Source organism: Chelonia mydas, chromosome 12 (assembly GCF_015237465.2).
Source record: "Chelonia mydas isolate rCheMyd1 chromosome 12, rCheMyd1.pri.v2, whole genome shotgun sequence".
NCBI classification, from domain to species: Eukaryota; Metazoa; Chordata; order Testudines; family Cheloniidae; genus Chelonia; species Chelonia mydas.
Window position 1 is genome coordinate 34,635,629 of NC_051252.2, and position 119,967 is coordinate 34,755,595.

Here is a 119,967-nt window from a genome sequence, read left to right on the forward strand (position 1 = left end):
TGTCACTCAGTAAACAGGCACTTTTATTTACCACATTCAGTAGTCCACAGGGGACAGCTGTTATGAATAACAGAGGCAGAGAGAGAGAGAGAAAACTGTTCAAAAAGCAGCTCACATAGGGAAAATATAGGGATGTTTACAATAATCTCACCAACATATTGGGGGAAAAAAAGCATCTTTCATCACTCCACTACATTTGTTTATAATTTTGTCTGAGAAAATACTTCAGAAAGAAAATTGGTCTGAATTGTGTGTAAAGTACTTAGTCAATCTAGATAATGTAGACAGAATCTACTTATGGAGTTACGAAATAATACTGATATTCCAGGAAAATACATCTGGTTTTCACTCTATAAATCAAACAATTCTCGGCTCCTAGAAGTTGTTGAACCTCTACATTGTATATGATTTCTTCATTGTTGGTAAAGCTTTTTTTTTTTTTTTGAAAGCTGACATATCTGCTAAAAATAAGGGTAAGAGAGAAACCTTCATCAATCTGTGAACTGTAGTTCCTTAAAAATCAACTATATTCAATCTACAGCATGCCAAGAATGATTTTTGACATTATAAACATGCTAACCAATATCACTTGTTCCTTCTAGCACCCAATCCTGCAGTCCTCTCAAAGACCACGCTCCCATTTTCATTACTCTGCAGTTTTACAGCCCCTATCCTGAGCTCTGCGAGCCAGAGTCAGGAGACACAGGCCAGCAGCAGGAGTTTAATTGCAGTGTAGACATAAGACTGTTGGTGACTTTACCAAATTTAAATAATTGCTTGACATAATTACTCACCTCTGATTGTTTCATGCAGGGCTGAGGTGGCTAAATTGTAAAGACTATTACGGAGTGCATGGTTGTGTGGGAGAGGGAGGCAGTGGATCTTAGGGAAAGTTGTATTTTCTAATCTTTCTGTTTTAAAAGCAGATAAAATAGAAAACATGTTTGTGTTCTATTTTCCTGTGCTGTGCTTTCTACTGTTAATAGTTTCCTTATTATTCTTTTTGGCTTTTATCCTTTGAAGACAATACTTCATCTCCTAAAATCATGCCATTTTTAAGTTTATACAGAAGCAATAGTAATACCGTTAATATTTTCTTAAATGTAATAATGTTTCTGCTTTTGGATATACTGAAGAAATAGGGAAGAAATTGTTTTCTAGAGGGCTCCTCGGTTATTGCTGTTGGAAAGCAAACAGTTCATTAAAAGCTATAAACTAGGACCCCTTTCTTCATTCTTTGTGCAACCAAAACTCCCATTGATTTCAGTGAGGATTCAGGATCAGGCTCAAGTTGATCTATCTATATAATTATATACATTCTGCACAGAAAAAAAGTCATCTGGTTTTCTTAAATGTGTCTATAGCATATACACTGGAATATTGCATTGTTTTGGAATACTGCATTCAGTGTTCATCGAAAATCTAGGCTGCAAAATATTCTACAATTAAACTAAGAGCAGGGTGTACCTACCACAAAATGCATCCAAGATTTGGGGTGAATTTAGAAACAACTCAAACCAGCCAAATAATCAAAGATTTTCCCCTTCCTTTGGTGTGTTTTTTTTAAATGAACACTGATGGGACAGGCCATTTTTCTTGAAAAAGAGAGAGACACAGATAATCCGGTTTCTATGTTTAACACTTTGATGCCAGAATTCAGTGATTTCCTTGATACATGTTCTAGGATCCCATCAAGGAAGAACGAAAGGCAGTAAATAAAGATACACGCTGTGTTGGGGATGGCGCAGAGCATCTCCCCATCAGAAGGGAGCTGTGGTGAGGCATCGTGCTTCAGTCAAAATGGTGCGTAATTCCCAAGTGGGGTTACATGGCGGCAGCCAGCAGGAGTGCCCTGGCTGGCATGCAGCACCTGTGGGGTCATACTGACAAGTCTGTGAAGTCTATGGAGCTCTGCCAGCTGAATATCTGGTTCATTAACCCGCAGAGTTTATTTTCCCTCATGCAGTGGGAGCAAGAAAGGGCAGGCCTCTATACGAGTGGGCCATGAAAACCTGGGGAGGGATTCTCCCTCCTGCAGCAGCCTGTGTACACTGCAACAGCATATAAGCCCTGCAGTTGGACAAGGAAGAACTCCCTCAGCCATATGCCAGCTCTTGGCTGCCCTGAGAAGCCCTCTCACTGCAAGCCCTGACATAAAGGTGTGCTGAGGGTGGGAGCCAGGGGTAGCAGAGGGCAGACCTGTAGCACTGTGCACTATGAGGCATTCTTGGTAGTAGCAACAGTGTAACTTAGGAAAAAGAAAAGGAGTACTTGTGGCACCTTAGAGACTAACCAACTTATTTGAGCATAAGCTTTCGTGGGCTACAGCTCACTTCATCGGTGAGCTGTAGCTCATGAAAGCTTATACTCAAATAAACTGGTTAGTCTCCAAGGTGCCACAAGTACTCCTTTTCTTTTTGCGAATACAGACTAACACGGCTGCTACTGTGTAACTTAGGGCATTCCCCCCAACCTCCACACACTCTGCTTAAGTTATACCAGGGGTTGTGCCACCCTGGAAACAATCCAGAACAGGGCTGGCACAAAAATGGCATCATGCCACCTTTCATCTCCATCCCCTGGAACTGAGAGTTCTTTCCTGTGCCAGCCAGGGGTACAGCTTGGAATCTCAGCCAGGGTTCTTAAAGGGCCCGATCTTGGTTCCTCTTAAATTCAATGGCAAAACTTCTGTTGGCTCCAGCAAAAGCAGACCCGTGTTTTTGTGCCAGACCCCTCGCTGTCTTGCCTTTCTGATTTCCCCCCACAATCAGGAACAGAACTGATCAGGCTGAAATAAGGCAGCGTTTCAGAAAGTGGAACACATTTTCCCTAGGTTCGCAACCTCTTGAAATCTCCCAATCAGCTTTGATATTTTGCCCCACCCCTAGTAAAGTTACTTTGTTAAATATATAACTGCGTCTGCTGATTAAGACTGACAAGCATTACAAACAAACGCAAGCCAGCTTTGAAATCATGTTTATTTAAGTATTTTATAGCTTTTTTTTTTTTGTTCTCAAAACTCCTTTATATTTGTTAACTTTGAAGCAACTATTTTTTTGGCCCGCATGCTGTTCCAATAAACTGTATTTTACATATTCAAATATTTGCTTTCAAATTTTTCAGAGGGATTAAAAAGAGCCTGGGGAATGTGGCTGGAGCCAGCTTTTGGCATGTTATACAGGATATATCCGTTGGCTCTCAATTTGTCTAAGCCCAAGAGGAAATTTGTTTTAATTATTTTGGCCTGTGCTGGCCAATGTGTTACTTGACACTGGAAGGCGGAGGTACCACCTTAAGCTTTGATGGGGCACGGAAAATTGATTTTATGTGGTTATTAAGAGAAAAAAATAACGTATAGTTCCCCTGGGTAATTTCATGCTGTTCTATGTAGCTGGGAGAGAAAGCATGGATGTTATTGTCAGGAAACTTTTTAGAGATCAAGAAGTTGATCATGTACTAGATAGCAAGGGCCTGATGCTCTTCTCACACTGGGGAACCCATTGATGATAGTGGAGATACAGGGTGAAATCCTGGTCCCATTGACATCAGTGGCAAAACTCCCCTTGATTCAAGACGTTTCATTTAGTGACAATGAAGGGGGGTGAGGGGGATATGATAGAGGTCTATAAAATCATAAATGGTGTGGAGAAAGTGACCCCCTTCAAATAACACAGGAACCAGGGGGTCACCCAATGAAATTAATAGGCAGCAGGTTTAAAACAAACAAAAGGAAGTACTTTTTCACACAATGCACAGACAACCTGTGGAGCTCATTGCCAAGGGATGAGGTCAAAAGTATCACTCGGTTCAAAAAAAGAATTTAAGTTCACGGAGGATAAGTCCAACAAGGGCAATTAGCCAAGGTGATCAGGGATGCAACCCCATGCTCTGGGTGTCCCTAAACCTCTTGACAACCAGAAGCTGGGACTGGACGACAGGATGGATCACTCAACTGCCCTGTTCTGTTCTTTCCCTCTGAGACGCTTGGCACTGAGCACTGTCAGAAGGCAGAGCTAGATAGACCATTGGCCTGACCCAGAATGGCCATTCTTATGTTCTTATATCTGGGCGAGTGAGAGGAAAATAAACTCCGTCTGTGAGAGGACATTCTTCTTTTCCGGGATTTGTCTCTTCAGGGTCTGATCCTGCCTACTTGCACACCTAGATTCATGCGTTTTAAGACTAGAAGGGACCATTGTGATCAGCTGGTCTGGCCTCATGCAGAACATAGGCCATAGCTCTTTACCCAGTAACAGCTGCACCAAGCCCAAATTCCTGTCGGTTGCTCCAGGAATGCAAGCCAAGTCCCTGTCTCTTCACAATGCTTTAACTTTAAAGCCTTTTAAAGCTTATTTTACTAACATAGATTATTTTAATAATTTGGGGGAGGTGAGGGTTGTTCAGCCCAAACTCTTGTGATTTCTTTGATTGCGGATTTCCCTGGGTAAGCTCAGAGCAAGAACTGCTCAGATGGAAAGCAAAAAGGAGGAATGTTAATAGAAACTCTGTGTTTCATCACCAAAGGGTGAGAGCAGCTGTGAACCCATGGATAAAAGCAAAAATATCAATGATTAAAAGATCTACAGGTTACTGTTGGCAAATCAGCAAGGGTTTAGCAAATATGCTAATCTTAGTATGGTAATGAGTTTGTGTGTGTGTGTGTTTGCCATCTCCTGGATGGAATCAAAACTGCTCAACTGTTTGTCATAGATCCTACACTGCTCACTGCTCATGGTACATCAAAAATATGTCACAAAATGTGTCTAGGACAGGGGTTTTCAAACTGGGGTACGGGAGCTCTAGTCAGGGGATACATGAAAAAATCCTGTAATGGTAGACAATGCATTTTATTTAGTAAGACTTGGCAATCTAATCATAGGTATATTATGACCTTATCTCCGATGGGGGTATGTAATAGACAACATTATTTGGAAAGGAGTACACAGCCTAAAAATTTTGAAACCCACTGGTCTAGGCCATGATTCTCCTCTCCAGTTGCTAGGGGCAGTGTCACCAGCTAACCAGTGAAAAAACACTTTCAGAAGAACATCACAGCACCAACATTTAGCTGCAGCCTGATTTTGATATTTTCTGCCATTGTCAGGCATAGCTTGGACCTTGACAGTAATTCCCTACTGACTTTGCAGTGTGACCCTTCCTTCACTTTTGATGAGAGTGAATCAGTGATTTGCAGCCGCAGTGTATCCCTTTAGTCATTTTCCTGTCTCACTGCATTATAGAAGCCTGTCACGGACATCACAGTATACTGACGGTCACTTCTCTGTCACTCCACGTTCCTCACAGGGCACCATGCACACATCTCATTGACTTCTAAATTATATCGCCACCTATTTCCTTTAAAATCTCTTTGCTGTCGCACAGTGTTTTCTACTGAGAATTCCCTTCCCATCTAGCAGGGAACTAGCCAGAATCCCATTTAGCAGAAGAGGAAGGGCAGGCTGGTTATGAACCCCATGTCAAGAACCCAGACTCAGATGTGGACTATCCTTGAATCTCCACCTGAAAATCCAGGGACTCTGTTTTTTTAGCCATTTGTGACAGACATTTGTGATTCTCCATTATGCCTAGTCAGATGGGGCTGAAAGGAAGCTGATTGTGGCTTTTCAATTCTCTCTTCATAGGTCATTATTTGCACTATTATTTACCAGTCATAGGATCCTCGATTGTTTAATGAGAAGTTTTATAAACAGGAGGAGGGCTTGAACAAATCTCTTTTGGTGGGAACATACATAAACAGTAGCCAGGGTAGGAAACGGTTTTCCTGTTTTTTTGAGATCAAAAACTTTTAGTGTCCCAAATGGGGACAAAAAGTCGGTATCTCAAATTTTCACAAACCAAAAATTTGAAAATTTGTTCGGAGCAGGTCAACTCAGATGTTCCATTTCAATTATTTTGAAATGTTTTGTTCTGATTTTGACTTTTCGCTCTCCTTTTAAATCCTTTTCTAGTGTGAATTAATTAAAATTTCTAAATGAAAAGATGCCTTAAAAAGAAGAAAAAGCCAACAGCCTCCATATAGGCCCCTAAATAAGCAGCAGGATTTGCAAAAGAGCTCTGGTCCCATTTAGACACCTAAAAGTAGCAGAGATTAGAGGTTTGCTTGGCTTAATTTTTAAGCTCAGTTAGACCCAAGCCCACGCAACCTGACTTAAGCAGGTTGAGCTATTTTCGGATCCAATTCCGATGCTTCCTCCTGAACCTGAGTCCGCGCTGCGATCAAGGCTGCCTCCTGCCTGAGGAGTCAGTGTGGGGGCAACTGCATGTCCAGTGCCAGCTGGCCACTGCCCCCTTCTGCACCGTGTGGGTACTGCGGAGCCAGAGTTACTGCAACTCTACTGCACACACAGTGCGGCAAGGGGGCGGTGGTCGGCAGGAGTGGGACACACAGCCGCCGATGTGTTGACCCTTGGGCAGGAAAAGTTAATCAGAACCGACCTGACCCAAGCAGGTTGGGTTGTTTTCCAGCCTGAACTTGACACTTGAAGTCAGGTCCCATCAGGTTGGGTTGGGTTGCAAGGCTTTAGAGAACATATTTTCAAAATATGGGACCCTTTTGAAAAATCTGCCCAACATTCTCAGTGTTCTCCTGGGTTCTCAGCATTTTGAAAACCAGACCATTCCATTTAGATGCCTAAATGGGAGCTGAGCTCTTTTGGAAATCTGGCCCTGAAACAATACGTTGTAATTATAGCACAGGAGTCAAGGAATTTAAGTTAAAAGAACTCACAAAGGGCAAATCTTCAGGTGAACTGCAGGAATGCAGAACATCTTAGTTTCATTTCCAGAATACAGTCCATGTTTCTCCTCAGCTGAACAATTGAAACTGTGCTGAAATTACTAGGAATTTGAATGGCTGAATTCATTAATTTTAAATGTTGCCTGACACCAGAGTCCTTATGTGATCTGCACTTGTCTACTTGAAAGTGTTAGAATCCATCATTTAAGCCTGATGGCTGAAGCACTCAAAGGCAAAAAGAAGTTAGAAAAATAGTTTTCATGCTAATGGAATTTGCTCAGCAGAGTGACCAGAGCTGGCATTGCTGTTTCTATTTTCCCCTGGGTGCTAGAATTGAAGCTTCAACTTTGAATTGATTTAAAAGCAAAACAATTAATTCACTGAATCTGTCTGATGGCAACACAGCAAAAGAGGCTTTTAAAATAGAAAAATGAAGGAAGTGGCCTACTATTTTGGTTTTCCTATGTAGCCTCAAAAATCCTGGAGGCTCAGTGCCTGAGGGTACGTCCTCACCGCAGAGTTAACACTCATTGTCTAATGTGAGCTAGCCTAGCTCAAGTAAGAGCAGCCACACTGTGAAGTAACACTCGCACTGTTGTGTCCACACCGGTGCTGGACTCACTAAGTGTGGCACTAAAACTTCTGGGTTGCAGCGGCCCATGGTTCTTTACTCTGCAGTAAATGGAGCTGTTCTAGGAACTGTTTCCCAGTGAACTCTGGGAGGATTTGTCTGTGCTTTCTGGGCCCAGGGGAGGAACTGTGGGAAGGCATGGAAGGACTGGCAGTGAAGTAGCCTGCATCCACACAACAGAGTGACTGTGTTAACAGCCGAGGAGTTGTGCTCAAGCTAATAATAATCTCACCCCTAATAATAATCTCTCTGGTACAAACTTCCAAATGTGTTCAGCAAAAGAAATCAGTTAAACCAAAAAGATACCCCCATATGATTGACTCGGTGCATCAAAATGATGCAAGCATGGAAATCCGGAACATGTTTGCCCCAATCATTAGCATTTCAAGCTTTGAGAGATGTTTCACTAGAAAGGAATGTGTTGGCTTAGTCTATTCTGGACGCAGATGAAAGGTTCACAAACTCAATATCAGAAGAAGAAAATAAATAGCCTTGAGTTATCTTCCTTTGTGAATTGAAGTTTTCTCTGTGAATTTAAATAGCATTCCCAGGTTATTGGGTTTTCCACACCCCTGTAGAGCAAATAACGTTAAATACAGTGCATGTTTAATGCTATCACCACGGTAGGTGTGAAGTAGGTCACAGACGAAACCCTTGGTGGCAGTCGTAGCAATGGGATGGCCTGTGTGGTATGTCATCTGTATCTGACCTTTGTGGTGCCACTTTTTGGTAAGGAATCAACAAATCATTCTGGAGAGCTATTACGCCAAATTCTGAGGTCCTTAGATTTTATTTGGCCCCTCAGTCAGTTTGACTCCTTGACCCTGATTGCGGGTTGTGCTCCAGACACGCTGAGCCCCTGTGAGGAGCACTATAGGTGGTGGATTTAGACTCTAAAGGATCTCCCATCTATAGGGAGAGAGAGGAGTCACTGTTTCTGCTCTGAGTTTCTTGCAGGAGATGAACCAAGAGCCAACCCAAAACTCACACCAAACCAAACCCAAGATTTATCTGAGGTTTGGAAAAAGATTTGGCTAGCTCTTCAGTCAGAATGTCCACTGCCTTCAAGGTGAATGTTGTTATCGCAGGACAAATTCTTGCTGTCCCTTATATACAGTCTGAAGGGCAAATGGGGTACCGCCATTTTAGTAGCCCACAAACAGAAAAGTGGAATCACAGCCCCTGTGCTTGGGAATTACAAAGAGGGCAAGGAAAAGGAAAGAACATGACTCTGCCATGCTAGCTCTGGCCTGCTAGGCAGGTCAACCACACCCCATAAAGGAGGCCATTTCCAGCCAGCCAGGAGCTCCAAAAGGCATTTTAACCTTTTGAGACAGAATGCCTCCCAGGACTCTCTCTGGATATGTGCTGTTCTTTACTCTGAACTGTGCCCAAATGGCACAATAAACTGCTGAATGGGGACTGAGTAAAAGCTGCTGGATTTTGTCCTCTACTGTATTTGGATGAAATTCTGCAGTCTTCAGTTGGGAGTTTTGTTGTATTAGAACCAGAGGATTTAGCCCTTTGTTTGTATGTCCTCTTCATAGGATGTACTAGTTCTGGCCAGGACAGGAAGCAGTGATACTAGGAAACCACAGGATATGTTCTCTCCATATTAGCTTAGATGCAATCAGGAAGTGCAGAAAATTTCAGGCCAGGAAATGATCTCACAAGATTTCCATCTTAGCTTTAATACCAAGGAAGTTCAGAGAAGTGTGGGTATACATTTAATATTCTGGATAGTTATCCAAACAACTATTTGAGATTCACCCATCATTAGTATCTGCTGACATTAAAAGCTACATCAGATCAGTGTAGATAAGGACTTTATGACTTTGAAAATAATGGATTCTGACTCGGGTACCGTTTACTGTGCAATTATTGCCATCACAGATATACTGTGTAAAGATAAATGTTTCATCTTGAATAACTTTCCTTGTCTGTTAAAAAGAAAAGTAACAATAATGATCTGGAATTTTGCACCATGCTTCTGCTATGCCTGGCCTTTTTTATGCTAGTTACAGCAAATTATTGATAACTAGCTGCAGAACAGAGACCTGTTCCCATTGAAATCAATGGGAAATTTGACATTGACTTCAATGAAAGCAGGCTAAAGCCCTGGAGAAAGAAATATCTGCTAAACAGTAACATTTCTGCTCTTAGCCTCATTTCTGACAGTGCTGAAAGAGAGCTGCAGATTTGAACTTTGGGCAGAGGTTTTCAAAAGCTGCTTATGAGATTTGGATAGAGCTGGGCAAAAAATTTTCATCCAAAACTTTTTTTGTGGGTGGAGTGGTGAAAAAAGTCCAGATTTTGTGACACTGAAACATTTTGTGAATTCATGTTTGTTTTAAAAAAAAAATCAAAACATCTCCATTGATTTATAAATTAGATTAGTTAATGCCTAAGCCGAATGCCTCTGTTATCAGTCTATATGGATATAAAATAAATACTGTAGTTTTTAAGTTTCAGCTCATACTCTTCACTTTGAAGGTTTCTTAAATTTACCTCTTTAATACGCTCAGAGCAGTGGGAGCATACACTGGAGAACAGTTTGCTTATACAAAAATATCAGTTGTTGATGATGATTTATTCTGTTGGCACTGACTGTATACTCAGCATGATCCAGAAATAAAAACTAAATATAGTCTCTGCCCCAGAGATCTCAGAGGATAAAATGTATGAATCTTCTTTCCCTATATTCAGTAGGGATTAGCTCAGTAACTTAACTGGTTGGGAGAAAGAAACATATCCCAGGATCTGAGCATGCATCAATAAGAAGTACAAGACTGTTCACCTTGACTTAATGGTGGAAACTGGCTGGGATACAGAATATTATGCAATTGTTGCACCATAGATATAGTATATACTAAAGACTAATTCTTCCCTTGTCTACTAAAAAAAATAACAATAATGATCTTTGGTGCATATCGCTAATGAAATCTTCTGTGTGACTGTTTGTGTAAGTTTTCATCTAGATGCTTAAGGGTTGCACCATATACCCCAACTTCAAATTAAAATATGATACATTATAACACAGATGCAATCTTTATACCTTTTAGAATGGCAGAATACCATTAACCAGAGGGTTGTTTTAATACTTTTTTGTTATGTTTTAATAATTCTGCCAAATAGAGACATACTTAACCATAGATATCAAAAAATCAAATGGCAACTTACTATACAATAAATGGCACAGCACTGTTCAAGTGGAATAGCAGCTTTTGTAGTCAAGGGAAATAACTTACAAGAGCAACAGAATTTGGCTGCTAAATACACCCTAGGAATCTATTCAACATTAAATACAACTCAAGCAGTAAAAAATTACACTGTAGAAACAAGGGGACTGATTTTATAGCCATCTGGTCTTGGTAAATGTATGTCTGCAGCCATAAAATTATCCACTGATGATTTGATTTCACACTGCTTATTATTTCAGCAGTGTGCTGTTCCTAATTGTACATTCCCCCAAAATAAATGGTTTGCTGGTTTCTGTGTTTTGGCTACGGACCTTACCCAGAGACCACCTCTCTAAGTAGGTAATTATATGGCCTCCATCACTTGTGGTGTCTGAGGACCTCACGCACAATAATGAATTTATCCTCACAAAACCCTTGTTAGGCAGGGAAAGATTATTATTCCCTCTTTGCAGATGGAGAGCTGGGGCACACTGGAACTGACATTCTGGCCAAAATATTCAGTCCTACATACCTAAAGTTAGGCTTTTAATTCTATATTTAAGAAACTAAAAAAAGCTATACTTAGTTATCTTAATATAGGTTTAGGAGCCTAACTTATCTATCTATTTTAGGTGCTTATATGGCCCCCATTGCCACAGTACCCAGAGCACCTCACTATCTTTAATGTTTTTATCCTCTCAACAGCTCTGTGAGGCAGGGCGGTGCTATTACCCTTATTTTACAGATGGGAAGATGAGGCACAGACACTAAGGCCCAGATCTAAGGTACTTAGGCTCCTAACCTCCATTGAAATCAAAATACTTTTGAGGATCTGGGTCATGTGGTCATGTCACTTAAACTTTCTGGATGGAAAAATTACTGTATCATCTCTATACCAAATTTTAATATTTTTAGGATCATTTTGCTTTTCCCACTAATTACTTAAATGTTTGAATCAATAACTGTCTCAGTGTTCTACCTCTGCATACAGTACAGCCTCATTTGTATTTAAAAATAGATCACTCTGATCAATATAGAAACACTGAAGTCTGAAAACATCTTCTCCAGACAGTCGCCTAGCCAAAAGAATTAGAGTTTTGCATCAAACTAAGATCTCTCCGAAGTCTGTAACCTGTCTTAATTCATCAAAGATTTATTATCTTTTCTTTGTCCAGAACTATCCTCTTAGTTTCTAGGCATAAGTGTGTCTTCTCATTGAAACCATGTGCTCATCATTGTTCTCATTCTGTGTTCTCTTCAGATATATAAGAAACCAGATTGACCTATTACGAGAGCACTGCCTTTGAAAATGCTGGTTCTCCAACACGTTCTCCCCAGTCCTTCAATGCTGCAAATGGGCAGTATTAAGAAAATAATTCTTTACAGAATGTTTTTATTTATCTTTATATTCAAGAGGCCTGAAAATTTGTGTGCCTATATTATGCCATCCAATTTCACTTGTGGCTACTGTACAAAGCACCTACATCCATACACTAGACGCCAAGTTCTCTGAGCACCACATATGGAACAGGGTGCCATAAACTATGCACCCCTACTCAAAAATGGGCAATCTTTATTGCAGAAAATTAAAAGTTTTCCCCATCATATCCAGGGGTAAAAAAATACAGGCATTGCATTAACTGCTGCACCCCTGAGTGGGTACTTTTAATCCTTCATTTTCCCCTCCCTTGTAAGGCAGTTTCTTCACCTTTCCCAGATGGCAGGGAAGGACTCAGGTAACACATTTATGTGCTGGGAGAGGCAGAGCACAGCATCCACAGTTCAAATCTCAAGACTCCCGTAGACATGCAGTAGTGGCAGCTAGATAAAATTTAGGCCATCGCAGTTTTTCTTGCACAAATGGCATATTTACACAATGGAAAAGATTTGCTCTTGTCCCTAGAGGAGAGTCTCATGTGTTCAACAGCTGGGCTGCTGCCTTCTCACAACCTCAAGAACACGGTGACACAGAAAAGTTTGGATAGAAGTAGGTGCTTTTTCCTTTCCCTTTTCTTCTATTGCACAAATAAGTGAGCAGAACAGGGTACAAAGAAAGATTAAAATGTGATTGTTTGGACAAGATAAAATGACTTCCCCATGACCAGCTCAGATGAGAACTGTCTATACTACTACCAGACCTATCTACAGATGGCTAATAAAATACCTGCTGTATCTTTGGACACGTACTGTAGAAAGCAGTATTTGTTGGAAGGAAGATGGCGCTATAAGAAAGTTTCTGTTCTGTAGTTTGCTTAAGAGAGCAAATGCAATCCTAGGATGTATAAACAGGGTACTATTGAGCACAGGGGGTGCTGTATATGACATTCTGCATTTCTGGTGGCCACACTTTAAAAAGGATCAGAAAAGAGCTACAAGAATGATTTGAGGTCTGCAAAACCTGCCTTACCATGAAAGCCTAAGGAAGCTCAATCTATTTAGTGCATTCAAGAGAGGGTTAAGATGTGACTTGATCACGGTCTCTAGGTACCTAGTTGGGGAGAAGATTTCTGATAATAGAGGCTCTTTGCACTAGCACATAAGGGCATAATCAGGTCCAATGGCTGTAAGCTGAAGCTAGAAAAATTCAAACTATAGATAAGATTCAAATGTTTAACAATGAGGGTAATTAAGTACTGGAACAATTTGCTTAAGGGACCTTGTGTATTCTTCATCATTTGAAGTCTTTAAATCAAGACCAGATGTCTTTCTAAAAGATATGCTGCCGCTCAGCCAGAAGAGATGGACCTGATGCAGGAAGCGCTTGTTGAAATTCTCTGTGATATGCAGAAGGTCAGGCTTGACAATCATCCAGTTCACAGCTTACCCAGGGATGGAGTGGGGTGGGGTCTCCATCACTCAAATCAAGATTGCATGCCTTTCAAAAAAATATACTCTAGCCCAGCCACAAGATGTGGTGCAGGAAATATTGGGTGAAATTCTATGGTCAAAGTTATGCAGGAGGTCAGATTAGATGATCCCTTTTGACCTATAAATCTATGGCCAGAAGGACTATTGCAACAATCCAGTCTGACCACTTGCATAAATCTGCTGAGGGACATCCCCACATGATGCATGAGATGGAACGATTGACGTCTATAATTAATTACTTTTCCCCTTATGTATATAATAGCTCCGTTGAACTGATTACACAAAAACCATGCTTGGGTGTTCCCTTCCCACAGCTAATGAGACGAGGGATCTACACCCCACCCCACTGGATTTTCCATGGCAAGATAAATCAGAAATCCTTTGGGAAAATCTTTCACTCCACCCTAGGAAAGGAAAAGGAAGAACTTGAATGGGTGGACTCTGCCATTTCAGGGAACAATTAAAAGGAAACAAAAATAAATGAAAGTTAGATTAAGGATGTTTTCCCCTTTGGACATGCTGCCTCCCATCCCAGTTTCTATTAACAATTCATCTTCATAATAGGTGTCAAGTAAAGGTTTATGGTATTTACACACCAGCAGGGAATGATAATATCCACTTGATGCAGCCTGATTTCATGCATCAGTCCACTTGAAACATTTGGCTCCCTTTCTCTGACACTTGACTTTGGCTGGAGCTTAAAGAAACCCAAGAGCCGCCTGCCGCTCTATGTTGGCGGCTCTTGGCACTAGAAATAGTTTTGTTGCAGTACAGTGAAAACATTTCATTCCTTCGCAGTCTGTTTCAAATCCAGAGCTCAAGAAGAAGCATGGGGATAACGTCACCAAGGCAGCCAACTCCAGGTACCTGGAGGAGATCTTGTACTGGCCTTCCACCCCAACAAGAGAGGCAGGAATTGGAGCTCCTGAGATACTGCGCCATGGTGCACTGAGCCACAGGTTGTGCGGGTACAGTGTGACAGCCAAGGCAGGAGATGCATTGTCATCATGGAGTAGGCCACTTGCCCTCACAGTGAGGCCTGCTCTGCTGGGTTATTTTTGTTTCTTAGCTTTTTTTAAGGGTGAAAAGGGTGCACGGAGGGCCAATAATGGTCTAGGTACCACTTAAGGCTCACATAAGTCTTTAAAATTAGGGTTTAGGTAGAATTTAAGTGGTGGGGCCTTGGCTTAGTCCCCTGCAGAGTGGTAAATTTCATCCTATGGACACTTGAGCCCATTCTGTTTAGGGATTTTAAAACAGCTGGTACAAAAGGGCCCTTCTTTAGAGAAGATCACAATGTATATAGGGGCTGAGGGAGATGCCAACTGTCCTTTACTCATCTTTGGTCAGTGTACTTCAGACCCATCAGTAGGCCCGGGGTCCTGTTTCTTTTAATGGAAGAGAGAGGCTAGCAACACTTTCCCAGATGGTTTATTATAACACTGTAAACCTTACAGGCCAGAGTTCAAATCACTGGGCTCACCCTAGAGTTACTTTTCCTTTACATCCTCTGTACACAAAGTAAACTCTTTGAGATAATGGAAGGGAAGATATCCACATATTACCCAGCCCTTTCCACTTAGATTCCTTCCTCACCAGTGTCCCTCAGCATAAATGCCTTGAGATTTTGCCTCTCCCTGGAGTTCATATGGCCATGCTTGTCATGTGGCTGGCTTTTACTACCTGTGTTTTCAGTTGATGGCCACCAGGGCAGGTACTCGGGGTATAGAAAGCAGTGTGAGATGCTGGCCATACTAGGAAGTGAATACCTTCAGGACTTAGTCAAACAGCCTATCCTTTGCTCTCATTCAAGGGCAAAGGTGTCTAATTGCCATCTAACTCCTGGTCAAAGTAAATGGCAGTTAAATGGCTATTCTGCCCATTAATGCCTTTATAAACCTCCTTCAGATTTCTGTCCAATCTTTCTAGTCTGCTTCTTCAGGTGGGATTCTTGAGACTGTAACTCGGAAAGCAGTTACAGGTCCTCCTGGTCTCTACTACGACAGACTTTTGCTTTACTACTATGGCAGTATTTATTATGTATTATGGTGCCTGAAAGTGAGGTAAGCCCCCTCCAGAGCCAATAAGAGGACTCGTTGCCCACGCTGAAGAACTTAAACATCTAATTGCAACTGTGACTCAACAAGGGGCAGTAACAGCATAGTAGAGAGGAGGTGGGAAAACACTGACGAATCAGTGGGATGTTTCCAGTGAATAGCTGCTCACTAGCATGGAAAAGGTGTTGACAGGTTGGGCCTGAGCCATTGGCTGTTCAGGTCAAGAGTGATGGTGAAAAGTGACAAAGTGACCCTGAATCTCTTTTTATTTCACAGAATAGGAGATGTGAGAGCACACCCGTTACTTCCCGTTTCCCCTTGCGAGTGAGCCTCAACATTTAGGGCTGCCAGGGTCCACTCTCCATGCTCATTCTATCTCCGTCGTAATTATCAACAAGGGTGGCGACACTCATGGTGCTTTTCAGTGGGGTGGAACCCCAGGCACTGGGAATCAGGCTGACGTCCCTCATTTGTCTCCTGTGGGCTACCAAACAGCCAGAGCACACTAGGAGTTTTCTGCCGTGGTTACTAATTTGAGCCAGTCTTGTTTTAAAGACTGAACTCATATATAATAAACAAAACAGTGATATCCTGGGAGGTGGAGGAGGCGAGCGAAGCTTGTTTCTGTTCTGAGAACCTGCTTGTCTACAACAAATATTTTCTATAAAATCATATAAAAAAAGGCGTCATCCACATAACAGCCCCATAGTCCCCTCCTGTATCTGTGAGTATTGCTTTTATGAAGCAAATAAAATGAGATTAGTAAGATCTATTTCCTTCCTTGAATGCTCTTCGGAGCCAGGCTAATCTTCTGTTATTGACCTTCTAATACAGCCTGATCCTGCAAGGTGCTGAGGAGTCCCAGAGAGATGCTGTGTACACTTGGCTCTCCATGAAAGGGGTGCTCAGAACCTTGCAGGATTGGGCCCAGTGTGCATCTGACAAAGATGTGCCAGATGTCTAGAACTAGTCAAGGCTGGTTTTGAGTAAGATGCAAGAATGACTAATCAGATGCTAATTTAGCTGATGTTGGCATTACTTTGTGCCTTGGGGCACAGTCCAAGGATAAAAAAATAAATCTTATCTAAGCAGGGAGTCATTTGTACGGGATTAGTTACAACGTATTCTTTAAAAAAAAAGAGAGAGAGAAATCTAGGAAAATCCCATCTACAGTTAACACTTTGCAAAGTCTAGAATATCTCCCTGATACATGGGGAAAATCCTCACTGCCTGAAAGGTAAATTTGACTTGAGTAAATGAGGTCAAAGAGAGTGAATCTAAGATTTTTCAAAACTTGATTTTGGCACCTTTCTTGTTAGTTGTGTTACAGGGTTTGCTAGATTACATTGGGCTCCACTGATAATGGGTTCATTCAGAGTTCAGGCTATTTGGCAACCCTCTAATCTTGGCCAAGAGTCTTCCTTTTGGAAAAGCCTCTGCCTGTTCCTCAAGACCCTTCTCTCCTCCAAATTCAACAGGATGTCAAACTGGATCCCGTAGAATGCCTGTGGAGGAAGGAGACTCTGAAACACAAGCGATGTCCTTGAGGATGGAGTTGTAAAATGAGGGAAGATGTCAAGGCACCTGGACGGTGATAGCACCCACATTCCAAACACGTAAAGGTATACTGCATTCCTGACAGACACCACTGCACATGTGAGTTTCATTTCCAGTCTTCTTGCTCCCAACTCCTCAATCTTAATAACAAAAAGTCTTGAGATTCTATGCAAAACTCTGAAATAAAAATAAAAGAAAATATGGAGCACTTGGAACTTGACAGGAGAAACTGGAATATTGCCTGAGACTTCAAAACACAGACTGTTATTGAGAAAGAAATGTTTATTTTGGCATGATTTTGAACTGTCCATAACCAAACGACAAATATCAGAAGACTGTGCAGAACACTGTCATGTCACTTCCAACTATTTTAATAGTTTCAACACTTCACTTTGACTGGTACCTTCTGCCTTAAGGGCCTTTATCAACAACAACTTAGACCATGGTCTCCTGAACACTGAAAGATTGAGCCTGGACAATAGAAGGGAGAAGAACAGAGATGCTGTAGGTAGGAGATGTTGGTGATTCAGGAGATCTAACAGTCTCCCGTTGGGTCAGCACTGAACCAATGCCTCCATGTTGTTAGGGGCAATATGATGACAGAAGTATTGGATGAGAATTAAAACTAAGGTCTTGACTACTGTCGACGTTGTATATTTTTCTATCATGGGTTTCATTTATCGATGCACTTGTGGACTTAATTATCCCCTGGCACACGACTAGTGATATCAACTCCAGTGTCCTGACCAAATTCTGGATTGGTTAATTACATCTGCCTAACTTACAAGTCCTCTGTAGTTTCAACTGGGAGCAGGGCTCATCTTCACTCCCATTCTAAACTTGAGCTATCGACTGTTAAATAGTTGCCATGGTTACCTCAGAGCTGGCAGCACTTCAATGGTGGGTCAAGTTCCACATACGCAATTCTACCCCACATCCCCTGATCCTGCTCTTTTTACATTGGCAACATTTCTATAGCTGATGGCAGGTTTAGGGCTATAATTTGTGGGAGCGCAGGTAAGCTGTCTGGATGCAAGTTGCAATTAGAAATAAACAAAACACCTGATGTATTCAATGAACTTACTCCTTTCTTCTGTTTGCAAACTATCCATGAACAGACGTAGATTATTATGAATTTGCTCATTGTTCAAATGTTTTATATGAACAGCTCTCTAAGTCTGAGGTTTGTTTGCAAACTATTTGCATCCATGACACCTTTTCATGGCTTGCGCTTTGTTATTCTTGGTGTGTGATTGGTCAGCTAAATGTCACATAACGTTGTTTGTAATACCTTATTGGATAAATGAAATATTTATTAAAAAGGAAGGGGAAAATTAAGGTGAGTTCAAGATTGCTGTGTGATTACTTCTGTCATGACTCTCCATGCAAACATATATGCATGAGTATTTGCAAGACTTCATTTTCTGCAAACATCCTTCCAAACAAGAATAAATCACCTCCATGAATATTCATGAATGGGAAGGAAGGATTGTTCAATGGTTAGGGCACTAGCCTGGGACTTGGGAGACCCACTCTCAAGTCGCTGCTGCTGTGGATTTCCTGTGTGACCTTGGGCAAGTCACATAGGTCCAAATCCTCAAAGATATTTAGATGTCTAACTTGCATTGAAATCAATGGGAGTTGGGCAACTAACTACCTTTTGAGGATCTGGGCCTTTGTCTCTCTGTCTCAGTTCCCCACCTGTCAAATGTAGCATCTATAAAAGGTTCCTTCCTACCTCACAGGGGTGATGTGAGTATAAATACATGAAATACTCTATGGCACTGCTCAGATACCATGGTAATGGGGGCTATATAAACACCTTAACTAGAATGTTTGTGGCAAACAGATAAAACAGATTGTGAATATCACAGATGTGACTTTGCAGGGTGTGTGTGTGTGTGTGGCGGGGTGTTGGGGGCTGTTAGAATGAAAGTCTGAGAGTCCCGTTTGTTTTTATTTATTTTGCAGTATTCACCTGTCTCTAGACTCTAGAGTCTAGAGGTTTGAAAGCTCATTGAAGTCAATGGAAGTCTTTTCATTGGCTTCACTGAGTTTTGGATTAGGCAGTAAGTACTACACACATGCGAAGCCTTATGTGTTCTGGTCCTCTGTAATACTGATTCCTTTCCCCCCGCCACTGGCTCAAGTGACTCCACCTGGCATTTTTACAAGGGCAGACGGCAAATGGCAGAGAAAAGTATCATTGAAATGACCCGAGTGCTAAGTGACACGACCCAGAGCTTTGCCCTGAAAGAACAGTTCAGTGTGCGAATGCCTCACTGCTACACTTTTCAAAATGTTTACACAGGGATTACCATAAACCACACAGTGTTGAACCGAGGATGCAATCCAAGCTGATTTAGCCCAGGCCTTATCTGCGTCATATAATCATGATACAGGACACAGACACACAGGTAGAGAGAGAGAGAGAGAGAGAGAGAGAGAGAGGTAAAGACTGGACCTCTTCCCCTCCAGCCTTCTCTTGGCACTGGGAGGGGACTGTGGGGGAGCTAGGTAATGATTTGTCACTCCAAGGTCTTGGGGTTGTCTCTCTTTGCAAAGGAAACCTTGGCCATGATTGACAGCAGGGCTGTTTTGGCCTGTTCCATTGCTGTTGACAAGTAATAATGAAGCTTTGTCAAGCCATAATGGATATGGATATGCCAGATTATGTCGAATCCCTGGACTCCTCTTACACCATGCTCGAGTTTGAAAACCTGCGGGTGCTGCCAGCTAACACTGGTGAGATTTCTGCTCAATTCCTTTTAAATAACCCCGGTTACCTTTGTGGAAAAGTTGGACTCCTAGAAAAGCTAGATAGGAGGTGCGGGGCAAAGGGTGGATGGTCTAATATTTACAAGAAGGAACTGTCCACCTTTGTTGTGGTTGTGGTTGTGTTCAGGCCAGAGTACAATCGTTCTCTTAAAGACTGAAATGCATGGGGTTGTTTTTAGTTATTTATTCAGTCCCCTAGTGTGCTGGCTATGTTGCAAATAAAGACCCTGCCCAGAAGAGCTTGCAATTTGTTACGAACAGTTTCAATATCGGTGGTGCTCTGTAATATGCGTTCTGTTTTATTTCTAAGAAGCAGCGAAATTACTTCTCACACAAAGAAAAATTGTTCTCCTAAAATGACATAGACACAAATGTATGGTGATACTTGTAGGGGAAAAAAGACAAGTGTGTATATATACATGGTTTGAGCAATTTAATCCTTATAACCGCCATCTATGTTGTTACTCACAAAATACACTGTGAGCTGAGGTCACTTTATCAAAGATATTTAGCTAGTAAAGTAAATATCCAAATGTTCTGATCACCTACCTGGGAATTACAGCTCATTTACTAAGCTTGACCCAAGTCTTTTCAACACACAAGGAATATGGCTGTAATGTGTGCTTGACCCTAACAAATATCTGCCTTGTCCAGAGAACTCCAGGAAAGTTGCACAGCGGCATTTGGGACAGGAGCATTCAGAAGTTTGTTTGATGTCATTTTAAATAGTAAACGCTCTTCTAGAAACACTAGTCCTCCATCGCCTGAAATGTGAGGTGAAGGACATTGTAAATTACGCAATGTAAGGCCAACATCATAAATAAAATTGGGAACAGTCCAGCCTGCCTGGATAGTCTAAGTAAGTGAAATGTCAAGAGGTTTATTCTAGTTAAGATTAATTTCTTACTGCATCACTTATACTTGCTCATTAGTGGTTTCATCAAAAGGAAATCAGGAACAACAGCTTTCAAAATGTGTTTTGCCAGCAACTCAAAGTTATTCTGCATGCTTATGTGGGACACAAAGGATTTCAGACCTTATGTTCAAAGGAAAATGAAAAGGCTCAAAGAAAATGAGAATTGTAAACTGGTTTCAAGAAAAGTTCATCCCTTGGAAAAAGACTTTTGAAACGTTTGGCAGCTCAAAATTGAGTATTTTAGATTTCATGTTATTTTCACGGAAGGGTTTCCATTTGCTACTATGTCTTCAGTAAAGATGATGTGCCCTGCCACTCGCTTCTTGAACAACAAGATACATTTTTTTATCCATTGCACAAATTGTCCCCAAATCCAATGTAACTGTGACATAAAATCCTGTATTTTTGTGGTGTTTCATTAGGTGAAAATTACAGGCTCCGTTTTTTCTAAAGGCGAAGGCTATCTAGGTTGGTATTGGACTATTTGCCTTATTGTTAATAACTAACTGGCTCTCTCGGGAACTAGCTGTTTTGAAATTAGCTTGTTTGTCTTTGGTAAGTAGCCTCTTCTACTGTTTGTGAGAACAGTTTTAAAAAGAGAGGGGAAATCTCTGTGCATGAAAATATATTCCAAACCAAGTTTCCAGGATGCATGACTTCCCAATCTGACTCCTTTAGCAATATTTTTATAAAGTATTAAAATAGAGAAATATTCTCACTTTAGATAGTGTTTATAAAAAACAGGGAATTAGTTCAAATTAAATCTATATACATTTTTGCAGGACCCTAGTTTGCTCCCACTGAAACCAATCGAAATTTGGCCCTAGACTTCAGTGGGAGCAGGAGCAGGTCTTCAATATATATATTCTGATGACTTTAGGGCCTTATTCTGAGTTTACAAGATTCTGATCATCCTTACACTGTTATAAATCCAGTGACTTCAGTGGAGTTACTCCTGATTTACCCTGGGGTAAATGAGAGCAGAATCAGGCCCATAATGTTCTTTCTAAAATGTATTAATCATGTAATGAAATTATATGGCAGCAAATTTAATATGGAGAACAGGAAAGTCCAGGTCTTTCTGCGATTTATAATTAACTGGTGGAACTCACTGCTGCAAGATATTATAGGAGCCAGTAGTGATTATGGGTTTATTTTAAAATATAAGTAAAATATAAAGGTATATTTAAAAATAGAATGTGTAATTATACTTAGCTAGGATAAAAAAAAAGGGCTCTCAGTTCTCATATTTCAAGGCATAAAATCATCATGAGCTGAGAACAGGAACTTATTTCCTTTGTGGAGTATATTAATGCACTATATCTGGGTGGAGTACGCTTTCCTTTGAAACATAAAACACTCGTGATTCTAAGAGAGAAGATACCAGACTAGCAGGAAGATTGGTCTGTTCCAGTATGGCAGTGGTAAAGGGTGTTAGTCTAAATGTGCCCTTAACATTTAAAATCATCATAGTTTTGTGTTTGTATAATTACGGTAGCTATGGATAAAAGGTTATGTTTAAAGGAGCTCCATGAAATCTGGGTTAAGCTAGTGGAATTGGACACTTGTCAAATACTGTGGCAATATCAGAAGCACCTCTTGAAATTTGGCTTTCCCATAAAATCAGTATTTCCTTTATACAGCTTGTCAAAGATAAGCTCCACCCACAAACTAATAATAAGTGGGCAATAAATTAAGTGGACCTAGTTAGCCAAAAGGTGAGTATATGTCATAAAAATTTCAAAAGAAATAAACATTTTTCATTTATTTCAAAGATTTACATGATTTTTAATGAACAATTTCAAAATGAAATACTTGGAATTTTTTCCAAGAATTTTATTTTTTATTTTCTTGAGGGAAAAAAAATACTATTTTCTCTTGCTTTTCTACTATTCTCCTTTGGAAACTGGGAGGAGAAGTAAAAAAGAAAGAGAAAGTATTTTTCCCAATGAAAATTAAAACTTTTGTCAAAAAATGGGAAATTTCAAGGAAACTAGTGCTGTTTTGTAAAACATTTTTGCTTTCTTTGAAATACCATTTGTCATCAAAATTTGCCATTGATTGAACAATTTCAACCAACTCTTAAGTTAACCTTACTTTTTTTAGCTATTATAAATTTCTTTTTACATGAGGGAAGCCTATGAATTAATTCTGAATCTTCAAGCTTCGTAGTACTTTATATACAATTGGCAAATGTGGTTAATGTAGCAAAGGTTAATTCAGAAATGAATAAAGGGATCCACTGTGAGAGTGGAACATGGCATTAAAATGTTGTCTATTTCAGATAGAAAGAGTGGCACACACACAAAAAAGAGGGAAAATCAATATTAGTCTTTTTTTTCCTTTATACAGTGTTATTAACTGGAGAAATATTCCTGCTTGATACAATCCTGTTTTATTTTATCTTAGCTACAATTGCATCCTTCTTGTTACTTAGTCCGTTATGTGGTGCTCATTGCATATTTCATCACAGTTATCATTTTCTCTGTAAATTTACATTAATCACTTGGCCAATTGCAGTATAAATAAAGCTCCTGTCTTTCGTGATTCCTTTACCTACCATAGCATTCAACAGCCAGACTGAGTCTGAAGAGTTCAGTGTGACCCTTTTAAAATCTCACTCTCAGCCAAGCTGCAATCTGACCCTTGTACACTCATTTTAAAGGACAAGTCCAGCTAATGAAGATAATTATAAAGCAATAAGAAATGTTCTGCCAGTCAGAGGGTGTGAATGTATGAATATTCCATGAGGTATCAAGCTGCTTGTAAGGAGCTTTGTCCATGCTGATAGCTCTCTGATAGGTCAATTACTGTGTGGGTTTAGGAACAGTTAATCTAGGTTGGTTTTGATTTTGATCTTTAGAATACCTCAGATTGTTGGGGGTTGCAAAAAACTGATTTATAATGTAGTTGAATTGCATCAGAGCAATGTTTCAAAGTGGGCTCCAGTCCGGCCTCTGAATTTGCATGCTGCCATTTTGGAGCTGGCCATACCACTCACATTTGTGTGTGTCCTCCAAATTTAGATTTACAGACAAAAACTGAAAATCTAGCACATTTAAATCCAGTTTTAGTGCGTACAAAATTGGTAACTAAACACTATATGCACCCCATATCACTTTAAGTGCATGAAAAGTTTTTAAAAATGTGACCTATTATGTCATTGCAGTAATCTAAGTCCTGTCTGGGGCATGGATGGAAGGCTTTATCATCCCTCTTCAGATATCCACTAAAGACCTTATCATTACTGGAAATAGATCTGAAAAGCAAAATTCAGATCTGAAGTGAATTCTGAACCCTAATCCAAATTTTGGGGCATTCAAATCTTGTGTGTTGATTAAGGCCCATTTTATCTTCTTATTTATTGTTTGTACTGCAGTAGTATCTAGTGGTCTCCACCAAGATCAGGGCCCCAGTCTAAATAAAGAAAACAAAACAGTTGGAGGGGAAAAAGTGACTGTCCACGGTCAAGTGGCAGAACAATAGCTAAGCAGGGAATTAAACTCAGGTAGCATAAATTTTAAAGGAGCGGTAGCTGAGTGGTGAAGGCACTCGACGTAATCACAGCAGTCATGGATTCATGTTTTGCTCAGTCTCGCACTGAAAGGTTTACCTCCTGCTCACCCAGCTGCAGAATGGGTTCCTGTTCCATAAGGTTAGGGAAGTCAAAGGTGGTTAGACATGATCGTAGCTGCATCACTCTGTTGTGTACTGTTGGCTGCAGAAACAGACATGCCTAATCATGTCAGCATGGTGAGTCATTTAAGGCAGACTTTGATCTTCAGTCTCAACCACAAGACCACCCTTACTCTCATTTGCTGTAATTGCATAATTTAATATATTCATTTCAGCCATGCTTTGCTATTGACTTATACACAGTATATACCAGAGATCATTTCTGGTCTCCTATCTAGATCTGAACTTTCCTGAGTTTGACAGAGGTTTTCATATAATTTTTAGCTATTAGGCTAGGCTATAAATTCCCAGAGTTTATGTTGATGATACATCACTTCTGAAACTCAGGCAAGTCTTGGATATCGAGAATAATTTTTCTGCCAGAGAATTTTGGCAGCAAATACGCTTCAGTGATACTCACAGGGAGTAGACTGATATTTTCACTGCAATGACCATTCTATTCTGTCCAGAAATCATCCAGGACTAGGATCAGCTTTTCAGACTATATCTAATGACTGGTCCCTATTTGAAAGAACGCCATCAGGTGCATCCTTCTAGCTAAAGACCAACAGATGTCTCACAGGAAAAGTTTTAGGAAAGGTTCTGTTTAAAGACAGTTCTGTTATATTATGGAGACGAGCAACTGTAACTCTTACACAATGCTGTGTGTTTGTGTTGGACTAAGTATATGTCCTCTAGTGACTATGTATCTCTGCCTCCTTTAGTAGAACTCAGTCCACCCCCAAACTTTATGTAGGTTGGAAATCCAGATCCAACGTTTGCAACTCGAGCACGTATCTAGTGACATTTTCATTAAAACAGGATTTTTGTTGTTCATTTGCTCTTCCTTATTCGGAGTCAGTCAGTAGTTTGTGATAGGGGTATAAATAGTGATTTGACATTTGTACGCACACTGGCTGAGGGGCTAACTACTGCCAACCATATCACTATCATCTTCGGAAAAGGACACGTCATTGCACATGGTGGCCTGAACTTTGGACTGATTTATGCTGCTTTGGGTTAATGAATCCTGGCCTAATTTTACAGCTATACAATTCCATTGAAGTCAGTGGTGTTTTCATAGGTGTAAATTAGGGCAGAATTTGGTCCTTAACTTCAAAGAGATCATGAGACTCCTATGATGCACCATGGTGTCTCAGCCACAGGGAGAGACTGTAATGCATCATGGGAGGTGCAGTCTGGCCAGAACTGGGTCCATAGAGGAGGACGGGGAACCCAGAACTACAACTCCCACTAGGCAGATGCAGAGATTAATGCCAGCTTGAAACAAAATGAAATGTTTAATTTTCATATTCCCAGTGGAATATTCTCCCAACTGATCTTTTCTCATAGAAAATTTTGATAAAACCTCATCGGATGAGAAAATGTTTCATTCAAATTTTTTCAACTGGCTCTAATGATCATCAACATTGTGGGTGTACTTGGATACAGTGAGCTACCAGTGCATTAATAAAGGGCCAGATTATGCCCAATTTACTCACTGAGTAATGCTTTCCTCACTGAAAATCAATGGGACTGCTGCTGAGGTGAGCTACTACTTGGCGTGAGAAAGGCTAGCAGAATTGGACCCCAAAAGTCTGGAGCTGAAGCCTGCAGCCTTTGCTCAAGCAAAGGTCCCATTGACTTAGCTCCAGGTAGAGAAACCCTCACTGATGTTGTGAGCGGTTACTCACCCAGTGACTTCAATGCAATTACTCTTGTGCATGGGTTTCACAGTCTGGCCTTTTCCTGGGATATTTGCCCATAAGAACTGGGCTCTATTGAAAAATGAAAAGCCCACTGGATCCAAATTCTGTCCTGAATTGCCTTGGCCCAACTCCACTGAAGTCAATGTGGGTTGCATGGATGTAACTGAGAGAACTGACTTCCTTATTTATCATTTTTGTGGTGCAATTTTTTTTTTACTGGAACTCAGAATGAAATAACCAATGAGACTTTGTTTACTGTGGCCAGGATAACCATATGCTCGTTCAGGAAAGAAATAGGTGGGTCAAGAAGCTGCAACGACTATTGACACAATACAATACACTGGAGATATTGTTCCAATAAAGTTCATTCTATGCTTAACCGTCACAAATGTAAAACTGGCAAGATCAGTGTAAACTTGGGTTGTCTGCTGCCTCAGGGCTTTATCTCATGAGATATTGAACATCTTTTCCAAAGGGCTGACCACTCACCACCCATTGACATCAGTGAAAGCTGGGGGAACGGCACCTCTTAGAATTTGAAAAGTAGCAAATTGTGATTCCTGAACATACTATTGGCTAAGAATTATGCACTTATTAATGAATATTTATTTATTTATTTTATTATGCTACCTTTTCCCCCATCCCATACTATGGCTTACTTGTTTGCCTCATCCACCTGTTACACCTTGTCATTTAGTTAACAAGCATTTGGGGGCCAGGGCTGTCACTTCTTATGTTTGTACAATGCCTAGCCTGACCGGCTTGCTCACTAGGCACTACCACAAGAATAATAATAATTAATGAATAAGTCACAAGAGCTGGTAGACATTTTTTGGTTGAGAAAGTATCTTCAACAAAAATACAGCGTTTCATAAAAAACAAATGTCACTTTTTTGGTATAAAATTTCAGTTTACAATAAAGCTGTTTGGATTTTTGGGGAAAATGTTCAGGTTTTGAAAACTAAAGACTTTTAGGTTTTCATGGGAAAAACAATTTTTTTTTCATGTGAAATTTTGATGAAAAAGAAATGAAGCAAATTTCTTTTTGAAATTTCCCTTGTAAAACAATTGGCATTTTCCGACCACCTCTGAAGGCCACCCATTCTAACTGGGAAGAACATTCTCAGAGTTTTAATTCTGAGTATCCTTCCGTGTCCTGTGTTACCTCTTCCTGTTTGGGCTTGCTAGTCTCTCTTGGGTTTTCTCCCCCTCATCATGATATAAACTGAGGTGTCCCCACTATCGGTTTGATCCTGGGAAGTGCTGAATGCCCTCCCATCCTATTGACTTTGATGATGATCTCACCACATCACAGAGTCAGGCCCTATATACTGGAAAACACGGTCCTGACTAATGCTAACAAAAACCTTCCACCTGGGCACCCCTGAAGAAGCGATCTGCGTCATCTGGCTCTTTTCAGAAGTGTCTCATTTCCAAACTGCACCCACAATTATAAAGATTAAGAGGGAGGCTGGTCTTGTGGTTAAATTCAGTGCAGAATTTTCAAAAATGTGTAAATTGTAGGGGCCAAATTTTCACAGTGGTGTCAATTCATCCTCTAAAACTTGTGCCTGCAAGTTTTGTGAGTGCATGAGATGTGGCTTCTTAATGTGGGCTATCTAGCTACCCAACTTACACACCCAAACAGCTCCCATTAAAGTCCATGGAAAGGCATTCATTAACCTTGATAGGAGGCAGTGGTAGATACAGCTTCTGGGTTTCTTGGAAGAAATTTAGAAGTTGTTTTCAACAAAATGGCCCTGTGCACGTCCTTATTAGTACTTCAAGGGTCCTGAAAATGGTATGGGTTCCCCTCTGCCTAGAAGCAATGGCGTAGGCCTGGTGTGTGTTCACATGTTTCGGGTGGAGGGCGGGTGTGTACAATTATGTGCATATGTCAATGCTTTCATTTCATCCTGATTCCTGCTGAAAAGGCCAAACTGACTCTGTGTCTGGTCTGCAGAAGCCATAGCAGCAGAGTCGACAAATGCCAGCCTGCTTGCCAACGGCATCAGCTCCTTGTGCTCCATCTGCGGGGACCGTGCCACTGGGAAACATTACGGGGCTTCCAGCTGCGATGGCTGCAAAGGGTTCTTCAGAAGAAGTGTCCGCAAGAATCATGTCTATTCGTGCAGGTATTAAACACTGCTGGGCTTCGACATTGTAAGCTCTTTGGAGGTAGAGACCATCTCTTACTATGTCTCTGTACAGTGCATGGCACAGTGGGGCCTCTATCTCAGTTTGGGCCACAGGCGGTAACTGTAATATACATGACAATAATGAAATCTGGTTTTCTGAGCACAGGATTGGGAGCTGGGAATTCCTGAATCCTAGTTCCATCTCTGACCTGGATTCCTTCCTTCTGTTACCTGAAATAATCCCCTTGCTGTTTCTGTTTCTCACTTTCCCCACCTGTAAAATAGGGGACAATTATATGCCCAGGGAACTTGTGAGGACTGGTTAATGTATGCAAAGCATGAAGTCCTATTATCAGGTGCTCGCTTGGTGAAGTTTGACCCAACGATCTTAGCGAATGCCATCGTGGCAGGGTGCCAAAGTTCCAAATGGGGATTATTGCATTTTCTCTGTGTTAATTACAGTTTAAATCTGCAGCTCTCCAAAACTGGTCATCTCCCAAGCCTGCCCCTCTCTCTTTTTTCATTTTGTTTTTTAAAAGCACATAAAGGCTTGCATATTGCCATATATCGATTATTCTACAGTCGCGTGGTGTGACAAAAACGGGAAAGCTTTGATTCATGTGCATTCTGGCATGCAGGAGTATACTCAGGAGGTTATTTACCAGGAACGGGCCATGAATTATACAGCAGTTATCTTTGGTTGACCTTAGAAAGATGATGTTTACTTAAAAGAGGGGGGGGGAAAGTATAGAGGGTTACTCATATAGAACTGGAACTTGAGAAGTTTCATTCTGCTGCAGTGATATTCCTCAGTTAAAGGTGTTCCAACCCTATAAAAACTTGCCTCCCTGTTTGTTTTTTGATGAACCTGCATATAAGGCACTTATCACTCCAGAATACTCCATCCACAGAAGACAATAGGTTTGAGAGATTATACTTTCTTCCCCCCCCATAAAATATATTTAATCCCAGCAGCAAAATGGAAATCTCTTTGGAGTAAAGAGTAAAGTAGTCATTTTCCTGTTTTATCCCCTTGGAATCCATGAATCACAATGTGATACTTAGCGTCTTAGGGAAGAGCCTCTGATTCAAATCCTAATCAGTGACAAGCACCCTCCAAGCATCCTGTGAATCCCTATTTGGGCCATTCTGTCCTTAGCTGAGCTCAGAGCAACATTGTTTATCACAGATGCCAATTCCTCAGAGAGTTCTTGGGTTGTTAATCAAGCTCTGTGCCATTCTGTGAAACCACCCCAGCTTTTACAATGGATGTTTCTTGACCGTACGGGAGCACAGCTTTTCCCTATGGTAGATTCATGCTTCATTGTTCTCACTTTTTAAAAGTTGTCATGTGTACTTATTGCTCATGACACGTACAAGGTTGTGGTCTCTGGAGGCTGAAAATGCTTTGTCTAGCCACAGGACAGGTACAGCAGGTGTGGCCTGGATTCACATTGCCCTGCCAATGTGTGTCAAGTCTAAACTAAGGCTGGTTGAAAATTTTTCATCGAAACTAATTTTTTGACAGGAAATTGGGTTTTCCACTAACTAAAAATTTTTGTGAAAGATATCTGCTTTCTGTTGAAAATTTTGATGACAAACTAAATGCCTGAAAAATGAAAAGCTTGTGGTTTCCAGTAAAAAAAAAAAAACACAACAATCACACATTTTGACCAAACCCCAGTATTTCTATTCTTAAAGGCACCACAATGCCACATGAGAGTTGTCACTGGAGGGGTTTTAACCTTCGTCTGCAGCCTGTGGGTGCGGGTCACTTGCCAGGATTATCTGGGTGTATCTCAGTCATTTCCCTGCCACTGTGGGGGCCTCAGGCATTAGGTGCACCACGGTCCCTCCTATTTTCTGCCTGTGGCACTTAGTCTGTGGGCTGTAATATTTTGATCTAACATCAATTGTTGGATTTAGGGTGCAGGTGCTGAAGGCCTGACTTTCCTGTATTTTACAGACTAGATGAACTGGCGGTCCCTTCTGGCCTCAAACTCTAGGACTCCTTGATTCCCATTCTCCCCAATGAGCAAGGCTCTCTGGCGAGACTATATCTCCCATGGTGCATTATGGCAAGGGACTCCTCGCACTCACTTCTTCCCATCACCAAGACCATCTATAGATAAGACAGAGCAAGGGACATGGTAAAAGACAGTCCCCTGCAGAACATTTGTTTTTGCCAAAATTTTCAGCAGAAGAAAAACCTGTTGTTGTATTATATCATATAAAAGAAAACTTTGAAACAGAGTGGTTTCAAAAAGGAAAAATTGAAACATTCCATTCCAAAAAAGTCGAAACTGAACATTTCAACCTTATCAGAAAGCTTGATTCCTTTTTTTTTCCAAAATGAAATTTTGTCAAAATCACATTTCCATGAAACATTTCACTTTCGATGCATCAACATTTTCCAATCCCTCCCCTCCCCCCCCCCCAAAAAAAAACAAAAACCAACACATTTTGTCATAAAATTTCTGACTGGCACTACTTAAGATAGAAGTTGAGTTCCATGTAGGAATGATGGCGTTACTGTTTTGCTTTAATTTCAGGCTATAATTCTGTGGTAGTCAGAGTGATTGCCCTTACCCTTCTATACTGATTGTAGCTCAATAACTGACATTTTCAACCTACTTCCCAATTTACTTATGATCCAGTGGGTAGGCCACAAGCCTAGGAGTCTGGCAGACCTGGGTTCTAATCCCAGGTTTGCTAGTGACCAAGGGCAAGTTGCTTCCCCTCTGTTTCCCCTCTCACTCATTGTCTGCCTTGTCTACTTAGGGCAGATCTACACTACAGCCTAAGTCAATATAATTTATGTTGGTCAGGGGTGTGAAAAAGTCCCATTTCCCCCCACCCCCCCAAAGCGATGCAAGTTTTGTGCTCTCCACACCGGCGCTATGTCTCCTGCCGACTTAGCTTCTGCTTCTCGCTGAGGTGGAGTAATTATGCCGAAAGGAAAGCGCTCCCCCATTGGCACAGTGTTTTCACCAGACAGATGCATTGCTATAGTGTAGGCTCGCCCTTAGATTGTAACCTCTTCAGGACAGGGGATGTATTTCACTACAGCGTGAAGCACAATGAGATTCTGATCTTGACTGGGGCTTCTAAGTGCTACTGTACTACACCTAATAATAATTTACAGGACTGTCCTCAAAGTTTGTCCTGCTTTCTTCAGGTTCAGCAGACAGTGCGTGATCGACAAAGACAAGAGAAACCAGTGCAGGTACTGCCGGCTGAAGAAGTGTTTCAGGGCAGGGATGAAGAAAGAAGGTAAATGCTATAAGGTTTTGTGTCCTCTATCATTTCAAAGCTATGTGCTGTCTCTCACCCTGTTCCCACAGCAGCAGATGTCACAATCGTGTTTCCATTTACAGAGCAGAAGCAGACGGTTCCCCATGAATCACAGTGAGACGTTTATTCTCTCTCACTGCAGAAAGCCCATTATTTATTTCAGCAGCTGGGGATTTAATGTAGAGCCACAACCCTTTTCTTGAAGCAGAAAGGCCATTTAGTATCTATTTTTCTAAATGAGTGTATAGACCCTTTGCTTCTTTACAGTTAATTCACTGTACGGTACAGAATAATATGACTGTTGTAGGGCATCCTCTGTAACCCACTACAATGGGAGTATAGTCTTGTGGTCAAGGTAAGAGCCTGTGAAGCACAGGGTGCTTGGATTCCATCCCTGGTTGTACCACTGTGTGACTTTGGGCAAGTCCTTTCCTTGCCTGAGCTTCTATTTCCCATCCTACCTTTTGACTTATCTATCAAGACTAAAGGCTCCTCAGGGCAGAGGTTCTCTTCCTCTGCATCTACCACAATGTGGCTCTCTTTAAGGCTGGGTGGGAAACAGTTTTCCTATCCCAAGAGAATTGCTGACATTTCAAAAATTTTCACATCCCAAATCAGGATAAAGAATCAAAATCTTGAAAATGTTCGTGAACCAAAAATCTGAAAAAAAAAAATTCATTTGGGGTCAATCAAAATGTTTCATGTTGATAATTACTTTAAAACATTTCATTTCAATTTCAACGTTTTTCCTTTAAACTTTTTTAAGATTAATTTCCAAAAAGTTTAGAAACAAAAAGCCATTTTGACTCAAAAAAAAAAAAAAAAAAAAAAAAAGAAGGGTGGCGAATCGGGGGAAAGAAATGTCCTGGTTCAATATTATTGACTGTATTGTTTTAGGTGTTTTGGCCCTAGGATATTAGAGAGACAAGGCGGGTCACATCAGACCTCCCATGGACGAACACTTTTCGCGAAACGATCACCCCGTATATGACCTTTGTCCTCATCATAAAAGGAAACCTGCACAACATCTTCAGAAGATGAGCCTGGGAAATAAAATTCACGGCTTTGCTAAACACTCAAATCATGGCCATAAAGACACTGGATTTATGGTTTATTACACCAATCTGTACCCCTCAAATCCCCCTTTTTCGTCCTCTGTCCGCAGAGGTGTTAATGGGCCACTTCACCTTGAACGGTCTCTTGCAATACGCGTTAACTACTTATGCTAAACAATCTGCTCCACCTTGGCTTTAGCTGTGACACTCTGAGCATTTTTCTCCAAAGTGGCAAAGAGCTCTGAGCAGCTTGAAAGCTCGTCTCTTTCACCCACAGAAGTTGTTTCAGTAAAAAAATATGACCTTACCCACCTTGTCTCTCTGGTTCAAGATTGTCCAAATGGGATGTTTCAACAATTATGAAACCATTTTAACCAAAATAGTCTTGAGTCTGGGGTTTTGTCAAACGTGACACTGTTTCATGAAGAGTTTTGCTTTCAACTAATCAGCATTTTCTGACAAAAAGGTTGGTCAGACAATTTCCGACCCTAATACACGTAATAATAAGACTTGCCTGCTTCAGAGGAGTGTTTTGAGATTTAATTTACTGATGAACTGGTGGTCCCTTGTGGTCTATGACTCTATGAATGTGATACTAGCCCTGTATTAACCTGGAATCAGGAGAGTTATAGAATCATAGGACTAGAAGGGACCTCGAGAGGTCATCTAGTTCAGTCCCCTGCCCTCATAGGAGGACTAAGTTATCTAGAAGTGTAAAGCATTATTTAATATAGGTCCAGGACTGCTCCTGTTTATGCGCGGCACCAACACGTCCCTCATAACTCTCTCAACAATTAGGTCTTGATCATGCTCCCATTGAGATTGATGGTGAAACTGCTATTGACTTTATTGGAACAGGATGGAGGCCCTCACTAGTGTTGCTATCAGCCTCGGCATCTGTTTGGAGACTGGCCATTCAACTCCAGCTTGTTCTATCGAATATTATCAGATGCACTTTGACACACTTCCAACTGGTTCACAAGTGAAGAGATAACTGGGGTATTATGATGTGTCTAAGCAGCATCAGTTGGCAGGAAAGACCTTTGTACCAAGATGCTGTCAAAGATTAGGAAAAAGCTTCAGCTGGGATGCTGCTTGAAAGCCTTGAACAGCTACTTTACCTGAGTTACACTGTGAAAAACACTGCCTTGCTATTTACTATGGTATATCCAGCACCTGATCATCTATCACCCGCTTGATGGGATATTGCTGGTGATACTTCTGTACCTCGATTGTAAGCTCTTTGGGCAAGGGCTGTCTCTTAGCTCTGATTGATTCCACTCTCACTGTGACCGGGTTCTCTGCCTGCCTACACATTGAATACATGTGAAATCTCAAGCTGTTAGGTTGGGCAGCTGAAGGAAAATATCATGTTCTTTATCAGATATCTTAAGGGTGAATAATCTATGCCAATACATTAAGAACACTGGGTGAAATCCTGGCTTCACTGATCTCAGTGGGAATTTTGCCATTGACTTCAGTGGAGCCAGGACTTTACCCATTGAGATCAAATCTCTTGCCAAACTTTTGACTGTCTTCCCTAGACAAAATTAGTGACCTAAATTTGGCAGAGGAATTGGTTTGTGATAGGAAGCAGCAAGAACATAACTTAAATGTTAGCAAAGAGTGGATGGAGTGGTTACAAGAGTTGGCATGTTTCATTGTCTGGAAATATTGAAATCTAGTTGATCAGCACTATACTTGGTTTGTAGCTTCATTTTTAAAAATAGATTTTACAATAATGGTTGTAAAACTTTGGCTTACTCATTTAATATTGACTGCAGCTTGGTGACTCTCTCTAAGTTCCACATCATCAAATTATTTGAAGTTCAACTTATGAGTACGCTGCTGATTTTGTGACTTTTTTGCAAACCGGTAGGAAATATTTTGATGAGCCTAGAGCAGTGTCTTGACTGACTGCACACCATACTGAATGCAAAAAGAGTACATCATTTTCTTGCACGATGGTGTGCACAAAAATTCAAATCCATTTCTTGACTCTGAATAATTCTAGGTAATATTCAGCTTTATGAAAAAATCTTGTCTTCTGATTGTTCAATAGCTACGGTAATAGTGGAAACATTTGTGCATTGCCTTTTGGTTACATACACCCACTATGTCACCATAACACACTGAGACAATTAGACACAAGTCTGTGGAATTTGGCACGTTCTTCATTACTATATTTTAGCAAGCTTAATTGTAATAGCAACCAGGCTTTCCAGAGTGTGGCAATAGCACTGTCTTCTCACAATACATGGAAGAGATCTGACATATTTAGTATTCAGACTCAGAACATGCCTTGGGTGTGGTATTACGAGGCTGTATTATCATCACTACAGAGTACGATCACCACTGCCAGACCTACTGCTGAATATATTCAGGTGCAATCCTGGAAACTTTGTGTTCCTAAAATGTTTTCATCTTGACGAAACTCATCAATATCCTGGAATGTTGGGTCTGGAGTACAATAATAGAGCTGCATGGGAACTGGTTTTTCCATCCTGCAAATATTTTTGTGTTCAGAATTTTTCCTGTCTAATTCTGTCTAAAATCAGACAGAAAAGTCAAAATCTCAAAAATATTCATGAACCAACACATACATCTATTTTCTTTGGTTGGGGTCAGTTGAAATGTTTGGTTTCAATACAGTAATTTCAAAATGTTTTTTGTTTATTTGTAAAATGTAATGAATGTTTGATTTCAACTTTTTCTGGACTAATTAGGTTAAATTTTTAATTGAAAAGTCATTTCAAACCACAAAAGCTAGAATTTGACATTTTAAAAATAATTCTGAAAATTTCAAAACTGTATTTCTTGACATTTTTGAAAGTTGAGAAATTCATCAAACCCAGTCCCATTTCCCAAGCAGATCTGGTTTTGACAAACTGGCATTTTGGGATTTAGGGAACCAGGATGATGTTATCCAAACTGGCATTTGCCAGGACCTAAGGCTGCCACCTGTTTTTGTGAAAAGCGGCATTGGATTTCTGACCTTGGTTTTATATCTCATCTGAAAGACGCCCAAAATGAGTTGTATGCTCCAAACTAAAGAATTTGACTTAAAGAATTAGTAAATGGTAAAAGTCTCATTGACTTCAAACAGAGCAAAATTAGGCCAAAATTGAGCACTTCTGAAAATCCTACTATAGAATCTCTGACAATAGAGCACTATTTTAAAAACCTGTGTCATATTAGTACATTTTAATAACACATTTTAATGACCATAGAGTAAGCAACATCTGAAATTGTGGAGCAAAAGCACTGGACTATAACCACTTCTCCTTACTGTTTCAAGTTGTTCAAGAAACTGATGTGGGAGACTAGAATGTGGCCAGACATTCTCAGGCAACTGGTTGAACTGGCTTACGAGACTGCAGCAGGATATATAGGTTGATTAGTTGAAAGGCATTAAATATTTCTTAGCTCGTTGGTAGAATTGACTGGAGGTAACAGAATGTGATTAGAAGTTTCCAGGCTGCAGATTGAAGTGACAGGGAGGAGAATGGAGTGTATTTAGAGGTTCTCAGGGCACTAGTTGAATGTTTGTAGTGGAGAATTGCTCTGAGGCTGCTGACCGAAGGGAAAGGGTTCTTAGGTCACTGGTGGAATTGACACAGGAGAATGGGAGGTGACTAGGTGTTGAGATCAAATGAATATACCCTATTGTAATTTTCACATTCATTCTCATTCCTGATTTAATAGCTTTGGGTAGGCGAAGCTTTGATCCCTGCTTTCTTTCACAATGCTTCCATGTAAGTTTTCTACCACTGTACACTTTACCTTACATGAAAGGAGGAAGTGTATCTAATGCTCAGGAATCAGGACACTGGGAGCTGTTTTTAGCCCTAGCACTAGAGTGACCAGATGTCCTGTTTTTATAGGGACAGTCCCATATTTTGGGACTTTTTCTTATAAAGGCGCCTATTACCCCCCACCCCCTGTCCCGTTTTTTCACAGTTGCTGTCTGGTCACCCTACCTGGCACTGACTTGCTGTGTGACCTGGCTTCAATTTATATAGGCTGGAATTTTCAAAGAAGCCCAAGGGCATGTCTACACTATGGGCACAACAGCGGCATAGCTCCAGAGCCGTAGCTGTGCCACTGCGGCGCTGTAGTGTGGACGCTTCCTGCATGGATAGAAGGGGTTTTTCCTGTCACTATAGGAACTCCATCTCCTTGAGTGGCAGTAGCTAGGCCGATGGAGGAATTTTTCCATCGACGTAGCCACATCTGCCCCGGGGTTAGAGCGTCTTATCTATGGTGCACCGGGGTGTGACACACCCTGCTGCCTATGCCACTTCCCACAGCTCCCATTGACTGGGAACGGTGAACCGCAGCCACTGGGAGCTGCGGGCGGCTGTGGAAAGGTAAACAAACTGCCTCGTGGCCCACAAGTGGATTACCCTGACGGGCCGCAGGTTGTCCACCACTGGTCTAACTCCTTTCAACTTTTTTGAAAATCCCAGCTTTAAACTTCGTGGGACTCAGTTTACCCATCAGTAAATAGAGTTAATATTTAAGCCTTCGATACCCCTTTGAGGGAAGGCATTAATGTTTGTAAAATTCCTTGGGTTCCTCTGATAAAGGGCATGTGCAGAAGTAGAAAGGATTATATTAACTAGTATTATTATTATTCACGTCAATTTCTTTTGCTAGGCAGGTATCCAGGGCTTTTTTGATTAATGGTTCAAAACATTCATAACTTGGTTCTTCGCTGTAGTTTTCACATCTTCTCCGCCTGATTTTTGAAACCACAAGTTCAGATTCTATGGCCGGAATTTGGCTCCCGCAAGTAATTGCAGACACAGACACACGCACTCATGTATCTTCTACACCGCACGGTACTCATAAAGCAGGCCGTTACATGGATCGTTAGGTTTAGTTGCAGGTGCAAAATCACGCCTATAACATCAGAAGTTGGGTTCAGACCTTTTGAAAAATCAGACCCTTCTGCTCAGCCCAGGCAACAGAAAGGGTCAATTTGTTACTGTGGATCAGAAGATTGCGAAAGCTCTGTGCTCACCAGATGTCACCTGGTCTCCTTGCCAGATCCATTATTGTGTGACTCATAGCTGTCAGTCTGCATGCACACACGCACTTGCTTCAGGACCTCCAGTTGGCTTATTGAGATCATTCCAAAAACGGCGAAGCTGAATGAGGCTGCTGACTGTTATAGAACAATTAACTTAGATGGATGGTTATTAAACAGGAGTTTTTGCTCAAACATCTATGGAAAGTGATGGGTTTGCTGCTGCTGAGGTGGAATCAATGTTGACACTTTTATTTATTGGATTTAGTGCACACTCATGACTCATGTGTTCTGTTCCCAGTTCTAGCCTGTGTGGCAATGTAGCAAGGACAGAAAGGTTTGGGAAATAAGGTCTGTTTGTTGCAATTCCACTAAATGGATGACAAACACAGCACTATTTATTCAGGAGCCCAATATGTACAGCGCTTTGCAATCTGCCTGGATTCTGATTGGCCAGCATGTTTAATGCGCTCCTGATGGAAAAAAGGTCCAGACTGGCTCTAATGATTTAAGCTCTCTCTTCCGTGTCAGATGGAGAACGTATTTAGTTTGATTTGTACTTTCCACAGTCAGGATAGTTCAAACATGCCAGGGCATGTTGGTTGTAGCTATAACAGATTCCCTGTTTGTCTCTTCAGAGACACAGGCTTAAGCAGTAATCAGGGACCCATGGCAAGGTTCCTTCACTCCCTCGTCATTATTGAAAAGTTCTGGGCATATCCTTCCTTTCATCACCCAGCAGCTGCTGCCATCAGAAGGTTGGCTTCTCTTTCGGCTGTGTCTGCAGCAGTGACTTCCATTCCAGACAGCACCATGTGCACTGATGGACTCTGACAGGAGCAAGCAAAGGTGGCAGAGCTCTTTTGGATGGGTACTGGGCTGAAGGAAACCCAAATGAGACTACAGCTTTGCCCATTCCCCAGTGCAACACAATCACCACTATCCCTTTGTTCTTTGAGTTGTCTGTTCCATCCTATCACTTCACCTGAGGGTTGGTTGGCATTATAATTTCAGAGAGGCTAGTAAAGTCTGCAGGGGGGCAAAGCTTTCACAGTCGGAGTGTGACAATATGGTTCAGACACTAACAACACACAATATAGAGACCTCGCCCCATATTCCCGCTCAGCTGTTAGAGACAGCACAGGTTGGTCTGCTGTCAGTCATTATATTAATGAGGAACGGTCTGGGGAAGGCATTGTTCAACCACCGGGCCTGAGCTGTGGAATTCCCCTTGGTAGGAAGTGTATCGCGGGCCTTGAGGGAATTGCATTTCCCATTTAGGTCAGGAGGTCTGTCTATGACTCAGCTGAGGTCTCTCTTCACGTCTGTTCTGCTCTTATGCTTTTTCCATTCCTCTAACCGGTTGGGAAATGATTACAGCCGGTCAGAGTTATTTTGACAAAAGGCTTTTTTGTGGAAAGGTGGTGTTTCAATGACCAGGAAAGCTACTCGACAAAGGCTATTCAGCACATTAGTGGCAGACCTAGAAATGGAACCCAGATGTCCTGCCATAGGTATTCTGAGCCTCAGGTATTCTGTTGCCCTCTGCGAATAATGCCAAGCACAGATCCCTACAAGTAAAGGATGTTTCTCCGCACTAGCAACACTGACAGCTACCTGAAAAAATCTCAGTGCACGTAGACCAGTAACATCCCCTCATGGCCCTAGTCCTGCGACTATGGGCTTGTCTACACGGTGACTTAGTGCACAGCAAGCCAGGGTGTGAATCCACAGCACATGAGCTTGTCATGTTTTAGTCACGGTGTGGATGCTGCTAGAGATGCATGTCAACACGCAGGCTCCACACGGTGACCCGCAGTACGTCAATACAGCAAAATAAAACCTGTGGCAATAAGACTGAGGCTAGGTCAACGGACTCTGGCTGGTGGTACGGTGCGAAAAATAACCGTGTAGATGTTTGGACTCAGACTGTAGCCCCTCCCCCTCGCCAGCTTTCATAACCTGGTCTCAAAGTCAAGCCCAACTGTTTACACTGCAATCAGTTGACCTGGGCTCTGAGACTTCCTGCCATGGGCCTTTTTTTGCTGTGTAAATGTACCCTTCATGCCCAGCAGGCTAGTGCGCTGTGGAGTCTCACCCTGGCTTGCCTCGCATTCAGTTGCCCTGGAGGCAAACCCTTAGGAACTCACCCCAGAGAGGACAATTTGATGCAATTTCAGGTTTTGCCAATATGTGAAATGTGTCTTGAGCAACTATTCAAGGGGCAAGTACATTTGTGGTCTTGGAGTACCTGAGTCTTGCCCTAACTGTGGAACAAACTTCTCCTGGAAAGAGTAGGCTACAGGTGACTGTGGGATACTGCACTGGATTTGGCCCTTAGTACAAGTTTGCCAACTCCAATGCAAATTCCAAGCATAATGGTTTGGGTTGCTGGGGCCATCCATTTTTCGGAGTACCAGCCTTTAAGCCATCACAGCCACACGCAGCATTTCAGATTGACCTCTCTCCTATTTTTACAAGCATAATAAATATTGTAATGCAGTTACCATGTAGCGATTGCTTGATTTCATAGTATGTAAAATATTAACTATATTCGATGTGTTATGCCACGGCTTCTTAGGTACTTTTAGTGATAACACCAAAATCACCTTGAGAAAGTCATTCTGTACCATCCACTTACACTAAAAGATAGACCTTATCAAGGTGTGCGGGAAGTACTGAAATATGCGCCATAAAAGCTGTATTAGAAACTTGTGTGAGATAAACAACGAACAATTCAGTTCTTTTAAAGGGAGCTGTTCAGTATGGGAATATTAATGGGTTTATTTAGCTTTATGGGACCTCTATAAAATAAGTGGTAGGGTTTGGTTATATAGCCCATTCCTCCAACCCTCCTCACACGCGTAAGCATTACTCACATGAGAAGGCCCATTCAACACAGCAGGGCTACATTCGGATTTCCAGAATCAAGCCCCAGGTTTGATTGCTGCAAGAAGTTCCTTACCGATTGTAGTGTAAAATTCTGCAAAGCTTGTTTCTAGTTGATTTCGTGACTGGCTTTCTAAGATGGTGAGACTTCTTCTGCATGCTGCAATCAGTGATGATTTTTCCTGATACACCAGTGAAGGGGCAATAACAGTTAGCATGTACCCCAAGTGTAGGTATCCTACAGCTGCAATACAATTAGCGCTACTAGCTTCCATGGATGGTAAATTAAGGGGACGATCCTGCAACCACGCTTTCATTCAAGCCGCACTATTGAAAGATCAAGCCCTAAACATTGTAAGGTCTCTGTGGTAGAGACTATTTTGCTGCTCTGTGTTTGTACACACAATGCACTCCTTGTCCAAGACCGAGGCTCCTAGGTGCTACCACCCTGCAAATAACAAGTATAGCATATGAAAGCCATGCTTTGAAGCATCTGATCTTCTCACATCTGCCTTTAGGTAAGAACAGTCCAGGGTTGTACAGGAATGGCGTCAACCCCCTATGGTAGACTAATGGAGTCTTTTAAGGGGAAAGGATGGTCCAGTGGCCCAATCCTCTGCTCTCCCATGGGTGTCCTGTGTGACTTTGGGACACTTAGCCTCTCTGTGCCTCAGTCCCTCATCTGTACAATGGGAATAATAAAGCTTCCCTCCCTCCCAAGGGAGTTGTGAGGATAAATGCATTAAAGATTGAGAAGATTGACTGATGAAAAGCCCTACCTAAGAAATAGGCATTTTTTTAACAAAAGATAAGGTGCGACCCGTGTTACTGTGGATCCCAGGTCTTAGAAGGGATGTGTACACACGGTACCTAAGCATTACACAATATTCCGGTGACACTTTTGTATGGGAATCATGCAGTGTACTCTGTTATCCCCTGCCCCCCAAAAGAGGGAAGACTTATACAGCAAATTCAAATTCTCTGGGGCCAAATACTGTATTTCTGAAGAGGGTAGATAACAGAAGATATTTATCCTGTCACTGGTTGGGCCCTTTCACCTTCTTGGCTCTTAATCTAGTTGGGTCGGGAGGGCAGGCAGGTGGTGCTATTGAGAGTCCTGCTTAGTGCCCCATCTTCTCTCTGTCATGACAAATGATTCAAGGCAGGGCTTAAAGTCTCCCCCAGTATCTCTTGGAACCTCGGGGCTTTAGCCCCATGGGGTGCAATGGGATTTGGGGCTTTAGCCCCATGGGACATGCCAGGGCTCCCAAGGGTTTGATAATATTTACCGGAGCTCTGCTCCGGCTGGCTCTAGCTGAATTTAAACCCTGATGCAAGGCCTTCAAGACACACCCAGCTTCCACTTGGCAGTAAGAAATTGGTGAGAGTTCTGGAATCTCCAGGCTTGTGACAAGGCTGGAAAACTACCAGTAACAGCAGCTTTCTTCCACATCGAGGAGGGTGTGGAGGGAGATACGGTCTCTTTTCATAGTATAATATTTTCCTTAACATGAATTTACTGTCAGTGAAATGTGCCCTGGAGCCTGAAGACGTCTCTACAGCCCAGGTACATCAGGGGCAGCCTGCCCTTCCTCTCCACCAAAGTACTTTCGCCACCTCCAAGGGAGTTCGGTCTCCATGTCTATTCAGTCTTTGGCAGGGCCGGCCTTCGGGAAAATGGCACACTGGGCGAACGTGCATTTTGGTGCCCCGACCCCTGTGGGCATGGCGCCCCCCCCCCATGCCCCTGATCCCCATGGGCTCCCAAGGCGCCCCAACCTGCTTCCCCCCCATCCCCTGCACTGTGTCCCCTTCGCCCCAATGCCTGCTCCCTCTCCTGCACCCCTAATCCCTACACCCCTTTCACTCCCAACCTCTGCCCCCCCTCCTGTAACCAACACCTCAGCTGCCCCCTCCTGAGCCCCTCACCCCTGCACTGTGCCCCCTTCATCCCACCACCTGTCCCCTGCTGTGCCCCTAGCCCCTGTACTGTGTCCCCTTCAGTCCTACATCCTGCACCTCCCTCCTGAGCCCCTAACCCCTGCACTGTGCCCCCTTTGCCCCTAACCCTTGCATCCCCTTCCTGAACCCACATGGGGAACCTGACCTGGATCCACAAAGCAGCTGGCATTGCTGCTCGCTCCCCCCACCGAAGTGCTGCTCCTCTGCCCCCCACAGCCCTAGGGGGCTGTGAGAGGGGAGCAAGGAGCGACGTCAGGGCTTCCTGCATCTAGGTCACTTTCTCTGCAGGCAGGAGAGCAGCAGCTCCTGATGCCTCAGCACAGCCCAGGTGGGGAAGTGACCTTGATGCAGGGAGCCCTGGTGTGGGTGCTGGGGCCCTGTGAAGGAACCAGTGTGTGTTTGTGGTGAAGGAGTGGGTGGTATTGAGGGGAGTGTGTGTGTGCCTGAGTGAGTGAGTGCGCTGTCTCTTTAAGAAAGCCCTCAGGGTCAGGAGCCTGAACTAGGCTTGTTCAGACACAAGCAGCTGCCAGCAGCTCTGGACCCAGAGAGGCAGCAGCAGACACAGATTCCCCATGTCCCATCACTCCAGCTTAGCAGAAATGGGGTACACGGGGGAGGGGGACACCCCGCCATCAGCCCCCCCGCCCGCCCACCCCAGAGCGGACAGGAGGATGCTCGCAGGCCAGAGGCGACTCCAGGAAGAAGGCAGGGTGAGGGGACACAGGACCAGCAGCGGCTGCACACCCCCTGCTCCGGGCTCCGAGGCTGGTCGTCTCTCCCGCTCCCCCACGCTGCTGCTCGCCTGCCTGCCCTGCCGCCTCCTTCAGCCCAGCTGGCCTCTCGGCAGCAGGTCCGGTGGGAATCCAAACCCTGCGCACGGCGCCCCCTTGGGCAGTCCACCCTGGGCGGGGGCCCGTACGGCCCACCCCAAAGGCCAGCCCTGGTCTTCGGTCTCTTCCTTGAGACCCCCATAAGAGCGCCAGTCATTTTTCTGCCTCAAAGGAAGAAACCCTCACACTCGTTTTACTCAGGCGGCTGGAAGGAGGGTGACATTTGGTCACTATGGCCCAGAGCCTCAAAGGTGCCAATGGGAGTTAGGCATCTAAATACATTGCAGAGGCTTGTCACTCGTTGCCAGTCTGCCAGCATCTGCTCCTAAACAGTCTGGTATTTTAAGGACATGAGTGGCTTTTAAGCAAAACCTTTTGAAATGCCAAAAAAGAAGACAATGAGGACCAAGCAAATAAGATAAAAATAGGAAAGCACAACTCTTTCCACAGGCTGTTGAAACATCTTCATGGGTTCTGCATTTTTTATTCAAGTGCCAGCCAGCTAATCCTTAGAATAATGGTATCGTTCAAACTGATGGTTAAAGGGATGATTAGGTGAACATGGCTGGGTATAATATTATTATTTAATATTTATATTGCAGCAACTCCTGGGAGTCCTAAAGACCATTCCTATTGTGCTAGCCACTGACAATACATATGACAAAAAAGAGCTTGTCCCAGGGAGTTTACAACATATAGTTATACAATAGAAACTTGCAATATCCAAGGGGGTTAATATATCATATGAAGAACTGCCGCAGAACCTTTGCTTGCTAGAGTTAAATCTAGTCTGCCCATCTGAGTCAGCCCGGTATGTAACCAAAGGGGGTTTTGATTTCAGACATGTACGTAAGAGTAGGTAGAGATGTACTGTACTGTCGTTACGTGCTAAACCTTGCTGCTTCCTGAGCTTTAAGAAGCTATGGATTGAATTTCTGAGTTGTACGTCGCCAAAATGTATGAACTGTCAGGATACTGTTGAGTCTTTGTTCGAGATCCTTCCTCGCGTATGCTTATTGCAGTGATCATTCTTTGCTGCAGTGAGTCCATAGTGTGTGAACAGAGTTCAGCAGGCTAAACTGATGCCGAAATTAAAGGGAGCTGTAATTCTCAGCAAAGCCACTTATTACTCTGTTATTACTTTGCCTGCGTTCTATGCTCAGAGCAGAACAGACCTTTCTCACAGCTAGTTTCTGTTTGCAAAGAAAGGGGAGATTTTTTTTTTTTCATTGGCTGGGCTTTTATTCAATCGTCAACGCCCATACAGTTAGAGCATTTTATTTGGCAGAGCATCCTGCAAACAAATTGTATCCCAATGTGCTTAACAAAGTTAAAGGGTCAAGGTTGCTAAGTCTGGTTGAACAGTGGGGGAAAAAAATGTATTTGCAAATTTATTTCAAAGAAGTTCAAAGACTTTATTTCAGAGAGGTTCAGCAAATGAGCTAAAATTTCCTTCTGAACCAACTGCGAGAGGGTGAACGTTCCGTTTTGAAAAGAAGAATGGCAATTTTCAACTGGATCCAGGGCTGGCCGGAAAAATTCCATTACGTGAAAAATATTGACGTTTCAGAATTTGATTTCCTTCCTCAGTGGAACGAACCAAGCCCCTTTGAAATTTTTCATGAAAAAACATGAGACACCCCAGAAGAGCCAACTCCCTTGGTGGGTGGAAGATCTAAACACAAATGTCTCATCTGCAGAGACTTGAACTCGGGTCTCCCATGTTCTAGAGGCACACCCTACCCATCGGGCTATAGCCTCAGGCTTTCTCATGCTCTCCCGTCGGAGTTATTTCTCTTTGCATAAATAATTAAATATTCAGTAGGCCAGAGCAAAAGATACTGACTCTAGCCCAGTAGTTCGAGCACTCACTGGGATGACAAAATGTCAGCCAAGCAAGCAAGCACTTGGGTTTCTTCGTGTGAGCAGAATATGGTGCTCGGCATTATAAACAGGATTCCTCTGTGGTGTTTGGTTGCTGTCATTGAAGGCAGGAGCATTTCCCGTTAGAGGTTTGGTGCTTGATCACTATTAAACAGTGGGGACCCAAAGCTGTGAGGCATCCAGGGCTATCAGAACACTCTACGAACCAAAGAATCCAAGGCCAGTTGTGATTTTCTTACTGCTTTCGATTGTAAAGCCAGGTATCAGTCCATTCATTTTCTTTTGCAGCACACTGAGTGGTAGAGCCAGAGCTGAAAGGTCAGTGCAATTTTATCCAGCAGATGAGAGCGGGTTTGTCTGTCTGTCTAGAAAGAAAATCCTGGCAGACAGTGTGATACTTTCTCAACTGAGAAACTTTCGCAAGTGTCTGAACAAGTTGCTGAATGTCTGACAATTTATAACCTGGGAATTGTTTCCCCTTGTGTATGAAGGGAAGAATGTTTCCAAAGGGGAGTTATGTTGCTGTTATTAATGGGACACTTTGATTTGAAATAAATCTTTTCTTTATTTAGTTATGCACCAGCTTCCTCTTTTTGGTAGATAGCCCATTGATTAGGAGTGATCTCTTCTAAGGAATGATCAGCATCATGAACAAGTCTGCTGGTCTTTTATGGGGAGGGTTCCAGAATCTGTGGGTTTCTTTAATGCAGTGATCATAGAGATGGTTGCTGCTCTTCCTCCATCCCAACCCCATCACTGGGAAATCATCCCGGAGACCAAGTCCCAGTACGAGGAAATACAGTACAATTGTTGCTGCGTTCTCCTGACGCAGAGGCCCAGACTAGATTTTCCAATGTCACATGTGCAACTAGAGGAACATGGCCAAGTTCTTACCCTTTAAGGACCATCACAGACTTCACTTCTTTCTGTTCCAAGTGCAAGGCACACCTCTTTGACCTTGCCTTCTCTACCAGACACAGAGCACCACATCTATGTATTAATAACAACAACAGACCACCTACCAAAACAAGACACTCCACTGCACACACATCTCACTCTGGGGAGAGGATGCAAAAAACAAACACGTGGCAGAGAGGTAGCCATGTTTCTTAATGCGCTGCTGGAAGGAACTCAGATACTATGGTGATGAGTGTGAATAAGACCGTGTATAGAACAGGATAGAAATAAAGTAACCCTCCATAGGCACATCACACAACATTTCTCCCAGTGGTGTGAGTGTGGCAATAGCGTGATGGGGTCACAAGCCACTGAGAAATGTGACCACATCACGCAAACCTCAAACAACTTCCTATTCATTTCAGGGCCCCATTCAGAAGTCTCTTCCCAGGTTTTCAAATGTTCCAGGGCGTTGCTGCATCAAATCTCATGGGCTTAGAGCCTACTCTACAGACCATTGAAATCAATGAAAAGATTCCCATTGACTTCTTCAGACTTTGGATGAAGCTCTTAATCTCTCTCTCTGCACCCTTGCCAGCTTGCTCTACTCATCTTGCACCATCCTCTCTTACTCTTGCTCGCCACTCTTACTTCATGAGCCGCCTCTTCTGCAGCTCTTGGCACCTGGACCCGCCTTGCTGTATTTCTTCATGTCGTCAACACTCAGCCTCATCTTTTGTCCCTGGCTCTGATTTCCCACCCACTTCTGTTCCAGTTTGAATGAGACAAGGTGGGAGAGGCAATATCTTGTATTGGACCAGCTTTTGCTGGTGAGAGAGACGAACGGTTGACTTTGTGAAACACTTTCGGGATAATTTGGAGACAATGGGACCCATGCACACAAGGTTCTATTCCTGGCTCTTCCACTGACCTGCAGGGTCATCTTGGGGAATCAGGGTGATCAGGGTCATCTCTCTATGCCCCTATTTTCCCTCCCAGCCTTGACTATTTTCTAGCATTTATTTAGATTGAAAGCTCTTCACGGCAGGGATTGTCTCTTACTGTGGGTCTATACGGCACCTAACTCAATGGGTCTCTGCTGTCAGTGGGAGACTCTAGGTTCTACCATAATACAAATAATAAATACCACTGGAACTACTCCATGTGGGTGCAAGGGTCTGTCCATGTGGATTTAGTAGCAGAAGTAGGCCTTGAAACTGAAGGGCATGTTACACATGTGCTCTCCTACAGGTAGGACATGCTGGAACACTCATTAGAGAAGCCATTGTGGTCAGTAATCATTTTCCCCCTATGCAACATACTCATAAAATTATTACTAACATTAAAATAACTATTTAAATTGCTGTATGCAGTGTTGTGGTACCCACGTTGATCCCAGGATATTAGAGAGACAAGGTGAGTGATGTAATACCGTTGGTTGGCGAGAGAGTGGTCCAATAAAAGATATTTGCTCACCCACCGTGTGTCTCTACTTAAATTGTTGACAGTTTGAATAGTATGTATTTTATGGATTCATAAAATGACTAGCAAATTGTAGAGTTCTCGATGATAGTAAATAGCTGTGATCGGTGATGATAGGGAAAGGCAATCTCTGACTCATCGCATGACTGTCCTCTTTTCTCTCTTTGAAGCTGTGCAGAATGAACGGGACAGGATTAGCATTCGCAGGAGTAGCTATGAAGACAATGGATCCCTGTCAATCACTGTGCTGACCCAGGCCGAGGCTATGGCACAGCAGGTATGAACTACATTGATAATCATTATTAGAAGGGGGTTTATGGCCGCTTCATCTGTGAACTCGTCCAACTAAGCGGGGATGAGTCTACTCAGTCCTTGGATGGCACTTAGATGGAACAACTAGTTACAACAGGAAGCAATATTAATGATTCTCTCTTGTTCTCTCTGGGTCATTGCTGACCCAGTGCCCAAGCATCCTAGCATCTATGTCCTGGCTACAGGTCTGAGCAATTACATTCTACCTACCAATTCCCCCAGGCAGTCCGGCAGGATACAGTAGTCTTCTTTGCTTCTTATCCTAAATTGCTGCATTGCCTTGCTGTCCACTTGATTTGCTTTGTTTCACCCCAGAGGTGGCTGCATTTCAATGATGCATGAACAGATTCCTGTAGGTACAGTATATAACTGGTTAGAAACTAGGCTTCCCTCAGTATAAATGCAAGATCTGCAAATGTCAGAGCATTATTAGGGCAACAGTTGTAGAAGAGCAAAGAGCTAATAAACTAGGATTTAAACCCAATGGTCCTATCATCTTCTCCTCTCTCCCTTCCTCTTCCATTACCACACGCTCCAAGGTGTAGTTTGCTTTAAAAAAAACAAATGAATAAGGGCATCTTTTTAATTGCCAATACAAATGATCCTTTTCTTCCAGACATATGGTGCAGATTTTCTTTACATATAAAAATGTTTTCACTTCTTCAAGAATTGCTGCATTCGCAACATGCATTAGAAAGCGTCGCCTTTCAGGGCTTGTCTGCGGGCGACATTAGGGCCTAGGCATGAATCTGAAGTGCAGTAACGTACTCATCAAAGGGCACCGTGGAACATTTAGTACGCTGCAGCAGTACCCACAAGAAACGTTACAGGGTGGCAGGCTGGCATATTGTAGATTCACACCCTGGCTTGTGAGGCCTGAACAAGTCCTTAGTTAACACTGCTGGGCCCATTTGTCATCATTGACCTTTGAAAAGAGATAGGAAGATTGATGCATGGGGTTGTTTGTATTTTATAACAAGCTGCTGCTTGGGAGACTGGGTGAGCTGACTGAGCTGCTTCTTTGGGTCTGCCATATTAAGTAATTGGCAGGGCGCTCAGATCCTGTGCTTTTGATCAAAAGAAAGAAAATCCCTTTGTCAAGTCCGACGAGTCGGATGTAAAGCACACAGACAATAAACTGCTCAAGTCACTATCCCTCTGTTTCAGAGTAACAGCCGTGTTAGTCTGTATTTGCAAAAAGAAAAGGAGTACTTGTGGCACCTTAGAGACTAACCAATTTATTTGAGCATAAGCTTTCGTGAGCTACAGCTCACTTCATCGGATGCATACTGTGGAAAGTACAGAAGACGTTTTTATACACACAAACCATGAAAAAATGGGTGATTATCACTACAAAAGGTTCTCTCTCCCCCCACCCCACTCTCCTGCTGGTAATAGCTTATGTAAAGTGATCACTCTCCTTACAATGTTACTCCCTCTGTTGTGACACAGCACCACCCGGTGGAGACTGCAAACATTCTTGCGTCATTTACGTTCAACACTGGATCCAACATACAGTTCTCCACAAATCGTTGTGAATGTCAAACGTTATATTTGAGATAGGACAAAATTAATGGCTCTATGGAAACCATAAATCCCTTGATATGTAGGAAACACATATTACGTTCTACTTGACCAGACATTTTGTTCAACAAAGCAACACTTAAGCCTGTTCTACATCCAAATTCTGCTTTGTTTTTCTTTCAGTACTCAGCTCTGAGTCCAGTGCACAGTGCTGACATTGCGATGAAGAAGGTTGCAACCATCAATGATGTGTGTGAGTCCATGAAACAGCAGCTTTTAGCCCTTGTCGAATGGGCAAAATATATCCCAGCGTTCTGTGAACTTCCACTGGATGACCAGGTGAAATAGGGCTCTGTGTCTGTCACTCCCTCAATCCATTTATATTTAATATAAACACATAGTCCCTGCCCTTTAACATCAAACTGGGTGATATTCAGTAGAATTCACCATGTAGAGCAAGAAATTCCTTGCAGGAGAGGTGGAATTTCAAAGAGCCAGGCTTTTGTTATTACTAATTCATTAGAAATGATTGCCACCCACTGAAGACAAGAAAAATATTGCGTATAATCAGCTGAGCCAGCACTGGAATGATGGGTCAAAAGGGAGGTTGTATTTTTTCTACCATTATCTGCTGGTAGAAGGATACAATAGCCACTGTTTCCAGGGCAATATCAAACAAAACATGTTCTCCTTTTTTCTTTTGCTTTGCAAAATGAGTTTTGCTTTAATGTTTTGTAAATGTAATGCTTCTAACATCTAAAGAGTCAAAGCTATAGTCAAGTTAGGGTCAGATTTTGCTCTCAATTACCCCAGGAGTAATTCCATTGTCTACAGTGGAGCTATTCCAGATTTGCACTAATTTAAATGAAAGCAGAATTTTCCCCATTCTGTACACATCAATCACCTGACTGTTCCTCTGTCTGCTGTCGAAGTGTAATACGCTCTGTTTCTTCCCTGTAATCTGCAGGTTGTCTTGCTAAGAGCCCATGCAGGAGAACACCTACTCCTGGGAGTTGCTAAACGGTCAATACCATATACAGATTTTCTATTATTAGGTAAAATAATATAATTCATTCTTGCTTTGAAGTTTGCACAGATTTACATGCTGGATAATCATTATGTATCCTGCCCATCTGCAATTGCCCTTGCATTCAGCTAGCTAAGGTATATTTCACCTGTTATGCTTTATGCTATTAAATTGTTGCTACTTTTCTTTAGAGGTGGCCGCCCTGCCATGGTGGATAAAGTCCTTTTTCCATAAAGCCTGTTCATCTGTTTGTAGACCAAAGAGCTTGGGGAACTTTCTGGATGTCAGACAATATATAAATAGGCAAGATCATCGTTGTATTTTAGCCAACAAACTGTCTTGATAATTCAGGCTGCTAGGATGAAATTTTTTTGTTATGACTAAGAAAAAAAAATTAAATACAAACCAAACCATGGCCCCTTGACATGGTAACTTCAATTATAAAATGACACCAAATTACATGCAAACATGCACCTTCCACCCCTCTGCTTCTATAGCGTTGCTAGAATGTCGATATAAAGCTAGGTTTCAGATTTTGCTTCCCTCCTGGTTTAAATTTAGGCACAATAAACCTTGTAGCAACCCAGCTTTGGAACACTGGAGGGCAGACTTACAGTGAGTTTGGAGGAAGAAGAGTTTGGAGGAAGAGTTTGCATGATTTGCTCTCTGTTAGGTTTATGCCTCTGAGTATCTAATTCATAGATTCCATAGCCAGAAGGGACCATTGTGATCATCTAGTCTGACCTCCTGTATATCACACGCCATAGAACTTCCCCAAAATAATTCCTAAAGCAGAGCTTTTAGAAACACATCCAAACTTGATTTTAAAATTGTCAGTGATGGAGAATTCACTATGATCCTTGGTAAATTGTTCTAATGATTAATTACTGTCACTGTTCAAAATGTATGCCTTATTTTCAGTCTGATTTTGTCTAACTTCAACTTCCAGCTATTGGATCCTGATATACCTTTCTCTGATAGACTGAAGAGCCCATTCTTAAATATTTGTTCCCCAAGTAGGAACTTAAAGACTGTAATGGTCACCCCTTAAATTCAGGGCCGCATCTCTGCATTCCAAGGAAAAACCCACAGGGCTAGGGGTAAGAAAATCTCCATGAGGTTCTCTGTGAGGTGCTTTCTTCCCCATGGTCCACTGAGGTGGGGGACAAACAGATCATGAGGCTCGTTCCCAGAACCCAGATATTGCCAGGATCTGCACAGATACTGAAGTATCAGCAGAAGGCCAGGTATCCTATGCTGCCTAACAGCATTGGTGCTCCAAAAGAGCCGCTCTGATAGGACTTCCACAGTCAGTGGCTTCCATAGGAGTCCTCTTTAAGGAGGATTGTTACTTCCCAGGGCTGTACTGTCCTGCTGGGGAATCTCCCCAGAGCCAGTGAAGAGATGATGTGCAGCCTCTCAGCCCCATAGAACTCCCACTGCATAGATCCTCAGACTCATGGATAACTTAGTACTGGCTCAACGAAAAAGCGAGGGGAGAAATACCGCAGAGACAAGAGCTCACTCCTGATCTCCAGACCAGGTGGGGAGACTCATACATGGGTCTTGGAGGCCTTGAGTTTTAGTTCAATGTATTTGTGCTGGAGTTGGAATCGTCAGAAAATTAAAATGATGATTTAGCTAGAGACAGCATGTAAATGTTACCTCTGCTAATGCATGTTGAATGCTCGCTGTTCTACTAAGCATTTTGGCTCTGTCCACACTGCAAAGGGAAGGTGTGATAGCAGCCTGGGTGGGCATACCCATGTCAGCTTTAAGCTAGCTAGCACGAGTAACAATAGCAGTGTAGACATGGTGGCACCAGTTTCAGCACAGGCTAGCAACCAGAGTCCAAGCCCTCTAAGGTCCCTGGATATGTACTTTGCTTGCTAACATGTGTCACCACATCCACACTGATATTGTTACCTGTGCTAGCTAAATTACAGCAGACACAGGGATGCATACCATGCTGCCATCACCTTGTCACTTTGCGATGTAGACATCCCCTTAGATACTAATGCATAGACATTAAGGTAATAGGTCCTTTAGAAATACTAAAGAGAGATTAGATCAGATATTTAGATTAGATAGATATTCCCTTGTAATTTAAGATTGTTTTTTAAATGGTAGAAGAAAACACCGTCAGGATTCTCCACTGCAGATGGGGGGAAAAAGTTGGTCTCAACAACATTATGTTGGCCAAACTTGGGTAGATTAGTTCTACAAAAAATTATACATGAGTAAGGCTATGATTTAGTCATGGAGGTCATGGAAGTCACGGAATCCGTGACTTCCAGCGACCTCCGTGACTTCAGCCTGTGCTGGCCGGGAGCTGCAGGGTCCCCCACTGCCCGAAGGGGCAGGGAGCTGTAGGATACCCCCACTGCCTCTGGCTGCCGCTACAGCTCCCGGCCACCGGGGGCAGTGGGAGACCCCCCCCCCCGAGCTCCAGGCCCCCGTGGGTGGTGGGGGAAGTCCCCCAAACTCTGGGCTGCCGGGAGCGGTGGGGGAACCCCAGACCTCCTGGCGGCAGTGGGGGAACCCCAGAGCTCCTGGCTGCTCAGGGGAGGCGGGGGCACCGCACAGCTCCCAGCCCCCATAGATGGGGGGGGGACCCCTAGAGCTGCAGGCAGCAGGGGTACCCCGCAGCCCCTAGCCGCTGCCGGCAGCTCCTAGCCCCTCCGCAGCTGCCCTGCTTCCGACAGTGTGGGGACCCGCAGATCCCTATTTTGTCACCATATTTTTAGTAATGTCACAGACGGGTCATGGCTGCTGTGAATTTTTCTTTTTTGCCCGTGACCTGTTTGTGACTTTTACTAAAAATATCTATGAAAAAATCTTAGCCTTACACATGAGTTACAATAGTCTTGTGGTCAGATGCTCAGACAGGTATAACAGGATGTTACTCAGCACATAATGTCAACCTGATTTGCATGAATGGTTATGGCAACTGCATGCACAAATTGGGTAATTAAGCACACAAATGCATCTAAGTGGTTATTCGCCCATGTCAATTCTGAATTTGACCATGAAATTGCATGTGCAAATTATACACACAATCATGTGCTGCATTCTGAAAATATGGCTGTTGGTGTCTGAAGAAATGGGTGATTTAATAATGCGCCTTGTCCACAGAGCTGGTGTAAATGGCTGATACAGATGTTTTTTCATCTTCTCAGGAAATGATTTCATCATTCCAATGCACTGCCCAGAACTGGAAATTGCTCGCGTAGCCATTCGAATCCTGGATGAGTTGGTAAAGCCCTTACGTGACATCCAGGTTGATGACAATGAGTATGCATGCCTTAAAGCGATCATATTCTTTGACCCAGGTAAGTCTCTCAGATTTACCAAACCACTATCATCAGTGGCAGATCATGGGATTCCAAGAGAAGAATCTTGATAGGACTAAAATGGCACATAAGTGGGTGGAGTGAGGGGTCCAGTCTGGGGGGAGGGAGGAGAAGGATCATTTATGGCATTTCTTGAAAATTCCATTATTGTCGATCCTCCTTCACTTTGTGGTGCTCTACTCCCTCATCTCCCCTAAGAAGCATAATTGCAAGGTTTGTAAGTATTAAAGCAAAGTATTTGCTCCAATCCGAGACACATGCAAAACCTTACAGAACCTGCAGGAACTGAGCTGCTTCCAGAGTTTGGCCTCACTCAGTGATGTATATCAATAGAAAATGAGGACATGCATGCCTATATTTAATTTTTCAGTGAATTAACCAAGCAACAGAATGGGAATTAAAACAGGGACCAGGAGGGAGCATAAAATCTACAAATGGTTAGGCCATGAGAAGTGTTGATTGCCTGCAGTTTCCATCAACATCAGGAAGGATGCTGCAACGTCTCACGGTCATGGCTTAAGAGCGCAAAATGACAGAATAAAGAGAAGATTTGGGGAAAAGAGAACGGGAAATTAGGGCCTGCTCTGAAGCCCGTCAGGAGTCTTTCTGCTGACTTCGGTGGCTTTGGACTAGGCTCCAAGTGAGACAAATGAAGGCACCTTCCGGGGCTTGGGAGAGCATTACAATGGCTCGGGGCTCTAAAAAAATAACACTCTTTGGGCAGGCCAGTGTCAAATAAGTGATAAGAGTTGAGTTGTTTGATCAAACGTTGCTGAATGCTGGGCTCGACTCAGCAGGGGGAGTGATACAAAGAGCAAACCATGACTGAAGGGGATAGGATGGGGCCACCTGGCAGACAGGAAGAGAGGAGGGCACATCAAAGGCCTGGCCTGCAGTAGAACTTCAGAGACCTGCTGCTTTCGTAGCTCACATGGTCCTGAACAGTGGCGTTTTTTTACTCTAACCCCTTGCTGAGTGCTATCCATCCATCTTTCTGTCCCTCCCCCCACACCTACCTTTTACTCACGTGGCCCCCATTACTGTAATATCTGAGCCCTTCACAACACTGAGATCCTCTTTCTTCCCTGCATCTTGAGGCCTTTTATCCCCACTTTACAGCTGGAGAACTGAACCTAGGCCAACACCAAATGAGACATTCTTCTACTGGCACTTACCTGTCACCGTATGTGTCTTCAACTCATTTCTCATCATGGCCCTTAGCCCTTTCCTGTGTATCTGGAGGGCTGCAGCCTTGAAGCAACATACCTAATAGGAGAGGACTCCTTAGTCTATACTCTTCATGAGTGTCCTGAAGAGACTAAACTGCAGGCACCCAGCCTTACCTACCTCTCCTTAAACATTGAAAGTTGCTTCAATTCTTTGGGACAGTCTGGGTGAAATTTCCAAACAGCCTAAAACCACCTGGACTGGCATAAGAAAAGATTTGTTAGGAACAGAGAGAGAAAATCCAATTAATAGAAATGCACTGCATATCACATCTAGGCTTACACGCTGCAAAAGCTAAGGCAGATACCATAAGTACCATCTCCATTAGTTACAGTATACAAAGCCTTTTTCCTGGTCCAGCAGGGCAGTGTATTTCAGACCCAGCCTGCGTGTGATCCCTCAGTTAGCCCTTTCGGGTTACTGTGCCATTCCCACAAAGATATTTACACAGTTGAAGTCCCCCAGGAGGATAGGATGGTCTCTCATGAAGCATGCACTGGATGGCTCCCAAAGCCATTCAGGGTTATTTTCACTACTTTGGAAAGATAGTTTTTGATCCCGATTTCCCTTTACTATTCTGTATAGGTTTTTATACTGAGCTCATCCTTTAGTATCTGAGCGCCTGCCAGTATTGCATTAAGAAATGTGACTACACAGCCGCCACACATTGTTTGTTCTCTCAGCCTCCCCCAAGCGAGACACTTGTACAGAGGGGGTGTCTTAGTTTGGTAGTGTCTTTTTTTTCCCCCCCAACTGTAAATATCGTTGTAGCTTTGTTTTGATGTTGGAGAAGGCAGGCCAAAGAAATGTGCCTCGCAGCTGAAATGGAAAGTGGAACGGTGTGGGAAGGGCTTTAGTTACTGGGGGAGTTCATGCTGCAGTCTCAGACCAGCCCCCCCGAGAAAGTTGTGTCTCCCACACAGATGAGCTTTACTCTTATGTTGAGGGTTCCATTGTGCCAAAGGAGGGGAGTTGTCAACCGCAGTCTTCATCCTGGAGCTTTAAAACAATCTTTCAGATTTCCCGTGCCCAGGCTGTGGAGTGCTTTGAAGATTCGAGGCAAGACTCTGAACTTAATTAGAAAATCTATGGGGAATCTATTGAAAATCTGTACCACATTTACACGAGGCATTCAGGCAACAGCCGTTTCTTAGCTCCACCTTCACAATCTATTTCCCCACAGGCCTCTACACCCCAAGGAACAGCCTTTGTTCTGGCCTAAAAATCCTGGCCTTGATTTTGAAAAATAAAAGACAGGCCCCTAACTTCATATTTATGCCCCAAAAGAAGTGACTTGGTTTTTCAGACGGGCTGAGCATGCACTAAATTCAAGGGCAGCAGCTGGGTCCTCAGCACTTCGCCCACTTCTTTTGGGGTATAAATAATTTTAATCTCCTCTTCTTCATATCTTTCCTTTTGCTTGTTAACATGGGTGGCAGGTGAAACCCACCCTCCCCTCGCCCCTGACCAGGGAGGCTAGCCCGCTGGCCCCATCCCTTCTGCCTGAGGCCACAACTCCCATGGCCAGAGAAGCTTGGAGCCCAGAGCCCCCCCCCCTGCAGCCAGAGGAGCCCTGTCTGGCCTGCCCCAGCCACACCAAGCCACTGGCCAGCCTATCCCAACCATGCTGGCCAGCCCAACCCCCAGGCTGGTCCCAGCACCAGGCTACTGGCCAGATCCAACCTAAGCTGCTGGCCCAATGCCCACCCCGGCCGCCGGTGGGCCCAAGCCCCGAGCTCCAGGCCACCAGCTGGATCTGAGCCCCTGCCAGCTTCAGGGGAGAGGGAGAAGGAAGGCAGGACAGAGTGTGGGCAGGGCCCCAGGTCCTGGGTTAGGGGAGGCTTAGCCTCCCCAGGCCTCTGATACCCATCACCAATGCTTGTTAATCATGCTATCCGCATGACTCAAACTCCTATTTTCCTACCATTCCCTTTAGACATTGCTCTGCTCCCTGTGGGATGTGACCTATTTCCAGATTAACACTGAGCTGCCACGTTGCCACATTAGAGCCATTCCAACTTCTAGTCTAAAGGAGAAATATTTTTTAAAAAACCATCACTTGCCATATCGGTGTATTTAATCTTTTCTTCTAGAGTCTGGCTGACTGTGAGAGCTGTCCCAGCTCGTGTGTGTTTGTGTGTGGAGAGTGTAAATTGTCTGTCTCTATCTCTCAGACTGTAAAGGCCTGAGCGAACCTGGCAAGGTGAAGAACATGCGATTCCAGGTGCAGGTCAACCTGGAGGATTACATCAACGACCGGCAGTACGACTCACGAGGGCGGTTCAGCGACATTCTCCTCCTCCTGCCGCCGCTCCAGAGCATCACCTGGCAAATGATAGAGCAGGTCCAATTCATGAAACTCTTTGGTGTGGCAAGGATTGACAGCTTGCTGCAAGAAATGCTTCTGGGAGGTACGCCCCCGCTGAGATCCTCTTTCTTCCCTGCATGCCTTGAAAACCGTGAGTATTTCAAAGGCCTTAACAACAATGCTAACACCAATGCCGTATTTAGGGATGCCCCAGGTTGATCAAATTAAAGAGACTTTGGAGCCAGATCAGCAGTTGATGTACATTGGCACTGACGCTGATGGATCTATGGTGATTCATGCCAGCTGAGGATCTGACCATTTTTTCATTAGCGTATGCATGGAACGGACACCCCTCTACCCCCCTTCAAGGGTACAACATTTTGTAGTAATACAAAAAGCAAATTGTAACCTTGTGAAAACATCACATTCGGGGCTGAACTGGGGGCACCCGCAAACAGGGTGATTGGCCACAGATGAGTAGCCAAAATGCTGGAGCTGGGAGCAGCAGAAATCAAGTTCTTTTAGGTAACTAAGACGACAGTGTCACAGTTGGAAATGGTGGGGTGCCACAGGAGAGAGGGGAGCAGGAGGAGGGGACGCAGGGGACTGAGGAAATTGGGGATACTTCTCCTGGTGATCCCGCTACAAGCAATTCTTCCGCTCCCTGTAAAAATGTGTGACATGCCTCAGGTCATAGGAATGCTTCTGCTGGTTTTTAGTTTAACAACAATGGGGAGAATGACTTCTTTTCCATGCTCCTATGCAGGAACCACTCTTGACGTACAATACCAGTCAGGACCTTCCAACCTCGACCTGGAACCTCTGCCAGGACACGTAGCTTTACCAAACATGAGTTCTGTGATTCACACAATTCCAGACCGTAGGTGTCCATCTTTATGCTATTGGCAGGCATAGTGCGGGGATTGGGTAGGAAGCTGCTGGGCCTATAAGCTTAGTTTGGTTTATTTAAGCATCACGCTTAGACTTTGTGGGGCTAAATGGGACCTGTCATGTGTTAGATCCAGCAGCAGGAGACAAAATAGAGGTCTAAACCTCAGGATCCTTCCTTAGTTTTTAGCCAGGCAAAACTGCCACTGAAGACAATGCACTGGGTCTTACATCTCACTAGGCCCTATTATGACAGTGTCATCATTCCACTTACAATTTAAGAAAATATTCACAACCAACATCCCAAGCATTCAAAAATCATGTCAACCCCACCCTATCCTTCCAAATCATGAGATTTTAAAAATAAACTCCAGATCCTTTTTATTTGCCTTCTACTTTTTACACCTTTAGGTTACACACTTCCCAGGTTTCTTCCACAACCATAAGGGCAAGAAACTTACTTTTTATACATGAAAGCTGAATCCAGGAGCAGGGATTTTAAGACCACCACCAAATAGCACGAGACTCTCAATAAAAAGCAGGAGCATTGGCAATGCTATTCTTTATGCACAAAGGTAGAAGTGTAAACATTCAGAAAGTAGGGCACACAATAGCCAGTGCGATCTGTTTTATTATATGCGAAGTAAATTGTCAGCAAAATAGAAATTATACCATTCAACCTGCGTGAAAGGCAATTTCATTAGGTGTAGAATCTTTAAAGCTTCCAGTAAACTTTTGTTGAGGTTTTTTAAGAAAGCCCACTGATTTTATTATTCCTTTCATGGTTGCTTAAGGTTGGTATTCACTGAATTGGCAGATGGCCCTAATTCTACCCCTCTTACATTTTTTCCATAGTGTGGACTGAAACTTAATAGAAACGCTGTGGACAACTGGCTCTCCCCATTCCCATGAACTACCTCTTCCGCTCATACTCATAGGAACTACGGCAAATGTGTGCACGGAAAAATAATTAGCAATAATGTCTCTAAGATAAATAGCATCGAAAATTGAGCTAAACTAACAGCTAGGCACAAGAAGGGGAGCCAGCATCATGTGACCAGTTAGCACTCTGCAGATTACCACCAAGTCACAGAGCACAATAAGAGTCATTGCTCTAATTAGAGATCAGCACTTTGAAGTGGGAACACATTTTCCCAAGTACTATTTATAAGACAATGCAGTACGTTGCTTGGTAAAACTCCTAATAACCCACCCGGCACCGAGTCCCTGATCACAAAGTGAAAGGCGGAAGAGGCTACCTGCATTCACAACAGGCTACCCCACCATTTTGGTATCACCTGTCCTCCAAGTGTTTTGGTGCGAGTCGAGAGCTGGGTTCAGTTCCTCAGATTGCGTGTGGTACCCTTGACTAGTCATTTAGTCTCTCAATGCCTCAGTTCCCCATCTGTGAAATGGGGACGATGAGCCTCACCCCTCTTATGCAGCATGTTGAGAGTGGTTGCTGAAGAACATGTTGTTAAAATGAAGCTATTAGCACTTCCCCACCTTGCAGAGGTGTTGTGAGAATAAATGTGTTACAGACTGCAGGCCTCAGACACTTAGGAACTTACATGGTCCCCACAATCAAAGAGTCATTTCCTAAATAAAATTATCTAATAAAACAATTTAGAAATTTTGTTATGAAAAAAGGTATTAACCATATCAACTATTGAGGATTGTTTTTAAAGCTAGCACATCTTTAGTTATTTCATAAAGACAACTCAAGATAGCCAAGAAACTATGCTAAGGTACTGCATTTAGTGCTGTTCATGAACTTGCATCTACACCACCGTCTTGATCCTTGTGACTCTACTTTGGTGTCTTTAAGCAGATACCGTGCTATTCAAAACGTTGTCTCCCAATATGTTTTAATTCTTTGTTTTTATTTTTCTCCCTTGCAGCATCTCCAGAAACATCCCTTCCTTCTCCATCGACCAGCACAGGAAGCGAAGACTACAAACCAGGCCCAACCTCAGGGCCAGAGGCCATTGTGAAAATACTGCCGCAGACCATCGTACCCAAGCAAGAGATTTTATAAGGGACAGGCAAAAGAAGCCAACAGCAATACCCAATGTCCCTATGTAAAGTTAAACCATCCCTGCTTTCTGCCATGGCAATGCCCAGCAATTGCCTGCTTATAATGAGATCTCATGACGACACCCTTTCCTGTCAGTGATTAAAATGGCACTGTCAGACTGTGGCTCACCAATGTTCTCTCTATATCATCACCCTCTTTACTGGAGGAGCCTGGACTTGACGCTGTTGTTCATTTTAGAACCACCAAGACTGTAAGCTGGTTGGAGCAGGGACTTCTTGCTTCATGTTTGTAGAGCACTGGGGGGTCCTGACTACAGAAATATAAATAAGTATCTCATATCGCTATGGTTGATTGCTAATGAGCATGCTATAGCTCAAATAGGCCATGTGAGGACGTCTGTTTCTATTAAAAGTTGAAGTACACGCCCATCACTCCTGCTGTCATTCAAGCTAAATCTAGAAAGCCTGTCGGAAGCATAGATCAGAGGTGCTCTTCATAACCTGCAGAGTATGGCTTCCTTATTTCACACAGACCTGGTATTGTACAAGATTTTTATGCTGTTAGTAAAGAACATATAATGCTGTGGATTATGAATCACGGATCTGATATTTAGACTAACCCGTGCTTAGGACTGTTCAGCTATTGAAATATAACAATTCTTGAAACCTGAAGCCCATATTTGGTCTGTGACAAACATCCTGGGAAGGATAAAAAAGTGTTCTTTATTCTAACTAACTTGGTGTACTCTGCAGGAGGCAGTATTTGTTTATACATCTGGAACCCAGCTTCTGCATTTCTATACTTCCATTCGGTCTTTTATAAATCTAATGTGTTGGTGGGAGAGCTGATCATAATGACATTGCAGATAATTCTTGGGAACAATGCAACTGCTAATACATGTAAGGAACCAACAAAAAAGGCTTGTGCTATGCACATGTAGACATCTTGGCTTCATACCATATCTGGAAAAAAAAATGACAGTCTTAAAACATGAAGATACTTTCCCTAGCATGTAGATATAGTTTTGCTGTAGCTTCATGGAGCAGACAGTATGAAAACATCCTTTTTTTAAAAAAAAAAACAAAAAACTTCACAGCCCTGAATTATGCAGACTTTTAAAATTTTTATTTAAAGCAGCTCTCCCAAGGATCTGTCACTGAACTATATATTTTGAAAAAAATTTATTCGGTGCTTTTACATCATGGGATATCACTGTACTTAATGAGGAGTACTTGTGGCACCTTAGAGACTAACCAATTTATTTGAGCATAAGCTTTCGTGAGCTGCACTTCATTGGATGCATGCAGTGGAAAATACAGTAGGGAGGGGTGTGTGTGTGTGTGTATATTTTTTTTTCATAGCTATTATCACCAGCTCACCATAATTGATCACTCTCATTATAGTGTGTATGGTAACACCCATTTTTTCATGGTGTGTGTGTGTGTGTGTGTGTGTGTTCCTACTGTATTTTCCACTGCATGCATCCGATGAAGTGGGTTGTAGCTCACCAAAGGGGCCACAAGGACGACTCCTCCTTTTTGCTGATACAGACTAACACGGCTACCACTCTGAAACCTGTGTACTTACTGTGTAATTCCTCAGTTAGCCAGGCTCCAACTACTTCAAATAACAAACGTATACAAGAAAAGTATTCTTAAAAAGCAGCCAGACACCACCTTAGTTGGCTGCCTACAGTACTTTCAAGACAACTAACCAAAACACTTTGTTTTTTACATAGACAAAAGTTCACTGAACGTTTAACATGCTTTTGAAGGAACAGAAATAAGCTCACAGTTGGAAAGAATGAAATTGTTATTAATACTGCTGTCTTCCCACAGCAACTAGTTCCCTCACTTTAATGATCTGTGAGTCTTTCCCAGTGCTGCACAAGGCAGAAATTCAACCCTTGACTATCCAGTCTATGAACCCAATTTGTAATATAACAGATGTACTTTTTGGACCTCAAATTTGCACTCTGTGAAATTGCCTTGGATGTCAATAAGCTAGAAGAATATTTTGATTTTTAGTTTGTGAATCAACAACCAACCTTTCAGTATAAAACATGCATTGTGTACAAACATAGCATTATGTACTTCCATTCCTCCATGTACACGATCTGATTTGCACAAAGCTCTTGTAGTGGTAATGAATGAAATGTAGCTAAATATAAATCTACCAAGTGAGCAAACATTCCATTCTTTGAAGATTGTTAATATGGTAATGTATAAACAAAGCTCAGATGGAAAAGCTCCACATTCTGATTTACTTTGCTTTTGCGAATCATTTTAGTAGCAAGTTGCTCAAGTTTCTGCACTGATTTTCCTGAGCATATGCTTTCTTTAAAGATTTTCACCCAAAGCATATAAAGGTTAGAAAAACAAACTGATATTGGTAAGCATGCAAGTAATACACGCCAACCTGTTTAATTGGACATAGCCACAAAGCCACGCAATAGCTTATAAGCTTTGTGTAGTTAGTACTTTATGGCTCAACAGGATGGGGGGAAATACTTTGCTATGGCAACATACTGATATTTGATCTTGTAAATACATTTAAAGAAGGAATCACATTAAATCTTTGCAAATTGGTTTTGTTAGCATCTCATAACTAAACACACTGTGTTCTTATCTGTCAAAAAAAACCCCACTGCTTGGCTGGAATTATTTTTCACAAGGAAACACCCTCTTTGGCCTTTCCAAAGGCCCCCCCGCAAGAGCATAAGCTTTTCAAAACCTCTCTAATGTATTTGTTAAGGTGTATTCAAATATGCTTTGGAAGTTGTTATAGCACCTGCTGTACCAGATTTCTGAATTTTCTTTTTTAAATAAAGGTGCAAGAATGAATTTTGAGACCTTTCTATACTTTAACAGCATGTCTATTGCTTCACTGAAACAAACAGATATCCGAGAAAGCACAGTGTTACCTCTTCTTTAATGTTTTATTTATATGTATTTACATAACAGATCAAAGCATGTGGAAAATATTAAGGTATAGTCTTGAGTATTCTTCAGCTTTTTACTGTATTATAGATCCCAAGGAAACTTGAAATATTCAGTACACAATAAGTTTTCACTTATATTAATAACTAGACTATGCATTTGTGATGGGTGGTGGTGACCATCCACTTTGTTATTTTGGTACTAAATACCCTTGCAATACAAATTACTCTGATTTGCTACTGTGGGACAGCTGGAAAATGCTGAAAGGACTGCTACTAGCAGTACCTATTTCTGTAAGAAATTCAGAACATAACCAGCAAGCTATACCTGAATATAGACAGTTCAGCTCACGACACATTTTCAAAATAAAAGGCACCAGCCTTTTTTCATCATATTCTATTAGCTTTGCAAAGAAGTTTAATTGCCACCTGAGTCACATGGCAACATACAGAAGGACCTCTTAGGGTATGTCTACACTACAGCTGGGAGCAAGCCTTCTAGCCCAGGCAGACACACTAACAGGGCTTGAGCTAGAGCACTACGAGTATCAGTGTCGACATTGCAGCTCAGCCAGAAGCTCAGGCTCTCAAGTCCAGCCAAGCTCCTGTGCTTGAAAGCCTGAGCTAGAATATCGACATTGCTAGTTTGAGTGTACTAGCTCAAGCCTGTCTAAACAGGCTGGAAGACTCACCCCCAAATGCAGTGTAGACAGACATCCCTTTATAGACAAATGAGGCTACAGTACAGCTTAACTACTCGTCTATGAACTTCTCAAAATCAGAAATTGTTAAAACATGCTACAAAATACAATTAAAAGTGTTAGCACAAGTTTATATGAATGCATTTAAGGTAGTTTTCTATACAATCTGCCATGAATGAAAAAAGGATCAAATGATGGGAGCCTTCACAGCTTTGTAAATAAAACCAGAGACTTGAGTCAGCTAGTGTAAAGAAAGAGGCTGCATTGTTTTGGATAAGGTGTTTATTACTGATTAGCAAACCAGGAGGTAGGTTTTGCCTCAGTTGAGGCTCAGAAGCCGTTTTAGCAGACATCTGAAAACTGAACAAAAGTACGCCAAGCAGAAGTCTTACAACACATCTTCTTTAGCTCCTACTTTTCAAGAGTTTACTGAAATATCCCAATTATCAAAGTATCCATGTTAAAGAAAAACCACTACTTGATTTTCAAAGCTTGTTTTGCACAAGACTATTTTGTGATGCTTCAAGGGGACAGTTACAGAATTAACTGGTTCTGGTTTTAAAACTTCTCCAGGAAGCTACACAAGTAAAATATCAAATGGTAGTTTGTCTTACCCTAAGGTAAGACCCCAACTCTGCACTCTCAACAGCTTTTGCCTCCTCCCCATCTTTGATTCCTCCCCTATCATTAAGTCTATATTAAAGACCATCTTCTATGGTCTTCAATATAAATGGAAAGGGTAGTTTGCAGTTTAAAGAATACTTCAAAGAAGTAGAAAACTGCTTCTAACGTAGGGAAAGAGCTGACCCCAGATGTATTGGGGCCCTCAGTAGAGAACAGTTTAATTCCTCCCAAGGCCACCAAAATGGGTCCCTCATCTCTTTCCCTTCTTCAAGTGGCTCATCATCTTCTTCCTCTACCCTTTTCTTCTATAAGGCAGAAAACTTTTCTTTTTGCTGGCCAGCCTCCCACTCCTGAAGCTAGTGTTTGGGATGGTCACCTGGAAATCATTGTACACAGCTTCTTGGGAATGGCAGAATTACAGCTATTGCCTGAAATGATGTGCCCTAGGCAGCTGCCTATCCAGAATACATCTACCCCACACCCCCTTTTAGAGGAAAAAAAGCCAAATACATAGGCAACAGCTTAGAAGACAAATTAGTTTTCGGCCTGTTTGGTTTGGTACCTTACTTTCCCATCCTGATTGGTGGAAAGGAAGTACGCAAAGGTGAGCAATATTTCAACATGCCAATTTGGACAAAGTCATAAACAAAAATGTTTTTTTAATCCCAGAAGAGGTTTTAAGACCGGTTACAAAGTACTAGTGAACAGACAGTAGTGCACACCTTTTCCAGCCCAGTATACTTTGAAGTGAGAAGAGATAATATGCATCAATCTTTACTCAGATTTACAATTTACAAGAATGCAAAATATTATTCCCTAAGTATCCCGCACTATTTAAAGTTATGCACGTACCCCGCTTCCGCATCTGTCACTTACCTTAACTTTTTAGTTGTATGTATTGCATGGCTAGGAAGAGGTAAGGATACATTTTATCAAGAAATATGGATTGCCACAACTGTATGATTAGAGAATCATAGAACTGGAAGGGACCTTGAGAGGACAGCTAGTCCAGTCCCCTGGCACTCAAGGCAGGACTAAGTATTATCTAGACCATCCCTGACAGGTGTTAGTCCAATCTGCTCTTAAAAATCCCCAATGATGGAGATTCCACAACCTCCCTAGGCAATTTATTCCAGTGCTCAACCACTCTGAGAGGTCGGAAGTTTTTCCTAACGTCCCACCTAAATCGCCCTTGCTGCAATTTAAGCCCATTGCTTCTTGTCCTATCCTCAGAGGTTAAGAACAACAATTTTTTCCCCCTCTTCCTTGTAACAACCTTTTATGTACTTGAAAACTGTTATGTCCCCTCTCAGTCTTCTCTAGACCAGTGGTCTCCAAACTTTTTGGATCGCACACCCCCAGGGCCAGCTCTAGGGAAGCAAAAAAAAAAAAAAAAAAAAAGGTCGGCCGCCGGCGTGCCGCCGAAGATGGAACGGGGAGAGCCGAGGGGCCGCTAAAGAATCAAAAGGTCCAGGAGCGTGGCTGCAGCCGTGACGGCAGCGCTCCGCCTGCCGTGCACCCCCAGGGATGGTCTTGCGTGCCCCACTTTGGAGACCACTGCTCGAGACTAAACACTATCTATACAAACAGATACAGTGTTTTACGGAAATGAAATCTCTGAAGGAAAGAATTCATTGAGGATCATCCGACTTTGTGGAGGTGGGAGGGGGGAGTTTGTTCTGTATTCATGGACAGTCACTGTTTTATAGGTGGCTGTTACCCAACCAGTACTAATTAATCCAGAGAATGCAGCAGCAGCTTCTCCCTTTGATTGCCAACACAGTGTGGCCATGAAGCTGAACAATAACAGATGGCCATTTTATTGAATGCCTTTAAAATGGATTGTGTCCTTAAGCATGACACAGGGTCATTATTTAGTGTGTGTTTGAGGTCAGTCTGGATCATCACAGCAGGTCCCTTCTGGTTTTGTAATCTGTAATTTACGACATTTTGCACATGCACTGAGACATTTAGTAAGTGTATTTGTAAATCTAAAAGGCAGAGAGACATGGTCCTTGAACTAAAGAGCTTCCAGTCTAAATAAGCACAGCTAAAGATAATGACCGAGATAGGAAGTGGAAGTTAATTAACTTAGACTTATTCATTACTTTATTTTTACATTAAAAAGTTACAATGTAACAAGGGTTTGAAAAGCCAAGTCAACTTGATTTCACACACACGCACAAAGTCACAGGTTTCAACTGCTTTAAATGGTATTTTCTGATTTTCATCAGTATATTTTATTAAACAATATACATACTAAAAGCCTCGTGACAAAGCCAGATAAATTTTTCTCCAATATTTATGGAGGATGTTGAACTGCATATTCAAAGATTCTTGTCCAACTTCCAACCTTCCCCCTCATTTACATGATACATGTATTTTTGTTCATCTGTCTGTGGCTTTATTGGATGTGTCCATCTGGCAATTCTCCATATTACATACCTACTCCCTAAGCACTGTATACATCTTCTGAAGTATTGCACAGTTTTGTTAATTGGACCATGGTGTATTGAATGGATCCCTTAGTAAACGGACACATACTAGGACATAAATGTGATGAAGAATCAGTATGATTAAGAATTAAGATTCCACAAAGATTTGTACTGAAATGGAGAAACAAGTCACTAAGAAAAGAACGCATATTTTCAGTCTGTGAATGTAAACTTACTAATGGCAAATCCTTGAGCATATCATACTGCTTGAGGTGGAATAAACTGGTTGATGCTAATGGCAAAACAAAAACTGGACAAGTTTAAGGCAAGTCCCAGAACAGGGAGCTGTTTACTTTCCAGGCACAGTTCAAGCTCCTGCTTTATCCTGCTGTGTGGTGGATAATTCAAAGAGAATAAAGTAATGATAGAAGAATTTTTGTATTTATCTGTAGTGTTTAGAGAATCCATTTTCAGCTGTATTTCATCACTTGCAGATTGTGTGTCATTACTTGCAGATTTAGGAACACACCTTAGAACTACTGTTATTTGTCAGACCCACAAAAAGCAGTTATATTTCTACACTGTTCATTCCTTTTGTTTTCAATCAGTTTTGATTGGAAAATGGCGAAATGGAAAAATTTTCCCTTTACATACTGTATACTCATTTTCCATTTTACACTCAGATTTCTTGTATTTGCACAAAGGAGGCTGGGATTACATTCCCTAACGCTGAAGAAAGTCTCCCTCCATTCAGTGATGGTTCTATTTAAGTGACTGGTGAACTGTTTACCAGTTTCTGAAAGGATGTAAAATCTATACAATAAAAAAACAAAAACAAAAGGGCCTCCGGACCATACAATAATGATTGTTCTTTGGATCAAAGTTATACCAATCTGCAATACATTCATTTTTAATCCTACAGGAAGATCTAGTCACTGGTCCCTCAGATACCCACACACAAGTTCCTTTAAAGTCAATGCACTGAGAATTGAAGACAAGTATCACAGGGCAGAATTTGACCCATAGCTAAAAGTTAAAAATATTTGATTACTGCACATTTAGAACTTACCTAAATGCCATTTAAGATTAATACTGCCAAATACAAGACATGCTATTCTGAACACGGAGGACATTTGGCAGGGCTGGAGGAGTGCATCTGACATGTTTATGTTACCACGTGCACAAATCTCGAATTATTAATATGCAAGGACTGCATGTCTGAAGTAGGATGTAACAGTATAATTTTGACTATCAGGACAAATGAAAACAAAAATAAAATTAAAGGATTGAATAAGTCATTATTCCCTGAAAACTAATGGATTTAGAAAGCTTGGTGCCATTTAAAATGGGCTTTCAGCATAACTACTTGATCTCATGACTGACAACTGCACCTCAGTTCATAATTTTATAAAACACAAATTCCCAAAACATTTATAAAATAAACGGTTCAACAAAAATGCAAAAATTAATCCCATTAAACAATAAGTTACAGTAGTATGATGACATTTTGGCTTCTTTAGTGTGGTTACACACCTTTCTTTTGTTATCCTGCTGAAAGATCATTACAGCATCCAGTTTACGTTTCTGAAAGTTAATGAGATGTCTGTGACTATAAAACTTTGCTTGCTACAAGCAAATGTCTTGTTTGTTTCAGTTGGTCACAGATTATATGTAGACAGCCATTTCTGGCCCCAAATAAATATTTATATAGTATTCTTTCAAGTTCAAGTATGATTAGAAAGGCTCACACAGAGAACTCCGGTCCCCCTTTCTTTGCTCTCAGCAAAAGTTGCCTGATTCGAAATCCTGCAAAAGGATTGATCCACAGGAGTGAAGGCTGGCCCCCAAAGACAGATTTCATCCCTTCCCAACGTAGCCTCCTCTCCCATGTTGGCTTTTCACTTTTAAGCCTCTCAATCTCCTGCACATAAATTAAAACAAACAAACAGTTATACACTTAATAGCCAGCAGGGTGGACTGATTTAAATCAAGATATAGGAAACCTTGATTTAAATCAATTTTAACAGTGTTTCGCATTTGTACTTTATTTTCCCTAAAGAAAGGTTAACAGACTAACCAGATACATGCACACCTCTGGTTGCTATAGAACATTAAAAATCTTAAGCAAATTGAATGGCAACATGAAATATCTGGTTAGACAAAGTTTTGGATTAAAAGGGAGCATCATTACTGTACTATCATCAGATTCAGAGTACGAACAACTCGAATTCCGGCAGTCGAAAGGGTATCTAGTAGCAGTACAGTGCACTTCTATATTAAGGAGTACAAGTGAAGATGCCGTTCGCCAAGACCAGCAAGGACTAAGTGTCTTGCATTTCTCTCCAGCAAACCTCTAATGCTGAATGGAAGACCAGCACCATGCTCTGAAGAAACAACTCTATCCAGCCCTCCCCATTATGGGATGGCCAGAGCTGGGGTATCCCACAGATTTTTTCCTGTCCCCCTTCATAGATACTAAGGTCAGAAGGGACCATTATCATCATCTAGTCTGACCTCCTGCACAACGCAGGCCACAGAATCTCACCCACCCACTCCTGAAAAACCTCACACCTATATCTGTGCTACTGAAGTCCTCAAATCGTAGTTTAAAGACTTCAAGGAGCAGAGAATCCTCCAGCAAGTGACGTGTGCCCCATGCTACAGAGGAAGGCGAAAAACCTCCAGGGCCTCTTCCAATCTGCCCTGGAGGAAAATTCCTTCCTGACCCCAAATATGGCAATCAGCTAAACCCTGAGCATATGGACAAGATTCACCAGCCAGATACTACAGAAAATTCTTTCCTGGGTAACTCAGATCCCACCCCATCTAACATCCCATCACAGGCCATTACGCCTATTTACCATGAATATTTAAAGATCAATTAATTACCAAAATCATGTTATCCCATCATGCCATCTCCTCCATAAACTTATCGAGTTTAATCTTAAAGCCAGATAGATCTTTTGCCCCCACTGCTTCCCTTGGAAGGCTATTCCAAAACTTCAAAGAGAGAAGTGGGGGTCTAAACTAGAAATACTGCAAACCCTGTGCAGAAACGCAGTCAGGCACCGAACCAGTGTGCGTGAAACAAATTAGCGCTATTTCTTTCTAAGAAAGAAATCAGAATGATTCACTGAGCTGTGGAGGAATGCAGCACAATGTAAGTATTTAAAGCTTGCTGAATACATTGCATATTTATTAAAATATTTTTCTGCAACAGTATTTCATGAGAAACAAAACACTAAGCACCACAAAAAGCTAAAAAGAACACTAGCTGCACCGCATGCTAGGGATCTGTGCTAATAAGAAGCTGTTAACTACAATTATTGACTCTAGACAAAAATGAAATAAAACTTCCATTAAGAATCTCAACTCAAATCAGATCATTTACAGTACTCACTTCCCACTAATGACAGTGGAACACTCACCGTTTGTTTTCCCTTTTGTAAAGCATACAGCTATTCAATATCTAAGTGCAACATTTGCAAAGCAGCATCAGCTGAGGAAATTCAGGATGCCACTGTGAACTCAACTCCTTTACATCTTCAGTCAATTACTCACATTGGATGACATTCTTCCAATGTTTACACTGGGATTTGGGGAGGAAAATGGATTAACACCAAGTATCAACCAGGACATTTCAGTGCAGTAAAAAAAGGTGTAAAAAAAGCACACCTCTAATCCCAGATTAGGCACATCATGTATACTTTTGGTGACAATTTAAGAATTATGAAAATCCCACTCATAAGTATCCAAGTAATTTAGAAAAGGAGGACTTGTGGCACCTTAGAGACTAACCAATTTATTTGAGCATAAGCTTTCGTGAGCTACAGCTCACTTGGAGCACAAGCCCCACTGAAAGACAATGCAACTTGTTCTAAAAGCTTTTGAAAGTCTCACCCTACTGCATCATGTGGGGGAAGTCAATACTAAAGGAGAACACATTTGTTACACATCTGCTTGTTAGCAAAAGCAAATAATTGTTCCTAATTCTCCCAGTAGCAGGGGAAATAACAGATGTGTGTTTAAGATTTGAATATTTTCACCATCATAAAAGCCCCTCTATCATATGCAAATAAAGCTATATCTAGTCAAGTCTTATATTAGAATTATTACACCAAGCAAGGGAAGTAGGTTTTACCGTTTCATCATTGCATATTGAGTGGATTTGGGTGCCAAACATAACAGCAGTGAAAGTGAGAAACAGAAAACCCTCAAGGCACAAAAAGACCATCAGGATCACAGTTACAGGCGGAGAGAAGTCACTGCATTCTGTGAAAAGAATAAACTTAGTTATGAAAAAAAAAAATCACACCAAGAACCCATGCAAACAGCAACTCCAGAACAGCGTGCCTCCTCTTCAATACAAAGTGATAAAATAGGTTTGTATTTATTTTAGTGGTGAAATCAGCTCAACTCCAGATTTTACTGTCCACCCCACAGACTGTACAGTTCTAGACAATTCAGTTCATCGGACAAGTAAATGCTAATTTGAAAGCGACTGCAGTCCTGCCTTGTCATATGCCACATTGCACTGCATCAATGTGTCTTGCCCTGGGGTAACCACAAGGCTACATCAATTTGAGACCCAATAAGCATCTTTGTGTAAGACTTTGTACAACATTAGCCCAGGCTACACACATTACCAGATATAAAGTGAAGGGCAGATAGACATGAATTCAGCACACAACACAAAAACTGCAGCCACGAGAGCCCTGCCTGCTCCTGGTTGGCTGTTATATCTACCTGATTTTTCATCCTTGCTGCTATGTTTTGCTTGCCTTGTGTAGTGCTGAAAGAAAATTAAGTTGTATCTCGGAATCAGGAGCTGCTCAAAGTCTTATTGCCCCTTCTTCCCCCACTGGCTTTTTTGTCCATCCATTAGTTAAGCAAGGAAAAATTTGGGCCAGGGCCGGCATTAGACTTCCCTGGGCCCAGGGCCAAAGCCAAAGCCTTAGCCCCACTGTCTGGGGCCGAAGTCCAAGGGCTTCAGCCCTGGGCGGTGGGGCTTGGGCTACAGGCTTTGGGCGCAGGCTTTGGTACACCCCCGCCCCTCACGCAGTGTTGTGCAGTAATTTTTGTTGTCAGAAGCGGGTCGCGGTACAAAAAAGTTTGAGAACCCCTCCCTGCTCCAGGTGATAGAGGGGTTAATGAAAGAGTCTTGAGACTGACAAACCCCAAGCATTCGTTAACAGAGGAGACTCTGGCTCAGAAGATATCCTTAGGGTTCCTAAAAGCTTGCAGTACCAATGGTATCAAAGTTTTGGCTGAGTGGGAACCTGTGGAGCATGAATTTGGTACCCGTGCAGCTGGTACCAAGCTCTTGGCATGGGATGAGTTGGCTCTGCTCCCCAAAGTAACTTAGGGACGTGAACAGTCCTTGGTCCTGTCTGAACTCAGTACAGGAGTCTGTCTTAGGCAAAGAGGAGTCTGTCGTCTTTGTGATACCAATCTCATTCGGAGCCTGCATGGAACTCCCACTGGGACTTGAGGTCTCTGTAGCCTACTTGTCAGACGGTGACAGAGCTTCTTGGAGATTTACTCCTTATACCGCCTCCTATTTGGAGGCAGATGTAGATTCATAGATACTAAGGTCAGAAGGGACCATTATGATCATCTAGTCCGACCTCCTGCACAACACAGGCCTAGATGACGACTTTGGTACTGTAGATTACTCGGTGCTGCATACTTCTCTAGTGATCTTCGGTGACTGAAATCTTGAGGTGGACGGGGCACTACTTGTACTGGGACATACAGCTTGCTCCATCATTAGACGTTTAAACTTAATTTCTCTGTGTTTTCAGGATCTACCCTTGAAGGAAGTGCAGATCTTGCACTTACTGGGGATATGAGTATCACCCAGACAGCAGAGGCGCTGGGAGTGTAGGTCACTTATCTGAATAGCCTCATGACAGAAGAAGCTCCTCTTGAATGCCAGGAGAGCCCAGGATTCCTGAGCAAAACTAATAAAAATTTAACCCCTACCAGGGGAGATCTCCAACCTACATTACTCTCTGTGAATGATTTTTAAAATTTTTTTAATAGCCTGAGAGGAAGAAATAAAAGGAACAACTGTAACACCATAAGCTAAGTAACTATGAGGAAGCTATCTGAGGAAAAAAAGCTAAGTGTTAGAGAACAGGCACCACAGATTCCATCTCTGGCCAAAGGCAGTTGGGAAGGAACTGAAGGCCGTTCGTCCCCACAGCCCCATACAGCCTTGGCGAGCGGCACGAGGATGTGTGGGATGTGCCCAAGTGTTGAACGGGCATGGTTACCAAATGTCTCCCACTGAAGGTCCAGGGACACCTGACATGGAGCACTCAAAGGGACACTACTACAAGAAGAGTGTACGACTCGGTTATTTTTTTTAAGCTTTCATAAATTCCAGACCACTGATAGGGATTTATTATGAGTTCTTTCCATATTTCAGTGCTGAGGAAGTTGTTAAAAGTAGCAATCTGTTCACAGTATGCATGAAGACACTATAGATCACACAGCAGTTTGGACAGGTTCCTCTAGAGATGAGCCATGCACATTCCAAATTGCATTATAACATGCAAAAAATGAAAGAAAGATGTGTGTATGAAAGACTGAAGTAAGGCATTTTATGTTTGAATACCCTCACCCAGGGCTCAATGAACTAAGCCCCTTACTTGGTCCTAGGACTTCCCCCAGTATTGAGAGCCTTATGAAATGTGCCTCACCTATGCTCTAGAGCCCGTCCCTAGTTGTTGTTATTATTCAAGGTGACTCTTGAGACCCTCATCCACATGCCCTCCCAGGTATTTACAGCAATGATCCTCCATCCCTTTGCATTAAGGACCCTGGTATTCCTTCAGCCATATAACTCTCCCAATGATCTTGACAGTCCAGCAAGCTCTGGTGCACCAAAACATTGCCTTGAAATACTAATAAAGCACAAGAAAGCATGAAGGAATTAGCAAATTTCAACTAAGCACCACACAAGAAAATAAGATGGCATGAGCAGGCAAGAGAACATTCATGGCACTTCGCGTTAAACAGCTGAAACATTTGCAAACATTTTATGATTTTTTATTTATAAACACTGCTTGGTTATGGTGGTAGAAATAAACACATGCTTACCAGTCCACTGTCCTCGGACACAAGAGAAAAACTGAAACCCACACAGAATGAGTGCATGAGCTGAAATTAGGGCTATATACATCTGGAAATAAATAGAAATTTGCTTAGTCTTGATCATTTTGTCAGTCAGTAAAGCAGACATTCCTTGCAGCCAGTTTTTATCATTAGGAAATTACATGCTTGGGTGCAGCATCGTTTATTAATTGGATAAAATAGAGTAAAACCAACTCCAGCAAAGTTCAAATAAAAAAATTTCAGCAAGTACAACAATGTACACTAATTTATTAGCTCTTTGGATCACATTACAATTACAAATGTAATAAAGTGAAAAAAAGGGTTACTAACCTTTCTGTAACTGTTGAGATGTGTTGCTCATGTCCATTCCATGTTAGGTATGTGTGCGTGTCGCGTGCGCCGCTGCCGGAGATTTTTCCTGCCATCAGTCAGGCTGGCTCTAGCGCTCTCTGGAGCAGTGCGGGTATGCGCCAGCATAAGGGGCGCCGCCGGTCCCACATCCTCTCAGTTCTTTCTTGCTGGCCAACTCCAACAGAGGGATAGGAGGGTGGGTCATGGAATGGACATGAGAGATACATCTCAAAAGAACAGTTACGGAAAGGATAGTAACCGTTTTTTCTTCTTCAAGTGCTTGCTCAAGTCCATTCCACATTAGGAGACTCACAAGCAGTACCTCAGGAAGCAGGCTCAGAGTTCAGGGACATGCTGACTGCAACACTGCTCTTCCAAACCTGGAGTCATCTCAAGCCTTTTGGGTGACGGCGTAGTGGGATGCAAAGGCATGAACCAACGACCAAGTTGCAGCCCTTCAGATGTCTTGGATTGGAACCTGCAGGAGGAATGCCGCTGAAGAGGCCTGAGCTCTCATGGAGTGAGTGATTAGGGTTGCTTGAGATGGGACATTCACCTGTTTGTAGCATGCCCTAATACAGGAGATTATCCAGGATTAGAGCCTCTGGACTGACCCTGGAAGTCCTTTCATCCTTTCTGCTACTGCTACAAAAAGTTGTATGGATTTGTGAAAGAATTTAGTCCTCTTGCTATAGAAGGTGAGGGCACATTTAACATCCAATGAGCGAAGCTGCTGCTCTTCTGAATTCTGGTGAGGCTTTGGGAAGAAGACCGGCAGAAAAAATGGCCTGGTTGCTATGGGATTGTGAAACCACCTTTGGCATGAAGGCTGGGTGGGGGCGCAGTTGGACTCTGTCCTTGAAGAACACCATGTATGGAGGCTCTGACGCAAGGGCCTTGATTTCAGAGACCCTTCTGGATGAGGTGATCACTACCAGGAAGGCGACCTTTCAGGAAAGTAGCAGCAGAGAGCACGATGTTAGCGGCTCAAAGGGAGGACCCATGAATATCGAAAGGACCAGGTTTAAAACCCACATGGGGATCAGCTCATGAACCTGCGTGTAAAGTCTCTCCAATCCCTTAAGAAAGCAATGTCATCTCATGAGAGAACCCTCATCTACCGCCCACTGTGGGTGGAAGGACAAAATTGCTGTTAGATGTACCTTGATGGATGCGAGAGCCAGACCTTGTTGCTTTAGATGGAGCAAGTAGTCCAGGATGGACGCAAGGGAAGACTGAGTCGGAGAGATGCCTCGATGGGATGACCATATTGAGAACCGCTTCCAGTTGGCAAGGTAGGTAGCCCTAGTGGAGGACTTCCTACTGCCCAGCAAGACCTATTGAACTTATTCTGAACAGGCCTGCTCCTCTGGGTTTAGCCATTCAACTTCCATGCAGTTAGGTGAAGGGAGCTGATGTTCAGGTACAATAACCAACCGTGGTCTTGTGAGGTCAGGTGTGGGCGGAGCAGGAGCAATGTGCCGAGCCACGCTCGGGCTAGAAGAATAATTCTCGCCTCATCAAGCTTGATCTTCAGGAAGACCTTGTGAACCATAGAAACCGGAGCAAATACACAGAATAGTAGCTCTGTCCATGGAAGCAGGAAAACGACGGAAAGGGAGCCCAGACTGTGCCCACACAACGAGCAAAATTGTTGGCATTTTCTGTTCTGCTTGGTTGCGAACAGGTCTACGGGGGAGATCCCCCTCTCTTTGGAAGATGAACCTGGTGACCTCTAGGTAAAGGGACCATTTATGGTGAGAGAAGAAGGATCTGCTGAGGTGATCTGCCAGGGCATTCTCCAGGCTCCCGGAAGATGTGAAGCTTTGAGGTACGTGGAGTGCTTCACGCAGAATTCCCATAGATGAATGGCCTTCTGACACAATGCAGAGGATCAGGCCCCTCCCTGTTTGCTGATGTAGAACATAGCCACGGTGGTGTCCATCAGTATCTGCACTACCTTCCCTGGGATCTGTGGGATGAACACTTGGCAAGCTAAGCGGACCACCCTGAGCTATTCCTGGGACCACAGGCCCTGAGTGAACCGAGGTGGACTTCCCAACCTAGGTCGGGAGCATCCAAGACTATGGACACCCAGGGGGTGATGCAGGGGAGGCCCACTAACACCGATAGGAGCTGCTTCCATCAGATGGGGGAAGCAAGGATGGAGGCTGAACAGTAAGCACTGAGTCGAAATGGTGTCTGTTTGGGGTGTACACTGAAGCAACCACATCTGCAGGTGTCTGAGTCATGGCCTTGGGTGCCAGACCATGCAAGTGTACACGGCCATGTGCCCCAGGCAAAACCATGTCGGGCTGAAGTGAGATAATCGATCCAAACCAATGGGGAGGTAGGGGTATAACTAATATAGTGCCCTTGGGTGCACCTTCAAAAAGGCCTGCTTGGGCCCACCGGAGTACCTATGAAACCCAGGAAGTGAGGCTGAGATGAAAGCAGTGGCTAACAGTGTTTGTAACCTCCTCCCTTTCTCCTAAAGGGTTCCCGTCTCAGAGGCAGAGCCGAGAAGCGGGGCAGTTGCTGAGGCCTGAAGTGCTTCCTCAAAAGTTGACGGAGCATAGAGGCCCAGGCACCTGATGGTGGCCCTTGAGTTCTTCAGGCCATGGAGCTTTGTATCCGTCTGCTCCGAGAATGAGGAGCCTTTGAAAGGGCAGTCCTGGATCAACCGTTGGACCTTGTGAGGTAGCTCCGAGGACTGCAGTCAAGAACATCGCCTCATGGTTACTGCAGAGACCAGTGTCCTTGCCGCCACATCAGCTGCTTCTAGTACTGCCTGGAGTGAGGCCTTGGCAACATTCTTACCCTTCTCTAAGAGGGTAGAGAATGTATGCCTCAGGACTCAAGGCAGGGAGTCTTTGAACTTGGACAAGAAGTCCCACAGATTGTAGTCATATCTCCCCAGTAGGGCTTGCTGGTTTGTGATATGCAGCTGTAGACCAGCTGTCGAATAAATTTTCCTCCCAACAGCTCAAGTTTGTGTCCTTCTGTTTGGGGGTAGCGCCCGTCTGCCTCCTTGTTGGCCGCCGATACAACAAGGGACCCTGAAGAGGGGTGGGAGTATAGATACTCGTACTTGCTGGCTGGCACATATTTCTTCTCAGCCCTCTTCGAGGTGGGGGACAGAGAAGAAGAGGTTTGCCACAGGGCCTTGACCAGACCCATTACAGCCTCATTAATGGACAGGGCCACCTCAGAAGGAACTGCTGAGCCAGAATGTCAACAAGGATGTAGGATGATTCCTTGAGTTCCTCAATCTCTAGCCCCAGGATAGCTGCTATCTGCTTTAGAAGCTCCTGATGGGCCCTGAAGTCATCCTGTGGAAGCAAGATATTCAGCCCTGAGACTGCCTCATCTCAGGAGGAAGAGCCTTGTACCGGAGGGAGGAGTTTTTTTTCTCTTCCTCAGCCTCAACAACATCCATGGGGGCTACCTCCTGAATATGGATACTGGGGTTGGTACTGGAGTCGAGGTTCGATGCCGAGCAGGATGGAGGGGGAAGTCCACCTCTCAGAAGCAACTAAGTAAGATCGGCGGGAAGGTGGACCCAGTACCGGGGGAAACCCCCAAGAATTCCAGTACTGCCATTGCATAGGCCACTGTTCACTTGGCCAGGCGCCAGTGGGGGACCTGTACTGAGGTCGGGTGGTACACAGGATGGGTGCTGGTGGTGGCCCTTAGGCTGGACGTATGGTTCTACCTCAGATTCAGATGAAGAACCCTCCTGAAGTGAACATGGTGGAGCGGTACCTTCTCAGCCTCCATTCGATGCAGAGAGTCTGGACACCGGTGGCGGACAGGAGACTGGACATTCTCCCAAACGCTTCAGACAACTGGAGTATAGGTTGCTCATGGGCACAGGCTTGCCACAAGAGGCACCAGGTTTGAAACCCGTGGACCAGGCATGCCTGGCCCAGCGGCGAAGAGAGCCCCTTGACGATAAGGAGACTGGGGTTCTAACTATTTGCACTAATGCTATTTACAATATATACACTACAACTATACTTAAGACAAACCAAGAAACAGAGGCAGAAACCACTGAGGAGAATGCCTTGCCAAAGCAAGAGAGTTGTTCCAGAAACTGTCTTGAGCAGTAAGAAGGAACTGAGGAGGATGCGGTGTTGGTGGCGCCCCTATACCGGCGCATAAACGCGTGGGTCCAGAGGGCACTAAAGCTGGCCCGATAAATACAACTGAGGGAAAAATCTCCAGCAATGGTGCACACGGCGCACACACACCTAATGTGGAATTGACATTAGCAAGCACTCGAAGAAGAACTAATGGATTTTAAGTTATTGAAACACTTGACTCAAACACCCGATTAAAACAAGCATGGCTAATATCTACTAATACCCTCTCCAAGGCAGGGGAGAAATTAGGGGAAGGAGAAGGGCAGTGGTACTCATCCAAGGTCTGCCCATGTGAGTTGCCATTCAGCCTGTTGTGCAGATGCTCAAATATGGTTGCTTCAATTCCTTGGACTTATGTCCCCCTCAGTGGGGCTCCGATTCCCAACTAGGCTCTACCAGGCTCCTTCTTTAGTGAAGGAAAGAAGTGACCTCTCCTAAACAACACTCACTTGTAGCACCAAAAGAAGTCACTCCTGTAAATTGTTCAGACGTAGGTATGCTCCCTCTCCTTTCTTACATGAGGAATTAAATTGTTAACAATGACATTTAAAATCACCACCAGGCATCTCAGAGCCACTGTTCAAGGCTTACTGCAGATTCATGTAGCTATCACAATCAGTTCACGTTCGAGATTTTCTTTGCCACCCTAAACAGATTGTTTTTTAAATGAAAATTGAGATTCTGCAGAACAAGATCACAGCTTGAACGAGGTACCAGCATATTATATCAGCCTGATCCAAGTCCTGCCCCCAGGCATATAATTATGTCACGTTGCGAACTTTAAAAACTAGTAACATACTGTGTTGTGTAATAGAACAATATACTGCAAACAGTGAAATGGTATAATGCTGCACATCCACGGTATGTATTCCTGGGGGAATTCTTCACCACGGTGCCTGCACAGAATACATATGTCCCACAGATTTTTCTGGGCAGAAAATACATTCTGCTGGAGAGGCTCTGCAGTTATGCCTTTTGCCCACCAGGGGCTGCTGTGGCACGAGAACAGAGGCAGCTGCCTAGTGGTCAGCAGCTGACAGGGAGAGAGCAGAAGCTGGGTTCCTCACAGAGCCCTGCCTGCGGGGGCCAGGTGAGGCGCCATGGGATACAGAGTGGGATTTAGAGGGGCATTAGGAAACAGACTGGAACAGGGGATAATTGGGAGTGGGGATGCAGGGACACATGGGGTCCGGGGGGGAGGAGGGGTTGAGTGGTGGTGCAGGGACACAGGCACAGGGGTAGATGTGCCTGACTGGGAGAGGCTAGGGGTCAGCCAGAGTCTGCATGGGGGAGGATCCCCGACTCCCTAACAATCCCCCCTGCCCTCCAAAACCCCCACACAAAACTGTTCCATATTTCTCCGACCCACACCCAACAACCCTCCAGGTTCATTCCCAGGCTTTTTCCCAGCAATTACTTCCCTCTCCTTCGAGCCTCTGCACTGCTTCTGAGGGTGTGGAAAATATGGTTATGTACTGTAGTTTATATGAATGATTATTCAAAATTCTGTATTAATATGCCTAGTAAGGAATCTATTTGTCAAAAAACACTTCCAGAATCTTTTTTGTTGTCTATATTGTTAGAGACATACTTGTTAATTCATTTCAAAATAACTGAAACTAGCTTGATTATATTGTGTTATTTTGAAAAATAAACTATGCAGAATTTTAAAATATTGTACACAACATTTTTAATTTTTTGATGCAGAATTCCCCCAAGAATAAAAGTATGGCTAAATAGCGAGCAATTTAATCCTGGGGTAAGTGTGTGAAAAATTGTTACCTATAGTCAATTTTCATATTTAGAACAATTTGTTGGTAATTTGTACTTACCGTAAACAGCACAAAAAATCTCTGGTTTTTCTCTCCTACACAATTATTCACCCAGGGGCAGTGATGATCCATCTTTCGAATACATCGCTTGCAAATACTTGGGGGGAGGAGGGAGAAGAGAAAGAAATGGGCACTTTTTATTTAATATTTTTTTTAAAAAAGATCTTAAATTTCACTGTAGGAAAGAACATGTAGTGTGTCTCAGCCAAAAATTAATAAGCAGAATTTAATGAAAGCTGAAGGGAAAAAAGCAAAGGTCTTAACTAGTTTTGTTTGTTGTGGTTTACCAATTTAGAGCAATGTTTTTTTCAAAAAAATTTATGCCAAGACTTCTGAGAGTAAATGACTTTATACAAAAGACTTGTTTCATATCCACTAAAATGAATATTGACATGCTCCAAAAAGGATAAGTGTGTACATCCAATCATGTGTATTTTTTATTTTTTTTTTAATAACTATGTAGCTATGAGTACACCATATAAGTAGAGCTTCAATCCTCTCCAGATTCAAGGTAAAAGAACAGCCAAAAGCAATATTTGGCAGAAAGTACCTAGTTCATCGTACAGATATCCAAACTGTAAATCTGGTTAGGAATATAGAAAAGTTGACCTAATATCTGCAAGAAGGGAGATTTTCAATGTCTCCAGAAATTTTCACAGCTGTTTTACTACCCACACAGCTCCATCAAATATACTGAACGTGTGCACAGTCAAAATGCTTCAGAGAACAGTCTAAACTTCATTTGTAAATGTCAATTCCCTCTCATTTCTCAGAAATAAAATCTAACTATATCATTAAAATTACAAAAGATTCAGTCAGGAGTAGCATAGGATATATAACATACATTCAGATGTAGTATCATCTTTATCCACGGCTGGATTAGTATCAATAGGCTGTTCAACGCATGCCTTCAAATTATATCTGCCTTTTTTTTTTTTTTTTGGGTAAAAAAGAACAGGAGTACTTGCGGCACCTTGAAGAAAAGGAGTACTCGTGGCACCTTAGAGACTAACCAATTTATCTGAGCATAAGCTTTCGTGAGCTACAGCTCACTTCATCAGATCCGATGAAGTGAGCTGTAGCTCACGAAAGCTTATGCTCAAATAAATTGGTTAGTCTCTAAGGTGCCACAAGTACTCCTTTTCTTTTTGCGAATACAGACTAACACGATTGTTACTCTGAAACCTGCGGCACCTTAGAGACTAACAAATTTATTTGAGCATAAGCTTTCATGGGCTACAGCCCACTTCATCAGATGCATAGAATGGAACATATAGTAAGAAGATATATATACACATACAGAGAACACGAAAAGGTGGAAGTTGCCATACCAGCTCTAAGAGACTAATTAATTAAGATGAGCTATTATGAGCAGGAGAAAAAAAAACCTGTAGTGATAATCAAGATGGCCCATTTCAGACAGCTGACAAAAGGTGTGAGGATACTTAACATGGAGAAATAGATTCAATTTGTGTAATGACCCAGCCATTCTATTCAAGCCCAAGTTAATAGTATCTAGTTTGCAAATTAATTCCAGTTCAGCAGTTTCTTTTTGGAGTCTGTTTCTGACGCTTTTCTTTTGCAAAATTGCCACCTTTAAGTCTGTTACAGAGTGACCAGAGAGGCTGAAGTGTTCTCCAACTGGTTTTTGAATGGTTTCAGAGTGGCAGCTGTGTTAGTCTGTATCCGCAAAAAGAAAAGGAGTACTTGTGGCACCTTAGAGACTAACAAATTTATTTGAGCATAAGCTTTCGTGAGCTACAGCTCACTTCATCGGATGCATTCAGTTATGATTCCTGATGTCAGATTTGTGTCCATTTATTCTTTTGAGTAGAGATTGTCCGGTTTGGCCTATATACATGGCAGAGGGCATTGCTGGCACATGATGACATATATCACATTGGTAGATGTGCAGGTGAATGAGTCCCTGATAGCGTGGCTGATGTGATTAGGTCCTATGATGGTATCACTTGAATAGATATGTGGACAGAGTTCTGTTGGACATTTCTGGCAACAGTTCCAAGAAATCTCTCACCATGTCTCTTTGTTAGACCATCTAGTACCTAAGGGCTATCAACCAACATTTCTCTTAAAGTTAGTTGCAAAAGAATCCAATCAAAATCTCTACATTCTACATGCAAGATAAAACAGTTGCTACATTTGTTGCTGTCTTTCCCCTAACTGACCATCTAAGTAATAAATCTCTTTCATTTTCCTAATTTAATGAGGTGAGCTTGTACAGTTACAGATTTTCTTGTGGAATATGCAAAGAAATTAAATCCCTTCAACTTCAACAGTAATAAATGAATAGTTCTGGTGTATTATGAATAAACATATTCAGACAGATTAATAGAAACAATGGATGTTTGATAGGTTTATTTTAAAACCATCCCAAGGAAGCAACCAAAGTAACACCCAGTAAAAGACTTGAATTTAGAAAAATAATGCAATTTTAGAAACTTTTCTCTATTATGTGATTATAATCTCAGTTATGATTCCCAAAAGAAAGATTGCTTGGCCTTTTTAACAAGAGCATTTTCCATTCCTATATAGTGTTAACCTACACATACATATCCACTCCAAGCTATGGATGCTGTGAAAGTTGCTTTCCTGATCTGTGCAATTAAATTGTCAATCTTAATGCTATCATAGCATTTCCATAACATTTTCTGGATGGAAAAAAAAGACTCAAATCTTGCTCCTTGAGACACCAAAGTAGTCATGAATAGTGACCGAATCATTACCTTTCAATCGAAGGTCTAAAAAGTGCTTTACCATTACAATCTATTTAATAGGTAGGCTAAGGCAGAGATTAAGTCAAATAAAGAGCCAGTTACAGAGGAACTTGGGAGACAGATTTCCAGGAACGAGGCTAGGAGATGCACTTCTTGGCTCCTGTTCTACTGTCTCATGACTAGACAATGCCTGTGTCTATCTGTAACATCTGACCTGAGCTTGCCAAAGTGCAGGAAAGTAAAATTGCAATCTTATGAAAACAATACAATCATATTGCTTAAAGAAAACACTTAAAATTGAAATCATCAAAGGCTCTGATCCTCACAAGCACCATTCCTTACAGGCCAAGTCCTTGTTAGGTTTAAAAACAAAAGGCATTGGAATACTGTGTATAAAGAACAAGTATGAAGTCTCAACTGAAGAGACTCTCCCCCTCTCGCGGTTAGATAATTTAACAATGATTACATATTTACATGGAACTTTTCCTCCCCACTCCACATACAAAGCCAAAATTCACATCTAAGATAAGAACAAGATCTGAGCTCCAAGACAGACACTTTATAATGGAAGTGACTTCTCAACCATAACCTTGCCACAACTAGAGTGACAAAACAGACAATTTGTATCAACTGCAGATTTTTTTTACAGTCATTTCCCATAATGATTTGCATTTTAGAGTTCCAACAAAAGTCCATTCTCATCCTTTAGGTGAGCAGAAACTGTCAATATATTACAGAGCTGGATATGCGTTAGAGAGGTGCTATTAAAAACATCTGTTAGTCTCTAAGTGCCACAAGTACTCCTCGGTTTTTTTGCTGATACAGACTAACACAGCTACTACTCAAACATTACACACATGTAGCTGTGTATATAAACATGCATACACAGTATACAAATATTTACAAGTCACTTAGCTTGAAGGCATTTTAGATGCACCCATAATGTTCAACCACTAGAAAGATGAACTTAAATATGTCTGTCTCTATGTAGCTAACAGGAACAGAGTGAATTTAAAGAAGATAGATTTACTATACTTTTTACTATACTTTATGCAACATCCTAATCCATGATCATCATAATCACGTCTTTCATTACTCAGAACAGTCTCCAATGAACTGAAGAATATTTAATTGGTTTAACAAACTTGTTTATGCATGCTGCTTACTGGAAAAAAACAACCAAATAGTCAATCTACATGCTCAGGAATGTGTCATTTTGAACAGACCTCTTCAGAAGTTTCAGGAAGAGCAAACATTGAGGTGACCATTTCAAATGTACTTGTAATGAATTTCTTAATTTAAAATGACTCTTGTAACCAGAACAAAGTAAGACAAGTATATAAAAGATTCAAGTTTGTTTTGTTTTGTTTGTTTTTTTTAAATTTTTAGCTAAAGGAGTAAATGATAAGAGGAAACACTTTCTGCTCTACAACAAAATTTACTGAATAGCAATGAAATCCTTTAAAACTTTTAGGCTTATTCCTTTCTTCCCTGCCTCACCTCAAGTTTTTAGATCTATTTGATAGACAAATATACACACAGTTCTGTAGTACAAAGTCTGCAAAACTTTCATTAAATCAAAGTAAGGAACCTGCAGACCATGTTCATTAGTTACTTTATACTTTTTTTAGAATTTCATTTTCAAATACCTTCATGAAGGTTCATTTTAAAGAAAATAACGGTATACCTGCAATGATGTGCACGTTCTGGTTTGATACTACAGCATTTTGGACATTTGTAGATCACTTCCCCAGGTTTCAGCTGCAAACTCTCCATGTATTCTTTAGTGGCATTTCCTTTTGGTACAGCCCCCTAAATATTTAAAATGGAGGGAGAGAAGAAATCATCTTAAATTAGGAAAGATACCACTTTTTAAAGTCACCTTTTTAACAGCAGATTTGAACAGGTTTGACTAGTCAACATTAACATGGAGTGTATTGAATATAAAATGTTTTTCACACTAAGCCCATTTTAGTACAGACATTATTTTCCTCCTATAGGAAACTGCACTCAGCACAATTTCCAAAATCAGTTTGCTCAAAACAAGCCTAACATAAGGCTGAGCGTCTTCCAGAGACGCCACGACCCATTAGTGCCAGTTCAGTTTCAACTGAACTACCACAAACTTGGATAGAATCCATGATCTTTCCCTACAAATGTCAAAACGGCAGTCAGCATCTTTGCTTAAAGTTGAAAAGATTTCTTGTAAGTGAGCAAATCAGGAAAGGGACATGCCTCCTTTCAGGTATATAAAGTAGGTTAACTATTCCGAGGCCCAAAAGCTAGGGCAATCAGCTATTGATGTTACTAAGGGCTTGGGCTACACTTGTGAGTTAGAGCGCATTAATGCAGCCCTGGACGCCCTAGCTCACTACCTGTCCACACTGGCAAGGCACGTAGAGCGCTCTGACTCCACAGCCAGAGCGCTCCTGGTACTCCGCCTCTGTGTGAAGATTAACGCTTGTTGCGCCTTGGCTGAAACGCCCGGGTGTCAGCGTGAACAAGGTGTTGCATTACTGCACTCTGATCAGCCTCCGGAAACGTCCCATAATCGCCTTAAGGCAAGTGGCCACTCTTCTCATTGTTTTTGAATCGCTGCAGGAATGTGGAAATGCCCTTTCAAAGCTCCATTTTTGATAGCCGGCTGCTTATCTGCTCTGAGACAAAGCAACCATTAGTGTGAAATGCTGTGTGTGAGAGAGGGAAACGGGCGGGGGGTGGGGGGGGGGAAGGGGTCTGCTGCTGTCTGAACTTACAAGACAGCATGCTGACACGTTCTCAGCCCCCCCAAAACCCACTCTCTCTCCCCCCAAATACACACAACACACTCCCTGTCACACTCCACCCCACCCCCCATTTGAAAAGCACGTTGCAGTCACTTGCATGCTGGGATAGCTGCCCATAATGCACCGCTCCCAATGCTGCAAATGAGGCCATGCCAGTGCGCTTGAAGCTGTCAGTGTGAACAGACTGCAGCGCTTTCCCTACTGTACTCTTCGAAGGCTGGTTTAATTCAAAGCTCTCTACATCTGCAAGTGTAGCCATGCCCTAAGAGGCCCAGAGTGAACCAAGAACAGTCTGAAAGCTTTTGCTTTGGATTGTCTTGCCTTTAAGGGTTTAGTCAAACTGCTAGAATGAAACCAAAAGGGTTTATATGAAGGAAGTGGGGAGTGTCTGTGACAAGGGCAAAGGTGTTACATGGTAAAAATTCACTTAGGATCCCCTCCCCCCAGTTTTCTAAAATGGGGAATGTGCTGCCTGTTTTTTTGTTTGTTTCTTTTTTTACACTCAGAACACTGTAATGCAAGGCTGATTTTCTGGGTGATGGTGGAGAAGTATCAGGAAAAGAGTAGTTGTATTTGGAGCCTGTTATTATCAGACTTTGCAATGTTTGTGATTCTCATTTACACAATCTAGCAAAAAGACCAGGTTACTTAAATGATTTAAGGAAGCTCTTCTGGAGAGAAGACTGAGCTCTGCCAGACTTTAACACAGGAATGGGTATTTCCCTCCTGTTCACTAGGAGGTAATTTCCACTGAAGCAGAATGTTTTGTCAACCCATGTCCACGCCCCAGTGTTTCACATTCTATGGCTTCTCTTCGCTGCAGTATTAACTCAAGGTATAACATAGCACTTGCCTTCACTACTGGGGTAAGTCGACTTATGTTATACTACTCCAGCTACGTGAATGGAGTCGACGTAGCTTAGGTCGACTTACCCTGATGTCTTCACTGTGCTGCACTGATGGTAGGCGCTCTCCGGTCGACTTACCTTACTCTTCTCGGAGAGGTGGTGTACCGGGGTTGACTGGAGAGTGCTCTGCTGTCAATTTAGTGGGTCTTCCACTAGATCCATTAAATCGACCCGTGCTGCATTGATTGCAGCAGCACTGATCTCCCGTCCCCGTAATAAAGACCAGCCCTTACTGTTGCTCCTAACCAGACTCCTGTTGCATACAAAAAGCTCTAGCTCGAGTTAAGTGATTCGGTACACTTGAGCTAACTGGCCCATCAGGGGGCATGTTGATGTTGGAGCTAGTAATGCAGAGAGGACTCCACAACTCTCTGCTGCTCAAACATTGTTTATGAGCGTGACCATTCTCCTTCAAGTTAGGCAAAATGGAACTAACATTACACTGAAGACCAAAACCTAAGAGATGATTTAGTTAGTTCTAGAGGGATTCAAATTTATAAGAAAAAAAAGAAAAAAACACCTTCTGCCTCTTTTCCACTAATTTCATTCATTCATAAGCATAACTATCAAAATGTGCTTGATCTCATGTCTTTGCCATTTTGCCGAATTAACGAGTAATCACAAATAAAAACAATGATACTTGATTCCAGTTACAAACATTGGAGAGATTATGACTTTTATAATCTCAAACTGTAACACGTTTACTTTTGATTAAATTCTCATGGTTATAAAGTAATAAAATCTATTTGTCTTCAAATGTAATGTTATACTTCTTATGAATTTTGAGAGAGACTTTATTCTAATTTTCCTTTACTCTTATTTAACAATCAACAGTTTCTATTACACAGCTTTTGGGAGGGTGGGGGGGTGGGGGGGGGAATATGGCAAGTACATTAAGTGAAACAGATTAAGACATACCTAGTCTATAAACAATGTCTTGGCTCTCAAGGTCTTAGGTATTTTTAATAATCAGTGCTTAACACACCCGTAAAACACACTAACTGGTTCTTCAAGAAGGCCTTGTTTAAATGCACCTCATTGGCTTCAAGAAAGAATTTTTCATCACTGGGTGTGGGCTCAGAACTACTCAGGCACTAGCACCCTTTAATGAATTGCCAAAATCACTTCTTGGATAGGTGTGTCCTACCCCCGCCCAATAAATACTCTCTTTTTGTATATGAACTGTAACAAATCCAATCCAATCCAGTTTACAATACCAATTCAAAACTTTAATTTTATGTAGACTGGGCTTGCTTACTAACAGAACTTTGGAAATTAAGTGTGTTTTAAAACTGAGCAGTGAATACTTGCTATAATGACTGATAAAAAGCTGCAAAGACCTGGACTGGCGAGGAGCATTATTATCTCAATTTAACATTTCTGGATGAAGTGGTCCACTCCAGTATTTAAGCAGTGAGATATTCCCACGACACTGCAAATCCCATAGGCTTCAATCTAGAGCTGAGGCACCTTTAAGATGTCAGTGTCAAGGCTTTTATAGCAAGATGTTCACTACTATTTCTAAGGATGACATTTTATACTAAACGCTAACTTGCCACCAGTTCCACCACAAAAGAGTTAACCCAGAATTTGAAGAACATAATTTTAGACAACTAGTTATAAGCAAAACTGCTATTAATCTGGAAATAGGTACATTGTTATAGCAATGGTTGAAAATACACCATTTAGGCTGCCATAAGCTATTACTATGCGTGTTGACAGAAATGTATTCTAAAATGTATTTGCATATATTAATTCAAATTTTGTGTAGCAGTAAAACTGTGGCAATTTGTAATTTTTACCTTGCAGAAACATTTTCGGTAGCAAGGAACAGCCTTATTTACCAGTAAATGCCACTTAACTACATCAAAACCATTTAAAGATTGTGAAGATGTAACTGCTTAATTTAGTTTTCATACCAAGATTTCCAAAGTAATTTTAGATTTTTGTATGTACTCTGTATACAAACTATATATTTTAAAGTTGTAAGAAGCTCGACTTTAAGTAGTCATACTGTGATGAAAGCTTTTAGTTTAACTGAATTATACTCTTTACAGATTTCCAGGAGGTGATGGCTAATTTTTCCAAATGTTTGTTTCCTATTAAAAACTAGGTGAAGCTACATTGAGTCTTATTAAAACACCAATAATTTAATCTCTGTTGATCTCATTAACTTATTCAACAACATAAAATATTCATAACGTTTTAACCTTAGATTTATTGAGAGAAAAATATCCATAATGCCAAGTGAGCCCTAGTCCTATCTAAGTTCCCCCCCTACATTGATCAACTTACTCCACATTTTAACTGTCAGATCAACAAACTTTGGTAAGTGTTATTGCCTATCAGTTTATATCAACAAGTCTTAACGATGAGTCAGATTTTGAAGACTGCCATAAATACTTTTGAAAACCTTAACTTTTCTATTCATTAAAAGCAGAAGATTTTCTTACCACATCACCTGGAATCAAACAACTTTTGTAAAGTTATCTAGATTTGATAATATAACTAGGAAACAAACGAAGTTACAAAACAAAATAGGCATTTTAATGATCTTCTGTAATGGACTTGAATAGTAAATATTTAACAAGTGACCCTACACTTCCCATTTGTCTTCCTTTCCCTTGCAGTTTTCAACTGTTTCTGCTTTGTTTTTCACTCAGTTCAAGACTTGTTTATGACACCATAAAAGAACAAAAGACTGGAGATTGAGACCAACCTCTGCTTCAATCAATTTCAAGATTTGCAACAAAAAGAATTATCCTAGCAGCAGGAGATAGACCCTACCTATCTATAAAAGAGAACTCACAGTTGCTCACCTTATTCTCTGCAACTGACTAAACATGAGAGAATGACCCAATTGCGAATACAGACTAACACGGCTGTTACTCTGAAACCAATTTCAAGTGATAATCATATACTTACAGGATCAGTTAGCATAGTTCTCAGGTGAGACGATAGAGCTAGCACTGCCAAACAGTTAAAAAGAACACCATTGATCACAGAGTACCAAAAGTCTTTGGAAGGCAGCAACATGACAAAAGTCACTACGAAGTCTGCATACACAACCAGAAACCACGTCATGACAGCACAGACCATGCCACAGCCATCACGGATGAACCAAACCCTGTCTGCCATATCGGCTTCCGATGAAGAAGAATCATAGCTGTCATTTTCAGCAAGGAGGGGATGGTGCTCAATGTCACGGAATCGGTGCCCCGATGACTGCATGGTTTTCCGGACTTGCCCTGAAGAAAGATGGTGAGACTATGTTTATGCACAAATAATCCATGAAAAATAGATGTCAACTTTTATTTTTTGACATGATAAGCAAAACAAGCGATTGAGAATTCACATTCTATGACTGTTTCAAGCTGGATTGTTTCTGTAAGTAATTGAGGACGCTCATTTAAAAGTCCTTAGCTGCAATTTTGTAAGTTGTTTATTGAAAATTTATTTCTAAAAATATTTACTCTGATTGCAAGACATCTGTAATTTTGCAAGTTTCATCTCTCCTCATGCACAGTCAGTACTGATGACAGAATATATACACTTCTGGTATATGCAATCAGTTATTTAAAAAGTTTACAAAAGAATAAGGAGATTTATATAATCAGTATGAGCCACTTATGTGTGTGTGTAATACACACATTACTAAAGAGAAAAAATTCAGGGAGGAGTTTTCTAATTTGCATGAATATAAAAAGCTGTAATATTCCTTTTGGATAATCTTTCACTTGACTAAGGTTAGTTCTACCTGTGATTTACGATTCTGCATGCTACAAGGACGGTAAGAGGACAAGCCGATTTTAGTAGACTCGTCCAAGATTAAAACCATATAATCTATTTAAAAACAAAATACATAGTGCATGGAAAATTAAGGAAAATAAAGGAACTCCTCACTTAACGCTGTAGTTATGTTCCTGAAAAATGCGACTTTAAGCGAAACGATATTAAGCGAATCCAATTTCTCCATAAGACTTAATGTAAATGAGCGGGTTAGGTTCCATGGAAATTTTTTTCACCAGACAAAAGACTATATATACACACACAGTATAAGTTTTAAACAAACAATTTAATACTGGTACACAGTGATGAAGATTGTGAAGCCTGGTTGAGGAGTCAGAGGGTGGGATATTTCCCAGGGAATGCCTTACTGCTAAATGATGAACTAGCACTTGGCTGAGCCCTCAAGGTTTAACTCTCACACTCTACAAAGCAGCAGGAAAGGAGGGAGGGCAGACAGAGACACACACCCTGAGAGATAGAGATGTGCATTTCCCCTTTAAGTATGAAGAGTGGGGTCAGAAGTACACTGCCTTGTTAATTAGATCAGCAAGCTGAGACCAGACCGCAGCTGCACCTGCTGCCTAAGGCAGCAGCTCCCTTCATTGGTCCATGTGTCCCCCCTGCTCTATGGAAGATGAGGTAAGCGGGGTGCAGGAGCAGGGGGGAGGGGGACACCCTGACGTTAGCCCCCCCTCTTCTTCCCCTCCCTCCCACACAGCAAGCAGGAGTCTTGGGGAGCAGCTCCAAGGCAGAAGCAGCACATGGCAGTGGGGGAAGGGGCAGCTGAACTGCTGGCAACTGATAGCCTGCTGAGCAGCTGCTGCACAGGGAACTGAGAGGGGGGAGGTGGTAGGGGGGCTGCCCATCCACCCTGGTTCCAACCACCCACCAGCTCATTGCAACGGGCTGCTCTTCCTGCAAGCAGTGGACAAAGCACAACTTTAAAGGAGCATGTTCCCTAATTGATCAGCAACGTAACAACGAAATGACGTTAAGTGAGGCGTTCCTGTGCGCAGACTGGAGATTTATGTACAAATCTGTCCTACCTTCCGGTGGCAAAATCTAGTTGTGTGTGTAAAATCGTGAGGCTGGTTTTCTTTGAGGCATTTCCCCCCCATTTAAAAATATCAGTAATTTAAATACCAATTCCCTTATTTGACCGATTACTTTAAAAGGAGGGGAAGTATATTGACTTTAATTTAATTTTTCTGGAATCACTGCAAGTTTGAGTTGAGGAGGAATCTTTAATCCATATTTTTCAGAAGGGTTTTAAATATGAAGAGATTTCTGCCACCCGTCCTGTACAAATAGTGAGAAAAGGGTTGGGGAGAGATGCATTGTCTTTTTTGCTGCCTTTACACCACAATAGAGAAAAGCTTAAAGAAGTATGAACTCGCCCATGTTCATATACAGTGGCACATTACTATGGATTAAAACCCCCAAAACCTGGAAGGGACATAAATCCTCATGCTTCCGTGTATAAACCTGATCAACCAAGGTGATTAGAAAGAACCTTCCTCTACAAGCAGATAATTCCAAAATCTCCCACTTTAGGGTTTCCTCATATCTTCCTCTGAAACATGACCACTGTCTGAGATAGTATAGTGGATTAAATAGACCATTGTTCTGACCCAGAATGGTAATTCCTATGAATATCCTTTTTGCTCGGATACCAGAAACACTATGCTTGTTTGGGCAGTTTCACATTCCTTTCCCAACAGTGACAATAGTTAACTTGCAGAAACATAAGTGAAACTTCATGGCTTGAGCAGGTGTAATCAGATTCTCCTGCTTTGGAGCACAGGAAAGAAAGTTTTCCTGCTATTTTGTGTCGTACTTAAAATCAAAACTGCAAACCACTTTAAGTACTTTTTCTAGTCATAACAAAGTAACTGCAGACTCTGCAAAAAAGGTCAATCTATTAAGCAGAGGGTAACAACTTAGAACCCAAAAGGTTTTCATTGCTCGTTCAGAGGATTAAATAAAACAAGACGCATAGCTACACAATTCCAGAAAGTAAAAACTGTGATACTCTACAACAAATCGTAATACTCATTTATTTCCTGATGTTTTATGAAATGTTAGCATTAAGAATGAATAATCATCTACCATAAGCAGTCAAACAACAGGTGTGTTTATTGCTTCCTTCTTGATGCCTTGAAATACACCTAACTTCTGAAACAGGAGAGGAGACTGCAGTATTGAAATTCCATGCATGCTTAATGTTATTCCAGGGGAAATAAAATAAATTGAAGTGACCTGTAAAGTCTCCTCAAACCATTTAATGCCTTTTCCTAGTTCAGGTAAGCTATTTCGAGTCCTCTAGCTTGTGCCTTGGAAGGGCTCTTAGTTTAAAGAGGCTAATGATTAAGTCTGTGCTGGTAAATCATTTATAAAGGGAGCATGGGCTACTCCAGAATGTGAAGGACCGCAATGTTTTCATCTGATGACAATACTTTAGGCATCACTGTCGACAAAGGAGCAGGAACAGCTTCAGACTTGTAGCTTGTCTACATGCACATGGCACCAGTATAACTAAAGGCACGATGCTGCACTAATTTAGTTAAACCAGTATGACTCTATGGTGTAAAAAATTCTTAGCAGCTGTCTTAGTAAAAAGGAAAAAAAACAGGGGAGGGGATGATGTAGTCTTACACAGAATAAATGGTGTTTCCAAGAAAAAACTGCTATAGGCCATGAAGCAGTAATTCCGATCAGTTCACATGGTAAGTTAGCAGGAAGGCCAAGGGCTGCTCGTCACACAAACAGCTATAGGCAAATAAAACCCCTGTATGAATTATGCTCAGCAATTTTCTAAGTAGCAATTTAATCTTGCAGACAGATGTACTCCCTGCTATTCACATTACCTATTTTTGTCTTTCAAAACAGTACTTAGTAGACTAGAATATTTTCACACCATGAAACAAAAATGGATATCAAACCAACATTCATTTCCTCAGAGTTGTTGGTTGCATCACAGCCCTAATGGTAAATATGAGGTTTTTATATGGGCTATATTTTTGTCTTGTTGACTTGCCAAACATCATTTTTCTCCTTACATTAAAATGGGGCCTCTTGCTTTTCAGTCCTGACTAATGGGGGCTTTGCCATACTGAACTACAGCTGTTGTCTCGCATGAACCTGCTGAGTCATCATACTGCCAATGAAATTTGACAGGATGTTTTCTAAGGTCCAGTGTGGACTTTCTGTAGAGAAATATCAAAAACCTGACCATTTCAATATGAAAAGGGATGTTTTGATACAGCTCTGTTTTGTGAAAACATTCCAAAGGTTTTGTTTTCATTCCAATGTGGAATGAAAACGAAGTTCAAAAACTTGAACGTTCTTGTAAAACAGAATTTTTTCCAGCCACCTATAACTAGCAGTGTGAAATGGTAGAATCAAAGTTTTATCAACAAACAGGAGACAGATTACAGTCTGAACACAAAGTTCCAAGAATAGAATGCAATCCTAGAAGTACACTCAGTCCTAAAATTGCTATTGATTCTGTACTAGTAAAGGGCATATCTGAGAGAAACTTGAAAGCACTATATTGATTGGTGACAGCTGAGCAGATGTCTCCAGTATTTTTTCTGCGCTAATGGTAGACTCCATATGACCGCTGGGATTTATGGTATTTTAGGTCATACCTCAAAACCTTGAGTATATGTACTGCTTTGTTAATCCAAAATTATAATCTACAATGCCTACATTTACCAATTAATTTCTGAGGGATTCACACTTGGGATAGCTGTCAAAGTTACACAAATATATGCATCTTTCATACACTTTTCACCATTTTTCTAGTCTTTATTGCTAATTCTTAGCTGTCCTAATTAAAAATGTTCCATCTACTTCCTCCCTCTGACTCTAGTGTCGGATTGCTAAATCAAAGACCTACCCATTCCCAGGACAGACACTATTAACATATTGTAACTATGCTTTAGAGTAGCTAAATTAAATTTATTCCATCAAAGTAAAGTGTTCTTAAATCATAGCAGCAGTAAATCATGAAGCTATTGGTCAAGTAAATTCTTTTTTTTTACAAAAGTCCTCTCTCATTTGAATGTAATACATTAAAAATGCTCCTAGTTACAAACAGTAAAGACAGTTGCAGTCTAGAAAATGTCTTGGGAAAACAAACTTTATTTCTCCAATATAATTCATGCTTAAATTAACCTGATTAGGAAAGGTGTATTTCTTTCTAGTGTTTAATATTCAGTGACAATTCCAATGCATCCGATGAAGTGGTCTGTAGCCCACCAAAGCTTATGCTCTAATAAATTTGCTAGTCTCTAAGGTGCCACACGTACTCCTATTCTTTTTGTGGATACAGACTAACATGGCTGCTATCCTAAACAATTCCGAATGATTTCACCTTTGAGCTACCAGATTAAAAACAAATGTTGTTAATTTTGTACAGTTAATACTGCAGCCCCATGCACGTATGCCCACTAGCATCACTAGGAATTTAGGATTCTAAATTGCTGCTCAGGATCAAGCTTTTAGCTCTCTTTTGTAGCTGTAATATGAAGTTCTAAATAGACTAAATGACTGACAACTGGAATTTAAGTTAAGAAAACAAAAATGACTTCCCGGGAAAGCAAGAAAAGACTATACACAAGGATTACTTACGGAAATACATCTTTCAAGCATCTTTACAAAGGAATATATTACAAGGAAGTAACACGTAATTTGCAGGGAGCAAAGCTTTCAGACTTGGGGTTGAACCTCAACATGGCACAAAGAACTAAAGGCAAAACAAACTTTATAAGACAGCAACAGGATAACGACATAATGCATTATGTCAGGAAGTTTACCCATCAATAATGGCTTAGAGATGCAACAGCTTTTGGAACTTGTTGCACACAAATTAAAGTAGCTAAAGTCAGTAAAACTTAAAGGGCTTGTAAATGGGCATGTTGACTCAGAAATGAGAAGTCATCCATAAATATCTTTCAGCTGGAGCAAGGCTTTAGCAGCATAAAAAAAATCAAACCAAAACATACAAAAAAATTCCCAACCAAGGGTTCACCCAGCCCATTGTATTTCAAGACAAATGAGAGCTTTAGAGATTGATTCTTTTAATATTTTAACTACTTTAGCTTTAGACCCTTTCATTTTCAAGTTACTGTATTTTGTTTATGTTTAACAACTGTATTAAAGACAAACATAGCCTGGGTTAAAGTTTCAGCATAATACAAAAACCAACATACTTAACAAATGCTGTGTGTGTTATTCTGACATCATGCCCTTCCTTCAGGCTTCTAAGATGCACATGGTTGTATCTGATGTAATCTGAAAAGACAGTCAAAAACTGGTTAGAACTGCACTGTTGCTTCGGGGAAATAGTTTTAAGTATGCATAATCTATTACAACTGAAGGACTTTGGAAGTGTAAGAAGTATAGTATGCAAACCTATATCAATTATGAAGTAATTTTAGGACTGATCAGTCATGGAATCAATATATAGAACCCTACAACGGGAACTGTGTTGACTATCTAACTGAAGTAAACAACTAACAAAGTCTGTTCTGCTATGCAATTCTTCAATTTTTCTAGACAGACCAGATACGCATACTTTCAATATGATCTATTCCTCCATCATTTATCTGTCAAGTTTTATTCTTGTTTGGTGAAAATATAAGAAAGAGTGTTAAAGGGCTTCAGCCTCCAGAAAGTAATAGTCAATCCATTCTTGTTAGAGCTCTCAAGAAGGCATTTGGTAACAGCTGGGTAAGGCAAGCATGTTCTCTATTTTATGTTATCAAAGGGTAAGTTATTATGTAAGTTTAGAACTATTTCCTACCCTAATGATCAATGCCCCCTTTATGGTTAATCTGAAAATAAAACAAATTATTCAAACCTATTTATTCAAAGCAGTCAGTATAATAAATGCAAAAGTTTATGCTAATGAAAATTTAAACAAAAGAGATTCTCTTAACTATGGTAATTAGCCACATTGGTAGATATGTATCTTAATATTCAATATATGCTCGACAAAAAAAAAAAATCGACATTGCAATCAAAATCTCAATGGCTTCACTGTTTGACTTGAGTTTAAATGTACTGTTGCAAGACAGAAGAAAATGGACTCTACTAGGTACTTTTTGAAGCTATGTGCTACTATTAACTAACAGTGCACTACAGATCACCAGTGGTCCAGTTTGAGACACGCCACCTTAGTATATTACTTTTTATAGTTAATCTGTAGAATAAAAACAGTGAGGAGACGCTGAGTAAAAATATCTATAGCATCCTTAACTCAGTTCTGTTGGGTGCAAGTACCAATTACCGTACATATGGCTTGCAGTTAAACACCTTTAGCTTACCATGAAAGGTTATTGTCTTTTTTTTTTTTTTTTTTTTTAAAAAGACGACTAATAGTAATAAGAATTCTTAAATTAATTTTTGCTATGTCCTTATAGTATGGGTTCAGACAAGAGAAATCTGAGAAGTTTAGAAAAGCAACTAAGTTTATTTCTGAACAGTTTAGTCCACAGCACCCACTTTAAGCTTCCTGACACGGCAGTTATACCATTTAATTTGGAAGCTTCAGCTTCATAAGTCTTGGTAGTAACAAATATTCTACCTATTCACCAGCTTTATCAAATGTTAAGCCACCACCTATTTTCAGTGAAAGAATTCCAGTGAAACTAGCCCCTGTTCCAAAACAGCCATTCCTTATTAAGCCAGTTTTTGTAACACATTACATAGAATTTCTCATATTTTCATCAATATTTTCTTGTATTATTAAAAATGAAAACACAAGCCACTAGATTTCCAGGAGAAACAGGAAGCGACAGCTTTCAAGTTCTACCCCTCTTTCTTCACAAGTTTGTGTATTCTTCTGAAAGTCTGAAAGCTAAGCAGAAGTTTAACTGTATGGGATTACTGGATTTTTTGTTTTGCCTATATACTTATTTTATATTTGTTATACTAATTCTCTCAATTTATATTTACTAACTATTAATTAGTGTGAAAGAGACGATAGGTGAGGTAATATCTCTTACTGGACCAACTTGTGTTGGTGGGAGATACAAGCTTTTGAGCTATACAGAGCTCTTCTTCAGGTCTGGGGAAAGATATTACCTCAGTTACCTTGTGTCACTCATACCCTGAGACCAACACTGTTACAACACTGCAAACTAGTTATTACTGTGACCATCAGCTTGCTGCAAAGTAACATGTAAACATAAATAGATGTTGATAAGGAGAATGCTGGTTAAGTGAATCACATGATCATCTAAGGTTACCCACATTATCAATAGTTTCCAATCTAAACTTCCATTTTTCATAAATCTAAAAAGATAGGCATTGGTGCAAAGATGCCACATCCCAAATCTTTGGGGGTGAAACTTTTAAAAATACTATATCTACATTTACATTATTAAAACTTAGTTCCTTGAATGAGAGATTACCATAAGAACCATGTTCCCTAACTTCTCCATCACAATTGTGCAACATCAACGGCTGTTTATGTGGAAGAATGATAACAGTTGTGTATTTGTAACTGTAATGCATTTTGTCCTTTCTGAAAAAAACAAAAAACCACTATCTCCCTGGCCTATCTGTTCTGCTGGCTCACTATATTTGGTCCCTTGCTCCCCTGGTATAGTCCTCTTCCAGTGGGAGGATTAGTGTTTGGAAAGCACACAGAAGATATAAAGTGCTAAGGGTTCTAATAGGGTTGTCTGCAGCTTTGCCCAGGACTATAGATTTGTTTACCCCAGTGTGTGTGTCACAACATGTGATTTTCAGTCAGCCAGTGCTCTTCACACATTCTGAGTACACAGTTCAAGAAATTAAATATTCTGCCTTAAACTAAAATTAAGCTTTGCTCCAAACAACATTTTTTTTCTCAAAATCCTCAAAATCTTTATCATGTCAGAAAACACAGATGCACAGTATGTTCCATGAATGATAACCATTTGCACAAATGATTAATCGAAACTGGATTCCAGTTTGGTTACCCGTTTTAGCACATCTGAGATTTTCCCTTGGAATATACCATCTATCATATAATTTGTATCCCATTGTTTAGTGAAATGCTGTAAACCCAAATTGCAGACATATTACCAGAATAACAATGACATTAAGTCAAATGACTCCCAGGCTGCTTAGTCAGGGATTACAAAATAAAAGCTACTTTTTACAACGTTATTGCAGATTAAGCCACAATGTAATAACATTTAAAATTAATAATCACAAAAAATGTGTTATTACACAAATGACTATTCCAACTACTTAAAAACCTTAAGATTTTCCAACAGTACTGAGCCAGGTCTCCAATTTCCTTACATACAAATAGTTGCTGGCAAACTCCTTTACTCCCTCACATCCTGCTTCTGCAAGACTGCAGCACTATTTAATATCAGATACTGCATCAAGGTAGTCCCCAAGAACTTTCTTCCAATAAGAGTAGAAAGGGGTTTTTGGAAAACGAAGGGGGATAACTAGTATGTCCCAACCTGTGTATGTGTTATTCACTAAAGTAAAAAAAAAAGCATGATTTACGACCAACTTTAGCAGGGAAGACTTTATATATATATATATATATATATATATATATATATTTAAGAAATAGCATCATTCTGGAAAGTCCAGTCACTGGGATCTTACAATAACATGAAAAAAAACTCAATATACAAATAAGATTAAAAATACTTCAGCAATCAAAATTTTCTTTCTGTTTTAGGTTTCCTTTTAAGTTACACAGTGAACAGTTTTTATTTTAAATAAAATTCATGGTGTGGTTGCACGCTGCAAATGAAAAACCTATTTCAACATTTCTACTTAATAGTTGGTGCTAACAACTCCACCAATAGATCTCTGAAGGGAAGCCAAGACGTGCAGTATTAAAACACAATAGTAACACTCTGACAGGTCAATTTGTAAAGCTTAAATGTGATTTACTTAAAGCCACCCGAGTCTAAGAGAAAGTTACCTACAAAGCACAGGATTGGTGCAACAGACTTCTAGCTAACTGAAAGCAACAGACTGCCTTTGAAAGGTCAAAATTTTAAACGCTGCAGTAATTCACACTTGAAGGAACGTGATACTGCATACAATTCCATAGGAGGTATGGACAGCAGATAGCAACTGTCTGACATTGATAAAACTCACCTTCACAATGGTACACACGTGATCCTGATCCTCAAGCTGTCAGACAAAGCTAAGGCATCATATAAAATCTCTCTGTGCAGAGAGGTTAAGCTACTAAGACAGAATCAGTGGCTACTTTAGTAGAAGAATAAGTCCCTTTTCATTATACTTCTGTAAGATCCAGAAAAGACCCTTTGTTAAAAAAAAAAAAATCAGCTCTAGCTGGCTCTAGCAACTGTTCAGCACCTGACTCACCTATTATTGTGTATTTACTCCACGTATCCAATATTCAAGGTCACACTGTAACAGCCTAAGCAGTAACAGAATAACTTAGTTTTCTGCAACTGAATTTCAAAAAGGATTCTCTCTCCCCTCCCCATGTGACCCTTATATAAATGATCATCTCTGTGAGCTGTAGCTCACAAAAGCTTATGCTCAAATAAATTTGTTAGTCTCTAAGGTGCCACAAGTACTCCTTTTCTTTTTGCAAATACAGACTAACACGGCTGTTACTCTGAAACATCTCTGAGAGCAAGAGGTGAATTTTGGTAAGAGTGTATATTTACATAGTACAATTTAGAGAACTATTCTAAAGTCCCTTATTATGCCTGTCTCTGCTTATCACCACTTCATTTTATTTCATTCTACAGCAGGTACATGCATTTGAGTAAAGAAATACTGGAAGTTTCCCCTTTTATCTTTAAAAAAGGAAATGCTTCCTCACCCCCCAACCTTCCAAAAAGCAACATAGTTAAACATCGCTGATTTAAAAAATGGCTACTTCAGCTGTACCAAGACCACTGAAAGCTTCATCACATGACTGCACATGCCTCTATGTTGGTAACTCCTTACAAATGCCACTAAGACATGCCATCAAGAATTCCGAACAGACAATTAAGCAAAACGAAGCTAGAATTATCATATAGCATTTCTTAGGTATTTATAAATATCACCTATCAGCAACAAACTGGTAACTTTACAATACAAAATTAGCTTTAAGTTTATGTAAATCTCTGCATATCTTGTCCCTGAAATGGTTCAGTGAAGTCTGTTAAACCTTGACAGAGGAATTGCCTACGTGGTGCGTTAGTCTGCACAAGCAAAGGCGTAAATTCTAATGCACACTAGCATGTCACGCACTAACTGCCCCATGTGGACTCTGCTTGCAAGCATTAAAAATTCCCTATTGCATGTTAATGTAGTCTCATTTCAAAACAGTACTACAATATACACACCAGGGAACTTTTATTGCACTAATTGGGCTGTGTGGATCCTGCTGACATGCATGATATGCTGGTGTGCATTAGAATTTACATGCCTCCTGGTGCGCGCTAAGGAATCATGTAGACAAGCCCTAAGGCCATGTCTACACTACCCGCCGGATCGGTGGGTAGCGATCGATCTATCAGGGATCGATTTATCTTTCTAGTCTAGATGCGATAAATTGATCCCCGATCGCTCTGCCGTCGACTCTGGAACTCCACTACGGCAAGAGGCAGAATCGGAGTCGACGGGGGAGTGGCAGCCGTCGATCCCGCGCCGTGAGGACACAAAGTAAGTGATTCTAAGTTGATCTAAGATGTGTTGACTTCAGCTAGGCTGTTCTCGTACTGAAGTTGCGTATCTTAGATCGATCCCCCCCCCCCCAGTATAGACCAGGCCTAAGATACATCTTCCACTGCACCCTGAACTGTACTAAACTGGCTTTGGCAGGCAGGGATGTGGGATTTCTAAGTACACTGCCATTGATTCCACAAAATCCAGCCTCAAAACAAATAGTAAAAGCAACCCAGAAGTTATGACAGGTGGAAGTTAGGGTAGCCCCCAGTCTGCTTTCACATATACCAAAGATTCAGGTAGGCACAGGACAAAATAGAGGAAGTGCAAAGGTGTCATATAGTATGCAGGGATAGCTTAAGAATCAGGAATGCCTGACAGCCTCCCTGCTCCAGATAGGAAGAGAAATTGACTTTTTTAACTCTTACCCAAGAAGAGGAAAATTCATTTTGTGCTTCTATTGCTACACATATAGGTGAAACATGGAGTCCCAAGTTGAGTTTTTCACAGGTCTGCAGATGCCATGGTAAGTTTAAGATGTGATTTTAAATCTATGAACATCTCATCTCCTACCTTTCCCTCCTCTCATTCCATATCCAAAGCCCTGTCAACTTCCTTCTCCTGAATATCATCCAGCCTAACCATTCCCTGAAACACTGATTACTGTAACCTCTTCCTTTCTGGCCTCTCAACTTTTTCCAGTCTGTCCAAATGCCATTGATAGATATCTTTCATTTCCCTGTGCTCTGGCCACATCATCCATCCCCCCATGTCACCTCTTTATCCTCACCCCACACCACAGAGTCCTATAAAAATCTAACTTTCATTTCTCTCTCTGCCTCTGTCTCCCTACTCCACTTTTCCTCCCAATGCTCTCTTAGGCCCAGATCCACAAAAGTATTTAGGTTCCTAACTTCCACTAATTTCATTAGAAGTTAGGAGCCTAAATACCTTTGTGGATCTGGGCCTCGATCCCTTTGGCTTACCCAGTCTCCTTTCCCACCTGCCTGCTCCATACCTTCTTCCGTGCTGTCCTCTATGTCTGGTCTAGTATTCCTCTCCTCTCCCCACCTTAAACCACTTCAGGCAATCTCTCCTTCCTCCTTATAAATATTCTCTTCACTAAGCTGTTTTCCTGGCCTACTGCATTTGCCTTGTCTTATTAGACTAACTTATTTGAAGCACGGAATGTGTCTTCATGTACATAAACTACTAAACAAATGATTGTTAAAAAAACTGTGTTATCAGCTCAGAACAGAAGGGCACAAAACCCCTCAACTCCTACTGAAGTCAATGAAAGTTAAGAGCGCTCAGGACATCACCGGATGAGGCCTTTAACTTTTTTTAAAAAAAAAAACCTTCAAGATGTTTCCACCACCACACAAGAAAGAGTAAAATGTGGCTGTGTTGTAAAGTTATAATATATTCCTAATGAAAATATTTTATATTTAGAAATGACAAAAATCTGCTGACAGCAGTAGTCTTCTAACCACTATGTTCTTTCTCCTGCTTCTGAATCTAAAACAGTCCATCCTTATAAAGAATACTAAATAATATAATTCACTACCAAAGAAGCATATGATTTACTAACACAGCTATCTGCAATTTTTTTTCCATTAATACATTTTTTGTAAGATTACCATTAGATGCTCACAAGGTTGTCACCCCTCATTATATAAACTACAGCTCTGAGATACCCTGCATAAAAATAAGTATTGAGAATGCATCTCCATAAAGATACATTCAAGTTACATTGCTATCATTGAGATACATTCATTTATTATCATGCTAAAAATATTGTTGTTTCATTGAGTCCATCTACCCCCACATCTTTTCAGAATTTAGATTTGCCATTGTCAAATCCTCGATTAGGCATTAACCAGAAGATGTGACCTACTCACTGCCTGTGCTCAAAGTCAAAACAGGATTTGGGATGGCTGAAACTCCTGAAGTTCCACACTTATAGCAGTTTAGGTTTAAGACACAGGGCTCAATTCTCCACTAACTTGCACCTTTTATAGCAATCTTACACCTGTGTAAAGTAAGTGCAAAGTGGGTGTAATATGCTACCTTTCTGTTTTGGTAGCTCTTTACACTGGTAAAAGTACTAGCCAAGGTGTAAGGCAGTTGAGAAACAGGCCCAGAATTGATAACCCACCGAAACAAATAGGCAGTTCACATTTCTAGCAAAATTTCAGTCCACTCTTCCACAGCTGGAGTTGGAAAACCCATGCAAAAAACATCCTCCAATAGGACCTCTATCACAACAGGGATTTGGCGGAAGGGGTAGCAGATTTGCCTCTGCACAGATCCACTAACCAATAAATGGTAGAAGTTCAAGTAGTTGGGTTACATTAGAAAGGACAGAGCAGCTGGATAGAGGCGTTTACCCCGGAAGAACACACCACAGACTACATCTCCGGGCTGTGCACTGGTGGTAGAATTTGTGCCTTAGCTGGTTCAGATCTCTATTTTTTCAGATTCAGGCAGACCCGACTCCCTCTGTTCCATTCCTGAGGGCTAGAAAGCTATTGCCTTTTTAAAAAAAGTTAAGTTCGGCAGCAATGGCCAGGAAAAATTTCCCCACTTGCTACTAATAAGTTGATGTGTCAAGATCCTAAATTACAAGTTTTAATATATCTGCTCTATCATTTCCAAGTTTAATCAATTTAAGCTAAATCCTTACCATCATTTGAGTGTGGTTTGCCATATTTACTGACTGTACTTTAGAACACAACACATTTTTCTGTCAATTAATATGCCCCAGAAGTGATCTTTCCTTTCAGGACTCAACAAGTCAACAAAGATCAAAGCTGAACTATTTTCACAAGCCTGTCAAGTTATTCCACTTTCAGTATTAATCTAAACCACTGTGATAAGTGTTGTTATTATTAAACAAACCTCAACCATTTTGTCTTCTGAGCATGCCACACATGCAAAATCTGCTGGTTCTTTCCCATGCTTCACCAGCACCTCAGTTCCTAAATTGCTGTGTAAGACTATTAATTCATTCCCCTTGGGAGTAACCCAGGTAATGCCGTCATAAAACACAGGTAAAAACTTTTTGATTCAAATACACACAGCACAAAGTATTTGAAATCAAAGTCAAAGTGAGCAAGTTAGAGAGACAGAACTGTAAAATGATTTGACATGCGCTTCTTCAATACAAAGGGTTGTCAGGTTCTGAACTCTAGTCTAAAGGGATTTTACGTCAGTTTTATGTAGTCATGAGTCACTAGGCCCCAGTGTTTTTCTACAAATCTGACAAATTAGATACAGCATCCCCTGACTGAGCCAATATTTCAGAAGATCTTCTAAGCCTGTTATGAATGCACATAAGTAATCCCATTGAAGTCAACGGGACTACTTATGTGCTTGAAGCACATGCGTAAGCATTTGCAGGATCAGGGCATATGTTTATACATTCAGATCTCCAGCAAACCACAGAAGAGTGATGAAGTCACGACTTGGGGTCTAGGTACCATAGTACAGTGTATCCTACCCCAGTGTACAATAAGCAGGGCATCCCAGGGGTTATCCAACTTTATAGCGTAGCTCACATTATGATTTTATTGTGGACACCTCGCTTCCACTTGGATTATGTCCCTTTATTTGCATGCTCTTAATTTAATCTCCCCTTTTTATGTATTCTGTTCCTCCCAGATGGAAACAAAGAGGCAGCTCCATTTAAGAAGCTAGATCTCTGTGGCCCACCAATAAGCATTGCCCAGATAAATTTGAGAAACTGTGGAACAGAATGTGTGGTGCACCAAGAAATTGCAACAGCTTCTTTGCCTACTTCAGCACTAGTGCATTGCTTAAGAGAAGTTTCAGATCTCTATTACTTACAGGGTAAGTAAACTGAGGGGAAGTATATTGCCATTTTTATTAACTGTGATGCTAGAACTGTTTACTTCAAGTACTTTTATTTTTCAATTTAGAGTGCAGCACCAGCATGAGATTAAAAGACTCAGAAACTAATTTCTTATTCAATGGCTGCAGAAACTGAGAATATGATTGATTTTATCCAGCACACTCAACAAGCCAAAGAGAGCAGCTCTGACACACACACACAAAATCCCAGCTCTGACACACACACACAAACATACACTCTGTTCATTGTAGTCACCAATAATGAGATTTTGAGAATGGATTTGGGGTGGGGGTGGAGCGAAAAGTTGGTTCTGTCCGATATTTTATTGATTAAACTCTGCTCCCTCCTGGTCTGACCCTCTGAACGAATGAGATGCAGACACTGCCCTGGGCTGGGCTGTGGGGAGGGAGAGGGCTCAGTGCCAAGGCATGTCCCAGCCTCCCCCCATAACAATGGAAGCAACAACAGAGCCCTGGCCAGCGATTAGGGAAGAGAACTCTAGAAGAGGAGCAACTTGTGCTGTGGGGGCAAGCTGTGAACCCCCAAAAATGGAGACCAAAAGCAAGTGGGGAAAGGCAAGTGAGCAGGGAGAGATGGGGGATGGCTGTGTGGGAGAGCGGAAACAGAAGGCAAGATAAGGAGGAAACACAGGGAGCACAGCAAGGCAGGGGAAGATGAGGGGGAAGGGGGTTGGGGCAGCAGAGCAAGGTGGGGCACCGCACAGCAGGGAGGGGACAAGAGGAGGGGCTGGGCGAGCAGAGCAAGGAGGAGACAAGACGAGGGACTGGGGGGGCAAGAGCAAAGGGGGGGCAGAGCACAGCGGGGAAGGGACAAGAGGAGGGACGGGGGGAAAGCAAAGGGGGGGCAGGGACAAGAGGAGGGACTGGGGGGGCAGAGCACAGCGGGGGGACGGGACAAGAGGAGGGACTGGGGGGCAGAGCAAAGGGGGGGCAGAGCACAGCAGGGAAGGGACAAGAGGAGGGACGGGGCAGAGCACAGCGGGGGGACGGGACAAGAAGAGGGGCTGGGGGGGCAGAGCACAGCGGGGGTACGGGACAAGAGGAGGGGCTGGGGGGCAACGCAAGGAAGGGACAGGAGGGGCGGGCGGCGGCATAAGTCGGGGGCAGATGGGCCAGGAGGAGCGAGGCGCAGAGCACGGCGGCGGCGGGCAGGAGGATGCGCTGGGGGGCAGAGCGGGACGGGGGCGAGGGGGGGGAGGAGGGACTCTAGGGGGGCAGGGCGGAAGCCGGGAGGGTCCCTGAGGGAGGCCCCGGGGCGCGGTACCGCCCCGGCCCCGCACTTACCGCAGCCGGGCCCCCAGCGCCGGGCCCCCGGCGGCTCAGAGAGCAGCGCGGAGCCCGGCCCCCCGGTCCTGCTGGCGCGGGGCGGCACGCGCCAGGGCCGAGCCCATCCCGGCGGGCGCCCCGGGCTCTGCGGGCAGCGGCAGCGCGGAGCTGAGCGACAGGACCAGCGAACCCCGGAAACGCGGAGAGAGGGCGGTGCGGCCCCGCGCCGGAAGCGCGATTCCCCCGCATTGCGCCTGCGCCTCGGCCGCGCGGAGCTGACGGGAAGACGCATGCGTAACGCGGCCGGTTTCCAGCAGCGTCTCGGAAGTGCGCGTGCGCCCCCTGGCAGGCTGGCTGAGAGGCGGCGCGTAACTCTCCGGCGGGCGCGGGAGGCAAGAGGTGGGCACTGCGCATGCGCCCCAGCTGCCCAGTCGAAGCAGCAGGATCTAGGTACAACGGGGCGTGTAGCTAGAGCTTCTCAAGAGCTATGGGCAGTGCCCTGCCCCGTGCACCCCATTGCTCCTTGCACTCGCCTCTTCCATCACAGGCTTACCATGAAACATTCCAGTGCAATACAGCTTGTTGCGTTAAATGCGCAAATGCTAAATTTCAGGGACAACAACATTGCTCAGGATTAACATGCAACTGGTATGTGTGATCTTTCAGAGAGAAGTCTGTTTAAATTAGGACTCATTTCAGTGTTTGAGGTATTCATCTATAGGCACCATTCTCAAATGCATTCTGTGGGTTCTAGCCACAAGCACTTCTGCACCTGCACTCCCACCCATCCACACTTACAAAGCAGCTGCTGGAGTTAAAATCAAGCGCAAAAGGCTGAGATAGGAGGAGTCCCTCTGCTAGTACAGATTGGAAAACAGAACCCAACCAAACCGGTTGATATTTATGCAGGATGGTTGTCACAACCGCTGTTGTTTCATTCAGCTTCAGGAAGCTGGTACAGGGTTGAAAAGATAAACTGGTGGTCTCAATGTTGCTGATATTTAGCATCAACTAACATGCTAGCTGGTTAGAGTTGCTTGTAGCTGTCAAATCTTAGATATTGCCTGTTGCTGGACTCCTCAGTGGGGACGGTGTAGGAAGCACAGACTGATTTGTCAGGCATGGCGGCATTGCATAACCAGAGACCAGCAACTGATAGTTGCAGCAGCAGCTAGCGCAGGGGAAAAAAAGCAAGCCAACAGTAAGGCTTCTTCCTTTCCTTCAGCATTTTTAGGCTAGTGTATTGGCTAGCTTCTCTCAGAAGCTTCTAGGCAAATCAGAACGTGTCACTCCACTTCTGAGGTTGCTGGTGTGACAGATGAGGAGATGCTCTGTAACAATCCAACAATGTGGAGAAATATGAAAACACTGTATGTGACCTGGTCAGTGAAGGGAAGTTGTTCCACATCAGCATATTGACCTAGCTTTATAAGGGGCTATGGGAAAAACAAGCAGTAAAACACCACAATAGCTATATAAAAGCAACTTCCCAGCTAATACCCCTGGGGGAAGCAGTTACAAGACAATGGCATCCTTCCATGTTCCAGGCCAAAGTGACACAGCTGTTCTGCCAGTGCTGGAACTAAAATGGAAGACTATAAACAGTTAAAAAAGGGTACCCAGAAGTCACAGCCACACCATCAGCAGCTCATTCACCTGCACATCTACCAATGTGATATATGCCATCATGTGCCAGCAATGCCCCTCTGCCATGTACACTGGCCAAACCGGACAGTCTCTACGCAAAAGAATAAATGGACACAAATCTGACATCAGGAATTATAACATTGAAAAATCAGTAGGTCACTCCCTGGTCACTAAATAACAGACTTAAAAGTGGCAATTCTTCAATAAAAAACTTCAAAAACAGACTCCAACATGAAACTGCTGAACTGGAATTAATTTGCAAACTGGACACCATCAAATTAGGCCTGAATAAGACTAGAAGTGGATGGGTCATTACAAAACCTAATTTCCCCCTACTGTTAATTTTCCCCCTACTGTTACTCACACCTTCTTGTCAACTGTTTGAAATGGGCCACCCTCATTACCACTGCAAAAGTGATTTTTCCTCCCTTGGTATTCTACAGTTAATTGAATTGTCTCATTAGACTGACCCCCACACTTGGTAAGGCAACTCCCATCCTTTCATGTGCTGTGTATTTATACCTACTACTGTATTTTCCACTCCATGCATCTGATGAAGTGGGATGTAGACCACGAAAGCTTATGTCCAAATAAATTTGTTAGTCTCCAAGCTGCCACAAGGACTCCTCGTTGTTTTAGTTAAAAAACAAAACACACTCGGGGTAGGGTTGGGCTGTCAATTGTCAAGAACTGTCCAAGGAGACCTCCTGACATAACCAGAGGCTCTGAAGAGGAAGTCTGAAAAAGCTGGGCTTTCCCAGGTCCAGGGAATGGTAAGCCTTAAGGAAAAGAAGGTATGAGTAGAGACAGGTTGTTTGTTTTGTTTTTTTTAAAGATCTGTTTTCTCTTAAATGCTTTTGTTGCAAAATAAATAAAACATTGCTTTAAGAAGACTGCTTGGTTACTGAATACCAACAGCATTGCTCTTAGAGACAAGACAACTGCAGGTGCTGAACATAAATCAGACCTGATAAGGTCATCACGGTTGATCACAGGGGACTGCTCTGCAGCCCAAGGCATGGTCAGAGTGTGAGAATCACGTGATTCCATCCTAAAAGAGAGCCTGAGGACAGTTTGAGGCCCAAGGCCTGAGAAGGGTGTACTTGAATTGCCCAGGAGGGGTCAGAAGTGCAGTTAACAACTGTGACAGCTGGCATCATCAAATGGGGGTGGATTAGGTTACCTTTACACAAAGGAAGAACCTTCCTACTCCAGTAAATATGGGGTAAAAAAGTCCATAGATTCAAAAATATACCTACTCAGTAGGTCCGTAGGTAGTTTGAGGCATTTGAGGTCATGGGTCAGTCCCAAGGCATTATCTCCACCATCCTAAAGGTAGCAAAAAGTTGGAAATCCTATGAAGATGCTGATCATCCATGCATTCAGCCATGCACAGAGAAGGAGAGTTCCTGTTTTAAGGACAGATGCTTTTAACTTCCCCCTTTATATTTCAATACGCAGCATCAGACTTTGAACAGCATTTTTTTGACACACACAATCTGGGTGGTCAGAGTAAAGTCTTTTCCTCCTTAAAAAACACACTATTTGGGGGTTAAATTTTTATATGCAGGCCTATCTACTTCACATTTTCTTTACACCTGAATCAACAGGAAGTCCCAGAACATTATTATTTGTATTACCATAGTGCCTAAGAGCTCTAGTCTACAGAATTGTACCCCCCTGTGCTAGGTGCTGTACAAACACAGGGGCGGGGGGGGGGAGAAGAGAGACAGTCCCTGCCCCCAAAAGCTTACAATCTAAATATAAGATGAGAGAAGTGATTGCAGACAGACAAAATGGGGGAGACCAAGGAAACAATGAGACAATATTGGCCTGAATGACAGTGCTCTCAACAGACCAGTAGCCCAACCATTATCAAGATTTTTGTAGGCCTCATGGCAAAGGAGAGATTCAAGGAGGGTTGTGAGGAAGGATAAAGAAGGCTAGTTTTGTGGATGTTTATGGGGAGCGCCTCCAAAGTATAAGGAGCAGCAGGGGAGAAAGCATGATGCTGCTTGTTTGAAAATATAACAAGCTGGATGGAGGCTGGCACCATGGGATGATCAAAGTGGGAACATGGGACTAAAAGAAACACTTTTAGAATATAGGTATTACTAATGTGATAACCCACACTCCCGAAGGGCATGATTTGAGGGTTCAGAGGATGGTCCAACCATTCAGTTTATTAGCACAGTACTATTATCAGGAGCAAGAACAAGCCACCAGATGGTGCTAACTGTGAGCAATGCTTTCCTGTCCCTAGTGCCTGTTGGAATCATGCCTTGGCCCAGTGGATGTCTGCAACAGAGGATGTACCCGCCTGCATTTTTTAAACCACATCACTTCATCAGCCAACACTATATATATAAGTATGCACTTTCCATCTTCCCCCAGATAATCCCAGTGCCAGTAGCCTAGTACTGGTGTGCAACCCTACAACAAACCAGTGTATGCCTGCAATATCTAGATAAAAGTTCTGGACAGACGATGATTTGATTTCAGTCTTTCTAAAGGGATTTTTATTGAAGTTCTGCACACCATTTTATTATGGTATTTCATTATTTTATTTTTGTTATTACGGCAGATGCTTACAAATGACCCTTTATAAATAAGATTCAGAAGGGGGAAGCTGTCATTTTGCATATCAAACCATTTAAAACAAAAGTGTAAACAGTTGAACTATGACGAACTTTGAAAAAAAATCACAGGTACTTTTTTTTGCAGTGCATGATTTTTGCCTTTTGCAATAAATGCAATCTAGTGGGCCACTGAAAGAAACAGCATAAAGCAACATCTGTGCTTGTCTACACTAGAAAGTTTCGCTCCTTTAACTATACTAGTATAGTTGAAGTGGCAAAAAAAAAAAAAAAACCTACCGACTGTGGATACAGTTATCATTATATAAGTGCTTATACTGCCTTAGTTATTCCACTTCAGGAAGTGAAATAAGTTATACCGGTATAAGGCACCTCTTTGTTGTTTCAACTGTGTCCCCACTAGGGCTTATATCAGTATAACATCACACCCTAACAGACATACTAATATTGATGTAATTTTTTTCTAGTTTAGCTCAAAGCTTAAATCATAGGACACGAGCAACTTAAAAGCATGGGCCCCAGTCATCACTGTGTGTTGATCCCTTTATGCCAGTGTAAAGGGGCCATTAAGCTGATAGATCTATCTCCTGGGGACTCTACTTCACATAGGGAGTTAACCAGGCTGAGAAACAGGTCCATGTCCCATCTCTGCGAAAGCCCCCAACACAGATGTTTTGGGATGTGTAGCAAAGTAACTCACCAGTGTGCTGCCTTGTGGCCAGGACGAGCATTGCAATGTTTAGTTCCTCATAGTTCTCCTGCTGCCCAGGCCCTCTAGTGCTCTCCTTTTGCCTTGTGACTCGGGCCTCGGGCTGGGTCACCTTTGGTCTCACCCCTTTTGGGGTAAATCAGGGTTTTCACTAGGGATGTACAAGGTTAAACAGTTAACCGGTAAGCATTAGGCTTACCGTTAACCAACCGTAACCATTATCCACGCCAGCAGCCTGCGCCAGCCGGAGGGACCCGAACCCCAGCCGCACCGGGCCGGCTGGAGCAACCTCAGTTAACTGTTAATCAGTTAAACGATATAATTTTAATCGTTTAACCAGTTAACCTTTTAAACCGATATTTACATCCCTAGTTTTCACTCAGTAGTCCTAGGCCCTTACACAGGTTTATGGTCTTGGTCCAGGCTCAAATAGTCCTTCAGGCCTCTTGTGTCTTCCAGCTAGTCCTCCCAGCAAGGATGTAGGAGAACTGAGTCTCTCTTCCTATCCTGGGTTCCAGCCTAATAGCAAGTAGTTAAGGTCAGACATCTTGCTTCTTCCCTAGGCCATTTCTTACACAAGCTCACCTTCTCCTCCAGGGGCTTATATTCTCATCAGGGGTCTGCCCTGGGACCCAGACCCTAGTCTCAGTCCTCAAATAGCAAAAAAGACAAGAAACTATAGTAACAGAAATAAAGAGCGGCTCCAACTCCTCTGTCCTACCCAGATCCTCCAGCCACTTGTCCCACCACTCTGTGTTCACACTCAAGGTAGTTTGGCTCTACTGTGCTCCTCTGTGGGAGCTGAGGGTGAGAAGTTTGTCCATCTCCCCCAGGCTGAGGCCTTCTGACCAGACCTTCTCCCTTTTTAAGGCTTCTCCAAGGCTCCAGTTAGATGGGGCTGCCAGAGCCAAAAGCTGCTTCTTAACACCTTCTTGCCTGGTGCTGGCTTTATATACCCTGTCACAGGATGTGTCCAAAAGACTGAGTAGGGGAGCGGCCAGGTGTAAGTTAGGGCTGTTGCACTAGCTGGCTGGAAATTGGGGCAGCCCTTGGGCATAAGTGGCTCCTGACCAGAGGTACAAATATGGCATAGAGCCACAGCATAGGGATGAAATAGGCCCTCTATGTTTTAATCAGACAAATGGAGTTCCGCTCCATAACTAGGACTCCTAGGCGCTACTGTAATATAAAGTCATAAATAATTATTGTATTTATTATTATTGCATAGTAATTCAAGTCCCTAAACAGCGATCAGAACCCCATTGGACAAGGCACCGTACAGACAAATAACAGACAGACCCTGCATAGTAGAGCTCAGTCCCTTACCAATAAGACTTCAGATTAAAAATGAAAGTTAAGAATCCAGTTTAAATGTAAAATGTAAACACAGAGCATAAATGGTGACATTTCCTCTAGTTGAAATGATGAAAAATTGACAGACATTTTCACTTTTGTTTATAGCCACTTTTCATTTTGAGGCTCTTAACGTTGCAAAGTTTGGAGCGCTCAAGGGAATGTTTAGTAGCTAGATCAACAAAATAATTCTTCCAGGAGCTGAGAGTTGCATTTAAGAAGAATACCCTGAATCAGTGCTTGAGCCAGGAAGTTCTGTTCCAGATCTGAACTTTCTCAAAGTAAAGGAGTGTTTGGATCAGCCCCATTATAGCTCTGGGGCCAGCCACATGGTTTGGATGTAGTGTCAAACAGCCAGTCCCATCTCCTAATCATTTGTAAAGAATGCCCTTTCCCATTTTCCTTTTTAAATGGGCCATTTCCACTTTGGGCTCAGTAAATATTGCCACATGTTGAGTATTTAGTACACAGGAACGGTCGAGAGAACGGGTTGAGCAGGCTTTGAAGTCTGCATTCAGAAGAGTCCAACCAACATGTAACTTCAAAACTTGCAGGGGCATCTCTCCTAATTTTAGAAGCCAGTCAGCTAGCCTTAAGCCAGCTGGAGTGCAGTGAAGAGAGGATGCTTATAACTAGAGTTATAGCTTATGCTCAAATAAATTGGTGAGTCTCTAAGGTGCCACAAGTACTCCTTTTCTTTTTGCGAATACAAACTAACACGGCTGCTACTCTGAAACCTATAACTAGAGTGTAATCTCCTGAGCAAGGATTGCTAGCCAGCACTGTAGAGGCTTAGTTCAACTCAGGGGGTCATAAACTTGGAATAACCAGAGACTAGTAAATCCAGGCTATACTGTATTATATACTGTTCTGCATTCTGTATTTTTAGTGCTGCATGCTTAATATCTAGTTCTGATTTCCACCACAAGTCTTAAAATTTGAAGGAAGAGGGTTTTCTTTTTAAGCTTTCTTGAGTCTCATGGAAGAGTCTGGATCCTCAGCGAGGCTAGTGTCACAATTTCCATATTCCAAGTACTTTGTGACTAATACTGTGGACTAGGTTACATGATTTAATATTTAAATAGCAACACACAAATTCAGAATGAAGCATCTGCAGTAATAAAAGTGCCTGTTGCACAATCTTTTCCCTTGGAATAGCTGTCTGGTGAGCTGGGCGTTGTGTACACTCCATTCTTCTGCCTCCTTATGAGCAGTAACAGTGGTGTCATGACCTTGCTTAGATTCTCTAACAAGTCTTGTTAGTTGGAACTGATTTTCATGTGATACCATATTGATAATTAAATCATTCAGAAACAAAGTCTTCAGTTCCCGGAACAAGCAACCTAAGAAATCCAGAAACATATCTGACATCAGTGCATAAAGCAGAACAGTTCAATTCTGTTAGTTTCCAAGACATCTAAATATACTAGCAAGGGTTGGTGTCTATCTTTATGATGTATTGATATATGCATATATAATAGTCCAAAAAGGTGTAGATTTCTGTTAACTAAGAGATACCGAGAGCATTTCAAGCATCAATAAGACTTATGAAGCATTCAGGCCTAGGGTAATGATGGTGACAAAAGACCAATTGTTAGAAAGGAGGACAGTGAACAGTGTTGAATTTGTATAAAGGGCTCAATGGTTTGGCAAATGGCAATAAGTTTGTATTAATATTTTAAGGGAGTATGACCTCATTTCTTAGACCTTTATATCTGTGGAAACTCAATGTACCTGGGACTTTCATTATTTATGTTTGTGAAGTCCAGAATGTATGGTTTTTTTGGTTACTACTGATTTGTGCATAATTACAAACAAAAATAATCAGAGCTGTTGTTCATAGTGCTCTCAGTTATAGTTTTTTTTTTTTTTTCCTTCTGTAGTGAATCATGGCTGCTCTGACACAGGATATCAGAAAGGTACGATCATGAACCATTTAATCTTCTGACTTCCTGGAAGAGACTCTCTTTTTAGCCAAGTCTGAAGGTGAGAAGACATCCTTTGTGCTCTAATCATCATATGTGGAGTGTATGGTTTAAAGTCAAGTCAGTGTAGCTTCATTGCCTTTAATGGAGCTATGCCAGTGGTTCTCAAAATGGGGTTGCCAGGACTAGCTTAGACTTGCTGGGACCTGGGGCTGAAGCCTGAGTCGCACAGCCCAGGGCCAAAGCACAAGCTCGAGGGCTTCAGCATTGGGCGGCAGGGCTCAGGTTGCAGGCCCCCTGCCTGGGGCTGAAACCCTAGGGCTTCAGCTTTGACCCCCCGCCTGGAGCAGTGGGGCTTGGGCTTTGCCCCCCCAGGGCAGTGGGGCTCATGCCTAAGTCCCCCCTCATGGGGTTGTGTAGTAATTTTTGTTGTCAGAAGGGGGTCGCGGTTCAATGAAGTTTACACTAGCAAAGGATCTAAACCCACATTAACACTCAATTGTTCCCACTACTGTTTAGTTCCTGTCCTTTCACCTTTGATTTGATGTGTTCCATGCACATCTTCCAGAACAGACAGACTCACATTGTAAGGGTGCCAGAGGATTATTATGTAGTCAGGGCTTGCTGTAGCTCTTAGTGAAGAGGATGACAAGACAATCAGTGACTTGAGCAGGCCCGAATAAAGAAGGCTTCACAGGTGGCAATCACTTCTCAGTGCCGATATCCTGGGTACTGTGCTTTGCCTTATTTGCTACTGTGTAGCAAAAGGTCAAATAAAACTCCCAGGCTCACTTATTTGAAAATAAGAGATCACTCATCCCTGCTCAGCTGCTTACAGGAGCTTGCACCTGCATGTTGACAGAGGGGAAATAGTGCTTCTCCTATTCAGGGCCAGGGGGGAGCCTGATCATAGAAGTTCCGGGTTAGAAGAGACCTCAGGAGATCATCTAGTCCAACCCCCTGCTCAAAGCAGGGCCAACCCCAACTAAATCATCCCAGCCAGGGCTTTGTCACAGGCAAGATAAGTCTTGAGAACTGCTTTAACTTGTGCCCCCTGTTGAGAGGGGCCCTCTGGGGCTTTGAAGGGATGCAGAATTGCAGCTTCATCCTGGCCGTGGCCCTTCCCACACTCTTCCAGACCATTCCAAAATGCCTCCAGGCCCGGGGGGCCACTCTGTGAGAGGGATATTTCATGTGGGGGGCAGGCGGAGAAGGGAGAAGAAACTACATCAGTTAGGCTGTTGCCCGAGGCTAAAGTGGCCACATGACAACAATTAACAGACTCACACTGGTAACTGCAATTTAAGGGTTGGTCTAAGCTATGCTAGAGGCCACTTTGCCCCCCTCCCCCAGCTCCAGGATTAAGGGAAGTGGAAAGGGGTCTCAGAGCTACTATCTCCCCCTCTCCCTACCTCGGTTAGAAATGTGAGTTTGGCACCACTGACGATTTGCCTCAGAGAGCCTTTTGTGTTTCTAGGCTGCCAATTATGACCCCATCTCAGTGACTAAGAGTCTGATCTTTTTCTGGGCAAATTGTGTTAAGTATTTTTCTAATCCCAATAAGAATCGGCAATCCCACTCTCACACCCTCTGCAGTGGGGTCTTAAAGTGCTATGGCAGTAGCAGATCAATGTTCACTGGGCTGTGATACCTTCATGGGCCGAGACCCTGCTCAACGTTTATATGGATAAGGGTGGCTGCATTCATTTTTTAGGAGGGAAAGTTTAGTGAAGAAAGATACGAAGGGCCTGGTTCTGTTCTTACTTACACAGGTGTAGAAACAGGAGTAATTCTACTGAAGGCAATGGAGTTACACTGCTGTAAGATCAGCCTAAGAAACAGCAGAATTAGGCCTTCAAAGCTGTTACCATATCCCATGCGAACTGATCTAGTAGTCTCAGCCCAGCACCCATTGGACAGTTGTCCACATCACAGAGCCATCACCACTGGCACCTTTCTTACTCTCACCAGTGGCAGAAAGGTTGGTCCAGTGGTTACCTATGACTTGGGAGATATGGGCTCAATTCTCTGTTCTTCCACAGTTTAGATCACAGGCAAAAGTCTAAGTCATTTAGCCTCTTAGAGTCTCAGTTCCCCGTAGGGATAATGGCACTACCGTACCTCATAAGCAGGTGGATAAGTATATTAAAGATTGTGAGGTATGGATACTATGGTTATGGAAGTCATGTAAGTATGAGTTATAAATTTTATGAAGGACTAAATGGGCTATGGAGACTAAACAAGTATCTCATAAGTATTAAAGGCCCTTTTCAGGTTAAGGTTTAAGCATGTTGGTGGGGCAGCTCTCGGTTTATCTTCAGGTTAGTACAACAGAAGACCTCAATCTGGCATCTACTGACTCCTTCATAGAGCAGCGGGTGCTGTGTGGGGTTTTCTGCTTGGTATCCCCATCTGGTGCCCTGGTTTTAACCCTCACTCCCATTCCTGGTTTTTTTCTTCCATTTGCTGTCCCAAGAAATTAGTTGTGTCTGGTTCTGTGGTCCCTCCCTCAGGTGATGGGGCAGGCCTTTAATTTTAGATGGGCTCCGCCCACCTTTCCAGAACATCAATAGCAAGCACTCTTTACCAGCAGTCATTTCACCCCATCTGCTCCGAAAAATGATTATAGTTCTTTAAGAAAATGATCCAGAAAAAAAGAGGGGGGAAGCTAGACCCTTCAGAAATGTTAAATGTTCCATGACGCAGAGAAATTCTTCATGGATTTGAGACATTTAGTGTGTTTGAGGGAGTTGAGAGTCTTACCGGTTAGAAAAGAATAAAAACAGCAGCCTTAGCTTGAGCTATCATTCCTAAAAGAGTGTCTTGAAGGACATTGCTGGTGTCCATCCTGGAAATGGAGCTAGAGAGTTAGGCCCAAACTGGAATCTGTCATTTGAACCCTATTGAAAATCGGAGGTTTCAATCAAATGGAATCCATGTCCCAAACACCACTGATTTCGGTTTTCCAAAGTCAAAAATCCAGCTGCTGAGACTTTATAAGACAAATAACAAAGCATGGCCTCTTCTGCCTATCTCTGCTCAAAGATCAGAGATACAATAGACCAGGTAAACACCATACATGGAACTAGTAGTGGCTGAAAGCATTCCCAGGTTTATAAGAAAGGGAACAGGGTTACACTGTGACCTGGTTTGGTCCTGCAGCAACCCCGCCTCAGTTCCCCCTCAGGTTCCTTGAAAACACCACTAGAGGCTCTCTTATGACCAATAATACCATTGCCTGGAGCTGGTTTGTTATCATAACTAGTTCAAAGCAACCCACAAAGTCCCAAAATGAACTTCAACACAACACGGGAGTTCATACTCAGCTCTAGCATCTTCAGTACATCCTGGGGCTCCTCTTCAGTCCCAGTCTGTTCTTGCTGAGCAATATATGTTGGCTAGCATATAAATATAGACCATATTAATAATGTGCATTATCTGCACCATAGATATACATTAGTATGCATCAAGCACCAATACCCTTGAGTACAAATCTTGTAAGTGATATAGCCTAAACTGGCCTATACCATAATCCTGTTCACTTATGCCAAGTGTTCCATAACTCCTTGCATTTGCTGAAGTAATCATTTGGCATAAGCAGATAGGAAACTTGCAAAAAAAAAAAAACAATCAAGATTCATGGACATAGTTTGAGGGACACAGGAGGGGCACTGCCCCCCCAAAAGTGCAAGTAGGTGCAGAATTTGCACCCCTCTCCACACACAGCCCCATTGGCCTGACAAGCACTGCTCCCCCAAATAAGTCAAACTATGCCTATGCATTCATTCTATGTCTTAATAGAAGACAAGGAAGTACCTTCATGGACCAGCACCTGGAATGTTAGTATCCATGACAAAGATAAGGAGGAAAAGAACAAGTTAGGGAACTGGAACAAACTGATAGGCTAGATTTTAGTGACATGTAAAGAAATGTGTCACTTGTAAAATAATATAAATAATACCAGCTGAAATGCATAACTTGGGGAGCACACCTTCTGGATAAGATGAAAGCAACATCCCTGCACAGGACTGCTCTTCAGAGACTAGCATCATGTAGAACTTTTTTCTCTTGTACCATATTAATACACCTGACTGACATTGGTTATTTGGTCTCTTGAGTATATTACATAGTCAAACAACAAACCAACAGGTGATCATACAATTGACTATACAATTTATCAACACTCTCCTTCAAGCAGCATCTCCCAGCCCATGATAGCTACTCTTCCATCAGTCCCTCTCAGGCCTTCCTGCCAGTACCTAGAATCCTTTCTTCCCCCGGAAGAGGATCCAAAACTCTCCTTGGGCCATTTCCTGTCTGTCAGAGAAGCCATCAGTAAACCCACTTTGCTACTTTTTACCAAGCAACAGCTCCCACTCCTTCTATATTAGCAGGCTTCCCCAGGCCTGTCTTATCTACAACCAGAAGCCTGATTGGGTCACATGACCTTAATTTTTCTCACCTGGGGAGGAGGGATTGGCTGTGTCACAGGTGAGGCTGAAACTCATATCCCCTTAAAGAGCCAGCCGCCTTGTGACAATAAAGAATGCCCCCCAGCATTGCACTGAGACAGCAGTTTGACAAACGTTCCTCTGATCTACCTGGCTGACTGAAGGCCATAAACCCAACTCCTAAATAGACTGTGAACAATGGTGGGAAAGGAGGTGACCTTCAGCCCAGAACTGTGTGCAGCACCCGGCGCAATGGGGCCCCAGTGCTGATTGGCAGGCAGGGTGTTGCTGTAACGATATCACCTGGCCTGCACATATCAGAACAGGGGGTCTCTTGCCAGGCACCAAGAAAATTGCTCTGCCCCCTCTAAGGCAAGTCCCCCTTAGATTCTGGGGAGAGCTGCACTGGCAGGAGGCCCAGCTGCTGAGAGTCAGATCTGTTGATCTAGCAAGAGTGAGATCTCTGGGCCTGGTTTTGCTCTCCTGCCCATTCTCTAGGCTTCACGCCCTCTGCTCTGCGGAGCCGAGCTGAACTCGCCATTCCTGGTCCTCTGGTTCCTGGAGCTGTCACAGGACGAACTTAATAAAGCCAGGGGTTTCAGGCTATGAGATCACCTTCCAGTTCTGTGCTTAAGTGCATGGAGCCTGGTGTGTGTCTGTTCACACAACAGGTTACCCCTTGGACCTTTTGTTTGGGGCTGTTTCCCTCCGTCCCCTCCCATGAGATGTGTGCTCCTGGCCCCGCTGCCTGGGGGTGCTTGTTTCTGTTCCTAGGAGGGGTTAAAGAGGGCTCCCCTGCTCTGGTCTCCTAGCCTGCCCTACCTCTCCCT

The 119,967-nt window shown here is 42.3% G+C and overlaps 2 protein-coding genes across 3 annotated transcripts; one reads left to right on the top strand and one right to left on the bottom strand.

The window, feature by feature from the left end:
* The first annotated feature begins 19,572 nt into the window (after positions 1–19,572).
* LOC102932875 (hepatocyte nuclear factor 4-beta) lies at positions 19,573–60,267 on the top strand. Its single transcript, XM_043525985.1, has 10 exons — positions 19,573–19,794; positions 28,091–28,262; positions 31,444–31,538; positions 47,761–47,867; positions 49,610–49,765; positions 50,394–50,481; positions 53,633–53,785; positions 57,208–57,492; positions 58,108–58,221; positions 60,131–60,267. Exons 1-10 carry the CDS (start codon positions 19,680–19,682, stop codon positions 60,265–60,267), a joined length of 1,422 nt encoding a protein of 473 aa, XP_043381920.1. The 5' UTR covers positions 19,573–19,679.
* Positions 60,268–66,616: 6,349 nt separating this feature from the next.
* ZDHHC7 (zinc finger DHHC-type palmitoyltransferase 7) lies at positions 66,617–106,684 on the bottom strand. Of its 2 annotated transcripts, XM_043525984.1 has the most exons (9): positions 106,474–106,669; positions 95,850–95,931; positions 92,743–92,808; positions 89,770–90,092; positions 84,838–84,962; positions 80,416–80,512; positions 74,073–74,154; positions 71,107–71,237; positions 66,617–68,886 (listed from the first exon to the last, which is right to left on the bottom strand). In XM_043525984.1, exons 4-9 carry the CDS (start codon positions 90,073–90,075, stop codon positions 68,710–68,712), a joined length of 918 nt encoding a protein of 305 aa, XP_043381919.1. In that variant the 5' UTR covers positions 90,076–90,092; positions 92,743–92,808; positions 95,850–95,931; positions 106,474–106,669; the 3' UTR covers positions 66,617–68,709. The 2 variants fall into 2 exon arrangements, with proteins under 2 accessions (XP_043381919.1, XP_037733297.1); XM_037877369.2 differs by lacking the exon at positions 92,743–92,808 and having other exon boundaries at positions 106,474–106,684.
* Between the last annotated feature and the right edge of the window lie 13,283 nt (positions 106,685–119,967).

What these genes read in the sequence shown, in the direction of transcription:
- LOC102932875 (XM_043525985.1), top strand. Translation starts at nt 19,680, where the DNA reads ATGAAGCTTTGTCAAGCCATAATGGATATGGATATGCCAGATTATGTC. An exon ending in CCGAGGCTATGGCACAGCAG is followed by an intron (nt 47,868 to 49,609) that starts GTATGAACTACA and finishes TTTTTCTTTCAG; the next exon opens with TACTCAGCTCTGAGTCCAGT. An exon ending in CCCTGCATGCCTTGAAAACC is followed by an intron (nt 57,493 to 58,107) that starts GTGAGTATTTCA and finishes GCTCCTATGCAG; the next exon opens with GAACCACTCTTGACGTACAA.
- ZDHHC7 (XM_037877369.2), bottom strand. Translation starts at nt 90,075, where the DNA reads ATGCAGTCATCGGGGCACCGATTCCGTGACATTGAGCACCATCCCCTC. An exon ending in GAACTATGCTAACTGATCCT is followed by an intron (nt 84,963 to 89,769) that starts GTAAGTATATGA and finishes TTAAATATTTAG; the next exon opens with GGGGCTGTACCAAAAGGAAA. An exon ending in GAACGTGCACATCATTGCAG is followed by an intron (nt 80,513 to 84,837) that starts GTATACCGTTAT and finishes CCTCCCCCCAAG; the next exon opens with TATTTGCAAGCGATGTATTC.